General features: G+C 54.7%; 4 protein-coding genes across 12 annotated transcripts; all 4 read left to right on the top strand.

Moving 5' to 3' along the window:
* Positions 1 to 7,004: 7,004 nt before the first annotated feature.
* Positions 7,005 to 66,944, top strand: SYNGAP1 (synaptic Ras GTPase activating protein 1). 9 transcript variants are annotated; one of them, XR_009557071.1, is made up of 20 exons: positions 7,005 to 8,247; positions 15,792 to 15,910; positions 19,621 to 19,726; positions 32,883 to 32,980; positions 33,802 to 33,926; positions 35,030 to 35,183; positions 35,284 to 35,382; positions 43,017 to 43,574; positions 44,267 to 44,411; positions 44,680 to 44,824; positions 44,962 to 45,198; positions 50,358 to 50,559; positions 50,669 to 50,850; positions 50,966 to 51,007; positions 51,827 to 52,733; positions 61,327 to 61,500; positions 62,430 to 62,641; positions 62,937 to 63,024; positions 63,890 to 63,972; positions 66,249 to 66,276. XR_009557071.1 is itself a non-coding variant. In XM_060271097.1 (20 exons), exons 2-20 carry the CDS (start codon positions 15,809 to 15,811, stop codon positions 66,402 to 66,404), a joined length of 3,828 nt encoding a protein of 1,275 aa, XP_060127080.1. In that variant the 5' UTR covers positions 7,005 to 8,505; positions 15,792 to 15,808; the 3' UTR covers positions 66,405 to 66,944. The 9 variants fall into 9 exon arrangements, 8 of the variants coding, with proteins under 8 accessions (XP_060127080.1, XP_060127079.1, XP_060127081.1 ...); XM_060271097.1 differs by having other exon boundaries at positions 7,005 to 8,505; positions 62,924 to 63,024; positions 66,249 to 66,944; XM_060271096.1 differs by having other exon boundaries at positions 62,924 to 63,024; positions 66,249 to 66,944.
* Positions 66,945 to 81,142: 14,198 nt separating this feature from the next.
* DAXX (death domain associated protein) lies at positions 81,143 to 94,605 on the top strand. Its single transcript, XM_035101764.2, has 7 exons — positions 81,143 to 81,486; positions 84,138 to 84,942; positions 87,443 to 87,669; positions 88,723 to 88,879; positions 90,524 to 90,992; positions 93,667 to 93,874; positions 94,411 to 94,605. The coding sequence occupies exons 1-7, from the start codon at positions 81,247 to 81,249 to the stop codon at positions 94,468 to 94,470; spliced, it is 2,166 nt and encodes a 721-aa protein (XP_034957655.2). The 5' UTR covers positions 81,143 to 81,246; the 3' UTR covers positions 94,471 to 94,605.
* Positions 94,606 to 96,228: 1,623 nt separating this feature from the next.
* Positions 96,229 to 106,600, top strand: ZBTB22 (zinc finger and BTB domain containing 22). Its single transcript, XM_035101746.2, has 2 exons — positions 96,229 to 96,308; positions 102,916 to 106,600. Exon 2 carries the CDS (start codon positions 102,942 to 102,944, stop codon positions 104,448 to 104,450), a length of 1,509 nt encoding a protein of 502 aa, XP_034957637.2. The 5' UTR covers positions 96,229 to 96,308; positions 102,916 to 102,941; the 3' UTR covers positions 104,451 to 106,600.
* Positions 106,601 to 107,312: 712 nt separating this feature from the next.
* Positions 107,313 to 110,828, top strand: LOC118078036 (heme-binding protein 2). The gene is made up of 7 exons (XM_060271105.1): positions 107,313 to 107,445; positions 107,598 to 107,683; positions 108,505 to 108,580; positions 108,686 to 108,809; positions 109,216 to 109,346; positions 109,493 to 109,656; positions 110,156 to 110,828. Exons 2-7 carry the CDS (start codon positions 107,616 to 107,618, stop codon positions 110,238 to 110,240), a joined length of 648 nt encoding a protein of 215 aa, XP_060127088.1. The 5' UTR covers positions 107,313 to 107,445; positions 107,598 to 107,615; the 3' UTR covers positions 110,241 to 110,828.
* Positions 110,829 to 116,340: the final 5,512 nt, after the last annotated feature.

The raw sequence follows: 116,340 nt of genomic DNA on the forward strand, positions 1-116,340 counted from the left end.
CTTTTCCTGGGCCTAAGACACATGTTCCCTTCTTGATGTGTGTGTAGGGGGGGGGAGACTTTTTTGGCAAGCACCCTGAAGATGATTTAATGAGCTTGTGGAGAAGGGATCTGCATGCCTCCCAATCTGATTGGCACCTCGAGCTGGGAGCAGATTCGCATTTGCATGCCATTTGCATATCGCCAGCCAGTCCTTTTCACAAAAGCAATGTGTGTGGGAGCTTGGCATTTTTTATGGTTGGGGGGGGCAGCTGTTCCCCTCTCTGCCACCATTTCCTGGCCTGCGGCTCTTCCTTGTTGGACTTGGGTGGCAAGGGGAGGCAGGCGGCACCACTCGCACCCAGGTCCCTAGCCCCCTCCCTCCTTCTATGTGTCCCCCACCCACCCAAAAGCCTTACAGGCTTCTCCATCCTGAATTGGCCTTCTAGCAGGCGGAGAAAGAATTGAAAAGAGAGAGAGAGAGAGCGCCAGAGAGATTTCCCCTTTGGCCACGTGGCAGGGGGCCGCAGGGGGCACAGCCACAAGCACCAGCCTGGCACCTCCTGGCTGGCACCTTTGCCAGCACTTTCTAAGGAGGAGAAGGGGGTGAGGGAGGACCACTGGCCAGGATAGCTCTCTCTGCCTCCCTTCCCCATCCCAGTTGCTGGGAGCCACAAGAGGCCGGAGTGGCTCTGGTGTGGTGGGATCCTGTTTGCAGCTTTCCCATTTGGGGCTTCTGGCGGGGAAAACAGGAGCCTGGACTAGGTGGGACGACGGCCTGATCCAGCAGAGGATCTTCTGACTTCCCCCGTCTCCCTTGGGAGCAGCGTTAGACTCTCAGATATATAAGTCTAGGGGGCTTTTTTCATTGGTGGTTGTTAGCGATGATACCATTATTATGAAGAACATCATTTCTTTATATTTTAACAAACAAATCTCAAAGCGGCTGGCACACATCTAAACGTCAAAAATAATAATTCAGAATATATTTCAGCTTCAAGAAAAAAAACATTTCAGTTCCTTCTCTAAGAGACATTCTGTTTTTCCCTGTAACCACCTGGCACCCAGAGATCGCTACGTGGCCAGAACTGGACCCGTGCCAGTCGCAAAACGCTCCTGGCGCCGGGCTAATTTCTAACGCTGCTTGGGAGGCTGTGTGCCCTCCTTCTGCCCCCTTCCGAGGGGCATTTCTGAAACCCACTTGCTGCACTTTGGAATGCAGTCACACAGGGCCAGCCGAGGAGGGCGCCTGAGTTTCTGGCTAGGGGGTGTGGAGGGCTGAGCTGGGCTGTGCGATGCTGGGCGATTTTCACCAGTCTGTGGAGATGGGGTGAAGGCGAGGATATAAATTTAATAAATAATAATGGTGGTGGTGGCAGCAGCAGAGTTGGCCTGTGGCATCTCTGGCATTGCTTTGCCCGCTGGGGGCAAGATTGTGTGGCCAACTTACAACCCGCTCAGTGGCTCTTGAAAACGAAGGGATTGAAATTGCGAGCGGGGAGCATGTGGAGGCGAGTGCGAGGGGCAGCTGCTGGGGGTGAAGTTGAGAGGGAGAAAAGGCAGCATTTCTCCCAGTTAACTGGTGGACCTCCTTGCTGCAGGAGGGGAAGGTGCCCACTGCCTTAGGCAGCTTGGAAAAGGGCTGGGGAACGGAGGCGAGGCTTAGAATCATAGAATCCTAGAGTTGGAAGAGACCACAAGGGCCATCCAGTCCAACCCCCTGCCAAGCAGGAAACACCATCAAAGCATTCTTGACATATGCCTGTCAAGCCTCTGCTTAAAGACCTCCAAAGAAGGAGACTCCACCACACTCCTTGGTAGCAAATCCCACTGCCGAGCAGCTCTTACTGTCAGGAAGTTCTTACTAATGTTTAGGTGGAATCTTCTTTCTTGTAGTTTGAATGGCGGCTCTTAAGGCCAGGAAGCTTTTGGAGTCTTTTGCGTCTTTTGGAGACTTGGGCTCCTTCTTTGCCGGACTCTTCCCAGTGCCTGATGCCAATGTTTTCACTCAGGCAAGCCCACCCAGACATTCGAAAAGCAGACACGTCTTTTAATGTTTTTGCTAGTTGTCGATTTTAAGCATTTCCCCCGACTGTTTTCAACTGCCTGTTTTACGTTTCAACGTTCCGGCAAAACTCTTGTTAGGAGGCTTATTAGAACCAAGCCGTATGCAAAGATTGTAGAATCATAGAAGCGTCAAGTTGGAAGGGAACTGTCTAAGTTGCCTCCCCCTTTGAAAAAGAGCTGGTTTTCATTTTTCAGCAAAATCTGACAAGCTGTCAGCATGTAAAATGCACTTTGCTTAGTGTTTTTTTTAAAAGTGGACAGAGGCAGGACCCTTCTCCATATTTATGAAGCCTGGTGGGGGCTCCTTGGAGACATTTGAAGCCCAACCCCTGCTTATTTGTATATTATTATTATTATTATTATTATTATTATTATTCCCGTCATCTGTAGATATCAGGGTGGTTCATAACATAAACATACAACAGGCACCCCCAAACTGCGGCCCTCCAGATGTTTTGGCCTACAACTCCCATGATCCCTAGCTAACAGGACCAGTGGTTGGGGAAGATGGGAAATGTAGTCCAAAACATCTGGGGGACTGAAGTTTGGGGATGCCTGATATACAATATAAAAAACACGAAATTTAATGAAATTTACACACCACTTGATTGAGAAAAACCTCAGCAGTTTACAGAAAGAGAAAACAAGCAAAAATTGGGGGAAATCACAGCCCTACAAAAGTTAGAATACTAAAACAGGTTAAAACTACCTCTACCTTCCGAGCACCTGTGCAGGCTTGTCTGAACAAAACTGTTTTTCCAGCAGGTTCTGCAGAGTCCTGTGGAGGTACCTGTTGGATTTCAAGAGGGAGGGAGTTCCAAAGGGCAGAGTTAGGGTTAGGCACCTTGCGTATCTCAGGAATCTATGCACCTGGTCTGCCCCTGTTGGGTGATGAAATGCAGAGAGGGAGACGGGGTGCTTGGCGATGCAAGAGTTGTCTTTCCTTGAAGCTGCGACTGCCCCCCTACCTGGCACCCTCCCGCCGTTTTGGGGAGGGCGGCTTTCATCAGCCCCTGCCAGGCTGGCCACGTGGGTGCTGATGGGAGTTGTAGTTCAAGGGAGGCCAATCTAGGGTCGCTCCCTGAGAAGAAAAAATGGTTTGGGGCAAGAAAGGATGCAAAGCCAAGAAAAACTGCCCTTCCCAAAGGTGGGTGACTCTCTCGCACCCGAGTCCCGTGTGATGCCAGGGCTGGTTCTTGGAATTCATTTTGAGCTTGTGGGGAGCGTCAGCCCCTCCTTGTCCGAGTTGGGGGGCTACCCTACTCTCCCTTCCTGCTGTCTCGGGACCCCTTTGGAGGGAGAGGCCAAGCAAGCGGGGCCCATATTTTTCCGCAGCCCCTGCCAAGATGGAGGCTGGCCCTGTTGGCTCCCTTCCGAAGGAACTTCCTGGCCAGGTGAAGGCGGCCTTTTGTGCCCCCCACCCCTCCCAGGTGGCCCCCTGGCCCCTCCTCAAGTGGGCCCCAAGGGACCTGCTTTCCCCCTCTTCTCTGGCAGGGACTTCTTCAGCCAGGCCCCTAGGAGGGAACCAACGAGGCTGAGTTTTTTGGGAGGGAGGGGGATGCCATTGACACACCTCATTTGGACCCCACCCCATGCCTAATAATGTCAAATACTTTGGGGTTTGCAGGAAGTAGGTAAAGGGCAAAACCTGCCATCTTGTGTCCAGTTCTGGGCACCACAGTTCAAGAAGGATACTGACAAGCTGGAACGTGTCCAGAAGAGGGCAACCAAAATGGTCAAAGGCCTGGAAACGATGCCTTAGGACAGGGGTGTCAAACTCAAATTCATCGGGGGCCGCATCAGCAGTTTGGTCACCCTCAAAGGGCCGGTTGTATCTGTAGGACTATGTGTCCACTCTTTATTATCATAAATTATTGTCACTGCATTCAATTATTACTGTTTTTTGTAATAATGTAAGTAATAACTAGCTCTGAAAGCAGAAACGTAGTCAGAATAATGGCAAGTAGATATTCAAATGTACAATTATTGTACAATTTATTGAAAAATGATTTTTGGTAACTGCACTGGGTGGTGGAGGCTCGCTAGGGTTTCATGCAGGACCTTTGCGGAGCTACTAGCACCTGGAGATGCTGGGGTCCTTCTGCATGCAGGACAGATGTTCTGCCAGTGAGCCACCACCCTTCACCAAAGGGACTGGCTGAGGTTGACTCACTGGAGCTGCTCTCCTGGTTCCAGGGTTAAAGGGCCAGAAGTATAAAGCAGCATCCTATGTTTCTGAGGAGAGGGAGAGGGAGAGGGAGAGGGAGAGGGAGAGGGAGGGGAGGGAGGGAGGGAGGAAGGAAGGAAGGAAGGAAGGAAGGAAGGAAGGAAGGAAGGAAGAAAAGAGGGAGTGGGAGGGAGAGAGGAAGGAAGGAAAGGGGAGAGAAAGAAGAGTAGGAAATAAGAAAGGGAATAAAGAAGGAAAGAAAAAGAAAGAGGGAGAGAAGACGGAAAGGGAGAAAGAAGGAAGGAAGTAGAGGGAAAGAAAGAATAAGAATGAGGGAGAGGAAGAAAGATGGGAAGGACAGAAGGAAGAAAGGAAGAAAGGAAGAAAGGAAGAAAGGAAGAAAGAAAGAAAGGAAGAAAGAAAGAAAGGAAGAAAGAAAGAAAGAAAGAAAGAAAAGAAGGAGCAGGAGGGAGAGAGGAAGGAAAGAGGTGAGAGAAAGAAGAGTAGGAAAGAAGGAATAAAGAAGGAAAGAAAAAGAAAGAGGGAGAGAAGACAGAGATAAAGAAGGAAGGAAGGAGAGGGAAAGAAAGAAAGGGAAGGGGGGGTCGCTGCCTTGATTCAGCGCCAGAAAAGAGCGCGAAGGGACCCAGGGGCAAAAAGCATTTCCTGTGCAGCGTGAGGCAGCGGGTGTCCGTTTTAGGAGAAGTGCGTAAAGCCTCAGAGTTGCACATTCGTGAGGCTGAGCCGCTGCTGAGCTCACGTTCATGAGGCTGAGCCGTGGCAGGAGGAGGAGGAGGTGAGGCAAGAGGAGGGGGAGGCGGCGGCTTGCCGGGTCGGTGTCGGTGCCCGGCAGCGCCGTGCGGAGAGTCCCGAACCTCTGGGACGCAGCAGTGCTCTGTAGCACTTTGAATCCTCCTCCTCCTCCACACGGCACTGCTGGGTGCTTTATCTGTGCTTCAGCAGCAGCAGCAGCAGCAGCCGCCGTTTCCAGGCGCTGAGCCGTGGCAGGAGGAGGAGGATTCAAAGTGCTACAGAGCACTGCTGCGTCGCAGAGGCTCGGGACTCTCCGTGCGGCACTGCCGGGCGCTGACCCGGCAAGCTGCCTCCTCCTTCTCCTGCTGTGGCTCGGGGCGCTCCACGCAGCGCTGCTCTGGCCGCCTTTCTAACCCCCCCCCCCCGCCCCAGCTGTTTGTCGGCGCTTTGTCGGCGCGGCGCTTCAGCAGCAAGGTCCCACTGCTGGGTCCCGCTGGCTGGGGCGCTCGGCGGGCCACATGACGAGGTCTGGCGGGCCGGATTTGGCCCCCGGGCCTTGTGTTTGACACCCGTGCCTTAGGAGGAAAGGCTTAGGGAGCTGGGTATGTTTAGCCTGGAGAAGAGAAGGTTAAGGGGTGATATGATAGCCATGTTCAAATATATCAAAGGATGTCATATAGAGGAGGGAGAAAGGTTGTTTTCTGCTGCTCCAGAGAAGCAGACACGGAGCAATGGATTCAAACTACAATAAAGAAGATTCCACCTCAACATTAGGAAGAACTTCCTGACAGTAAGAGCTGTTCGGCAGTGGAATTTGCTGCCAAGGAGTGTGGTGGAGTCTCCTTCTTTGGAGGTCTTTAAGCAGAGGCTTGACAGGCCTATGTCAAGAATGCTTTGATGGTGTTTCCTGCTTGGCAGGGGGTTGGACTGAATGGCCCTTGGGGTCTCTTCCAACTCTATGATTCTCTGATTCTATCTGGTTACCTTTTCACACCTTGACATCAGGCTGCCCATTTCAAGGGCTGGTGTGAGAAGGTCCGCGGCTCAGAAAGTGGAAGTTCAGCCCCCAAATGGGCACATTTTGCAGCCATGCGGGAGCGCACGGGGGGGGGGGGAGGACCAGGACAGGGGGGCTCCTGCCTCCCAAGAACCATTATTATTACTAGGATTAATCACTATTATTAGTTGTAATAGTAGGAATGCCATCCGTCTGAGTGCCTCATGGCGATTTTGCAAGAAAGACGCCTTCAGCTTTGGGCAAATGAAGAGGGTGGGCCAAGGCAGAGGCAAGGCTGCTTCTCTCCCCCCCCCCGCCCTCCAGGGGTCATGTGGGGGGTAGGATTTCATTCGGAGCACAGCGCTGACTCTTTGAGGGGGCCACCACCCCGAAGCTGATGGGCATTGCCATTCTTATGATCAATTATGTGGGGCAGGTAAGCAGGCTTACCTGCCCCCACTATTGTATTCATAGAATCATAGAATGCTAGAGTTGGAAGAGACCACAAGGGCCATCCAGTCCAACCCCCTGCCATGCAGGAAACACCATCAAAGCATTCCTGACATATGCCTGTCAAGCCTCTGCTTAAAGACCTCCAAAGAAGGAGACTCCACCACACTCCTTGGCAGCAAATTCCACTGCCGAACAGCTCTTACTGTCAGGAAGTTCTTCCTAATGTTGAGGTGGAATCTTCTTTCTTGTACTTTGAATCCATTGCTCCGTGTCCGCTTCTCTGGAGCAGCAGAAAACAACCTTTCTCCCTCCTCTATATGACATCCTTTTATATATTCATCATGTTGTTGTTGTTGTTGTTGTTAATCAAACTTGCATACCCCCCCATAGCCATAGGTCTCGGAGCGCTTCACCCTGTAGCGCGGCGAGGCTCCGTCATGTGGCGGGGAGTCCCGCCGCCTCGCCTGCGGCTACTGCGTCCGTCTCTCCCCGCGTGGGCGTGGCTTCCCCTGCCGCTGGGCTGACGTAGAGGGGCGGGGTTTTCGCTCCTCCCCTCGGCCCCTCCACCGCGCAGCCGCAGTGCCTCTCCTCGCCGCCGCCTCAGTCTACCTCAGGAGGTCGGTCGCCGGGGCCGCCGCTCGCCTTCGCTTCCCACCGCCGGAGCGGCCAGGAGCCGGGACCGGGGGACGCCCACCCGCCCGGGCGCTTCCGTGAGGGAGAGAAGGAGGCCGCGGGGTCGGCGGGGGATGGGCGAGGAAAAGGCCCCGGAAGAATGGGCGGGAAGCTCGTGAGGAGGGGGCGGAGCCGCCGGCGGAGGGAGGGGCCTCTGACGCAGGAGGGGCGGAGCCTCTGGAGGAGGCGTCCTCGAGCCCAAGCGGGGAACACCAGCATCATAATTCCCCATAATTTATGGATCCCAGGAGGAGGAGGAGGATTGTTTTGACAGCGGAATAATGCATAAGCCCCGGAATATCCCGCTCGCCTGTGAATCGAAGAGTCAGAAGGGGCCCCCAAGGGCCATCTAGTCCAGCCCCCTGCGATGCAGGAATCTCAGCTCAAGGATCCCTGACAGATGGACGAACTGCTATGAAACCTCCCAAGGAAGGAGAATCCTTGATTTGCAGTGTTGGAAGGGGTTCCCAAGGGTCATCTAGTCCAACCCCCTGCAATGCATGATTCTGAGCCTCTTAGCCTCCGAGGAAGGAGAGTCCGCCACCTCCCGTGGAGGACTGTCAAATAGTTCTTGCTGTCAGAAGCGCCTGCCTACCAAAAACAGTGTCAGCTGAAGAAAAACCTTTTACTTTATACTGAGGGACAAATGTATGAGGAAAGTCCTGCAGATGCCGTCCAACCTCTGCTAAGAAACCTCTGTTCCATTATCAAACGGCTGTAGCCGTCAGAAAATTCTTCCTGGTGTTAAGTTGGAATCTCCTTTCTTGTCACTTGAAGCTCCTGGTTCGAGTCCTGCCCTCCAGAGCAGGAGAAAGCAGGCTTTCTCCACCTTCCATGCGGCCGCCCTTGAGATATTTGAAGATGGCCATCGCCTCTTCCAGGCTAAGCATATCCAATCCCCTCAAGCGTTCCTCATAAGGCTTGGTTTCCAGACCCTTTATCATATTCCTCTGCACACCTTCCAGTTTGAACTGGGAGATGTTAGAATAGTTAGCTTCACTCTTTCTGGACCAATGAGTTAAAAAAACACACTGAGAAATGGGTGACAGCAGAAGAAAGAACTGGCGCACGATTGGCTAGCACAAATATGCTGGATAAGGAACACAGAAGAGGAAGCAAACACGGTCATTGGTTGTGAGGAAGCTTATACTTCATTGAAGGTGATCAGAAAAAGATAAAATTGTTGACAAACCGTTTCCAAGCGCTTTACATTGGAAGAACCATTGCTGCAAGAAATATCTCCGCTTCCTTGGATGACCACATTTGGGTTCTAATATTATTATTACTATTTTATTAAATTTGTTAGTCACTTTATCTTGCCCAAGACAACTCAAAACTTCCTTATCTCCACTTTCCCTGCACAAGGCATAATTTCATATCCTTCCATCATCTCATAAGCACCTCTTCAAACGCATACGGTAACTTACTTTCCCCCCAAGCTAAAAACCCCAAATACTGCCGCCTTTCCTCATAGGGGAGCTGCTCCCCCCCCGATCATTTCTCTTGCCCCCCTTTTCAGACCTTTTCCAGCACTACGATATCCAGGGCAGATGTGGCCACCTCTGCTCACCAAGCGGAGTCCCTGTTCTGGATCCTTGGAGGAACCCACTTTCTACATCCCACCCTCTTTTTCCTACACTCTGCTTCCTGCTAACTTAACCAGTCCCTGACCTGCTGATTCTAGGACTCCTAAGCATCCTCCTTGGAGATGCCAGACGGAGGCAGGGGACTGGGGTGGCTGGTCCCTAAGGGCCATCCCTGTGCATGGGAGAGGCAATGCTCAGGTGTGTGTGTAGTGGAGGGAGGTGGGCAGTCGGGCCCTGGCTCAGTCCAGGGGCACCTGCCTCTCTTACTGCATTGGAATCCATGGGGGGGCAGTGTCAGGAGTATGGGCAGGAGTCAGGCTCTGGGGCCTGTAGTGCTTTGCAGGACTGGGGCATGCCTCAACTTGTGCTGGAGAGGCAAGGAGTAATCACCCAGGTGAGGCCACTTGAGATCTCACTGCACCTGGTGGCAGGAGCTGGGAGGGATAAAAGCCCAGCATTTCCCTTCAGCTCTTTGCCACAGCAACGCTATCCCTGCCTGGTTGCGTCTGGCCTCCTGTTCCTTGGACCCTTGCCTTGTTGCTGCTGTGCTTCTTGGACCCCTGCCTCGCCTTCGCCTTGCTCCTGCCCCGTGGACCTTCGCCTTGCTTCTTGTTCCTGGATCCTTTGCCTTGCTCCTTGGACCCTTGCTTCGCCTTCGCCTTGCTCCTGCCCCGTGGACCTTCGCCTTGCTTCTTGTTCCTGGACCCTCGCTTTGCCTTCGCCTTGCTTCGTGCCCCGTGGACCTTCGCCTCTGCCTTCGACCCTGCTTCTTCACCACCATCTTGCCTCTGGTCCTGACGCCCGCCGACCGGACCGTGACAGGCAGCTTGTGGGCCTTATCACCACTGGGACACTGAGATCCCAGAGGCAAGCCAAGGGGAGGGCGAAGAGAGGCTTTTGAGAGGGTCCAGGGACGCAGGTGGCGCTGTGGTCTAAACCACTGAGCCTCTTGGGCTTGCCGATCAGAAGGTCAGCGGTTCGAATGCCCACGATGGGGTGAGCCTAGCAGTTTGAAAGCACGCCCCGAAGTGCAAGTAGATCAATAGTTACTACTCCGGCGGGAAGGTAAACTGCGTTTCTGTGCGCTGCTCTGGTTTCGGTGTTCTGTTGCCCCAGAAGTGGATTAGTCATGCTGGCCACATGACCTGGGAAAACTGTCTGCGGACAAACGCTGGCTCCCTTGGCCTGTAAAGCGAGGTGAGCGCCGCAACCCCAGAGTCGTCTGCGACTGGACTTAACTGTCAGGGGTCCTGTACCTTTAGGGTTTGAACAGGGAAAAGATGAGATCGCCTGCCCTGCTCTTTGAGACGGTTCTGCACCCAATTCCAAGGGCTGCAGGCCTTAGGTTCTCACCCTTTAAAGTCCAGGCTTCCCCTTGCGGCCAGGACACAGACTGAGGGCTCTCCCCTGCCAAAGTTAGCCGCCCTATAGTTCCTGGGCTTGAGTTACGATGCTCCCAGTGGTGTTGAAAGCCCTAAAGGACTCGGCCTCTGAGAGACCACCCCTTCCCCCAGACCTGCCTGGGCATTAAAATCTCAACAGTTCTGGTATGTGTGGGGTGAGCAGGTGGCTCGGGGGAGAGAGCCTTCTCCACGGTGACCCCTTAGCTCTAGGTTCCCCTCCTTGCTCTGTGATGGCGACTTGTTCTAAGCTCTTTTAAAACTGCCATGGCTCCCTCCTCATGGAGGATATATGAAGGGCCTTTCCAGGGGTGGCACCCCTGCAGCAGAGAGGCCCCCCTGACACTTTGGCTTTCCAGATTCAATGCCTTTCTGCGAGGTGTATAGTTGCAGGTCTTCATCTGTGGGAATGTTGGTGCTGCTGTGTGCGTTTTGTAATATACTTTTAATTCTCCGCTGCCTCCCCTAACCAGGCGTGCACCCCCCCCCCCGGTGTTATGGAAAACAGCTCCCAACTGGATGAGGCTGACAGGAGCAGCCCTCCGAAACAAAATTCTGGGGGCACCTGGTGGGGTATGAGGTTGTGGTTATTTGCCTTCCTTAGGGCTTGAACCCTTAGGGGTTCAAGAAAGAAGATTCCACCTAAACATTAGGAAGAACTTCCTGACAGTAAGAGCTGTTCGGCAGTGGAATTTGCTACCAAGGAGTGTGGTGGAGTCTCCTTCTTTGGAGGTCTTTAAGCAGAGGCTTGACAGGCATATGTCAAAAATGCTTTGATGGTGTTTCCTGCTTGGCAGGGGGTTGGACTGGATGGCCCTTGTGGTCTCTTCCAACTCTAGGATTCTAGGATTCTATGATTCTATTCTATGGTTTTAATGTTTGGTTTATGGCTTTGGTTTTGATGTGTGCAATTGCAGAGAACTTTTGCTACCAGTAACAGTGGAAAGAAGGAAGGAAGGAAGGGACATGGAAGGGGCGTCGGGGGCCTTGGCCGCTGACCTGCAACTGTGGGCATGGTGGGGCCCTCCTTTCCAGAGGCTAGTGGGGCTGGCCGTGAGGACACCCCCTGGGCTGGGGAATCTGGGACTCTGGCCTGTGCTGAAGCCCCAGAGCGGCTTCTCCAGATCCTGGCCGTCTCGATGAGCTTGGCTTCTTCACTCCCATTCCCACCCATCACTTTTAAGGACCTAAAAATATCCTGCGAATTCAGAGAACCGATCCTCTGGTCCTTTGGCACCTGGAGGCTGAGGCTGCCTCCCTTTTCTCCTTGGGCCTGGGTTGCAAGTTGCACCTTTTGGGGTGACCTGCTTGTCATCCCCACACTCTGTAGGCAGCTGAAGCTCCTCCCCTAAACACACATACAATAAATGGACTAGATTCTAGGACTTGGCTGGGTTTTTCTCACCACTAGAGGGCAGCACCACCTTGCCAGGCGAGGCCCTTATACAACTCCCCATCCTCTGCTCTCTCTCCCCCCCCCCCAATATGGAGATTCCATCCACGCTCTCCAAATGGAGGCTCAGCTGCAGAAGGAAGGGAGGAAGGAAGGAAGGAAGGAAGGAGAGGAAGCTCCTCTTCCTCCTCCTCCCAGGTCCACTGGTTGTCCTTCCAACTGAGCCCTCCCAGACCACAGAGGCTGCTGAGGGCTCCCCAGGGTGGGATCGTTGCAGCAGCCCCCCCTCCTCTGCCAGGGACCTCCTGTAGTCACCCATCCCACCACGCCACATAGACCAGTGTTTCCCAACCAGTGTGCCTCCAGATGTTTTGGGACTACAACTCCCATCATCCCTAGCTAGCAAGACCAGTGGTCAGGAATGATGGGAGTTGTAGTCCCAAAACATCTGGAGGCACACTGGTTGAGAAACACTGACATAGACCATCTGGTGGTTGTGGGGAAAGGGGGCTGAAGAGGCTGTCCCAGCCCCCAAGCCAAGTGGCATCCAGCTTCCAGGGGTGACAATTGTCCCTCTGGTCAGCAAAAGGAGGAGTCTCCAGCCAAGTTAAAGCAGCAAAACAGCGGTCAGTTGACCTGATCTTTATTTGTTGCAACAAGGTTCAAACGCGCAAAGATTAGGAACCCCGAGCATGGGGTCGCATGAACTTTTAAGACCTCTCCCCATTTCCCATAATACATTTTTCAACAGCATCATCAATACATCACAAATCGCAGAATCGTAGAGTTGGAAGAGACCACAAGGGCCATCCAGTCCAACCCCCTGCCAAGCAGGAAACACCATCAAAGCATTCTTGACATATGCCTGTCAAGCCTCTGCTTAAAGACCTCCAAAGAAGGAGACTCCACCACACTCCTTGGCTGCAAATTCCACTGCCGAACAGCTCTTACTGTCAGGAAGTTCTTCCTAATGTTTAGGTGGAATCTTCTTTCTTGTAGTTTGAATCCATTGCTCCGTGTCCGCTTCTCTGAAGCAGCAGAAAACAACCTTTCTCCCTCCTCTATATGGCATCCTTTCATATACAGTAGTACCTCGACTTCGGGGACCCAGGTGGTGCTGTGGGTTAAACCACTGAACCTAGGGCTTGCTGATCAGAAGGTCAGCAGTTCGAATCCCTGTGACGGGGTGAGCTCCCGTTGCTCGGTCCCAGCTCCAGCCAACCTAGCAGTTCGAAAGCACATCAAAATGCAAGTAGATAAATAGCAACTGCTACAGCGGGAAGGTAAACGGTGTTTCCGTGTGCTGCTCTGGTTCGCCAGAAGTGGCTTTGTCATGCTGGCCACATGACCTGGAAGCTGTACGCCGGCTCCCTTGGCCAATAATGCGAGAGGAGCACGCAACCCCAGAGTCGGTCACGACTGGACCTAATGGTCAGGGGTCCCTTTACCTTTACCTTTACCTCGACTTACGAAGGCGATCTGTTCCGCGGCACTCTTCGGATGGCGAATCCTTCGTAAGTTGAAGCGTCCATTTTGCGCTTTGCGCATGCGCAGACCGCGCACACAGTGAAAATACTTCTGGGTTTGCGGACTTCGTAAGTCGAAAACTTCATAAGTCGAGGCATTCGTAAGTCGAGGCACCACTGTATTTGAACATGGCTATCATATCACCCCTTAACCTTCTCTTCTCCTGGCTAAACATACCCAGTTCCCTAAGCCATTCCTCATAAGGCATCGTTTCCAGGCCTTTGACCATTTTGGTTGCCCTCTTCTGGACACGTTCCAGCTTGTCAGTATCCTTCTTGAACTGTGGTGCCCAGAACTGGACACAGTACTCCAGGTGAGGTCTGACCAGAGCAGAATACAGTGGGACAATAAAAGTATTTACACATCCCCCTAGCTTTGAAAGTATCCCTCCTTTGAAAGTATCAGGATCCAATCCACCATTCCCTGGGGTATGTGCTGTCCTTGATTGCCTCCTGCCTCCTATTGTGAGGCTAAACAATTCACATCTTCTGGAGGGGCAAGGGGCATGTGACCTTTATGCTTAAGTGATTATGGAGGCAGGACGGGTCCTGGATTCCCCTCTTCCAGAGAAGTTATTGGAACCATTGGAACCAAGGAAATCGGTCAAACCGTTGAATTTTGGTGATTTTGAAGTTTCTACAGTTTTCTATATTGGGTAGTCAGTCGAAACAGTAATATACGTGGTCTCTGCTTATTGCTACAATTTTATAGGCTGCTTTTCTGAGCCTCTCTGCATGTATGGTGCTTGTGTAAACCAGGGCCGTCTTAAGCGCCCCTGGCGCCGTGGTTTGCCAGATCCCTCCAGCGCCCCCCGCCTCATTTCCCAGCGCGGTGGGCGGGTGCAGCACGGTTGCCGTGGGCGCAGCTGCACGGCGGACCGGCCAGTGGGCGGGCGCAGTTTGCGGCGCCCCCCTGGCGGGCTGGCGCCGTGGTGCCCTGCGCCACCCAGCCTGGCCGTAGGGCCGGCCCTGGTGTAAACAGTGAAGCAGAACGTCATTGTCATGGCCTTCGTTTGAGGCTGTGGGGGGGACCTTGGGATTTTGGGGGAGTTGTTTAACTGTCCCACCCCATCCGTGGTTTTAACACCTTGCACAGACCTCTTGCTGTGCTACAGGAACAGTCTTGGCTCATTGGGGGGGGGGGGTGAGAACACCTTATTTGCATAAAAAGGTCCCAGGGAAGGAGAGGGTCCTTTAAAGGGTTAGGTTCAAAAAGTCACCCTCCTGTTATTGACGCCACACACGGTAGTGAAAATGGGGCTTTGCTGACCCCAGCTGTGGTGTTGGCATCACCTGGTGGGCCCAGGTGAGACCCCCCCCCCTGCTTGAGACCCTGGAGAGCCACCTGCCAGCAGGTGGACCAGGGTGACCTAACATTAGGAAGAACTTCCTGACAGTAAGAGCTGTTCGGCAGTGGAATTTGCTACCAAGGAGTGTGGTGGAGTCTCCTTCTTTGGAGGTCTTTAAGCAGAGGCTTGACAGTCATATGTCAAGAATGTTTTGATGGTGTTTCCTGCTCGGCAGGGGGTTGGACTGGATGGCCCTTGTGGTCTCTTCCAACTCTAGGATTCTGTGATTCTAGGTGATCCTCATGTAGGAGAGGGCCATGCTCCACATCCACGCTCGGAGATAGCCATGTTTCTGAATGCTAGTTGCTGGAATCGGCTCTTGTGCTTGGTTCCTGCTTGCATATTTCCATAATGGGCACCTACTTTGCTATGGTGAGGACAGGATCCTGGGCTCCCTTTGGGTCTGATCCTGCAGGCTTTCCCTCTGTTCTTACGTTCTTGTGCTTCCTCTGTCCCTTTGCTTGTTGTTTGGCCCTTAGGGTGGCAGCAATGGCGGCTGTTCTCTTGGGGGTGGTGTTGGGGTAAGGGGGGGCTCGCCTTGGATTTGGGGGGGGGCAATGGCTGCCTGATCCTAACCTCGAAACAAAATAAAAAAATTCCTTCCAGTAGCACCTTAGAGACCAACTACCGTAAGTTTAATAAAAAATATTCCTTCAGTAGCACCTTAAAGACCAACTAAAAGTTTTTATTTTGGTATGAGCTTTCGTGTGCATGCCCACTTCTTCAGATACACTTGAAACAGAAGTGCCAGACCCTTATATATATACAGAGGGTGGTGGGGGTCGGTGGGAGTGGGTGATGGGCTGATGGGAGTGGTAAACCTGTAGATGGCTGTTAACGACTGCTGATGACTGCAATTAGTCCGGGGGGGGGGGAGCAAGGGCTGAGGCGCTAAAGAAAGCTTGATCATGCATAATGAGATAAGAATCCAATGTCTTTGTTCATCCCAGGTGGCTCCATGGTTTTAAGCTTGGTAATGAGTTCCAATTCAGCAACTTCTCTTTCCAGTCTGTTCCTGAAATTTCTCTGTAATAAAACAGCTGCTTTGAGATCTTGTATAGAATGTCCTGGGAGATTGAAGTGTTCTCCTACTGGTTTCTCTGTCTTATGGTTCCTAATGTCAGATTTATGTCCATTTATCCTTTGGCGTACGGTTTGGAAGTACAGGACCGTAAGTTTGTCATTGGTATGAGCTTTCGTGTTATCTGAAGAAGTGTGCATGCACACAAAAGCTCATACCAATGACAAACTTAGTTGGTCTCCAAGGTGCTACTGGAAGGATTTTTAAAATTTTGTTTCGACTACGGCAGACCACTACGGATACCTACGGTACCTGCAACTGAGGAGGGAGAGGGGCTGGCCAGAGGTGGGGGTGGGAGGGAAGGAAGGGGGTGCCCAGGGGGCAGATGTTGGGGCCTTTGCTTAATGCTTCCCTTTCCACTTTGCGCAGATGTGCGAGGAGCCCCTATGCACCGCGCCCAGTACATGCACTCCCCTTACGACCGGCCCTGGAACCCCCGATTCTGCATCATCTCCGGAAACCAGCTGCTGATGCTGGATGAGGAAGAGGTGAGAGGCTGGCAGGTCATGGGAGAGGGGGGCGCTGGGGGGCAGTGGGAACGGGGAGGGTGGGGTGGGCATTTTGCTCTGGGGGGGCACCGGAGGCCTTTAAGGTAGTGCATCACCCCCATTGCCCAGCCACCCTGAGACATACAGCTCATACAACTCTGTTGTTGTTGTTGTTTAGTTGTTTAGTCGTGTCCGACTCTTCGTGACCCCATGGACCAGAGCACGCCAGGCACTCCTGTCTTGCACTGCCTCCCGCAGTTTGGTCAAACTCGTGTTCGTAGCTTCGAGAACACTGTCCAGCCATCTCGTCCTCTGTCATCCCCTTCTAGTGCCCTCCATCTTTCCCAACATCAAGGTCTTTTCCAGGGAGTCTTCTCTTCTCATGAGGTGGCCAAAGTATTGGAGCCTCAGCTTCAGGATCTGTCCTTCCAGTGAGCACTCAGGGCTGATTTCCTTCAGAATGGATAGGTTTGATCTTCTTGCAGTCCATGGGACTCTCAAGAGTCTCCTCCAGCACCACAATTCAAAAGCATCAATTCTTCGGCGCATACAACTCTGTATGCAATTAAATAGAACTTCCCAAAGACCAAATATAAAAATAATACTTTTATATTCCACCAAGTGTCCATTTCTTTAAATATAACTTTTACATAATGTATGCGGTACCAAAATCATATTCAGGTGCGATACAGGAAGTCTCAAAGCCAAAGTTCCATCCAAATATTCCTTCATTCAGTAAAGAGAAAATAATCACTAGAAGAAGAAGAAGAAGAAGAAGAAGAAGAAGAAGAAGAAGAAGAAGAAGAAGAAGAAGAAGAAGAAGAAGAATAGAATCATAGAGTTGGAAGAGACCCCAAGGGCCATCCAGTCCAACCCCCTGCCAAGCAGGAAACACCATCAAAGCATTCTTGACATATGCCTGTCAAGCCTCTGCTTAAAGACCTCCAAAGAAGGAGACTCCACCACACTCCTTGGTAGCAAATTCCACTGTCGAACAGCTCTTACCGTCAGGAAGTTTTTCCTAATGTTGAGGTGGAATCTTCTTTCTTGAAGTTTGAATCCATTGCTCCGTGTCCGCTTCTCTGGAGCAGCAGAAAACAATCTTTCTCCCTCCTCCATATGACATCCTTTCATATATTTGAACATGGCTATCAGAAAAAGCTGTCCACATCCCTGAGAGTGTTGTAGCTTTCCCTCAGTCACTCAAACTGCAGTGCCTCAGCTGTGTGAAATCCTGAGATCACCAGATTCCAATCTCTGGGTCCAATGTCTTCCTCCGGTCAGCCCACAATGGAACGATAAGACGGCAAAGCACATTCTCAAATAGAAAAGTCAGTTTCATAAAACGGAGAAGGCACTCTGCTTATTGGTGGAATATAAATGTCTTCTTTTTATATTTGGCCTTCGGGAAGTTCCACAGAACCTGCATACATAATTGTATGACTGTTTCTTTATTTCTCTGCATTCCTTTGCCTTGTATTTTGCTTGCCCTGAGGTGTACGGCAAATTCGTAGAGGAAAGGGCTGTTGAGGGCTACCAGCTGCCATGGCTGTGCTCTTCACCCATGGCTGGAGGAAGCAATGCTTCCAAATGCCAGTTGCTGAAAGCTGCAGGAAAGGAGAATTGCTCTTGGGTCCATAGAATCACAATACTGTAGAGATGGAAGGAACACCAAGGTCATTTGGCCGTCCGACCTTTGCTTAAAAACCTTCTGGCGGTTCCCTCCCTGCGAGAAGTGAGGTTACGGGGAACCAGGCAGAGGGCCTTCTCGGTAGTGGCGCCCGCCCTGTCGAACACCCTCCCATCAGATTGAAGGAAATAAACAACTGACTTTTAGAAGTCATCTGAAGGCAGCCTCACTCAGGGAAGTTTTGAATGTTTGATGTCGTATCGTAATTTGTCGCAAGCCGCCTAGAGTGGCTGGGGGAACCCAGTCAGAGGGAAGGCATATAAACAATAAGTTATTGTTGTTATTATTACTAAGGGAGAGTTAGTAATTATAGTAATAATAATAAAATTATTAAGGGACCCAGGTGGCGCTGTGGGTTAAACCACTGAGCCTAGGGCTTGCTGATCAGAAGGTCGGCGGTTCGAATCCCTGTGACGGGGTGAGCTCCCGTTGCTTGGTCCCAGCTCCTGCCAACCTAGCAGTTCGAAAGCACGTCAAAATGCAAGTAGATAAATAGGAACCGCTACAGCGGGAAGGTCAACGGCGTTTCCATGTACTGCTCTGGTTTGCCAGAAACGGCTTCGTCATGCCAGCCACATGACCTGGAAGCTGTACGCCGGCTCCCTCGGCCAATAATGCGAGATGAGCGCGCAACCCCAGAGTCGGTCACGACTGGACCTAATGGTCAGGGGTCCCTTTACCTTTACCTAATAAAATTATTAGTAGTAAGGTTATTATTATTACTAAGGGAGAGTCTACCACTCTCCTGAGGGAGACAATTCCACTGTCAAACTCCTCTTATCCTCAGAAAGTAATAGCCCCATTCTGTACTCGGCCTTGGTCAGACCACACCTGATTCAATGAAAGTTCTCCTTAAGTTTTAGTTGGAATCTCCTTTCTTGGAGAAAACAAGCCCCCCCTTCTTCACCTCTGATGATGGCCCAAATCCTGCCAGGCTCTGGCCACCTGCTCCACCACATTATTTTCCAATGTTGACTGGCTGCTTGCAGCAGCAGTTCATAGAACCATAGAATTGTATGACACACACACACCCCGGGAGGGTCATCTAGTTCAACCCCCTACAGTGCATAAATTTCAGCTAAAGCATCCATTCTGCCCGGACACTGAGGTCCAGCGCCGAGGGCCTTCTGGCGGTTCCCTCGCTACGAGAAGCCAAGTTACAGGGAACCAGGCAGAGGGCCTTCTCGGTGGTGGCGCCCGCCCTGTGGAACGCCCTCCCACCAGAGGTCAAAGAGAACAACAATTACCAGACCTTTAGAAGGCATCTCAAGGCAGCCCTGTTTAGGGAAGCTTTTAATGTTTGATGGATTTCTGTATTTTAATATTTGGTTGGAAGCCGCCCAGAGTGGCTGGGGGAACCTGGCCAGATGGGCGGGGTATAAATAATAAATTATTATTATTATTATTATTATTATTATTATTATTAGACACACACCCTCCCAACTATGTTTAAAAACCTCCAATGAAGGAGAGTTCCTTCAACTTCTGAGGGAGTCTGCTAGGAGCTCATTTCTCTCTGGTGGGTGCTGGAGACCCCCACAAGGCACCACAGCTGGCCCATAGCTGCCAAGTTTTCCCTTTTCTCGCGAGGAAGCCTATTCAGCATAAGGGAAAATCCCTTTAAAAAAGGGATAACTTGGCAGCTATGAGCTGGCCTTGTGGAGCCTGAGAGGGGTCAGGGTGGTTTAAATCCTCGGGGGTCCATGGGGGAAGGCAGCCTCCTGCATTTGGGAGCCTTCCTTGTGAAGCAGGGAGGAGCATGATGGGAAGCCTGAAGTGGAGAGAGAGAGAGAGAGAGATGGGTCAGAGTCCCCACCACCACCACCACCACCACCCCCCCTTGTTGAGTTGGGGCCTTGTCTCCTCCTGCTTCTGCTTCTCCCCTGGGAGCACCACGTTGGCTCCCGAAGCTGCTTGGGTGTGGGGTGGACTGTGGGGTGGAGCGGGTTGGGTCTCGGGACTCCTTTTCCCCTCTGCTATCTTCTCTTGTGCCCTGGTGTCTGCCTCTCTCCTCGGCCAGATCCACCCCCTGCTCCTTCGAGAACGCCAGCGGGATCCCGCTCGGAACAAGCTCCTGCGCCGGACCGTCAGCGTCCCTGTGGAAGGGAGACCCCACCCAGAGCACGGTAGGGGACCCCGAGGGAGTGGGTGCTGTTAAGGGGGGTGGGCCATACACTTGGATCATACCAGGGGGGGGGAAGAGCACCATGTGATCCCAGCAGATCCTGTGCAGGGAGAGATCCTTCCCCACCCTCACCCCCAGCAGTGATCTGGCTTGCCTTCAGAAGCCTCTTGGAGGCAGGGACCCTTGAGGTTGCCTTTTTGCCCCTGCTTTTCCTCTCAGCTGCAAGGAGGGGGTTCTGGGTTCCATGCGGAGGAGCACAGCCTCTAGGGCAGAGGAGACTCCCTGCCCACCCCTGCCCCCTGGCAGGAAAAGAGAGAAGCTTGAGGGCAGGATCCACCCCATGTCTAGCAGGGTGGCACTTGGGTGTGGGGCTGCCCTCCCCCCAGAAGAGGGGGCTCTCCTGGGTCTCTCAGATCCGCAGGCGACGCTGCCACCCTCCCCTCAGCCAAAACCTCCTTCCTCCGGGGACATTAGAGCACACACAGCATGTTGAAAGTGCTGTGGGGTCGTGATTACAAACCCATGGATGCCCCTCCAGCCAGGGGCGTAGGAAGATAGGGGTGGTGGGGGCGGGCCGCCCCGAGCGGCGCGATCTCAGGGGCGCCATCATGGCTGCCCACCCTGCCCCCAAAGCATGTGCCCTGCCCCTGTGCACGGCGCGCCCTGCCCCAAAACGCACACGAGGCAGCGTCACGCTTGTGGGTGGCATGACGCCCCTCGCTGGCAATGCCCCTCGGCTCCGTCCAGGGAGAGCGGGCGCCGCAGCAGGAAGGGGGCCAGGACCGGTGGTGCATCCCAGGGGAATTGGGGGAGAAAGTGCTCCCAGCCCAGGTGGTTGATCCAAGGGATCCACTGTGCGCAGTGGCTTTGAGAAAGGCAAATTCCATGCTAGGGATCATTAGGAAAGGAGCTGAAATTTAAACTGCAAATGCCGTAATGCCATGATGCAAATCTGTGGTGTGACTGCAGGCGGAGGAGCCCTGCGTCCTGTTCTGGTCGCCTCGCCTCACAAAGGATATCGTAGAGTTGGAAGAGGTTTGGGGAAGGGCCACTGAAGGGATCCAGGCGAGGGAGCGGAGAAAGGGGGCAGAGGTTAGAATCATAGAATCATAGAATCCTAGAGTTGGAAGAGACCACAAGGGCCATCCAGTCCAACCCCCTGCCAAGCAGGAAACACCATCAAAGCATTCTTGACATATGGCTGTCAAGCCTCTGCTTGAAGACCTCCAAAGAAGGAGACTCCACCACACTCCTTGGGAGCAAATTCCACTGCCGAACAGCTCTTACTGTCAGGAAGTTCTTCCTAATGTTTAGGTGGAATCTTCTTTCTTGTAGTTTGAATCCATTGCTCCGTGTCCGCTTCTCTGGAGCAGCAGAAAACAACCTTTCACCCTCCTCCATATGACATCCTTTCTTGTATTTGAACATGGCTATCATATTGGGACTTTTCAGCTTAGAGAACAGGCGAGGAAGAGACAGGATAGACGTTGGTAGGATTATTCACGGCCTGGGGACAAGAGGAACCAGTCGGCCACTGTGAGAAGAGGATGCTGGACTGGGTGGCCTGATCCAGCAGGCTTTTCTTACATTTTTATGCATGCCAGGCAGTGCCCCAGGCCTCTGCAGGGCTGTTGAGAATGTGTGTGTGTGTGGGGGGGTGTCTTCAATCAGGTCTGTCCCTTCACCCCTCCTCCTAAAGCTCCCCTGGGTAGGAAAGGGGGAGCACAAATCCCCATATAGTGAATGAAATGAAACCACCTCCTGAATGGGGCCTGAGCTGGCAGAGGCTGGCCAGGAGGCTCAGGGCCGAGAGGATGCGTCCATTTCGTCCGCTTGTGTGAAATCACACTGGAGCCCCCCTCCCGTGAGTCTTTGGGGGGGTCATTGGGGAAAGGGAGGGAGCTTCTCTTTACCCTGACCAATCCCCTCCTTAACGAACCTGTACCCTAATAATTCCTCTGATCCAGACCAATTTGGGGTGGGGCGTGTGTTCACAGGTGCCTGCCTCATTTCCCCTTCTGCGTAGGGTTGCCATATGTCCTGAAAATCCCAGACATGCCCGACCGGGGAGAATTTTATGTTTTAAAGGAAATGTCTGGGGTTTTTTGGGGGGGTGTATTTATTTAAGGGACGTAGGTGGCGCTGTGGGTTAAACCAGAGCCTAGGGCTTGCCAATCAGAAGGTCGGCGGTTCGAATCCCTGCGACGGGGTGAGCTCCCGTTCCTCGGTCCCAGCTCCTGCCAACCTAGCAGTTCGAAAGCACGTCAAAATGCAAGTAGATAAATAGGAACCACTACAGTGGGAAGGTAAACGGCGTTTCCGTGCGCTGCTCTGGTTCGCCAGAAGCGGCTTTGTCATGCTGGCCACATGACCTGGAAGCTATACGCCGGCTCCCTCGGCCAATAATGCGAGATGAGCGCGCAACCCCAGAGTCGGTCACGACTGGACCGAATGGTCAGGGGTCCCTTTACCCTTACCTTTATTTATTTATTTGGCTCAGGCCAGCAGCCATTTGAGCTGTCCACTTTTTTGCTGTCACTGTTCCTTAGGGGACTCTCCTTCCCTTCCCCATGTCCACCCCCTGCATGGATCGCCGTGGGGCGAAAGTCGCCCTCAGCTACCCCATGGAGGTTTCACTTGGGCTCCCCACACAAGTGCCACCATGGGGTGAGAGGGGACAGTCAGATAATGGAGTTGGGGAGGTGGGGTGTCCCAAATTAGCCGAGGACACCCAGTTGTTCAGGGTGTGGGAGACAAGGGATTTGGGGTCCCCCGAGATGATCTCTCCAATGTGGATGGGTGGGGTAGCACTGGCCTTGTGGTGGGGTGCAGGGAGAGGGGCCGCGTGGGGGCCCTGAGGTGCTGGAAGTGGGCCCACAAGTAGTACATCTTTGGGCATAGAGACGAGGGTGCTCCTGAACAAAGCGCCGGTCACTGAGCAGCCACAACCAGGGCTTCTGGCCAAAGGGCATGATAGGACCTGTGGGCAGAGGGTCTGTTTTGCATGCAGAAAGTCCCGGGTTCAATGCCACGTGGCATTTATAGGTGCAGACAAACCCATGGCTTGGTGTGGAGACAGCTGCTCTGTGATGCTGACTGTGCCCCCTCTTTGAAATCCTAGAGCAGGCACTCCCAAACTTCGGCCCTCCAGATGTTTTGGCCTACAACTTCCACGATCCCTAGCTAACAGGACCAGTGGTCGGGGAAGATGGGAACTGTAGTCCAAAACATCTGGAGGGCCGAAGTTTGGGGGTGCCTGCCCTAGAGAAACCCTGCAGGCAGTGCAGTCTGGAGTGAGTCAGGATGTGTTCCCAGTCTCGCCTTTCAAGACCCCTGAGGACCCTGCCCTGGCCCCACTGCAATGGTTCAGGGTGAGTTGCAAGGTGTCCTCGTCACATGGCCACTTGGTTGACTTGTGTGGATGGACTGGACTTTGGCAAAATAACCAAAGCCATGGAGTAGGAGCATGCAATGCAATTCTGGGCTGCATCAAGAGGAGTATAGCATCTAGATCTAGGGAAGTAATAGTACCACTCTATTCTGCTCTGGTCAGACCTCACCCGGAGTACTGTGTCCAGTTCTGGGCACCACAGTTCAAGAAGGATACTGACAAGCTGGAACGTGTCCAGAAGAGGGCAACCAAAATGGTCAAAGGCCTGGAAACGATGCCTTATGAGGAACGACTTGGGGAGCTGGGTATGTTTAGCCTGGAGAAGAGAAGGTTAAGGGGTGATATGATAGCCATGTTCAAATATATAAAAGGATGTCATATAGAGGAGGGAGAAAGGTTGTTTTCTGCTGCTCCAGAGAAGTGGACACGGAGCGATGGATTCAAACTACAAGAAAGAAGATTCCACTTCAACATTAGGAAGAACGTCCTGACAGTAAGAGCTGTTTGGCAGTGGAATTTGCTGCCAAGGAGTGTGGTGGAGTCTCCTTCTTTGGAGGTCTTTAAGCAGAGGCTTGACAGGCATATGTCAAGAATGCTTTGATGGTGTTTCCTGCTTGGCAGGGGGTTGTGGTCTCTTCCAACTCTAGGATTCTATGATTCTAAGGAGGAGGAGGAGGAGGAGTCCCATCTCACAAACCTATTAGAGTTCTTTGAGTGTCAATAGCTCTATAGACAGAGGGGGTTTGGACGATGGGGTACTTGCACTTTCAAACAGCTTTGGAGAGAGCGATGTATGTTGGGGGGATCTTAAATTCCCATACACACTCCTGGGGTCTGGACGGGAGCGAGACCTTGGGGTCATCGTAGGGACCTCTATGATCATTCGTATAGGGATCGAAGATACAACTGCCACTATTACCATTCCATTATACAAATGGATGGTGCGGCTGCGTGGGGAGCCCTGTGTCCTGTTCTGGTCGCCTCAGCTCAGAAAGGAGATCGCAGAGTCGGAAAAGGTTCAGGAAAGTCACCCAGGTTTCCGGAGCAGTCAGTCCCCTGTGAAGAAAGGAACTTTTGAGTGTAGAAAGATGGCAAGTGAAAGTGACATAGATGGAGGTTTGTGAAGTTGTTGGGTTCTGCTTCTTCCCTTTGGGAACATGGACCACTTATCAACGCCATCTCCAACTCCTCAAAAGACTCAATCAATGGGGTCTCGGAAATTGTTACACATCACTTGGGAAGACAGGCAGACTAGTACCAGTGTTCTGGAAGAAGCAAAGATCACCAGTGTGGAAGCAATGATTCTTCAACATCGACTTTGTTGGACTGGTCATGTTGTGCGGATGCCCAATTATCCTCTTCCAAAGCAACTACTTAAAAATGGAAAGGGTAATGTTGTTGGTCAACAAAAGAGGTTTAAAGACTGTCTCAAGGCAAATCTAAATAAAAAAAGTAGTATAAACACCAACAACTGGGAAACACTAGCCCCAGACGAAAGGGAGAAGGCATGCTTGGCAAACCCTCCCCGTGATCAACTCCCCCCCAGAAACCAATGTCCCCACTGCGGAAGGACGTGTGGATCCAGAATTGGCCTCCACAGTCACTTACGGACTCACTGTTGAGACCCTGTTCACGGAAGACAATCTTCCTCGACTACGAGGGATCGCCAAAGCAGCAGTAGAAGCATTGGGTTTATTCAGAAAAGGGAAGGGGAACGGCCAGAGGCCTTTTTCTGGGTGAACCCCCCCCCCCCAAGGAGCCGCATCATATCGCTGGGGGCACCCATGGGTGCTCTTTTCTCCTGTTTTGGGGGGACCTTGGCTGGGCTTCAGCTGCAGCCCCCGCCCTCGTGACCCACTGCCAGCAGCTTCTCAGCTATTCGCTCCAGAGCGCCCCCCCCCCCCCCGTGTCCCTATCCCATAATAGTGAGTTCCATTGAAAGGTAACGGCTCCTGGGCGCTTGACAACTGTTGCTATAGGAACCCTCTCTCCCTCTGGCTGCCTTCCCAGGCAGCCCTATTCAGAGCTGGCCCTTCGTGGGTGTTGCTGCGAGGGACCCAGGAGTCCTGGCTCAAATGCTCTCCCTGCAGGTGGCTGCAGGGCCCTGACAGGGTGTGTGGGGAGAGGGTGAGCGTTGAGCTCCCCCCCTGCAGTGGAGGGCTTTGTTCCAGGCCCCCCCAGCGGAGGACGGGGGTCTCCTGCTTCCCCCAGTCCCCCTGTCCTGGCTCCCCATGGGTCCCCTCTCTGGAGATGGGGGGGTCTTTGGGCTCTGGCCTGCGCCCTCTTCTCCTAGGGGTGTTTTGGGGGGAGGGCAGCGCATGTGTGCCCTTCGCTCCCCTCTCCCCTCCCTCTTCATCCTCCCCCCCCTTTTCCTGCTTGAGGTTTAAAAAAAGATTTTTGTCTCCCGGAGAAGTTGGCTTAAAAGGTTTCCATGGAAACTCCAAGAAGAGATGAAGGGGAGAGGCAGCCGGAGACAGGCGGAATCCGGGGACATGCCCCCCCCCAACCCAACACACACGCGCGCGCGCGCGCACACGCGACGCCCCCTCTTCTGCCGCGGGCCTCCAGCGCCCCCTGCTGGCCTACTGCCAAACTCCAGCGCCGCCCCCTCACCTGCGCGACCCGGCTTCCCTCCCCCCCCCTGCGGTGACCCCGAGTGACCCTGCTCGGGCAGAGGGGCCTAACGAAGGCGCAGCGGGGAGGGACACCCGCCCCCCCCCGGACCCAGAGATTTTTTTTGGGGGGGGGGAGAGAGCAAGCGCCTCTCCCTTACGGAGACTCGTAGAGTCCACGATTGGGGGGATCTGCTCCGGGGCGTCTCGCTTTCGTCACCCCAAAGGAGGGAGCAGGGGGGGGTCCTGCAGACGGGGGGGGCGCGGGGAGTTTTGGCTTTCCCGCCTCGTGGCCGGACTTGGGAGTGCCGGGCGCGCTGCGGCCCCTGCTGCCCGGTGTCCCGGGGCCCCTCCGCCTGCCGTGCCGCCCGTGCCCGTCCCTTCCCGGCTCTCCCGCGAGCGGCTGCTGACAGGCGAGCCCGTCTCCTAGCAACGGCTCGGCATGCTGCGGGGAGCGAGCGGGCGGGCACCGGGCGGGCGAGCGAGCGACGAGCAGGCAGGCAGGCAGGCAGGCAGGCGCAGGAGCGGGCCAGCTGCGCCGCTGCAGGGGCCGGCGGGGGCCAGGGGGGCGCTCGCTCGCCCGGCTGCATGGCCGGCTAGGATCGGGCCCGGCGCCCCCCCCGCGCCGCCCCCGCGGGGCCTTGGCGATGGGCCGCGCCCGGGAGGAGGAGGAGGAGGAGATGGAGCCCGAGCCCTAGCTAGCGGCCCGGAGGGAGGCCCCTCGGTCGCCGCGCAGGTAAGGGCCGGGCCGGAGGCTCCGCCGCGTGGGAGGGGGGCGAGGGCGCTGCGCGGGCGGAGGAGGAGGAGGCATCCGATGTGGGGGGAGCTGCGCGCCCCCGCGTCTCTGCCCCAACGAGCGAGTGGATGCGAGCGGGCAAGCGCGCCCCCGGCGAGGGCATGCGAGGTTGCGCCGGGGAGCCGATCCTACGGAACCTTGCGCCGGGCGGGGAGAGGAGCTGCGGGCTCCACCTGCCCGCGCGCGCTCCCCCGCTCGCCTCTCCCGCTCGCCTCTCCCGCTGCCCGGGGAGGGGAGAAGGGGGGGGGTCGCCGCTTGCCTGCGTCGTGCGTGCGTGACGGGGGAGGGGGACTGCGCTGCATGCCGGGCGGGGGGGGGAGGACAGGGAGCCCCCCTCCCCTGGCACCCGTGCAGGCTGCCCCAGGCTCAAGGAGCGGAGATGCCATCGCTGCTGCTGCCCCCGCTTCTGGAGTGCAGCGCCTCCCTGGCCCTTCTGGAGGACCTCAGGAGAGCCCAGGGGCAGAGGTGGCAGGCAGCTGGGTCAGTTGCCCAGGGGAGCTCCTCCTAGCCCAGCGTAGCCTCTTTTCACGGGGTGGGGGGCTGCCAGGTGAACCCCCACCTCTCTTCCTCTCCCCACCATGCCAATTCCTCCCAGCAATGGTCTTCCCCAGTGGAGGCTGCATGGCTCCCAAAGGCCAGAGGTCACAGCAACAAGAGCGCCTCTGAGCGTGCCTTCCCAGCCCCATGGCAGCCTGCACAGGAACTTCTCCCATGGACTAGCCTGGGCGCAGGTGTGCTGAGGGGCCTTGAGGGGGCAGCAGCTGAGCACCCCCCCTCCCCCCCCACAGCAGGTGCCACAAACCTGACCACCTGGCTCAGCAGAGGCTCACCTGGAAGCTGCTGGCTGGCTTTGCCTCCTCACAGCCCCCCCCCCCAGCTCCTAAAGGCAAACCAGCAAGCCGAGAGGGGTGCAGGGTGGGGGGAGGGAAACCCTAGCAGGCAGGATTCCTGGGGCAGCTGGCCAGGGAGCCCCCCCTCCTTTCCCTCATGCTGCCTTTTGGCCCCTACAAGAGCCGCATGGTGGCGGTGGGGGGCTGGCACCCCATGGCAGGAATGTGCCCCCATAGGATACCTGCTGCAGGTGGGGCCTGTGGGGTGGGCTTTGCTTAGAGGGAACCCAGGGATGGTTTTTGAAATGTGTGTGTTGGGGTAGAGGAGGAGGTGTTGCCTCAAAAGACCCCCCCCCCTTGCCCCTGCCGTTGGCGATGCCCACGTGGTTCCTCCTTGGGGCTGGACATGAGGAGAGTGGGCAGCAGGCAGGAGAGCTGCCCTGTGGTTCCCTCTCTGGACAGCCCAGCCTAGTGGGAAGGTCTCTGGCCACAGGCACCTCTCCCCTAAAAGCTGCTCTCCCTGGTCTGGCCTGTGAAGCTGAGCAGGGTGAGGCCTTTTGGGAAGACTGGGGGCCACTGGCAGCCATCTGTCCCAGAATCAGGTCCTGGCAGCTGGGAGAGGTCTCCTGAGCTGACCCCCCCATTTCTTTCTCAAGGTGCCTTGACCCAGATGTGGGGTGGGTGGAGGGGGGGCCTGTGCCCCGGAGCTGAAGCCAGGCCCCAGAGCCTGGAGAGGGGGCCTGGGAGCACCGGCCAAGTTGGACGAGTGGCTGGCTGGGGGGGGGGCAGCGAAGGCAGATGGCTCACCCACGGAGGAGAAGGAGGCGCTTGGGTGCAGGAACAGATCCCTCGCTCTGTGTGCTTGGGGAGGGCAATGGGCATGGGCCCCTCCCTTGTCTGGCTTCAGGCAGCAGCCACCTTCTGCTACTGGGGCATCAATGGGCAGGGGGAGGACCAGAAGTCCCCAGGGCAGGGGGGGGGACAGGGAAGATAGGGGGGAGGGCTTTTTGCCAAGTGTTGATGCTGGGAGGAAGGGGTGAGGGATGGCTCCCCCCCACTGGGCCTGGTTTGAACGCTCTTCATCAGCCACAGCCCCCCTTCCCCCCCTCAACTGCCCCCCTCAACTGCCCCCAGAGCAGGAGCTCCCCTTCCTTCCCGGGCTTTCTGCCCTATGGACGCTGCCCTTTCCTCTCCCCACCCCAGTCACAAGCCTGGCCTGGCTGAGCCATGGGGAAGAGGGAAGGTGAGGGGGGGCAGGTGAGCTGCATCCTGGCCTCTTCCTGCCCTGTGAGCCCCTTGCAGGCAGGGAGAAGCAGCCCAAGAGGCAGCCGTACAGTCAGGCAGCCGTCAGCTTAGGAGGGACCCCAGGGGTCCTTTAGCCCAGGGCGGTCCGACCTCTTGGACTAAGTGGGTCACCAGAGTCTGACGCGGAAGCAGCAGGCGGCCGCACACTGCCTTGTCGTGGGGAGTGGGGGGGGGAGGCCAAAATGTGATGCTCCCTCTGGGCTTTGGAGAGGAGGAGGCCTGGCAGAGTCCTAGCGCCCTCCCAGCTCCGTCCCAAAGTGGGGAAAGCGCTAACTTTGGGAAGGAGGCGGGAGGACCCCGGCAGAGCATCGCGCCTCCTTCCCAACGCCCAGCACCTTGCTTCGCTGGCGGGGGGCATCAGATGTTGCCAAGGGCCACCCCAAAAAGCCTCTGCGTCTGACCACCCTGATCGAGCCCAACCGCCTGCCCCCCAGGCAATGCCTGGCCCAGAGACCCTGGCCCTGGCCTTCTTGGAGGCTGCTGGGGCTGCGTTCGAGTCCCGCTTGCTCCTGGGTGGCCTCTCTGGGAAGAGCAGGAGGCTGGCCTAGGTCCAGCTGCTTTGGGGCTCTTCCGATACTCTTCCTAGCTGACTGGCGCCTGCTCTCGCTCACTGCGCCTTTTTGTACCCCCCCCCCAATTACTGTCAAGTGCTCATCACCACCACCCCGTCCTGTCGGCATGGCCAGCTGCTTCCGAGCAGATGTGCCTGAATTGGGGAGGGGGAGGCCGCAAGATCTGGCTGCTCAGCAGATGTGCCAAAGAGCGCCCCCAGTTGAGTGACAGCTCACATTCCAGCAACCCTTCTGGGCTGGGGGGGGGCTCCTTGCCCCTGCCACCTCTCTGGGCGCCCAGGCCCTGACCCGCCGGCCTTTCACTCGGTCCTCGCGCCAAGTGACAGCTCCGTGTGAGTGATGGAGGGAGGAGCCCCCTTGAGATGCGCTGCCCAGGTCCGGTTGCTGCAGCCCGAAACTGCGGAGGTTGCAGAGCTGGGAAGTTCAGAAAAAGGGCAGCCCAAACAATGGAGGGGAGGGAGCGGCTCCCCTGCGAAGGAAGGTTGCTGCCTCCTGTGGGAGGGAGTTCCATAGGTCAATTGTGGGCTGCATGAAGCTTCCTACATTCAGCTTTCTGGGATGCCCTCAAGTTCCAATGCTATGAGGGAGAGAGGAAGACTTCTGCCTCTCCACTTTTCCCATAGGTGGATAAACTTCTGCCGTGGCGCCTCTGACTCGCCTCTTCTCTAAACTAGAAAGTCCCTTTCTTCACTTTGGTGGTCCTTTTCTGAGCTGTTTCCAACTCCGCAATATCATAGAATCATAGAATCCTAGAGTTGGAAGAGACCCCAAGGGCCATCCAGTCCAACCCCCTGCCAAGCAGGAAACACCATCAAAGCATTCTTGACATATGCCTGTCAAGCCTCTGCTTAAAGACCTCCAAAGAAGGAGACTCCACCACACTCCTTGGTAGCAAATTCCACTGCCGAACAGCTCTTACTGTCAGGAAGTTCTTCCTAATGTTTAGGTGGAATCTTCTTTCCTTTTGCAGGGACACGGCTTCAAATGTGGCTGCCCTATAGACTCGTATAAAGGCATCCACATGTTAGATTTGGTGGTGATTTATGTGGAAATTGTTTAGCTTGGTTTTCTTTTCTTTTTAATGTTATGTATTTCTTTATGTTATAAGCCGCCTTGAGCATGGTTTCAATTGTGGAAAAGTGACATACAAATACAGTTATGTATATATGTAGGAATGTTGGCAGTTTTGCTTTCAATCACTTTCCCAAAGACCCCTAGTATGGCATTTGCCTTTTTCATGGCCTCCACACAACCTCTTCACCAAGGTCCCTGCTATGACCCCAAGGTCTCCTGTTCAGACCCCAGGAGTGTGTATGTGAAGTTAATATCCCCCCCCAAACATACATCACTTTGCTCTGAATTTACCCTGGATTGCATTTGCCATTTTACCACCCGTTCCCTTAGTTTGGAGAGGTCCGTTTGGAGCTCTTTGCAATCTCTCTTTGCTTTAACAACAATTTAGCCTCGTCCACAAACCTGGCCACCTCACTGCTCGCTCCTATCTCTGGGTCATTTATGAGCAAGTTAAAAAGCTCAGGTTCCGATCCTTGGGGACGACGACCCCCATTTCTCTCCATTTGGAGAACTTCCTGCAGCTAAATCGATTCCTGGTGCACAAGAATCATAGAATCATAGAGTTGGAAGAGACCCCAAGGGTCATCCAGTCCATCCCCCTGCCAAGCAGGAAACACCATCAAAGCATTCTTGGACATATGCCTGTCAAGCCTCTGCTTAAAGACCTCCAAAGAAGGAGACTCCACCACACTCCTTGGCAGCAAATTCCACTGCCGAACAGCTCTTACTGTCCTTGACTGCTCAGCTTACTCGGATGTCTTTGGTGAGGAATTTTGTCCAAAGCTGTTTGAAAGTACCCCATCAACCAGATCTCCTCTGTCTATATGCCTGGTTTGTGAGATGGGACCTGCCTTTGCAGAAGCCGTGCTGGTGCTGCTTCAGCAGGCCTTCTTCTGGGCTCTTAATAATAATAACAATAACAATAATTTATTATTTATACCCCGCCCATCTGGCTTCCCCAGCCACTCTGGGCGGCTTCCAACAAAATATTAAAATACAGTAGTCCATCAAACATTTAAATCTTCCCTAAACAGGGCTGCCTTCAGATGTCTTCTAAAAGTCTGGTAGTTGTTTTTCTCTTTGACATCTGGTGGGAGGGCGTTCCACAGGGCGGGCGCCACCACCGAGAAGGCCCTCTGCCTGGTTCCCTGTAACCTCATTTCTCGCAGGGAGGGAACTGCCAGAAGGCCCTCGGTGCTGGACCTCAGTGTCCGGGCAGAACGATGGAGGTGGAGATGCTCCTTCAGGTATACTGGACCGAGGCCGTTTAGGGCTTTAAAGGTCAGCACCAACACTTTGAATTGTGCTCGGAAACGTACTGGGAGCCAATGTAAGTCTTTCAGGACCGGTGTTATGTGGTCTCGGCGGCCGCTCCCAGTCACCAGTCTAGCTGCCGCATTCTGGATTAGCTGTAGTTTCCGGGTCACCTTCAAAGGTAGCCCCACGTAGAGCGCATTGCAGTAGTCCAAGCGAGAGATAACCAGAGCATGCGCCACTTTGTTATGTTACCTTTAACGCTGCTTTTCACTAGTTTTGGGCTGAGTGGCCCGTAGTATCCCGGAATTGGCGTTCCATTGACTATTTTCCGGTCCTCGGGTGCAGAGGGCCGAGTCCTCCCTTCTGCTGTCAGGATGCCTGTTTGCTGGGGGGAGCTGTGTTGCTGTCAGGCCCTGCTGGCGTCTGGGCCCCTTCTCTTTGGGGTGCCTGGTTGTCCACAGAGAGGAGAAGGCTGGGCTTGGTTGGACCTCCCTGGAGTTGTGGCAGCGTCTGGGGCAGGGGCTTGGAAGTTGAGGAGCCAGAGGGGATTGTCGCCTCGCTTCCCCTGCAGGACTTTCAAGCTCTAGTAGCCGTGTCACAGGCAGAAACCCAACCGTTGCAGGTATCCATCCAAATATCCCATTTGGAATCCCATGCCTCTTCTGAGGCGGCAGTGCAGCATCAGCCCAGACCCCCTGGGTCCTGGGGGGGGGTATTTGGTGGGTGGTCTCTCAAATGCAGGTGCCAAGTGGCCTGGGTGTGTGTGTGTAGGGGGGTAAATAGCCAGGCAGGCCTCTGTGCCGCTTTGGCTGCTATTTCCAGCTCTGACGCCAATTCTTTCTGCTATTTGAGGCTCCTGTGTGTGTCCCCCAGCCCCTCCTGAGGAGGAGGAGCTGCCTCCGGCAGAGCTTCTCCCCCCCCCCATCTGCTCATTCACAACCACCCAGCGCCACACATGCCAGGCGGTCCCCTGGAGGCAGCACGCAGGAGGCCCCCCCCCCATGATGATGCCCCTCTTGCCTATGGGGAGAAGAGGAAGCCCCCTTCTTCTAGGGCCAGGGCCTGGCTGGGGGAAGGGGCGCCCCGGCTTCTCTGTCAACCACGTGCTGAGGCTGGGGCGGTGCCCCCCATTTCGGCGGAGGGGGGCGCTGCCCGTGTCGTTCTGCTGTCACCCCCCATCCCTACAAGAAGACCCTGCTGCAGCCGCACCAGACCCCCCTCCCCCTGTGGCCTCCACTCTTCTCCACTGGCTCCCAGGGGGCACCCCCCACGGCCACGGCAAGGGGGCACCCCCCGTGACGGCCACCTCTCCTTTTGCAGAGCACCACGCTGCCCGTTCCCGTCGGAAGAGCGTCCCCGGAGGGAAGCAGTACAGCATCAACATGGACGCCCCACCCGCTCCGCCCTTCCGGCCCTCGGTGAGCAAAGGCCCCCCACCCCACCCCCACCCTCCCTCTCGCACCACCGGGGGTCGTGCATCTGGAGGAGGAATCCTAGAATGGGAGAGTCAGAAGGGGGGAACCCAAGGGCCATCTAGTCCAACCCCCCCACAGTGCAGGGACCAGATCTGCAGGATCCCTGAGGGGCCGCCATCCAACTCCCTCCAGCGAAGGGGAGGCCACCGAATCATAGAAAGGGAAGGATTGCAAGGGGGCTCTGAGGGTCATCAGGTCTGACCCATTGCAAGGTGGAAATCCCCATTTAAGAATCCCTGACAGAGGGCCATGGAGGGATGACAGGCCTGGGGGAGGGAGCCCCACCCCACCCCCTGGTGGGACCCTGCCCACCTTGTCCTGGGTGCCTCTCAGACCTCTATCTGCAGGAGTGGCAAAGGGGGGGGAGAAAGGGGGGCAGGCACCTGAAGAAGCGGCCTTGCAAGAGCCCTTCCCCAGCAAGCTATGGGGGTCACAGTACAGGAAGGGGGGCAGCTGCGAAGATGCAGGGCTGACCAGCTCACCCCATCCCTCCAAGTGGCTGCCATTGTACTCTAGGGCATGAGGGACGGGGGGGGGGACGGGGGACTGGCTGGCTGCTCAGCCCCAGTGGGCAAATGGTGGGACAGGCCCTTTCCCTCCCCAGGAAACAGGCCCCCTTTCTTCCTGAAAGCAAAGGTGGAGGTGGGGGACATGCTGAGAGGCTTCTGGGAGGAGGAGGGCAGGGGGCTCTGGCTGCCCTCTGGCTGTGGGGCGGTTGCCCAAGGCTCTGACTCTGTCTCCCCCTGACCTCTGGGGCCCCCAAGCAGCAGGGATTCCTCAGCCGGCGCCTGAAGAGCTCCATCAAGCGCACCAAGAGCCAGCCCAAGCTGGACCGGACCAGCAGCTTCCGCCAAATGCTGCCCCGCTTCCGCAGCGCCGACCATGACAGGTGAGGGGATGACGACGGCAACGAAGAGGGCCGAGAGGTAGAGGCTGAGGGGCAGGTGGGGAGGCAGGTTGGGGTGCCCCTTCCCTTGCAGGTGGACGCCAGGCCCCGTCTCCCTCCCCCCAAACCCTTGCCCCCGGGTTGCCCTCCTCTGCTGCACGCTCTCCACCCCCGTCCCCCAGATCCACTCCCCACGGCGGTGGCTGTGCTTGGCTGCCTCCCTGGGAGGCTCATCCCTGGGTCCCCGCGTGTATTTTTAGCCTCCTCCCAGCCCCAGTCCCCCCCCCTCTGACGGCAGCCCCGACACGCTCGGGCTCTCTCTCTCGCTCTCCCTCCGCTTACGCCGCTCGGCTAAAAATATCCTCCTGGGGGCGGCAGCTCCGAGCAGAAATGCCACCGGGGAAGGGAGGGGGGGCCTCCCTTGCGAGAGGAGCCAGCTCACAGGCCTTCGCTTGCGCCCGCTGCCCACGAGGGGAGCCCCAGCGGGGTCCTCTGAGAGGGCTGGGGGGGGCAGCTCTGTCCTCGGACCGGAGACACGGAGTCGGTGGGGGACCCCTTTGCCCCCCACCTGCGTCTCTCCCTCCCAGAGGCTTCCTTGGATAAGAGAGAAGAAGGAGCTGTGGGGCGCCCCCCACCCCAGGAACCTCCTCTTCCTCCCCCCACCCCCGTGTCCGGGGCTGACGCTGCTCACCTCTCCTCTGACACTGGTCTCCATCTCTCTCTCTCTCTCTCTCTCTCTCTCTCTCTCTCTCTCTCTCTCTCTCTCTCTCTTTCTTTCTCTCCTCCGCCTTGACCCCGTTCCAGGCTGGGACCCCCCTGGCAGCTGCAGAAATGTCCCCCTGGGGGGCAGACGCCAGGTACCCCGCCTGAGGGTGGGCTTTGCCGCCCCAGCCGCCACCGGCACCTCCCCCCTGCCCCCTCACTCCCCCTCCCCACCCCATAGGAGCAGCCTCACCTGCGCCCCCCTCCTTCAGGTTCCCTGGCCCCCCTGCCCCCCTGGCCCCGCCTCCCTCTGCTCCCCCTGCACTCCGGACGCGGCCTCCGCACCCCCGCCTGCCCCCCACCCACCCCCTTCCCGCCTGACCTGTCCCTTTGCCCCCTCGCAGGGCCCGCCTCATGCAGAGCTTCAAGGAGTCCCACTCCCACGAGTCCCTGCTCAGCCCCAGCAGCGCCGCCGAGGCCCTGGAGCTCAACCTGGACGAGGACTCCATCATCAAGCCCGTCCACAGCAGCATCCTGGGCCAGGAGTTCTGCTTTGAGGTACGTGGGGGGAGGGGGGGAGAGGAGAGGGAGGGCAGGCGGGTGCATGGGAACGTGCAGAGCGCAGGTGACCCATGCCTTTCTGCCGCTCCCCTCCCAGGTCACCACGTCTTCGGGCACCAAGTGCTTTGCCTGCCGATCGGCCGCTGAGCGGGACAAGTGGATCGAGAACCTGCAGAGGGCCGTCAAGCCCAACAAGGTAGGCCCCACAAAACCCACCCACCCCCATTGGCCCTTGGCTGCCCCCTGTCGCTTGCCAACCCTCGCCAGCTCCTGCTGAAAGTCAGGGCCTCTTCCCTGTCCCTGATCTCTCCCCCCACCCCAAAGCTCTCAGGTTGGCAGGGAGCCAGTCAGCCGCCACTTCCTCCCGCTGAGGTCACTTCCTTTGCCCCTGCTTCGCTCTGGGATGGGGGTCATAGAATCCTAGAGTTGGAAGAGACCCCAAGGGCCATCCAGTCCAACCCCCTGCCAAGCAGGAAACACCATCAAAGCATTCTTGACATATGCCTGTCAAGCCTCTGCTTAAAGACCTCCAAAGAAGGAGACTCCACCACACTCCTTAGCAGCAAATTCCACTGCCAAACAGCTCTTACTGTCAGGGTCCTCCCCTTGCTTTGCCCCATGGCGCTACAAATGACAGGGGGACCCTCCCGCTATTCCCAGAAACTGAGATTGAGAGGGAGACGGGCTGTCCATCAGCAGTAGCCTTCTCCTCCTCTGTGAATCTGTCTTCTCCTCTTTCAAAGCCATCCACAAGAGCTATTTGAGAGCGGAATGGAGGTTTCAAAGCAGAGGTTGCACGGCCATCTGCCCTGGATGCTTTAGCTGAGATTCCTGCATTGCAGGGGGTTGGACTAGATGACCCTTGGGGGGCCCTTCCAACTCTGTGGGAGCCAGAGTCAACTGGGCCGTCTTTCTGTTAAGTTTCATACATCTCTCTCTCTGGGCTCTTCCACACTTCTGTTTGTCCAAGTGCTTTTGCCTTTGCCCCGCTGCTTTCCCCCAGAAAACTTACTCTTGAGCGCTAAATCAGAATAGAATCATAGAATCCTAGAGTTGGAAGAGACCACAAGGGCCATCCAGTCCAACCCCCTGCCAAGCAGGAAACACCATCAAAGCATTCTTGACATATGCCTGTCAAGCCTCTGCTTAAAGACCTCCAAAGAAGGAGACTCCACCCCACTCCTTGGTAGCAAATTCCACTGTCGAACAGCTCTTACTGTCAGGAAGTTCTTCCTAATGTTGAGGTGGAACAAACAAAACAAAATAGGCAACAAACCATGGAAAAGTTGGTGGCTTGTTTGTTCCATTTCATGGGGGAAAGCGGCTAGGCAAAGAGAGTTGTGGGTGAGGCCTCCCTGTCTCGCTCTCGCTCTCGCTCTCTCCTGCCCTGAACTGGGCCACTTCTAGCAGCAGCGCCTGTCACTTCTTGGTTAGACTGGTAAGCTGAAGTGGCAGCTTTTTCCAGGTCAGGCCACTCTGCAACGAGGAGCCAGTCCTCCTCCTCCTCCTCCTCCTCCTCCTCCTCCTCCTCCTCCTCTCCTGGGGTTGGAAAAGGGTCTTTTTTCCCGGCTTTCCTCCCCATTTTCAGTTCTGGGTCCAGGCTTCAGGTATCTTGGCTGGCAAGATGGGGGGTTTGTTGTTGTGAACTGAGAGCCGCAGGTTCCTCTGGGACGCGAGAGCGAACCAAGGACTCTCCTTCCTTGGAGGTTTACAAGCAGAGGCCAAGTGATGCTTTCGTTGAGATTCCTCCAATGCAGAGGGTTGGACTAGATGACCCCGGGGTCCCTTCTGACTCCATGATTCCGTGAAAGGGCTCTTTCACTTCCGGTGCTGGTGTCAGCCGTTGGCCTCTTCCCAGGAAGTGTCCCACCATGAAATGTTCCCCTTCTTCTCTTTTCCTTATTTGTATTCATTAGATTTATATCCTGCCCTTCATCACAAGATCTCAGGGCGGTTGCAGGGTAAGATGTCGGCCATGAGGTCATCTCCAGGAACAGGACTCTGGCCGGCTACCTCACAGCATTGGATTAGGCCTTAAATTACCAAGTCTGAGGATTTCTTTTGGTTGAGTCCCATCAGGGGAAAAGGCAGGGGATAGATAGATAGATAGATAGATACCGTATTTCTCTCTCCGTGAGGCACACCAGACCTTAAGGCCTATTTCCTGGGAAGGAAAAGGGCCTGTCCCACCACTGGCCCACTGGGGCCGAGCAGCCAGCCCCCCCCCCCGGTCCCTCATGCCCTAGAGTACAATGGCAGCCACTTGGAGGGATGGGGTGAGCTGGTCAGCCCTGCATCTTCACAGCTGCCCCCCTTCCTGTACTGTGACCCCATATCTTGCGGGGGGAGGGCTCTTGCAAGGCCGCTTCTTCAGGTGCCTGCCCCCCTTTCTCCCCCCCCCTCCACTGGCTCTGGCTCCAGCCCTGCCCACTTTGCCGCTCCTGCAGACAGGGGGCTGAGAGGCACCCAGGACAAGGTCTTTTAATTTCGTGAGTGCTGTCACCATCTGCAGTGATCAAGGAGCCCAAGAAAGTAAAATCTCTCACTGCCTCCATTTCTTCCCCTTCTATTTGCCAGGAGGTGATGGGACCAGTGGCCATGATCTTGGTTTGTTTGATGTTGAGCTTCAGACCATATTTTGCGCTCTCCTCTTTCACCCTCATTAAAAGGTTCTTTAATTCCTCCTCGCTTTCTGCCATCAAGGTTGTGTCATCTGCATATCTGAGGTTGTTGATATTTCTTCCGGCAATCTTAATTCCGGCTTGGGATTCATCTAGTCAAGCCTTTTGCATGATGAATTCTGCATATAAGTTAAATAAGCAGGGAGACAATATACAACCTTGTCGTACTCCTTTCCCAATTTTGAACCAGTCAGTTGTTCCATATCTAGTTCTAACTGTAGCTTCTTGTCCCACATAGAGATTTCTCAGGAGACAGATGAGGTGATCAGGCACTCCCATTTCTTTAAGAACTTGCCATAGTTTGCTGTGGTCGACACAGTCAAAGGCTTTTGCATAGTCAATGAAGCAGAAGTAGACGTTTTTCTGGAACTCTCTAGCTTTCTCCATAATCCAGCGCATGTTTGCTATTTGGTCTCTGGTTCCTCTGCCCCTTCGAAATCCAGCTTGCACTTCTGGGAGTTCTCGGTCCACATACTGCCTAAGCCTGCCTTGTAGAATTTTAAGCATAACCTTGCTAGCGTGTGAAATGAGCGCAATTGTGCGGTAGTTGGAGCATTCTTTGGCACTGCCCTTCTTTGGGATTGGGATGTAGACTGATCTTCTCCAATCCTCTGGCCATTGCTGAGTTTTCCAAACTTGCTGGCATATTAGGTGTAGCACCTTAACAGCATCATCTTTTAAAATTTTAAATAGTTCAGCTGGAATATCATCACTTCCACTGGCCTTGTTATTAGCAGTGCTTTCTAAGGCCCATTTGACTTCACTCTCCAAGATGTCTGGCTCAAGGTCAGCAACCACACTACCTGGGGTGTACGAGACCTCCATATCTTTCTGGTATAATTCCTCTGTGTATTCTTGCCCCCTCTTCTTGATGTCTTCTGCTTCTGTTAGGTCCTTACCACTTTTGTCCTTGATTATGGTAATCTTTGTACGAAGTGTTCCTTTCATATCTCCAATTTTCTTGAACAGGTCTCTGGTTTCCCCCATTCTGTTGTTTCAAGAAAACGAACCTCATGGAGTCATAGAATTTTAGTGTTGGAAGAGTCCTCTAGTTCAACCGCTGGCAGCCCATAAGTATCTCTGAAAGGGTTTGCATGCCCAGATACTCCCCCTGCCCGGCACTCCTTTCTTGGTGGGGAAAGAGTGCTGGAGCAGAAGGCAATAGGCCCACATCCTGAACCACGCGGGGCAGTCCTGGTAGGATTCCACACCTGTCCAACTGTGTAAAGGTGACCTCCTGGCATGGTCCTCGCAACCAGAATGTGGTGGATTTTGGTAAGCAGGTTTCGTGGTCGCACCTCTTCGAAATTGGCTTGCACCGTTCCCAGAAAGCACCCCAGTTCTGTCGTGTTGGCTGGTGCTTTCTGCTCTCCGAGAGTGTGTTCCCTTTCCTGAGCATAGCTTTTGTCCCACGATGGGAGTTTATTTGTCCCAAGAAACCTGTACTGCGCCCGTCAAAAGCGCCTTTCTTCTTGTTTTTCTTGAGCCCAGAGTCCCGGATCCGCTTCGGGGGCGGCAGCGCCGGTGTTTTCTCAGGGTCTCCCATTCATGTACCGTAGATTAGGCTGTCATCCACGGTGACAGGGACTCCTTTCATGTCCCTAAGGAGCTCAGTCATCTTCCTTTGAAAAGCCTCGGGAGCACGTGGGATTCCAAACCGAACCTCCCGCCAGGCGTGACGAGCGCTGTCAGCGTAGGGCTCTGGCTTGTATCGGGCGTTTGCCAGAAGCTGCTTGGAGAGCCGCGTGGAGGAAACGCTTGGGCTCCAGCCGCTAGTGGGAGCTGATCCTCTGGCACTGGGGTGGCACATTCTTCCCCGACAAGACGTTTAAGGGTCTTGGCAGATGCACATCCCCCCTGTTGGGGTTGTTACACGCCAGGCAAGAGGTTGGGAGGTCTCCTTTCTCGCTGCATTTCCACCTTGTGGAGCCAGGGATTCTGTGGGGTGCTTGTGCCCTCCGGAGTTTGGCACCTGGCCGTAAAACAAGACCCCCAACATCATCTGACACCTGCTGGTATAGGGTGGTATATTTGTTGTTGTTTAGTCGTTTAGTCGTGTCCGACTCTTCGTGACCCCACGGACCATAGCACGCCAGGCACTCCTGTCTTGCACTGCCTCCCGCAGTTTGGTCAAACTCATGTTCGTAGCTTCGAGAACACTGTCCAACCATCTTGTCCTCTGTCGTCCCCTTCTCCTTGTGCCCTCCATCTTTCCCAACATCAAGGTCTTTTCCAAGGATTCTTCTCTTCTCATGAGGTGGCCAAAGTATTGGAGCCTCAGCTTCAGGATCTGTCCTTCCAGTGAGCACTCAGGACTGATTTCCTTAAGAATGGAGAGGTTTGATCTTCTTGCAGTCCATGGGACTCTCAAGAGTCTCCTCCAGCACCATAATTCAAAAGCATCAACTCTTCGGCGATCAGCCTTCTTGATGGTCCAGCTCTCACTTCCATACATCACTACTGGGAAAACCATAGCTTTAACTATACGGACCTTTGTCGGCAAGGTGATGTCTCTGCTTTTTAAGATGCTGTCTAGGTTTGTCATTGCTTTTCTCCCAAGAAGCAGGCGTCTTTTAATTTCGTGACTGCTGTCACCATCTGCAGTGATCAAGGAGCCCAAGAAAGTAAAATCTCTCACTGCCTCCATTTTTTCCCCTTCGATTTGCCAGGAGGTGATGGGACCAGTGGCCATGATCTTGGCTTTTTTGATGTTGAGCTTCAGACCATATTTTGCGCTCTCCTCTTTCACCCTCATTAAAAGGTTCTTTAATTCCTCCTCGCTTTCTGCCATCAAGGTTGTGTCATCTGCATATCTGAGGTTGTTGATATTTCTTCCCGCAATCTTAATTCCAGCTTGGGATTCATCCAGTCCAGCCTTTCGCATGATGAATTCTGCATATAAGTTAAATAATCAGAGAGACAATATACAACCTTGTCGTTCTCCTTTCCCAATTTGAACCAATCAGTGGTATATAAATTCAATAAATCCTCTTCCTCATCTATCATATCTTTCTGTTTCTGTCAGAGAACGTAGGATTGGAGAAAGGTGCCTCCTTCCGAGTCTGGGCGTTGGTCTCTTTGACGCAGTATCCTATATCCTCCAGAAAGGCAACCAGCTTGCCCTGGCTGCCGGTGTAGTTTTGCACCTTCTCAGGCAGGAAGGCAAACATAGTGCAGGTGTGGCAGGTCACTGCAGCAGGTCCCTCGCCCTCCATGTCTCTTGGTCCTCTGCACACCCTGAGACAGCACTCTGGGCCTTCTTCCCCTCCAAACACCCTCAGAAATGCCCCGGTTTACAAGTTCTGATCACAAGGTCTCAGAAGCTGCAAGATCAGCTAAGCAGAATTGCTGCTGGCTGCTAGCTCCTTCCACAAGCCACCCCCCAGCTCTTTATTCTCTGTATTCTGCTCTGGTCAGACCTCACCTGGAGTATTGTGTCAAGTTCTGGGCACCACAGTTCAAGAAGGATACTGACAAGCTGGAACGTGTCCAGAAGAGGGCAACCAAAATGGTCAAAGGCCTGGAAACGATGCCTTATGAGGAACGGCTTAGGGAGCTGGGTATGTTTAGCCTGGAGAAGAGAAGGTTAAGGGGTGATATGATAGCCATGTTCAAATATCTGAAAGGATGTCATATAGAGGAGGGTGAAAGGTTGTTTTCTGCTGCTCCAGAGAAGCGGACACGGAGCAGTGGATTCAAGCTACAAGAAAGAAGATTCCACCTAAACATTAGTAAGAACTTCCTGACAGTAAGAGCTGTTCGGCAGTGGAATTTGCTGCCAAGGAGTGTGGTGGAGTCTCCTTCTTTGGAGGTCTTTAAGCAGAGGCTTGACAGGCATATGTCAAGAATGCTTTGATGGTGTTTCCTGCTTGGCAGGGGGTTGGACTGGATGGCCCTTGTGGTCTCTTCCAACTCTATTATTCTATGATTCTCTTCATTTGGACAAGACTTCCATTTTTGGGAGGAATCCTTCTTCTTGCCTCCAATAGCTTCTTTGATTCTGCTCTTTAACGGTGCTGGTGTCCTCTTGGCCCTCAGATCAGGAACATGCAGCTCCCCAACATTCTGATCTGACCCCTTTACTGTTGCCTCTCAACTTTCTTTTCTCAATCCCCTCTTTTTGGGGACTCTTTTTTATTTCAAAGTCAAATGTGGCAAGCATTGGATTTTCTTGTCGATTGTCCATTTAGAGCGCTGTGTTCACCATTCCCAGTGAATTCAGTAACACTTACGGTACATACAGTACCAGGTCCTGGGCATCACTCGGGGGGGGGGGATGTCCCAAGTTGCTTGCCTAGACTAAAAAGTCCTGTCCCTTGTGGCTGTTCCTCAGAAAGGAGTCAGTTCCAGCTGACAAGCTAGAATAAATCACGGACAATTAGCTTTGCAAATAAATTAAGATTTTTTAACCACCGAGTTTCAGAAGTTGCAGCAAGCAAGTCTCCTACTACAGTGGACACTCGGATTGCGAACGTGATCCATGCGGGAGGCATGTTTGTAACTCGCAGCGCCGCGTCTGTGCACACGCGGGTTGTGATTTGGCGCTTCTGTGCATGTGTGAGCGCCGAAACCTGGAAGTAACCCATTCCGGTACTTCCAGGTTCGGCACGGTGCGCAACCCGAAAATGCACAACCTGAAGCGTCTGCAACCCGAGGTATGACTGTATTGGCAGTACGATAAAGAAGAAATGAAAAGTACTACACTTGGGCAAAAAAATGAAAGGCACAAATACAGGATGGGTGACACCTGGCTTGAGAGCAGTACATGTGAAAAGGATCTAGGAGTCTTGGTAGACCACAAACTTGACATGAGTCAGCAGTGTGATGCAGCAGCTAAAAAAGCCAATGCAATTCTGGGCTGCATCAATAGGAGTATAGCATCTAGATCAAGGGAAGTAATAGTACCACTGTATTCTGCTCTGGTCAGACCTCACCTGGAGTACTGTGTCCAGTTCTGGGCACCACAGTTCAAGAAGGATATTGACAAGCTGGAACGTGTCCAGAGGAGGGCAACCAAAATGGTCAAAGGCCTGGAAACGATGTGTTTTGGTCTGAAACCCCAAGGGGGATTTAACCGCCGGCCCCTGGGGTCTCTGCCTGCCCCCCTACCACTTGCCTGACCCCCGCTCTCTCTCTCTCCCCTGCCCAGGACAACAGCCGCCGTGTGGACAACGTCCTGAAGCTGTGGATCATTGAGGCGCGGGACCTGCCCCCCAAGAAGCGCTACTACTGCGAGCTGTGCCTGGACGACATGCTGTACGCGCGGACCACCAGCAAGGTGCGGACAGACAACGTCTTCTGGGGGGAGCACTTTGAGTTCAACAACCTGCCGGCGGTGCGGACCATCCGGCTGCACCTCTACAAGGACACGGACAAGAAGCGGAAGAAGGACAAGAGCAACTACGTGGGCATGGTCAGCATCCCCATCGCCAGCGTGACGGGCAGGCACTTTGCTGAGCAGTGGTACCCGCTCAGCCAGCCCAGCGCCAGCAAGAGCAAGTCGGGCTGCTGCCCGGCCGTCCGCGTCAAGAGCCGCTTCCAGACGATGAGCATCCTCCCCATGGAGCTCTACAAGGAGTTTGCCGAGTACGTCACCAACAACTACCGCATGCTCTGCGCCGTCCTGGAGCCCGTCCTCAGCGTCAAGAGCAAGGAGGAGGTGGCCTGCGCCCTGGTCCACATTCTCCAGAGCACCGGGAAGGCCAAGGTACCCCCCCCAAGGGGGTTGGGTGGGGAGGGAGGGGTCGGGGAGCGGGCCTCGGGCAGGGAAGGGGGGGGGGGTTCCATGGGCAGAGAGCCGCCTGGCCACTATAATAATAAGAAGAAGAAGAAGAAGAGTTTGGATTTGATATCCCGCTTTATCACTACCCAAAGGAGTCTCAAAGCAGCTAACAATCTCCTTTCCCTTCCTCCCCCACCACAAACACTCTGTGAGGTGAGTGGGGCTGAGAGACTTCAGAGAAGTGGGACTAGCCCAAGGTCACCCAGCAGCTGCAGGTGGAGGAGCGGAGGCGCGAACCCGGTTCCCCAGATTACGAGTCTACCGCTCTTAGCCACTACACCACACTAGCTCTCTAGTGTAATAATAATAATAATAATAATAATAATAATAATAATAATTTTTTATTTATTATTTATACCCCGCCCATTTGGCCGGGTCTCCCCAGCCACTCTGGGCGGCTTCCAACAGAAGAATAAAACACAATATCTATTAAACATTAAAAGCAGGGCTGCCTTCAGATGTCTTCTAAAAGTCTGGCAGTTGTTTTCCTCTTTGACATCTGTTGGGAGGGCGTTCCACAGGGCAGGCGCCACCACCGAGAAGGCCCTCTGCCTGGTTCCCTGCAACTTGGCTCCTCGCAACGAGCGCCCCTCCCCCCTCTGCCTCTCTCCTGGCAGGACTTCCTGTCCGACATGGCCATGACGGAGGTGGACCGCTTTATGGACCGCGAGCACCTCATCTTCCGGGAGAACACGCTGGCCACCAAAGCCATAGAGGAGTATCTCAAGCTGATTGGACAAAAATACCTCAAAGATGCAATTGGTGAGCAGGGGGCGGGTGGGTTGGGAGGAGTGGGGGACAGGAGGGGAGGAAGTGTCCTTCCATTCAGGCTGTAAGTCACCCTGGGGTGTTCTCCTGAGGCGGGCAGGCCTGAGCTGTGGGCGCATCCACACAGCCCTGGACGCTTGTGGAGGAGGAGGAGGGGGGGCCTCCAACTGGACCTGCCCCCATGGGTGGGGCATGTGGGCATGGAGGTGCTGCTGGCCGGCCCCAGGCTCCTGACTGCTCCACCTGCCCCGTCTCCCCGCAGGTGAGTTCATCCGGGCCCTGTACGAGTCAGAGGAGAACTGCGAGGTGGACCCCATGAAGTGCTCGGCCTCCACCTTGGCAGACCACCAAGCCAACCTGCGCATGTGCTGCGAGTTGGCCCTTTGCAAGGTCGTCAACTCTCATTGGTCAGTGCCGGGAGCGGGCAGGGCTGGTGGGTGGGTGGGTGGTTTGGCGGGGGGAAGTAGGGGGTCCACGGGGGGAGGGTCGTGGTCCTGTCTGGCCGCCCGCTCACCCCTCTCCCTGCCTCCCCCCCCCCCGGCAGTGTGTTCCCGCGGGAGCTGAAGGAGGTCTTTGCATCCTGGAGGCTGCGCTGCGCCGAGCGGGGCAGGGAGGACATTGCCGACCGCCTGATCAGCGCCTCCCTCTTCTTGCGCTTCCTGTGCCCGGCCGTCATGTCGCCCAGCCTCTTTGGGCTCATGCAGGAGTACCCGGACGAGCAGACCTCCCGCACCCTCACCCTCATCGCCAAGGTCATCCAGAACCTGGCCAACTTCTCCAAGTGAGTCACGGGGAGGCGGGGAGGGAGGGGGGCAGCATGGACAAGCCGCGATCTGTGCAGCAGGCTCAGCAGGGCAAAGGCGTGGAAAGGGTTTGGGGTGCCCGCCCGGCCCTTGCCAGCTCAGCCCTGCCTCTGAGACACAGGGCTCTGAGGCTGCTTCCAGCACAGCTCAGCTGAGATGGGCACAGCCACCCACTAGTGGGGTGGGGGGGGGGAGGGCAGGGCTAGCCTAGCTGATCTCTTTTTTTTGTGAAAAAAATTTACCGCTTGATTGTAAAAAAGAACCTCAGAACAGCTTATGAATGAAAGTTGAAAACAGCTATCTAAAACATTGAAGAAAAAATGAAGCCACAAAGAGATGAATCATAGAATCATAGAATCGTGGAGTTGGAAGAGACCACAAGGGCCATCCAGTCCAACCCCCTGCCAAGCAGGAAACACCATCAAAGCATTCTTGACATATGCCTGTCAAGCCTCTGCTTAAAGACCTCCAAAGAAGGAGACTCCACCACACTCCTTGGCAGCAAAGTCCACTGCCGAACAGCTCTTACTGTCAGGAAGTTCTTCCTAATGTTGAGGTGGAATCTTCTTTCTTGAAGTTTGAATCCATTGCTCCGTGTCTGCTTCTCTGGAGCAGCAGAAAACAATCTTTCTCCCTCCTCTATATGACATCCTTTTATATATTTGAACATGGCTATCATATCACCCCTTAAACTGGGCTGGGTAGCTGGGTAGGCTGGTCTGAAGAAAAGTGCTGAAAAACAGGTGCTGAAAAGAGGACAGTGAAGTTGTCTTGCCCGAGGTCAATAGGCAGGGTGTTCCAAAGTGTGGGTGCTGAGCACCTGTGGGGCCTGGCCCCTCCCAACAGGCTTCCCACATGCACCAGCTGGAATCCCGAGGTTGCCATTTGAGGCGCTTCTTCCTGGAGGGGGGCGACACAAGGCCTTTCTGGTTTGCTCCTACTTCCAGCCCTTAACCCAGAAGGTTGGGGGTTTTTTCTTAGTGGAATGGGAGCCATCAAAGCTGCCTTCTTAATGAGTTTATATATGTGGTTCCCAGTTGTCATTCTCTTGTGGTGGCTGGGCCACGTTAGTGAAAAAGGCAACTGACACTTGCTAATAATGCTGAGAACCTCATTATCCTATGGGGACCCCCCCCCTATCACTGTGCCCCCAACAATTCAGTTCCTGTAAGTGAAGCCCTCCCCTTCCAAAATAGAGCCAAGTAGACACAGATACATGTGAAAATTAACTCAACACAAGGAATTTGTACCCAAACCTTTCTAGATGCACTGCAGATTCAGGTATCCAAACATCATTTTTTTACTTCCTTGTTTGCCTTTTGCTGGTTGGCTGAGAAACGGGAAGGTTTCAGAGGCCTTTCCTGGGTTTATTTAGGCTTTGTGGGGCCAAAATTCCATGGCTGAGAACATGTTCTCATAGGAACCAATGGAAATTGTGAACTCGCTATGCCAACCTCTGCCAGCGAGTGATTTCCATGTAACGCATTGTGTTTGGTAAAGGGGACCTGCGTGCCTCTACAGTGGTGCCTCGCTAGACGAATTTAATTCGTTCCAGGGGTCAATTCGTATAACGAAAAATTCCTCTAGCGAATCCCATAGGAATGCCTTGAATTTTTTTTTTTGCCCATAGGAACACATTAATTGAATTTCAATGCATTCCTATGGGAAACCACGATTCACTAGATGAATTTTCCGTGAAACGAATCCATCTAGCAACCTCCGCTCGAAAAATATCTTCGTTAAGCGAAAAATTCGTCTTACAGGGCATTCGTCTAGCGAGGCACCACTGTGCTGTTAATGTGTTAAAACAGTGACCCCCCTCCACTTTTCCATCCCCGAAAGGCCGGGGTCAGCCATGGGTGAGAGGGGCAAAGAATGCCTTTGACGAAGGTCAATCTCAGTTTTACAATGACCAACTAATAATAATGGGCGACTTCAGTGGAGTGATATCATTAGAACATGATAAAATGAGCAAATGTGGCCAAGCTATAGAAGGGAAACTTAAAAGAGACCTTGTTCAAAATGGTGTAATCGATGGACTTAACAGAGATACAAAAATCGTGCAAAACACGAGTTCACATATTACTCCCGTTCGAAAATGGTCAAAGGCCTGGAAACGATGCCTTATGAGGAACGGCTTAGGGAGCTGGCTATGTTTAGCCTGGAGAAGAGAAGGTTAAGGGGTGATATGATAGCCATGCTCAAATATATAAAAGGATGTCATATAGAGGGAGAAAGGTTGTTTTCTGCTGCTCCAGAGAAGCAGACACGGAGCAATGGATTCAAACTACAAGAAAGAAGATTCCACCTCAACATTAGGAAGAACTTCCTGACAGTAAGAGCTGTTCGGCAGTGGAATTTGCTGCCAAGGAGTGTGGTGGAGTCTCCTTCTTTGGAGGTCTTTAAGCAGAGGCTTGACAGGCATATGTCAAGAATGCTTTGATGGTGTTTCCTGCTTGGCAGGGGGTTGGACTGGATGACCCTTGTGGTATCTTCCAATTCTACGATTCTATGATTCTGTGAATGGACCCCACTCCAGAATAGATATGGTTTGGCTATCTAAAGAACTTACAACAGGAATAAAAAATGTAGACTCTACAGGATCATAATCCAATGGAAAGGTTTTGATTTATTAAAATAACACTTCAAGATTGATGCTAGTAAAGGGGGTTATTTATTCAACAAAATTCACACTAGAAGAAGAAAAGAGAAGAAAAACAAAAATGAATGTTAATCTATGGAAAAAGATGGACAGAAAAACCAGGAGACTCAACCATCAAAAGACAACTGAAAGTACTTCAGACACAATTCATGATGACAATGCAAAGTGGAGCAAAGAATTATAAAGCACTCAAGCAGAAACAATTTGAATCGGCAAATAAAGCTGGGAAAACTACTAGCATGGCAATTGAAAAAAAGTGAAGAAATTTAAACACCATAAACAAGATTGCAGCCGAAGATTGAATAATCTACAACCTAAAATGCATTAATCAGGAATTTCAGAAATATTACGCCTAACATAAATTAATAGAATTTGCTGAACTAGCGAGCATGACAACTAAGATAAGGAATATAGATGGAAAGAGAGATATTTCGAGTGGAACCGATTGTCAGTTCCAGTGGAACTACAGTATATACGGCCACGTCACTAGAATAAAAAGGAATACCTGGGAAGACTGGATTCGTTCCCCTTCCGCTCTCCTTCTGCTCACTTGGCTTGGGACAAGTCTGCAGCCTTTAAGACATGCGCCAGAGCTCGGACAGTGTTGTAAATGCCGTAAGTGTCTTGAAAAAGGCTTCTTGCAAGTCGAGTTAAGTTTGCGATCCGCAGTTGACAAAATAAGGGACCAGGAAGGGAAGGGAAAAGGGATGGGAATGCAAAGGAGATTCAACAAACCAAATAATCTATCTAGGATGTCAATGAAAGAGAGGCTGGCAAATGGGATTTGATAGGATGGAAAACGTACGTATAATATAAACCTCTTGGCCGCTTTGATGGAGACAGTGTTCCCGGCCGACTTCCCTGCCCCAAGGAAGCTGCTGCTTCCTACCTGAATCTCAGGTGGACCTTTGTTCTAAGCACGGCTTTGGCTCCTCCTGGTTAATGCTGCTTGCTGTTCTATTTATTAACATGCCTTTTCTTGTTTTAATAGCTTTTTATTTTACCGGTTGCTTTTGCCTGGGGGAAGGGTCAGTACCCTAAAGGGCAGGATAATTATGATTTTAAATAAACCTATTGAATAAATCACTTTCGTTGCAATTCCTGCATTGTAGGGGATTAAGCTAGCTGAACCTTGAGGCTCCTTCCAACTCTACAATTCTATTATATCAATAATAATAATAATAATAATAATAATAATAATAATAATAATGCAAACCAGCAGCACCAGGGACAATAAAATGGGCAGCAGTTGACCCAAGGACCCCCCCTCTGTTGATGTTGAATGGTACAGGAGGCTTGTAGGCTTCTCGGTTGCCTCCTCCTGCCCCCCCCAGCGCCCTGCCCTGCCTGGCCCTCTGGCTGTGTCATTCTGCCCCAGTTGTGGTTGTATACCTGAAGGAGCGTCTCCACCCCCATCGTTCAGCCCGGACACTGAGATCCAGCGCCGAGGGCCTTCTGGCGGTTCCCTCATTGTGAGAAGTGAGGTTACAGGGAACCAGGCAGAGAGAGGGCCTTCTCGGTAGTGGCGCCCGCCCTGTGGAACACCCTCCCAGCAGATGTCAAGGCAATAAGCAACTATTTTACTTTTAAAAGACAACTTTGATGCTGTAATGTTTTTAATATTTGGTTGGAAGCTGCCAGAGGGGCTGGGGAAACCCAGCCAGATGGGTGGGGTATAAATAAATTATTATTATTATTATTATTATTAGCTGGCCCTGCACGCGTTGCTGTGCGTTAGTCTGTGAAATGGAGGGTAATAGCCCCCCTTCAGATACCCCTGAGCCTCAGAGTCCTCCTGAGTCGAGGCGAGATACTGTGGAGAGGGCAGGTTTCATCCCTGTGTCTCCCCCCCCCCCCTGTTCTGACCCATTATGTATCCCTGCCCTCTATTGCCCCCCCCCCACCTCCACTTGGCCTAGTCTGGAAAGCGGCCTAGTCTGACTGATAATGGCCGCCTTGGTGGTTTCATTCAGTTGCTTGGTTGATGATGTCATTTGGTTTGTGGGTGTGGCTTAGATTTCACAGGAAGGGAGGGGGTGGAGGAGGGTACTACGCCACTTGAGGGCGCTGTTTGACTTGGTGGAAAACCAGATCTACACCTGCCCAGGTGTGTGATTTGAGGGATTTCTGACCCCAACAACGCTTGGGGAGTGGCCTGGATCGTTGTGTCAAAATTTCAGGACGATCGGTCAAGCGGTTACGGAGAAAAGTGTAGAACGCAGTTTCACGATTTTTACATTTATATATATATATATAGAGAGAGAGATTATTATTATTATTGCAAACTGGCTTCAAGGGCAGTTCCGTGTCTGACCCATGGCTGTAGCCTAGTCTACTCTGAACAACACCGGGGGTGATAAATTGAGAGCAGGCAGGAGTTGCTCCACAGACACCCCTCCTTGATGGTTCAAGGGGGGGGGGTCCTCAAGGGCTGCCTTCTCCCTCCCCTCCCCTCCCCTCCCCCTGTGCCCTCAGGTTTGGGAGCAAAGAGGAGTACATGGCCTTCATGAACGAGTTCCTGGAGCTGGAATGGTCCAGCATGCAGCAGTTCCTGTACGAGATCTCCAACCTGGACACCCTCACCAACAGCAGCAGCTTTGAGGGCTACATCGACCTGGGCCGGGAGCTCTCCACCCTCCACGCCCTCCTCTGGGAGGTCATGCCTCAGCTCAGCAAGGTGCGGGCCCCACCCAGGGGGAGGGGGAGGGGGTGCGGGGGGCCCCGGGGCTTCTCCTCCTCCTCCTCCCCCCTCTCTGACCCCCGGCCTGCCCCTCTTCCCCCGCCAGGAAGCCCTCATCAAGCTGGGGCCCCTGCCCCGCCTCCTCAACGACATCAGCCTCGCTCTCAGGAACCCCCACATCCAGCGCCAGCCCAGCCACCAGGGCGAGCGACTTCAGGCCAAGCCCGTCATCCTCCGGGGACCCTCCACCGACATGCAGTCCACCTACATGATGCGGGACCTCAACAGGTCAGGCCGGCTGCACGGGGTGGGAGGGGGCTGCCAGGATTGGCTAGGAAAGCCCAGGGCGGGGTGGGAAGGGGCCCTACGGGTCTCTAGCCTGACTTTCCCTCTTCCCCAACAGCTCTGTCGACATGCAGCCTTACATGATGCGAGGCATGAACAGGTGAGTCTGGCCAGGCCCCAAGAGGTAGGCGCGCCTGGGCTCCCCCCACCACACAAAGGATTAAAGTCCAGAGGGCAAGGGGGGGCTTTTCTCCCCCGGAGGTGGCTGCTCCACCGTTCGCGGGCTGCCCCATGTTGCGGCAACGCCCCTCCCCTTTGTGACTGGCTGTGCCCCCTTCCAGGGCTCCTGGACCCACCCTCCATCCCTGCCCCCCCCGGCTCCCTCCAGGAAGCATGAGAGAGGCAGGGAGGAGACAGGGGCAGTGGGCACTCCCCAGGTCAGTGGGGCGGCAGCTGCTGCTGCTGCCGCCCTCTTTCCTGCAGAGGGGCCTTAACCCGCCCACCATAGCTGCCAAGTACCCCGTTTTCCCCGGGAAACCCCCGTTTTTACTTACCTTTTCCCGGTGGTCCCCCGTATCACTTCGTCTCCCACTTTTCTCCGTTATTTTCTCCTGTCGGCGGCCATTTTTTTTCGTTCCAATTTGCCCTTCTATGGGCACCAAAAATGGCCGACTCCGGCTTCAAAAGTGGCATCTACGCATGCCCGGAAGTGCATAGACGTGACTTCCTGTGTCGGCGGCGGCCATTTTTTGTGCCCATAGCTGGGCGGAGTGACACCGGAAGTTACGTCGACATACTTCCTGACATGCGTAGAAGTGACTTTTGAAGGTGGCGACGGCCATTTTTGTTGCCCATAGAAGGGCAAAGCGACACCGGAAGTTACGTTGACGCAACTTCCGGTGTCACACGGCTGCCGATCCCGGATTCTGCAGTCTGGGACTTGGAAGGTAAGCCCCCCCCCTTGCTCTCCCCCCTGCAGCTCCATGGACATGACCCGCCTGCCATCGCCCACCAAGGGCGAGAAGGGGGGCTCCAAGGACATGTTCTTTGTGGCCCGCCCCCCGCTGGCCCGCTCCTCCCCGGCCTACTGCACCAGCAGCTCCGACATCACCGAGCCGGACCAGAAGGTGCTGAGCGTCAACAAGAGCGTCTCCATGCTGGACCTCCAAGACAGCCGCATGAACAGCATCTCCAACCTCCACAGCGCCGGCGACCTGCTCAACAGCAGCCAGGCCTCCATCACCGCCGGGCTGGGCCTCCGCCACAGCCGCCTCTCGCAGGGCAGCGGCTCCAGCATCGCCGCCGGCCTGCGCCTCAGCCAGATGGGCGTCACCGCCGACGGGGGCGGTGGGGGCACCTCCTCCTCGGCGGCCCAGCAGCTCAGGATCCCCCTCTCCTTCCAGAACCCCCTCTTCCACATGGCCTCTGACGGGCCGGCCGGCGGCGGCCCCCTCCACAGCCACGCCCACCCGCACCGGCCGGCGGAGGGGAACCCGGACGCCTTCGCCCCCTTCCACGGCTACAGCAAGAGCGAAGACCTCTCGGCCAGCAAGCACATCATCCACAGCCACAGCTACAGCGACGAGTTCACGCGCCAGGGCTCCGAGTTCACCAAGCGCCAGCTCTCCTTGCAGGAGAACCTGCAGAACATGCTCTCGCCCCCCCAGATCACCATCGGGCCCCAGCAGCCCCAGCGCGCAGCCCCTCCGCAGCCCCAGGGCCAGCGGGGCAAGTCCCAGCAGCTGACCGTCTCCTCCGCCCAGAAGCCCCGGCCCTCCAGCGGGAACCTCCTGCAGCCCGAGCCCACCTACGGCCAGGCGCGCCCCCGCCAGCAGTCCGTCAACAAGGAGACCCCCTCCGCCCTCAAGCCATCCATCACCAAGCAGGTGAGCAGGGCGGGGCGGGTGGCTCACGCCGAGCAGAAACAGCCTCCCTTGAAAACACGCCCCCCCCGCCAGCCCCTTTTCCCAGGCTTTAAAGGTCCAATGAAAACCAGGTGGAATCTAGTGGATTTAGAGGTACAGTGGTGCCTCGCTAGACAAGTTTAATTCGTTCCATGGGTCTTTTCTTATAACGAAAAATTCATCTAGCGAATCCCATAGGAATGCATTGAAATTTTTTTTTATTTTTTTTTTGCCCATAGGAACGCATTAATTGAATTTCAATGCATTCCTATGGGAAACCGCGATTCGCTAGACGAATTTTTCATAAAACGCATTCATTTAGCGAGGCAACCTCCGCTCGAAAAATCCTTTCGTTAAGCGGAAATTTCGTTAAGCAGGGCATTCGTTAAGCGAGGCACCACTGTAATGGACAAGCCAGAGGCCCTTTTAAGAGTGTGCTGTTATTTATTACTATTATTTATGAGATTGATATACTGCCTTTCATCACAAGATCTCAGGGCGATTCACAAGATTGATTACTCTCGCAAGCATTTATTCATTGCATTTATTCTGCAAGGAGCCCCAGAATGCAGGCATGGTTCTCCCTCCCAACAACCCTGCGAGGCAGGCTAGGCTGAGAGCCAATCCCTGTTCCAAGGCCACCCATTGAGCTTCGGGGCGGAGCGGGATTTTAACCGAGGTCTCTCCCGGGTCCTATCCTGACACTGTGACCATTCTTATCCTTGCCTCAAGTCTTCTTCTGTGTGTGTCTGATTTGCCTTTCCTGTTATTCTATGTGATGGTAAAGGTAAAGGGACCCCTGACCATTAGGTCCAGTCGTGACCGACTCTGGGGTTGCGCGCTCATCTCACATTATTGGCCGAGGGAGCCGGCGTATAGCTTCCAGGTCATGTGGCCAGCATGACAAAGCCGCTTCTGGCAAACCAGAGCAGCACATGGAAACACTGTTTACCTTCCCGCTGTAGCGGTACCTATTTATCTACTTGCACTTTGACGTGCTTTCAAACTGCTAGGTTGGCAGGAGCTGGGACTGAGCAACGGGAGCTCACCCCGTCGCGGGGATTCGAACCGCCAACCTTCTGATCGGCAAGCCCTAGGCTCAGTGGTTTAACCCACAGCGCCACCCATGTCCTAATAATAATAACAATAGTGTTAAAGTTTTTTTGGGGGGGGGGTCCATTCCTTTAGCTTCCTTTCCCCTCAGGTCTTTCTCTAAAACTTGGGTGTTTAGTTTTTTCTTTTCCCTGGCCCCGCTTGCCAGCACAAGGCTTTCTCTCGAGGGGCTCCCACCCAGAGGATGCAGCAATGCAGAGAGAGAGCTTCCGGTCCGGAGGGTCCTCTTGGCTCCTTCCCTCCTGTGCTATTAGCTGGCAGGATTTGTGAATGAGGGGAGGACGGCACGGATAACAGTCTTGCGTCGGTCTCTGCATGAGAGAGGAAAGAGGCAATCCCAGTCAAGTCAGAAATGCTCCTGCAGAGTAGTTCATTGCTTGCCACGAGTGCAATTCCCCTTGCCAGCAAGCAGGATCTCCCTTAAGACAGTGTTTCTCAACCAGTGTGCCTCCAGATGTTTTGGGACTACAACTCCCATCATCCCTAGCTAGCAAGACCAGTGGTCAGGAATGATGGGAGTTGTAGTCCCCAAACATCTGGAGGCACACTGGTTGAGAAACACTGCCTTAAGAGATCAGCCGGGTGCGGTCATTGTCTTTTGGTGGGAGCCGCCATTTTTTGTTCGCTTTGAGCGGGAGAGAAGTCTGCTTTCAGCCCCTAGGACAGGGAGATCATACAAGATCTCAAGATCGTTCTCTCCCCTTGCAGTACACTTGATTGTTCTCTCTCGGTGGTTTTTTAAGTTTTATTTTGCTCCACCTGTAATGCACTGTGATCACTCCTATCTGTCTTGGGAGACAATGGAGGAGTGCTGCCTTTTGAACGGAAGTTTGCAGTGACTGCTGTGGCCGTAGAAACTGATAGGGGAAGAGACATGTTCAGTTGCAGCTGGGGCAGGTGAAGCCGTCCGGCTGTGCTTCTGCAGGTGCCCCATGGCATTTCTTCTCTCTGAGCTCCTCACAGCGGTCATTCCTCCTCTGGTCACGGCTGTCGGTCTCCTGGCACTGCAGTCGTCTGCAAGGGATTCCCGCAAGGCGGGGTCGACGTTGCCAGCCTTCATCTCACATTTGCAGACATCTCTGTGCAGGCGGTAGACGTAAGTGTGATAGTCAGTTTGGGTCTTAAAGGAGAGGAGAGCCCTAAGTTGGGAGGGGTGGCTAATACCCCAGAGGACAGGATCACACTTCAAAATGACCTGAACAGATTAGACAACTGGGCCAAAGCAAACAAGATGAATTTTAACAGGGAGAAATGTAAAGTACTACATTGGGCAAAAAAAAATGAAAGGCACAAATACAGGATGGGTGACACCTGGCTTGAGAGCAGTACAGGTGAAAAGGACCTAGGAGTCTTGGGAGACCACAAACTTGACATGAGTCAGCAGTGTGATGCAGCAGCTAAAAAAGCCAATGCAATTCTGGGCTGCATCAATAGGAGTATAGCATCTAGATCTAGGGAAGTACAATAGTACCACTGTATTCTGCTCTGGTCAGACCTCACCTGGAGTACTGTGTCCAGTTCTGGGCACCTCAGTTCAAGAAGGATACTGACAAGCTGGAACGTGTCCAGAAGAGGGCAACCAAAATGGTCAAAGGCCTGGAAACGATGCGCACTCATCTCACATTATTGGCCGAGGGAGCCGGCGTACAGCTTCCAGGTCATGTGGCCAGCATGACTAAGCCGCTTCTGGCAAACCAGAGCAGCACATGGAAACGCCGTTTACCTTCCTGCCAGAGCGGTACCTATTTATCTACTTGCATTTTTTGACGTGCTTTCGAACTGCTAGGTTGGCAGGAGCTGGGACCGAGCAACGGGAGCTCACCCCGTCGCAGGGATTCGAACTGCCGACCTTCTGATCAGCAAGCCCTAGGCTCACTGGTTCAACCACAACGCCACCTGGGTCCCCAGAGATATATGTATATATATATATATATATATATATATATATATATATATATATATATATAGGTACCCTGCCCTCCCCAGCTGGAGCTGGGCTCAGAGCAGCTAACATCAGATAAGTTATACAGCATGCAGGATCAAAACTAGGGGTGGGGGCAAAACAGGGGAAGAGAAAGGGAAGGAAGGAGGGAGGGAGGGAAGAGAGAGAAGGAAGGAAGAAAGGAAGAAAGGAAGGGGAGGGTGAGAGAGAGAGGAAAGGGAGGGAGAGAGAGAGAGAGAGAGAGAAAGGAAGAAATAAAGAGGGGGGAAGGAAAGATGGAAGGAAGGAAGGATGGAGCTCCCATCTGCCCCCCCCCCAGCTCAGGCTGCTCCTCCCCCCTCCCACGTTCCTGTCGCTGTCTGCAGCCGCGGAGGGGGCGAAAACAGCCCGATTTCCATAACTCGCAGCGACTTTTCCCCTTCAGTTTTCAGAGGGGAAAAGTGCAGGTTCTGGTCCATAAAATACGGCAAAAAATTTTTACTTTGGGGGGGGGTCCCCCCGCGTACGCCCATGACAACATGCATAAAAACAAGCAATCAGTTGATTAAAATGCATCCCTGCAGTGGGGGGGGGGAGAGAAAGTATTTGATCCCCTGCTAAATTTGCCCGTTTGCCCTCTGACGAAGAAATGACCATTCCATAATTTTAATGGTAGGTTTATTGTAGCTGTGAGAGACAGAATAACAACAGGAAAAACCCCAGAAACCCAGAAGGCAAAAGTCAGAGATTGATGTGCATTATAAGGTGAAGTATTTGATTATAAGTATTTGATCCCCTATCAACCAGCCAGATGTCAGGCTAGCTGGTATCTTCACTGTATGTAACGAGCTGAGATTAGAAGAAGAAAATTCACCTTGGGGCAAGCAGATTTTTATTCTGAAAGTGTGGCCCAGAGGAAAAGGTTTGAGAAGCGTCGCTCTCCAGAGGATGGATTGAAACTGGCCTCCTGCAAAAACGACAGGAGGGGCTTGTCCTCTTTCCTCGTTTTGTGGAGCGTCTCTTCTAGCTACGGAAAAGGAATAGTTTCCTCTCTTTTCTCTCAGGATTCAATTCATTGGCCCCTGGAGCAGCAGAAAACAACCTTTCTCCCTCCTCTATATAAAAGGATGTCAAATAGAGGAGGGAGAAAGGTTGTTTTCTGCTGCTCCAGAGAAGCGGACACGGAGCAATGGATTCAAACTACAATAAAGAAGGTTCCACCTAAACATTAGGAAGAACTTCCTGACAGTAAGAGCTGTTCGGCAGTGGAATTTGCTGCCAAGGAGTGTGGTGGAGTCTCCTTTGGAGGTCTTTAAGCAGAGGCTTGACAGGCATATGTCAAGAATGCTTTGATGGTGTTTCCTGCTTGGCAGGGGGTTGGACTGGATGGCCCTTGTGGTCTCTTCCAACTCTACGATTCTATGATTCTATGAAATTTGCTCGGCAGAGTACAGTTTTTGGTCCGTTATGGGGAGCTTGCCGGTGAGGGGAGAGGCAACCTCGGGGCTGGGCTGGTTTCCCCCGCCTGCAGATGCCACTTACCAAACGCAATGTGTTACCCAGATATGGTTTGTTAGGTGAGCATTTGCGTTGCGAGTTCACAATTTCCACTCGCATAACAAAGGAACAAATCCTACTGATTCTTGTGGGGAAATGTCTGCCGTCTTCCTGACCACGGACTCTGTGGTGCGTCTAGGGAGGTTTCGGTACTAAAAGCCTCATGTTCGGATAACTGAATTTTTGCTTGGTGAATGTTTGTAAAGTGCGACCTGTGTCCATAATACATTTCCTTTTGTTTCTTTTCTTTTTTGGTAGCAATTTATTGATTTTCCCAAAATAACAGAACAACAACAGAAAAGAAAAAATCATAAACAATTAAGCCATCATGTTTTGGTTGACTTCCCTCCATGCTTTTTCACATCTACATGCAGCCGCTGGGAGAGATTATCAGGGGGTGTGGGCTGGGTGTTCATCAGTATGCGGATGATACCCAGCTCTACCTCTCTTTCAAATCAGAACCAGTGAAGGCGGTGAAGGTCCTGTGTGAGTGTCTGGAGGCGGTTGGAGGATGGATGGCGGCTAACAGATTGAGGTTGAATCCTGACAACACAGAAGTACTGTTTGTGGGGGACAGGAGGTGGGCAGGTGTGGAGGACTCCCTGGTCCTGAATGGGGTAACTGTGCCCCTGAAGGACCAGGTGCGCAGCCTGGGAGTCATTTTGGACTCACAGCTGTCCATGTAGGTGCAGGTCAATTCTGTGTCCAGGGCAGCTGTTTATCAGCTCCATCTGGTACGCAGGATGAGACCCTACCTGCCTGCAGACTGTCTTGTCAGAGTGGTGCATGCTCTGGTTATCTCTCGCTTGGACTACTGCAATGCGCTCTACGTGGGGCTACCTTTGAAGGTGATTCGGAAACTACAACTAATCCAGAATGCGGCAGCTAGACTGGTGGCTGGGAGCGGCCGCTGGAACCACATAACACTGGTCCTGAAAGACCTACAGTACATTGGCTCCCAGTACGTTTCCGAGCACAGTTCAAAGTGTTGGTGCTGACCTTTAAAGCCCTAAAGGGCCTCGGTCCAGTATACCTGAAGGAGTGTCTCCATCTTCTGGTGGTTCCCTCATTGGGAGAAGCCAAGTTGCAGGGAACTAGGCAGAGGGCCTTCTTGGTGGTGGCGCCTGCCCTGTGGAACGCCCTCCATTCAGACGTCAAAGAGGAAAACAACTACCAGACTTTTAGAAGACATCTGAAGGCAGCCCTGTTTAGGGAGGCTTTTAATGTTTAATAGATCACTATGTTTTATTTTTTTGTTGGAAGCCGCCCAGAGTGGCTGGGGAGACCCGGCCAGATGGGCGGGGTATAAATAATAAATTATTATTATTATTATTATTATTATTATTATTATTATTATTATTATTATTATCCCTCTTGGTTTCATTATAATATACTTATTTATTTTGTTGTTGTTTAGTCGTTTAGTCGTGTCCGACTCTTCGTGACCCCATGGACCAGAGCACGCCAGACACTCCTGTCTTCCACTGCCTCCCGCAGTTTGGTCAAACTCATGTTCGTAGCTTCGAGAACACTGTCCAACCATCTCATCCTCTGTCACCCCCTTCTCCTAGTGCCCTCCATCTTTCCCAGCATCAGGGTCTTTTCCAGGGAGTCTTCTCTTCTCATGAGGTGGCCAAAGTATTGGAGCCTCAGCTTCAGGATCTGTCCTTCCAGTGAGCACTCAGGGCTGATTTCTTTCAGAATGGATAGGTTTGATCTTCTTGCAGTCCAATACTTGTCTATGCACACCCATAAAACCTTATATACTTAACAAGCCAATTTTAAAACCTTCTTCATCTCATTACAAGTGACTTTTACAAGTTATACTAATGTAAAAATCTGTACACAAAGCTTAAAAATTATGCATTGGACAATTGCCCCTTTTTGTAATAATTAGTCCTGCATAGTTCAGTAATTTATTTTGTCCATCTTCTTCTTTATCTTCTTTGGCCGAGGCTTCTTCCTTCCATCTTGGCCTGGCATCCTGTCTCACAAATCGGAACAAAGTCTTTCGCTCCAACAGTCCATCAAGTCCTGTACCTCTCAATATCATAACTTCAATTTTTTAAAACAACAATCATTTTCTTCAAATCGCTATATGTCTTTCCCCAGGCCTTTTTATAATTTTGCAGGTAGCGTCTTAAACCTTTCACCCTCCCTGTTTGATTCTTCTCTAACGTAGTCAAAGCCTCCCAAATCATTTCAGACAAGGTACCATCTTTATCAGTCAGATACTTTGAGGAGGGAGGTCTGGTGACCATTGGGGGTAATAGCTCCATTCTGGCCCAGGAGACTGTGTTTTCCAGATCTGTTGAATCTATCAATGTGGGAACCCTGGACGCTGCCCCTTCTCCCGGACCATCTCAGTCAGGATCCAGTCTTCCGTCCTCAGGCAGACCTCTTCCACCTGACTGCTTGGAGGCTGAAAGGATCTGTGGATTTGTAGCTTGTTGACCGGCTGAACACAAAGAGCGCTCCTGGAAAAGAGCGACCAGTGGGGTGCCTCAGGGTGCTGTCCTGGGCCTGTTTGTTGTTCAACGTCTTTATAAACAACTTGGAAGAAGGACCTGAGGGGATGCTCATCCCATTTGCAGACGACACCAATTGGGAAGGGTAGCTAATGCTGCAGAAGATGGATTTGGGATTCAAGATGACCTTGACAGGTTGGAGAACTGGGCCCAAACGAACAGAACGGATTTCCATAGGGACCAATGTCAGGTTCTGCACTTGGACAGGAAGAACCAGATGCACAAATATAGGATGGGGGACACCTGGCTCCCTAGCAGTACATGTGAAAAGGATCGAGGGGTCTTGGTGGATCACAATGTGATGCTGCAAAAAAAAGCTAATGCTCATCTAGGCTGCATGAGCGGACGTCCAGTGTCCAGGTGAAGGGAAGTCATAGTCCCTCTCTATTCTGCTTTAGTCAGACCAAACTTGGAATCCTGTGTCCAATTCGGGGCACCACAATTTAAGAAGGGTGTTGACAAGCTGGAATGTGAGCACAGAAGGGCAACCAAAATGATCCAGGGTCTAGAAGCCGAGCCTTAGAGGGAACAGTTGAAGGAGCTGGGTATGTTTAGCCTGGACAAGACGAGGCTGAGAGGAGATAGGAGAGTCGTCTTCAAATATCTGAAGGGCTGCCACATGGAAGAGGGAACAAGCTTGTTTGGAGGGTGGGCCTCGAACCAGTGGCTTCAAGTTACAAGAAAGGAGTTAGTCTTACAGAGTGTGGATTCATGGGGTTTTGAATGGAGGTGTAAATGTGGGGTGATATGATAGCCATGTGTCTAATATATGAAAGGATGTCATATGGAGGAGGGAGAAAGGTTGTTTTCTGCTGCTCCAGAGAAGCGGACACGGAGCAATGGATTTAAGCTACAAGAAAGAAGATTCTACCTCAACATTAGGAAGAACTTCCTGACAGTAAGAGCTGTTCGGCAGTGGAATTTGCTGCCAAGGAGTGTGGTGGAGTCTCCTCCTTTGGAGGTCTTTAAGCAGAGGCTTGACAGCCATATGTCAGGAATGCTTTGATGGTGTTTCCTGCTTGGCAGGGGGTTGGACTGGATGGGCCTCGTGGTCTCTTCCAACTCTAGGATTCTATGATTCTATGTGGTGCTACTACTTTCCGGATGTCTGTGTCTGCTGTGGCATAATGTTTTGTGCTGGGCACAGTCACCATGGCTGTTTCTCATCCAGTGGGGCAAAGGGGTCATTCTTAGCTCTGCCAGTCCAGGGGGAAGGGGTGCGCCATTCACGGAATGTCCTGCAGTCCACTCTTTGCATGGACAGGCCCAATTCCCGCCATCACTTTGCTCAGAGTTGTTTCCAAGCTTCAGGGGAGAGTAACAGAGTCCATGGACTCTCAGCAGAGATGAGAGTGATGGGGCCTGGTGGAAACGGGGGCCGGGGGGTGGGTTGGAGGGCCCAACTGACATGCTCTCTCTCTCCCCCCCCCCGGTGCCCCTTCTGCCCCTTCTGCAGCAATCACACACGCCTTCGACGCTGAACCCTGTCATGCCGGCCTCCGAGAGGACAGTCGCCTGGGTGTCCAACATGCCCCACCTCTCTGCGGACATTGAGAGCTCCCACATTGAGCGGGAGGAGTACAAGCTGAAGGAGTACTCCAAGTCCATGGACGAGAGTCGGCTGGACCGGGTAAGGGGGGCGGGCGGTCCTTGGGAAGCAGCCTGCTTGGGCTCCACGGGGCTGGGGGCGGGGCGGCTTTCAGACTCGGTTGCAAGATGGCTCCTGTTAGGGCAAAATTCTGGGTGCGAGAATGCTCAGCCACCCAGCTCATCAGGCAAGGGCCTGCGGTCGTTGCGGAGTATAAAAGGAAGGAGTCCAGCCACGATCCGGAGCAAACAGCAATGTTTATTACTGCGCAGCAGGTTCAATGCCAGACTGAACACCGTGAACAGGGCTGCAGGAACTTTTAAAACTTCCCACCACCATCCCATAATGCACATCGAAAGCATCATGCATACATCACTTGTGACAGGGTAAAACGTCAGAAAAGGGGAAGGTGCAAGGGGCATTAGCATACAGGTAAACAGGAGGTAAGCAGGATTAGCATAAGGTAACAATGCACGATGTCCCAGGACATTGTCAAGCAAGTACCGGTACCAGTAAGTATCTGGGAGGGGATCCTTGAGTTCCTGGTGGGGAAAAACAATGGGTCCAGGTGTGAGTATTGCCTCTGGCTTCGGGTTGGGAATGGCAGGAGATGGTACCTGAATGGATTATGGATATGCAGAGGAGCACCACCCTGGCTACCTGACCTCTTGCTTAAGGGATTATGGCTGTTCCCTGCATCCTTGAGAGCCCTTGGCCAGAGTAGGAAAAAGGGGGTTTCATTTAGAAATACACTGTATTCATTCATAAAGAAATCTGGTTACATACAGTCTCAGGCAACAGAGAAGGGGTAGGAAAGGGAGCCCTTACTACTCAGGGCTTGATCTTGAGGGGGTTCGTGTTGGTGCGATACTAGAGTGGTGTTGTAGGATCAGACAGGGTCCCCTTGAGGGCACTTGTGCCAATCTTGATACCCAAATGAAGCCTCGTTTGGGTGCCCCCCCCCGGTGCAGGTGAAAGAGTATGAGGAGGAGATCCACTCTTTGAAGGAGCGGCTGCACATGTCCAACCGGAAGCTGGAGGAGTACGAGCGGCGCCTGCTGAGCCAGGAGGAGCAGACCAGCAAGATCCTGCAGCAGTACCAGCAGCGGCTGGAGCAGAGCGAGAAGCGCCTCCGGCAGCAGCAGGTGGAGAAGGACTCCCAGATCAAGAGCATCATTGGCAGGTGAGCTGCAGGTCGGAGCCGCGGGGAGGCCCTGGGGGGAGGGAGGGAGGGGGCAGCAGAAGAAGGGGCCGGCCAAGAGGCTCTGTCCTTCCCCCAGCTGGGCAGCTGCGGGAAAGGGGGGCCCCTGGCGGGGTGGGGCCTGGGGCAGGGAGGGGGGCTTCCGGACGGCCGGCTGCTCCCCCAGGGCCGCCCATGGGAGCCCCCCTTTCCCGCAGCTGCTGGCGGCCCCGGCTCCCGCCGCCTGCCTGCTGGGTGGGGGGGCCCGGATTGACTCCAGTGAAGCCTGTCCCTGCAGGTTGATGCTGGTGGAGGAGGAGCTGCGCAGGGATCACTCGGCCGCCCTCGACGCCTCCGAACCGCGGAAGCGGCTGCTCGACGCTCAGGTGGAAATTACAATGTCATTGTTCTAGCCCATGTCTCCATCGCCATCCCTGTCTGCGTCTCCCCCCCCCCCCGGCATCGCTCCCTCCGTCTGCTCACCTTCGCCCCCCGGGCATGCCGCCCCCCCCACCCTGCCACCGCCTGAGTCCGCTTCTGCCTCTTCCCCGTTCTGCATGGCGGGAGGGGGCTGGGCCTGGGCAGGGAAGGAGGGAGGGAGGGAGGGAGGGGGGCTCCCCGCCTGCTGAGACCCGGCCCCACACACTGGGTAGGGGGGTGGGATCCAGAGTCCCTTTGCCTGGCCCTGACCAAGTTGGAACGAGGTGCCAGAAGGCGCCCAGGAGTCCCCCGGGGAGGGGGAGGGGCTGCCCCCTGTCCCGTTCGCTCCCCCTCTGCCAAGCAGGAGTTCCTCCAGCCAGAGGGTCTGTGCTCAGTTTTCGGGGGGGGGGGCTGGGGGTGGGTGGAGTGCCTGCGATGGAAAGTGAGAGCCTCCCCAGAGCAGCAGAGCCAGGCGGGACCCAGGGCCAGAGTCTCGGCCCTCTGAAGCCCACCTCCTGCCTGGAACACAGGGCGGCTTCTGGGCTTGCGACTTGGGGAACCATCCATAAGGCTCTTCTTACAGCCTGGCTGGGGGGGGGGTACACAGGGTTCCCCCCCCAGCACACCCGTGGCTGAGCAGCCCTTCCCCCTCCAGCCCCTCGTCCGCCTCCTTGGCACTGGAAAGAGATGGACGGGGGGCTGGGGGAGATGCTGCCCACCTGCCCCAGCTCCTTGCCCTGCCCAGGCCCTCCCCCTCCCCACACTGCCCCACAACTGCTGGGGGGGGTCCCCCCCTGACCCAATCACTGTGTTTTCTCCGTTTCATCCTAGCTGTTCACCAGGTAACTCTGTATGACTCAGCTTTTCTCACATGGAGGGATCGGGGGGACACCCGCCACTCAGTAGCCGACCAGGTGGGTCCCGTACACGCCCCTCGCCCCTCTCCCACCCCCCCATCAGGAGTAGACCCTCTCTTCCCCCTCCCTCCCTCCCCCTGCCTTTCCTCTTCCTGCTCCTCCTTTATGTCCCTATAGGTGTGGGGGGGTGACCCTCTAGGGGGACCCCACTGGGTGCCCATCTATATGTAGGAGGACAGCCTCATTCTGGGGGGAAAGGGGTCCTCAAGTCAAAAGCTTGGCAGTGGGCACCTGCTGCTCATGGGGGAGGGGGGCATGGGGGCCCTCCCCTCTGAGCAACCCCCTCCCCACATCAGTCGGAGGGAGGGAGGGAGGGGCCGTTCTGTTAACATGCAGCAGGAGCAGCCTCTTGGACACCCTCCTCCTCCTCCTCCCCCAGGAAGGCCAGAAGCACCACAGGGGCACCCCCAAACCCAGCCTGCCCCCCCTGCGTGACCCCAGGCCCCCCGCCTCCCGCACTGCTGCCCCCCCGTTTGTCTTGTGTCTGTCCGCACCACATTCCACTTGGACACCCAGTACTGTCTGTTCCCTGGCGGCGGGAGGGGGGGGTTGCAGCCTGCGCATGTGCCTGGAGGTGGGGGCGGGCAGGGTCCTTTGTGCATGTGGGGGGAGGGTGTGGTGTGGGAGGACCCCCCTCCACCACCGGTCTGGCAAGGAGGGGGCCGGACCCTCCCAGGCACAGGGGGGGGGGCCGGGCGAGTGGTGGTGGACAGCTGGCCCAAGAGGTTAGTGCCAGCTAGGGGGGCGGGAGTGGGGGCATGGGGGGCTGGGGGTGGGTGGGTGGAGGCGGCTGTCCCTGGGGAACTCGGTGCCCGACTGCTGCCCTCCCCCCAAGGTTCAGTGTGGGAGAGGATGAGCGAGCCCCAGGAATGGGTGAGGGGGCACCCACCCCCCACCCAGCCACCCTTCCACAGAGGGTGATAACGGCGCCATTCCCCCCCTGTGCTCAGTCCTGCCCAGCTTTGCCCCCACCCTCCGTGTAGGTGGTTCGAAGGTGGCGGGGGCCTGGAAAGATGGGAAAGGAATTGTGGGGTCTGGAGAAGGGGAGGGGAGGGAGCAGGATTCCTAGGTGCTTCCAAAAGGCCTGTCCTGTTCCCCTCCGCTTGCCACGGGGTGTCCCCTCAGCTCCCTCCCTTTTGCCCATCTTGGGGGGGCTATGGGTGCTCCTGAGGGGCTTTGGGGGTGCCCTTGAGCATCCTGGCCAATGGCAGCCTTTGGGGGACAGAGCCCCCATTGGTCAATGCAAATGACAACGGCCTCGTCCCTGTCAACGGTTCTTTGAAAGGGGCGAAGGCAGAGGGCATTCCCTCGCTGGCCTAAGGGTCTCCCATGTGGGGCCCTCCTCTCCCCCCCCCCTGCTCAGGGGGGAAAGGCCTCAAGTTGTGCCCCACTCAGCCCAGCCTGGGGCCCCCGAGGGTGGGCTTTAAGCTTGGGGTCCGCAGAGGAGGACCCTTCTCTTTCCGAGAGGTGTGCCATAGTCCTTGATTACCCCGTAAAATGCACGGTGAACACGTCCAAGTCTGGACTTCCTCTCGGGGTCCCCCCAACACAGCCAGTGAGGGAAGCCTGTCCCCACCCCAGTGTGGATGGGGAAGGGGGGGCTGAACCCCAGAGAACCTGGGTGTCAGAGTAGTGGGGGAGGCCTGCTGCAGCCGAGGGTCTGGCCTGCACCCATAACAAGCACCCTGGGAATGGCTGGGGTGGGGGGTGAGCAGTTCCCCGTGTGAGGAAGGGGGCAGGATGGAGGCCTCTGGGAAAGCAGGTGGAGAGGAGGAGACCCAAGTGGGGCCTATCTGGCTGGGGGGCTCAGGGCAGGGCCAGGAAAGGGCGTCTCCACCCAGCAGGGGCTGCTATGGGGAGCTGAAATCAGGGGCAGGGCCAAGGACACAGCCCAGCCTCATGCACTCAGCTCCAGCCAGGGGCCACTTGTGGGCACGGGGGTCGCTGCAGTCCCGCCTGCCTTGCAGCCTTTCCATGGGGACGCCTGGCTGGCCCCACAGATGCCCCATGGGCTGACCCAGCTGCCAGGCCAAGCCCTGGGAGAGGGAGGGCGGCGGACCCCACCCACAGGGTGTCCCAGCCAGCCCCATGGAGCCCGCAAATGGGGGGAGGAAGGCCCTTGGACACCCTTGGGCTGCTGTTGAGGAGCCCCGTTGCTGGGTGGGGGGAGGTCCTCTGGGGCCCAAGCGGGAAGGGCGGGGGCTGCCTTGCGAGAGCCGGCACCCCCCAACGTTAATAAATAAGTGCCCCCTCTTGCCCCCCCTCTGTTACAGGAGAGGCAGCTTTCCGCCGTGGGTGCAGCAAACCCGCGTCTGAGCGCCGCTATGGGGCAGCCCTGGAACGGGATCCACTCCGGGCCACCGCCTCCGCCCCCGCGACTCCAGATCACGGAAAATGGAGAGTTTCGCAACACCGTGTCTGAGCACTAGCGGCCGCCCCCTGCCTCCCCCCACCTCCCTGAGCCGCTGTGGGGTGGGTGGGGCGGGGCGGGGGTCCGGCCTGCCTGCCTGCCTCCGGGCGCAGGGAGGGGGCCGGGAACATTTTCAGGGTGTTTTATAGCAGGACACAGACGACAATCTTAACCCCCCCATCACACCCTCTCTGACCCCCACCCCTCCCCTCCCCACAGAGCACCGCCTTCCCCTGCTCTGCCCCCAAACAGAGTGGGGGTTCTCCCTCCCTCCCCCCCCAGGTATTTCTCAGGAGTGGCATCCCCTTCCTCCTCCCCACCTGCTCCCCCCCCATGGCAGCATTGACCTCCCCCTCCCAAGGCAGCAGCCCCAGCAAGGGGGGGGAGGGCGCTGGTCCCTCTTGGCCCCCCCTCCCGGGCCCCCCCTCTGCTGTTGGGGTGGGGGGGCAGGAAGTTCGCCTGCAGGGGGGAGGCTGGTCCCGATTCCCTTGCCACGCGCACTTGCCTCAGCCAGCTGCCATGGCGGGTGGGGGCTGCCCCCCCACTTGCTCATTTTCTTCTCCAGAGGGGCGGGGGAAGGGAAGGCTGGGCGGGAAGGGGAGGACCCCCCCAGGCCCCGAAGCTCCGCACTGCCCAGTCCCCCCCCCAGGCAAGGCTGTGCCTCCCCCCATTCCCCCCCCATTCTGCGCTCTCCATCCTCTGACAAAGGGCTTTGCCTGCTATGTACAGTGACCCCCCCCCCAACCTTTGTTTCTGGTTATTCTCGATTCTTTATTCTCTCTCTATACATAGCTCTCTTTTCCTCTGTGTTGTGGGGGGCAGCGCAAGGGGGGGGGTTTGACTCTTTTCTTCTTTCCTTTCCTCTCTGGTCTCAAGCCGCCCCCCCCTCTAGGCTCCCACCCCCCCATTTCCAACCGGGGGGGGGGGAGAGGGGGCTTGACAAACTCTCTTTCTCTGTCTCTCAAAGAAGCCATTTTTTGAACTGCCCAGCCAGCCCAAAGCGGGGCCCTCGAGATGGGTGGGAACCCCCTGCGCCCCCCCCCAAATGGAGAGAAGCAAAGGGGACGGGGGCCAACCCCCCCCACACACACACTTGGCGTGGTGCTGCTGCTGCTGCTGGCTCTCCCCGTCCGTCGCCCGCCTGCCCCGTTGTGCTTTTTGGTTCCTGAGCTGCTGCAGCTGCCGCAGGGTGAGAGGTGTTCGGCACAAGAGTTCGTGGTTGTCGTGGCTGTTTTCTCCCCCCCCCCTCCCCGCTGCGCATCGCCCCGGACCCTCTCCCCCCCCCCAGCCCCGCTTTGAGCCCCCGACCATTTCCGCCCTCTCTGACCCCCATATTTATTTTGTAAGGACTCTCCTTCCCTCCCCGCTCTCACCCCCCCACCCCTCTTTCTCCCCACCCCCCACCCCCACCCCGGACAATGACGGTGGCTCAGGCGGGCACCGTAGATATTTATACGTATTATTATGATGATGAATTATTATTATTATTATAATATAAAGAGATTGTACATATGTGAAGTCCCCGCTGCCTGCTCCCCATGGACTTGCCCCCCCCCTGGTGTAATTACCGCGGGATTTGTACTGTACATAAAAAGAGCTGCTTCTTCTCTCTCTCTCTCTCTCTCTTTCTCTCTCTGCCTCCTTCCCCCCCCTCGAACTCAGAGCCTGTGTACATATTTCCTCCCTTTGGATGGGGGTTCAGGTCACTCTGGCCTCCCCAGGCATCTTCTCTCTCTCTCTCTCTCTCTCTCTCTCTCTCTCTCTCTCTCTCTCTCTCTCTCTCTCTAGCTCTCGAGTTTATTTTATGTCAAATTTATTTTTTTCTCATTTTTTTTTCTGGAGTGTGTGGTGAAAACAGACGAAAATGTTTAATAAAAAGCAATTGGTCTTTTATGCCACATCAGCCGTAAAGGCAGGGGGAAGGGTGGGATGGGATGGGATGGGGGGCTTCTGTGGGGCAAGTGCCCCAATTTCAGGGGCATCCTCGCTCCTGGAGTCACGAGAGGGTGGAGGGCCTTGCAGTGGGCACTTGGCAAGTTTCTGGCTGCTGGGGGGGGGGGCGCCGTTTCTGCCCGTGTCCAGGTCGGGCTGAGCGAGAGAACTTCAGCCAGAAGCCCCCCAGCTGTTCTCTGCCCCTCAAAAGGAAGGGTCCCAGAGTTGTGGGTGGCCAGACCAAAGTATTTGGGAGAGCGAGTGTGCAAGGGTCTCAGTGTTTCCTGCTTGGCAGGGGGTTGGACTGGATGACCCTTGTGGTCTCTTCCAACTCTATGATTCAGTCTCAAGGGAAGGTGGGGCAAGCTCTGTCGGGTAGAATCCTATTGGAAGGGACACACCCAAAAAGGAAAGGCTGGGGTTGGTATATAACCCGTGTCAGGTTCATTAATAAAAGAATTAGCTGGATCCTGAGATCTGAGGCACGGGACTCAACGCTCTCTCCAGCAAGAGTTGAGAATCACAGAATTACACAGCACAGTGAAGCTTTCAAATATGCAGTGAACAGGCCACACTGTTAGTCCGTTTGAATGCTTGACTTACAATGTCCCAAGGTCAGATTCATGCGTCATTCCATGCAGCAGCAAGAACTTAGGAGACACGTTCCCTGGTCAGCTTCACGTGGCGGAAGAGAAAGAAGAAAGAAACTTGGCTTTGAGACCGGAGTCTTAACCCCCTCGTACATTCACTAGCCCTCAGTTTCCTGGATGGGGGAACCTGGGAATGGGGTTTTTAAAAGCAGATGTTGGGTGGCTGCCTGCCAGGGATTTTCCAGCTACACTTTCTGCATTGCAGGGGGTTGGGCTAGATGACCCCCGGGATCCCTCCCAGTTATAAGGTTCAGTGATAATTGTATCTTCTTAGAAGTTTGTATCACCTTGGAAGAGGGGTGGCTGGGAAGGGACCCTGGACTTCTGAACCTGCCACTACGCTGCCAACCTAAAGCCACCCCCATCCCGTGGGAGGGAGGGGGGAGTTGTCCTTCCTTCCTCTGCTGCCCCCAGGAGGCTCTGGAGCTTTTCCTCACCTTCCACAGCCCCCTGAGGTCCAGCTCCGAGGGCCTTCTGGCGGTTCCCTTCCTGCGAGAAGCAAAGTTACAGGGAACCAGGCAGAGGACCTTCTCGGTGGTGGCACCCGCCCTGCGGAACGCCCTCCCATCAGATGCCAAGGAAATAAACAACTATCTTTAATGCTGTATTGTGTTTTTAAAATTTGGTGGGGAGCCACCCAGAGTGGCTGGGGAAACCCAGCCAGATGGGTGGGGTATACATAATGGGTGGGCTTGAGGGCATCCTGAGCAACTTTGCAGACGACACCAAATTGGGAGGGGTGGCTAATACCCCAGAGGACAGGATCACACTTCAAAATGACCTTAACAGATTAGACAACTGGGCCAAAGCAAACAAGATGAATTTTAACAAGGAGAAATGTAAGGTACTACACTTGGGCAAAAAAAATGAAAGGCACAAATACAGGATGGGAGACACCTGGCTTGAGAGCAGTACATGTGAAAAGGATCTAGGAGTTTTGGTTGACCACAAACTTGACATGAGTCAACAGTGTGAGGCAGCAGCTAAAAAAGCCAATGCAATTCTGGGCTGCATCAATAGGAGTATAGCATCTAGATCTAGGGAAGTAATAGTACCACTGTATTCTGCTCTGGTCAGACCTCACCTGGAGTACTGTGTCCAGTTCTGGGCACCACAGTTCAAGAAGGATACTGACAAGCTGGAATGTGTCCAGAAGAGGGCAACCCAAATGGTCAAAGGCCTGGAAACGATGCCTTATGAGGAACGGCTTAGGGAGCTGGGTATGTTTAGCCTGGAGAAGAGAAGGTGAAGGGGTGATATGATAGCCATGTTCAGATATATGAAAGGATGTCATATGGAGGAGGGAGAAATATTGTTTTCTGCTGCTCCAGAGAAGCGGACACGGAGCAATGGATTCAAGCTACAAGAAAGAAGATTCCACCTAAACATTAGGAAGAACTTCCTGACAGTAAGAGCTGTTTGGCAGTGGGATTTGCTACCAAGGAGTGCGGTGGAGTCTCCTTCTTTGGAGGTCTTTAAGCAGAGGCTTGACAGCCATATGTCAAGAAAGCTTTGGTGGTGTTTCCTGCTTGGCAGGGGGTTGGACTGGATGGCCCTTGTGGTCTCTTCCAACTCTATGATTCTATGATTCTATAATATATGATTATTATTATTATTATTATTAGGAGAGGAGCAACTGCAAGGTGGGTTTTCACTCTCTTCCATCAAAGTCTCCCATCAAAGAGCTCAGACCCTATGGGGAGGGGGGGTGTTTGGGTGACTCACACTGCTGCTGGAAGGGCCAGCCAAGGCTAACAGGTCACCCCCCCCAAGGAGGGAGGGAATTGCCATGGGTCCAGCTCTGTCAGCCATGCCCCCCCAGGGTGCAAGTGGGTGGGTGGCAGGGATCTGGGCCCTTGAATTCCTCTTGCTGATAACGCAGAAGATACTGAGTGGCAGGCCTCACCTTTTATTTATTTGCAGCAAGTGACCTCGAGGCGACTTGCAAGCACGAAAGAGTGCGATTCTAAAAATGGCCAGCAAGAGAAAAGCATCAGATATATATAGATATAAAAGCAGCAGCTAAGAGCAGAAGGGAAGGGGGATGCAAAACTCTCTCCTGTGCTTTGCTTGGGGGGGGGGGGACCAGAGCAGAAGGGAGCCTGGGAGGGGGGCTGGAATGAGGGGGGGGTTCGTCCTCAAGGGCAGGGTCTCGGGTGCTTCTGTGCTTGCTCGCTCAGACTGTGGATCCTAGAATGGTAGAGTTGGGAGGGACCCCTCAGAGTCATCTAGTCCAACCCCCTGCAATGCAGGAATCTCAGCTCAAGCATCCCTGACAGATGGCCACCCAACCTCTGCTTGAAAACCTCCAAGGAAGAAGAGCCCCCCTCCCTGGGGAGGCCGTTCCCCAAGTCGAGCAGCCGCCAGCCTCCTCCTGGGGCAGCTCTCGGGGGCAGGGCAGGGCAGGGGACAAAGGAGAGCCTCCTCCGTCTTTTTGGACACCAGACTGGCCTCACAAACAGGTCAGGGTCCTCCTCTAGGTCTGCTGAAACAGCACTTGCGAGAGAAAATAAGTGGCGGGGCAGAGAATAGAAAAGGTTTCCCCCAAAGCCTGTTGCCTTGAAAGTGCCAGCCCTTTCCCAAGAACCTCTTCCGACCACCTTCAAAGTACATAATAATAATAATAATAATAATAATAATAATAATAATAATAATATATTATTTATACCCCACCCATCTGGCCGGGTCTCCCCAGCCACTCTGGGTGGCTTCCAACAGAAGAATAAAACACAATGTTATATATTAAACATTAAAAGCCTCCCTGAACAGGGCTGCCTTCAGATGTCTTCTAAAAGTCTGGTAGTTGTTTTCCTCTTTGACATCTGTTGGGAGGGCGTTCCACAGGGCAGGCGCCACCACCGAGAAGACCCTCTGCCTGATTCCCTGCAACTTGGCTTCTTGCAACGAGGGAACTGCCAGAAGGCCCTTGGAGCTGGACCTCAGTGTCCGGGCAGAACGATGGGGGTGGAGACGCTCCTTCAGGTATACTGGACCGAGGCCATTTAGAGCTTTAAAGGTCAGCACCAACACTTTGAATTGTGCTCGGAAACGTACTGGGAGCCAATGTAGATCTTTCAAGACCGGTGTTATGTGGTCTCGGCGGCCGCTCCCAGTCACCAGTCTAGCTGCCGCATTCTGGGTTAGTTGTGGTTTCCGGGTCACCTTCAAAGGTAGCCCCACGTAGAGCGCATTGCAGTAGTCCAAGCAAGAGATAACTAGAGCATGCACCACTCTGGTGAGACAGTCGGCGGGCAGGTAGGGTCTCATCCTGCGTACCAGATGGAGCTGCCCTGGACACAGAATTCACCTGCGCCTCCATGGACAGCTGTGAGTCCAAAATGACTCCCAGGCTGCGCACCTGGTCTCTCAGGGGCACAGTTACCCCATTCAGAACCAGGGACTCCTCCACACCTGCCCGCCTCCTGTCCCCCAAAACACACAAATGCATACCATAATAACAAAACAAAAGCCCCCCCACTCTAACACACACTTTAAAAGACCACAGTTTGTGTAATCAGCCCAAGGCCTGCTTAAAGAGGGACGTTTCCGCCTGGTGCCCAAAGGTGTATTATGAAGGCACCAGGCAGGCCTCCCCGGGAAGAGCATCCTGCAAATGGGGAGCCACTGCAGAAAAGGCCCTGCTCTTGTGTTGCCACCCCCTGGATCTCTCACGGAGGAGGCACACAAAGAAGGGCCTTGGGTAGTGAATGCAGAGTCCAAGGGAGCCTCAAGGGGGCAGCCATGGATCCAGGAGAACCCTAAGCTATGTCCCCGCTCCTTCTGAGGGAGCGTGACCCCCATCAAGAGCAGGCCACGCCCCAGCCATCCGCTCTCGGGGACCTCAGTCTTATATGGATGGCGCTTCCGATGCTTGGTTCTCATCCAGTCCGTTCTTGAGTCCAGCGCAACCACTGCTTCACCTGCAGATGCCAAGGAGAAGATAAAAAGGCAAAGGACCCCGGGATGGTTACGTCCACTCAAAGGCAACTATGGGGTTGCGCAACTCGTCTCGCTTTCAGGCCAGGGAGGAGCTACTGCAAAGCACTGATCTGTCTGCAACTGGGTGGGGGCAGCAGGCGGAGAAACAGCAAGCCCAGGTTCCTCCCCCATCTTGTGGGTCTGATGGCCAGTAGCCTGTTTGGGGTTGTGGCACTTCCAAGCAAGAACCTCTCCTGGAGATCTTTACAGGTGATAGCCAGCCCTTTGGGTTGTGCCCAGAGCTGTTCTAGCAAGAGGCGCGTTGTCACAGTGGCCGGAGTGGACTACTTCAGAGTAACGACGCTACGCAGCTCTGCATTTTATTCTTTTATTGGTGCTGCGTATTTACAGTGCTCAAGTCATTGCTATTTACACGGAGCGATGTTGTCAGTCGGTTTCAGAACCTCCTAATGGCTTTTGGCGCGTCTTTCTCCAACACAAAAGCTTTGGCAGACCCATCCTCTTGCCCCTCCTCTTCCTGCGTAATTCTGGAGTTGGGGGGATGGGTCTTCCCCCCTTACTTGCCCCTTCCTGTCCCACCTGGGACCCTGGCTCCTCTACCCTGCCTGAGCCTCGGACACGACTTCCTGCTTCCCCACTGGAATCGGAACTCTCCCTGCTTTCCCCTTTGCTCGGGGACGGGCTTGAACTCAGGAGGGGAGGGACTTCGCGATATCCCCTGTCCCTCACATCCACCCCCCTCCCAAGCTCTCCTTCACCCCTCCCCAGGCCCCCCCCATGTGTCGGTGACGACTGGAAGCCTAAAAACTCGGTGCTCTCCGATCCCGTTGGTGTGAACACCTCCCCCCAGTCCTGCGAGCCCCCCCCTTCCGCCTGGGAGGACGGGAATCCCAAAAAGTCCGTGGCGTCTGAGCTGGTGGGGGTAAAAATGTTTTGCCAATCTGCTCCTTCCTCTGACTGGGTGGATCTTGGCGACACCCATACCTCATCCTCTGGTTCCTCAAACTCCGCTTCCCAGCGCCATGGTGAGCTGTTCTCCCGTGCCTCCTCCTCCTCCCCCTCCCTTTCCATGTGCCAGGGCTTGGGTCTGTGGGGAAAGAGGGCGTGAAATTCTTCCACCAAGAATTCCTCCTGTATCTGAGTGGCGGGAACCCATTCATTCTGGGACGGTGGAGCATCCTCCCATGCCATGAGGTACTCCAGGCCCCCCACCCCCCACCTTGAATCCAGGATGGCCGTGGCCTCATTGAGTTGCTCCCTGTTTTCCCTCTCCCCCCCTCCCTCGGGGGTTTGTTCGCTGTCCCTGAGCCTGCTGCTTTCCCTGTACGGCGACAGCAGCGATCTATGAAACACTGGATGCACCCTCATGTCCTCTGGCAGTGCCAGCCTGTATGCCACCGGGTTGACCTGTTGCGTGACCGTGAAGGGGCCCAGCCATTTGGGTGCCAGCTTCTTGCACCTCCCTCTGGTGGGAAGGCCCTCCGAGGACAACCACACCTTGTCCCCCACCCTGATGACCTCCCCTTGTCGCCTGTGGCGATCTGCCCCCTTTTTGTACGCTTCCTTGGCCCTCTCCAAGTGTTCTCTGAGCTGCTGGTGCACCGTCTCCAGTTCCTCTGCCCAATCCTCAGCCTGTGGGCCCTCCTCCTCCTCCTCCTCCCTCTCCCTCTCTGGGAAAGATCTGAGGTCGCGCCCGTAATTGGCCTTAAAGGGCGACACCCCTGTGGAGACGTGCACTGCATTGTTGTAGGCAAATTCTGCTAGTGGCAAGCGATCCACCCAGTCCGTTTGCCGCTGGCTGACGTAGCATCTCAGGTACTGCTGCAGAATGGCGTTGACCCTCTCCGCTTGTCCGTTGGTCTGCGGGTGTCTAGCCGTCGACAAGCTGACCTCCACCTGCAGGAGGTTCATGAGCCGCCGCCAGAACCTGGAAACAAATTGGCGGCCACGATCCGAAATAACCCTTAAAGGTAATCCATGCAGTCTGAAAATGTGATCAACAAACAGTTTGGCTGTCTCTTCTGCCGAGACTGCCCTGGCACACGGTATAAAGTGACACATTTTGGACATGAGGTCCACCACCACCAACACTGCAGTCTTACCCCTGGACGAAGGCAGATCTGTGATGAAGTCCATGGACACCACTTCCCACGGCCTGTGTGGTGTGGCTAAGGGCTCCAGCAACCCTGGTGGCGCTGCTCTGACCACCTTCGCCCGCTGGCAGGTGGTACAGCCCCTTACATAGTCTCGAACATCTTCCCGCACCCCTGGCCACCAGAAGTGTCTCATGACTAGGTGAGCGGTTTTGTCCCTTCCAAAATGCCCCGCTGTAGGGTTGTCGTGCATCTGCTTGAGGACCGTACGTCGAAGCTGGGTGGTGGGTAGGTACAGCGCACCCTTGTAGAAAAGCAGCCCTCTGCGTTCTGCAAAGTCTTTTGCCTGCTCCCTCCCCCCTCTCAGTTCTCTGAAGATGCGGTTGGCAAATTCATCCGCTGCCGTCAGTGCTGTGAGTTCTGCCTCGCTCACCACAGCTGCTCCGCAGGACCATGCCGACGGGGGGAAAATGTGCCTTGGGGCTGGTGGCGCCTCCTCCTCCATGTACTCTGGCTTGCGGGAGAGGGCATCCGCCCTGACATTCTGCTCCCCCGGGATGTAGTGGATGGAGAAGTTGAAGTTCGAGAAGAACTCTGCCCACCGTATCTGCCGCTGATTGAGCACCCTGGCAGTTCTCCAGAACTCCAGGTTCTTGTGGTCTGTGCACACCTGGATGGGGTGCTTTGCGCCCACCAGGAAGTGTCGCCAGTGCTGGAACGCAGCGTAGATCGCAAGAAGTTCCCTATCAAACACTGTGTAGTTGCGTTCAGGCTGTGTCAGCTTCCTGGAGAAGAAGGCACAGGGTCTCCACTCCCTGTTGGCGTCCAGTTGCAACAAAATTGCGCCCACAGCTTTCTCAGAAGCATCTGTCTCAATGCGTAGGGGCGCGTCCTGCACCACATGGAACAGGTTTTGGTCTGAGGCGAACACTCTCTTGAGGCTTTCGAACGCTGCTTGCGCCTCTGGTGTCCACTTGAACTTCTGCTTGCCTCTCAGGCAGTCCGTGATGGGAGCCGTAACGCGAGAGAAGTTCTTGATGAACTTCCTGTAGAAGTTAGCGAAGCCTAGTAGGCGTTGGGCATCTTTGCGCGTCCTGGGGCTGTGCCAGTCCAGGATGGCCTGCACCTTGTCCTTGTCCATCGCCAGCCCCTTGTCTGACAGCTTGTAGCCCAGGAAGTCCACCTCTTTGGTGTGAAACTTGCACTTCTCCAGCTTCACATACAGGTGGTTCTCCTTCAGGCGTTGCAACACCTCTCTGACATCTTTCACGTGCTGCACTGGGTCATTCGAGTAGATAAGGATGTCATCTAGGAAGACCAAGCATTTCCTGAAGAGGAGGGACCCCAGGACGTGGTGCATGAAGGCCTGGAAGCATGCTGAGCCCCCTTGCAAACCGAAGGGCATCACCAGATATTCAAAAGAGCCCAGAGGCGTGAACATCGTGGTTTTCCATTCATCTCCTTCCCGGATCCTGATCAAGTTGTACGCCCCCCTTAGGTCCAGCTTGGTGAAAATCTTGCCCCTGCGTGCCGCTGTCAGGAGATCATCCACTCTGGGCATGGGGAAAGCCACTGGCTCTGTCACCGAATTCAGCCGTCTAAAGTCCACCACAAGACGGCGCTGTTGCGTGTCTTTCTTGTCCACCCAGAAGACCGGGCTGCCCCCTGCTGCCTTGCTTTCCCTTATGAACCCCCGCTTGAGGTTCTTGTCGATGAAAGCGCGCAGATCCTCCAGCTCCTGGTCTGACATGGCGTACAGCTTGGCTGGGGGTATCGTCGCCCCTGGCACCAGGTTGATCTGGCAGTCAAAAGGCCTGTGCGGGGGTAGGTGGTCGGACTCCGCTTCGCTGAAGACCTCCTGCAGGTCCCAGTACTGCTTGGGTATTGCCTCACCCCCTTTGATATGCATGGTGGCCACCGTGGCTATCGGAGGCCCCTCCCCTGGTTGGTGCTGCATGCAATGTTCCAGACAAAAGTCCGACCCAAACGTGATGCACCTCTGGTGCCAACTGATGGAGGGGTCGTGGCGCGCCAGCCAGCTCATGCCCAAGACGATGGGGGGGTCTGAGATGGTGGTGACGTTGAACGCCAGTGTCTCTGAGTGCCTTCCCACCGTCATTCTCATGGGGGGGGTTTGATGTGTGATGGCCCCTCCCAGCAGCTCCCTGCCGTCAATGGTTGCCACGTGCAGAGGAAAATCCAACTGCAAAAGCTGGATTTGGTGCTCTTCTGCAAAGCTTCTCGAGAAGAAGTTGGCGGACGCCCCACTGTCAATTAAGGCGAGGACCGTCAGGGGATAGCCATTTGGGAGCGTTAGCGTCACTTCTAGAACCACTCCTGCTCTGGGAGGGGTGGGCTGGCTCTGCACCTCTCTGTGCGGGTGGGCGGGCTGGGGCTGTTGTCTGCTGACTGTGCCTGGCTGCTGCCCCTTGTCTCCTGCAGCCAGGCTTTCCCGTTTCCCTGCTGTGGTGCTGCGTCAGTGGGGGAGGGCACCACCGTTCCCGCCTTTCCTTGCCACTCCCTGCGATGTGGGCAGTCTCTGACGAGATGCTGGGGTGAGTTGCAGAGAAAGCAATTCCCGCCCCTTCCCTCCTTGCGTCTTGGCGCCGCTGGGGTTTGAAAAGCCCGCGCGCGCGCGCTATCAATCTGCATGGGCTCCTGGTCCTGGCTGGCTCCAGGCGTGGCTTGAAAGGGTTGTTGAGGGAGTGGCTTCTCCTGCGACCGTGGGAACCAAGCCCGCTTTGCGCGCGTCGCTTGCTTGTCGTTCCACCGGGATTCCTGCCTCACCCCCACCGCCAGAGCTGCTTTGCTCAGCTGATCCATAGTACTGGGCTTTGGACCTCTCGAGAGTTCATCCTTCACCTCCTCGCTCAAACCCAAGTAAAACGCAGCTTGCATGGGAGGCGAATCCAAAACCCACCCCAGTCTGTGCACCAGCATGGTGAATTTCGCCCAATATGCGCGAACTGTCATATTTCCTTGGCGTAAATTATGCAGTTCCTCCTTAGTCTGGTCCAAATGACTATCGGACGAATACATCGTCCTCAAACCTTCTAGAAATTGTTGGACATTTTTCATGCAAGGATTCTTGGTTGCGATTAATGGTCTTAGCCACTCCCTGGCTGCTCCGGTGAGATGTTCCACAATAAACGCTACTCTGTGCTCATCATCGGGGAACTCATTCTGGTGCAGCTCAAGAGCATACACGATCTCAGTCTCAAAGCCCTGAAACTCCTTCGGGTCTCCATTGAACTTGCTTACAAGGGTCCCTGCTCTCCTTCCTGGCAGCACTTGGACTTGGGGAGCCCCTCCCGCCTTGTTTTTCTCTGCATCCAGCTTGTTTTGGAGGTCTACCGCCACCGCCCTTAAATGCTGCTCTTTTTCCTGGAGCTCTCTCACCTGTTCCGCAAGTTGTAGCCGGTCGTCCTGGACCTTCTTAGTCTCCTCTTTAGCTGCCTTCAATTCTCCCTGCGCCTGCAGCGACAGCTGTTGCAGTTCTAGCTGGGCTTGCTCAGCGATCTGCCGCCACTTCTCCGCCTCGGACACGCTCATCCCGGCAACTCCGAAGTAGCCCAAAAATGATTAGGAGGTTGCTGTCACAGTGGCCGGAGTGGACTACTTCAGAGTAACGACGCTACGCAGCTCTGCATTTTATTCTTTTATTGGTGCTGCGTATTTACAGTGCTCAAGTCATTGCTATTTACACGGAGCGATGTTGTCAGTCGGTTTCAGAACCTCCTAATGGCTTTTGGCGCGTCTTTCTCCAACACAAAAGCTTTGGCAGACCCATCCTCTTGCCCCTCCTCTTCCTGCGTAATTCTGGAGTTGGGGGGATGGGTCTTCCCCCCTTACTTGCCCCTTCCTGTCCCACCTGGGACCCTGGCTCCTCTACCCTGCCTGAGCCTCGGACACGACTTCCTGCTTCCCCACTGGAATCGGAACTCTCCCTGCTTTCCCCTTTGCTCGGGGACGGGCTTGAACTCAGGAGGGGAGGGACTTCGCGATATCCCCTGTCCCTCACACGCGTGTTCCCTCTAACCAGACCTGGTCAGCAATTTGTCTGCAGCAGTTTGGGCCAGTGAGATTTTCTGAGCCCTTTCAAAGGGCATCCCTGGCAGGAGGGCACCCAGCAAAGCTGAAAGGTGGGAGATTTCAGGCAGACTGCGGGAAGGGCCACTGTGGGATTTGCTGCCACAAGATGCACCGGTGATCGCCAGCGTTGATGTTTTTTTAAGCAGCGTAAAGTAGCTACTTCAAGGACTCCAGATTCCATGTGCCCATGGGGTGCACACACACTTGGATGATGGGCTTGAGGGCAAGTCTGATGGGCTGAGCAAGTTTGCAGACGACACCAAATTGGGAGCGGTGGCTAATACCCCAGAGGACAGGATCACACTTCAAAATGACCTGAACAGATTAGACAACTGGGCCAAAGCAAACAAGATGAATTTTAACAAGGAGAAATGAAAGGTATTACACTTGGGCAAAAAAAAAAAAATGAAAGGCACAAATACAGGATGGGAGACACCTGGCTTGAGAGCAGTACATGTGAAAAGGATCTAGGAGTCTTGGTAGACCACAAACTTGACATGAGTCACCAGTGTGATGCAGCAGCTAAAAAAGCCAATGCAATTCTGGGCTGCATCAATAGGAGTATAGCATCTAGATCTAGGGAAGTAATAGTACCACTGTATTCTGCTCTGGTCAGACCTCACCTGGAGTACTGTGTCCAGTTCTGGGCACCACAGTTCAAGAAGGATACTGACAAGCTGGAACGTGTCCAGAAGAGGGCAACCAAAATGGTCAAAGGCCTGGAAATGATGCCTTATGAGGAACGGCTTAGGGAGCTGGGTATGTTTAGCCTGGAGAAGAGAAGGTTAAGGGGTGATATGATAGCCATGTTCAAATATATAAAAGGATGTCATATAAAGGAGGGAGAAAGGTTGTTTTCTGCTGCTCCAGAGAAGCGGACACGGAGCAATGGATTCAAACTACAAGAAAGAAGATTTAATCGTTAAGCAGAGGCTTGACAGCCATCTGTCAGGAATGATTTGATGGTGTTTCCTGCTCGGCAGGGGGTTGGACTGGATGGCCCTCGTGGTCTCTTGTGATTCTATGATTCCGTTTCACGTACAACATGATGGCTACCTCCATGAAGCGGGGAGAACAAATGAGCATGCGCAGAAACAACGGGCGGAGGGCAACCTCTGACGATTCCCTCCACAGCCAATAGAAAACTAGAGGAAGAGGGAGCGGGGCGCATGCGCGGGGCATCTCAGAGCCAATAGGGAGGGGCAAAGTAATTCATTCCCGCGGAATGGCGGGAACTCACCGTGTTCGGCTTCGGGGCCGCGGGAAGCGAAGGGCGAGCGGACCTCTTTAGATAAGGCAAGACGTCATGGCAGCGTCCCGGCGTCGTCCCTCCCGCTCTTCGGTGGGAATGGGACAGTCCGGGGGCGTGGCCTGCCGAACCTAACGGCTCCTTTAGAGTTTAAATCGCGGGCGGGTGACGACAGAATCACGTGGCCGGAAGAGTCGACTCCATACCATACGACAAGATGGCGGCGCCCAGAGGCCTCCCGTTCGGGGCGGGAAGGAGAAAGGCAGGGAGCCCGGTTGCCCCACGGCGACGCGGGCGAAGCGTCCGACGCTCGGCTTCAGCGGGGCCGCCAAGCGCCGTAGAGGGAGCGCGGGAAAGCCTCCTGCGGCGCCTCGCTGCCTGCCGTACGGAAAGATGGCGCCGCTGGCGGGATTAGGCGGGCACTTCCGGTCCTGCGCAGTGGGCAGGGAGGAAGGGAGGCATTTCTTCTGGGCTGGCCGCGGAGGAGGGAAAGGAAAGGAAAGCAAAGCCCGAGGCCGGCGAGCGAGGGGGGCGCCGAGAGGGAAGGTCTGCAGCTGGCGGCGGCCCTGGCTCGGGAAGCCCTCGGGGCTGGACCTTGGCCGAGGTCTTTGTTTTGAGACGGGTAGAAATCATACAATTGCCCCTATTGTTATGATCAGGTGGGGGAGGGGGGAGTCTAGGGCCCCCTTTGCTGTGGGGGGTGGGGGAGGGGAGCCCCCCCCAAATAACAGCCTATAGTCTAGTATTGATAGCAGGTGAATAACTTCCTCTTTCCTTCCCCGCAGGTGACGCCAGATCCTCCTGCGCCCGAGGGTGCTCTGCCTTGCCTTGCCCCTCCACCTGGGCTGCTTGGCCCCCTCTCTTCCTGCCCATCGTGCCACTGACCCCCCACCTGTGGGCGCCGCCATGGCTTCCCCCAGCGGCAGCATCATCATCCTGGATGAGGACGAGGAGCCCCCCGCTGCAACGGAGGAGGAGGCCCCGCAGAGCCCTAGCCCCGGGGGCAGGGAAGCCCCCCTTGCAACACCGCAGCAGCAGCAGCAGCAGCCTCCATCCCAGGCTGCTGGCCGAGCGGCGCAGAAAGCCCCCATCCCAGGGAAGGACCCCGCCAGCCTCAAGGTGGAGAACGAGCGGCTCTTTGCAGAGGTGAGTTCAGGAGAATGTGGGGACCCCCCAGATCCTCTTCTCCGCCTGGGGATGGAGCAGGGGGGGGGTCTTCTTGTCCCCCCCCACCCCACCCCTCTCTTTCTCGCCCTGGGCAGAGTGGCCTTTCCAGTTGGGGAGCTGGTCTGTCTGGGCTCCTGACGGTGGTTCAGCTGAAGCCGCCTGGGGAGGAATGGTGTGTGTCGTCTGCAGGTTCAGACTCCATCGTGGGCATCCGGGCATCCAGCCCTCGTGGTCCCAAGAAGTCCTCAGGCCTTCTTAGGGTGGCCATGTTGCAGGTGACGCAGAACGCCTCTTCCGCATTTGTCAGAAACTGGTATTTTAGCGGCGGCTCTGGAATTCCCGTTCTGTTGATATCAGGAGTGTTGCGTTTTTGGCTCTGCTCAAAGAATTTCTGTGCCGATGAACCTGCCCAGACATTTAGAAAGGCATTATTATTATTATTATTATTATTATTATTATTATTATTATTAATAGGCACAAAGGTGCCTAGGTGTTTCGTTGTGGCAGCTGTAACCTAGGTTTAAGGTGGCATGTGGTGGTTTGCTAATACAGTGGATGCTCGGGTTGCAAATGAGATCCGTGCGGGAGGCACGTTTGCGACCTGCGGCGTTCACAACCCGCGTCTGCGCACGTGCGGGTTGCAATTCGGCGTTTATGCGCAAAGCGCAATTTAGCACTTCTGCGCATGTGCGCGCACCGAAACCTAGAAATAACCCGTTCTGGTATTTCCGGGTTTGACACGGAGCGCAACCCCAAAAGACGCAACCTGAAGCGCCTGTACGGGTTAGGTGTGGCTGTATACTGTATATGAGTTTCTAACACTGTGGCAAGGCCTCAGCTGGCCCAATTGCCTTCTAGATCTGGCGCACGGATGGTCTGGGAATCCAGGCAGCCGGCACAGCGCGCATGATGTTTTTTTTCCTGACTCAACCAGGCTCGGGGGTCAAAAGTGAGGCGGGTGGCTGCTCAAAACAAGCCCCTTTTTTGTCCGTCGTGGGCACACGCTGCAATCTTTTCTTCCTGGGTGGGGGGTGGGGAAGAGGGAAGAGGAGCCACAGTTCGGATTTCCACCATGGAGCTGCCGGTGACTGACCTCAGGAAGGGCAGTGGCAGGGGCTTGGGGGCGCCTCACCTGAGGAAGCGGGGAGCACCTGGGCAGCTGCACGCCGAAGCAATTCTGGGCTTTGCTGGGGGGGCCGCTCCTTAGCTACACGGAGCGATCCATGGAAAGGGAAATGGCCGCCACCGCCTTGTCTTCCATCATGAGATGGAAAGAGTGTTTTTGCTTGAGTGGCCCTGGCTGGATTTAGCATGGCCAATAGCTTTTCCCTTCACCCATGCATGCGCACACGGTCTCCAGGGCTGACAGGAATGGCACACTTACCTCAGCCCCCCCCCTCGCGCGTTACAATCGAAATAGTAACTGTCAATGTGTAAAACGCAAAGGAAGCAGCGTGGGTATGAGGGAAACCCCCCTCCCCCCCCAAAAAAAACTTTTGGGCAATGTTGGGGAGGCTTTTGGGCAATGTTGGGGTTGGTCCCAATAAGGGTTTTTGCTAATAATCATGGCAACGTATAGTCCGACCCCCCCACAAGGTCTGAGGGACAGTGGACTGGCCCCCTGTTGAAAAAGTTTGCTGACCCCTCCCAGTATCCCAAAGTCTACAATTGAGCAGAGCATGAAAGGGAGGGAGCCAGTCAGCCTATAGGTAAAAAGGTAATGGACCCCTGGACGGTTAAGTCCAGTCGAATGCAACTTTGGGGTGCAGCGCTCATCTCGCTTTCAGGCCAAGGGAGCTGACAGCTTTCCGGGTCCTGACGAAGCCACTTTTGGAGGCTGATTCTGGGGAAATGAAAGCTGGTCCCTTCCAGGACTCCCTGCTGCCTCCTCTGCCAAAAGGGTTCTGGGGGCACAGGACAGGAAGGTAGCCGACTCTCCTTCCTTGGAGGTTTTTAAGCAGAGGTTGCACTGCAGGGGGCTGGACTAGATGACCACTCTGTGAATTGGAAGCTGCCCCCTTTGGTGTCTTGTGTTCGGGTCGGGAGCGACCTTTGGCTGGCAGTTGGCTGGAAGAGGGTGGATGCGCCCCAGGCAAGGCCTCACCCCCCCTCCGTTGTGCATTCCCTCCGCCTTCTCTAAAAGCCACACTGGGGTCTTCCAGGGGCCGCTCCCTGGCAGGCCCCGTCCTCAATGCATTTTGTTACCTTCTATTCCAAGGTGCCCGAGACCTTGCCTGAAGATCACAAAACTCGGGCAGCATTGTAGGGGGAAATGCGGTTGGCCTTGCCTGCCTGCCTCCTGTGGGAGGGAGTCCCACAGTTTAACAATGTGCTGTGCGGATAAGTCCTTTCTTTGATCTGCCCCAATCGCCCGACATTTGGCTTCCTTGGAGGTCCACGAGTTCGAGTGTTATGAGAGAGAAGAAATGTTTTCTCTCCCTGCTTTCTTCCATCGCGCTGCCTTTTCTGCCTACCAGAAAGTCCCAGGCGCAGTCGACTTTCTTGGCCGGTTTCAGGGAGCCTTTCCAAGTTTCTAGTCCCTGGCGGGGACTCCCGTGGGCGCAAGCTTGGGTCGGAGGGTGGGCTCCTGCTCCCTGCGCCCCTGACCCTCTCCCCTCCTTTCTCCGCAGTTTGTGGCCTTCTGCACCATGCACACGACCGACCACCCGGAGGTGATCCCCTACCTGTCGGGGCGGCACCAGAAGGCAGTGCCCGCCTTCCTCTCCTCAGTGGAGTTCCGCAACGTCCTGGGCCGCTGCCTGGCGCGGGTGCAGGCGCGCAGCAGCAAGGTCTACGTCTACATCAACGAGCTCTGCACCGTCTTCCGGGCCCACAGCCAGAAGAAGAAGCCGCCCTTGCCGGCTCCGGCGCCGGAGGCCCCCGGGCCCAGTGCTGCCCCTGCGGGCGCCGCAAAACCTCCGGGCCCCGCTGCGAAGGCTCCGGGCGAGGGCGCCAAACGGCAGATCCGCCACCTGGAGAACCTCCTGCGGCTCCACGAGGAGGAGATCCGGAAGCTGCAGGAGCGGGAGCTGGACCTGGAGGAGCTGGACAGCGAGGACTCGACGTACCTGCAGGAGAGCCGGCTGAAGCGCCGCATGGTGCACATCTTCCAGCGCCTCTGCCAGCTGAAGGACTGCAGCAGCCTGACGGGGCGCGTCATTGAGCAGCGCATCCCCTACCGCGGCACCCGCTACCCGGAGGTCAACCGGCGCATCGAGCGCCTCATCAACCGCCCCGAGGCCTTTCCCGACTACGCCGACATCCTCAAGGCCGTGCAGAAGGCCAGCGCCCGCCACAGCCTGGGCCTGCCCAAGCGCCAGATGGAGAGCATGGCGGCCGAGGCCTTCCGCGAGGTGGGCAACCGCCTCCAGGAGCGCCGCCACCTCGACCTCGTCTACAACTTCGGCAGCCACCTCACCGACCAGTACCGGCCCAGTGAGCGCACGGGGGGCACCGGCGGGAGGCTGGGGGGGCGGTGCGCAGGGGGCGCTGTAGGCCGGCTGCCATGTTCCCCGGCCGGCTATGGACACACATGGGTGCCTCAGAGTTCAGACATAGGCATGCATAATAAAAATGGCGGGGAAGTGGAAATTCCCCTCGGCAGAGACCCGTTTTGAGTGGGGAGACGTTGCCGTCCAATGCACACACAAAACTGAAATGGTGGGAAAGCTTTGAATCATAGAATCCTAGAATCGTAGAGTTGGTAGAGACCACAAGGGCCATCCAGTCCAACCCCCTGCCGAGCAGGAAACACCATCAAAGCATTCTTGACATATGCCTGTCAAGCCTCTGCTTAAAGACCTCCAAAGGAGGAGACTCCACCACACTCCTTGGCAGCAAATTCCACTGCCGAACAGCTCTTACTGTCAGGAAGTTCTTCCTAATGTTTAGGTGGAATCTTCTTTCTTGTAGTTTGAATCCATTGCTCCGTGTCCGCTTCTCTGGAGCAGCAGATCTCCGCAGGGCTTTAAAGGTGCCTCAGGAAATGGTGATGAATATTGAATATTTCTCTGAGAGGCAACTGTTCTGAAGGAGGCTTGGCCATCAAACGGACAGATTAAATGGAAATCACGGGGAAATCTGGAGATTTTCCTCAGAAGAGGCCATTTTTGAGGGCGAAGGAGACTTTGCTGTCGCTTCCGTTGGGCTTAATAAGGTGCCTTGAGAGTTCGGACATAGGCACACCAAATAAAAGCAGCGGGGAAATGGAAATTCCCCTCCGAGGCCATTTTGAGCAGGGAGATCTTGCCATGAAAGGCACATTTGGGATGAAGGGGGGGGGCAATTCTCTCCCCATTTCCCAGCTTCCTCTCTTAAGATTAAATTCTGAAACAAAAAGTCCTTTCCCATCAAGGAAGGTATTGTTTTGGTCTGTCAAGGCCATTTCACTAGAGAAAAACAGCCTCTTCCCTCCCCCCTTCCCCTTCACTCACAAAAACAGATTTTAAATGATATAATCCCATATGAGTAATATGAACACAACGATAATATTAATGTTGTGTTCAAGTCTGGTTTAGTCCAGTATTAGCAATGACTGTTATAGTCCTCTTCTTTTTTTTTAGTCTTGATTTATAACCAGCTGGTACCTCTTAATAAAATAAGTCCACAATTATAATTCCATTAGGTTAGACGTCTTCAACACTCTGAAAGATCAAGAATTTATTTTCCAAAAGTAGCATAGATTCAGAGAGTCGGTCTTTCTTCCAGAGGAAATTTGTACCATTCTTCCATTAAAGAATCAAGTTGAATCACAACATAGGATAGATTCAGGTTGAAATTGAATTCAAGTTTGATGTTTTAAGAAATCTTGAGATTAGTATAAACGAAAGCTGTGTGGAATCTTTTAATCCTTATTGCTCATTAGTAACTTCTCTCCCAAAGTGAACTTTATTCATCAGCACTTTCATATATTTTGTGCCCGTAGCACCAGGAACAGGTGCCTTAGAGTTCGGACGTAGGCACACAAAATACAAATTCCCCTCCAAGGAGGCCATTTTGAGGGGAGAAACTCGGCCATCATTTCCAGGAGAATTTAAAGAGGTTCCAGAGATCAGAAAATAGTGTGAAGTGTTGAAAATCTCCCTCAGAGGCATACCTGCGTAGGCGCAACTTCCGGTGTCACTTTGCCCATCTATGGTCACCGAAAATGGCGGGCGCCGGAAGTCGCGTCTACGCACTTCCGGACATGCGTAGACGCGACTTCCGGCGCCGGCCATTTTCGGGGCCCATAGATGGGCAAAGCAGGGGGGGGAAGGCCGCCGGCAGGAGCAGAATAAGGGAGAATAACGGGAGAGGAACCGGTACGAGGGACTGCTGGGAAACGGTACAAAAAAAAACACCGGGGTTTCCCGGGGAAAACGGGGTACTTGGCAGCTATGCTCAGAGGAGGCCATTCTGAGGGAAATGCACAAAGGAAACAAGTGGCAGGAGCTGTTGGCGTTTCCCTCAGAGGAGGCCAATTTGAGGGAGGAGGGCAGGACTCTGGCCCACGGCTGCTCCATCACCTTTCGGCTTAACAGCATTGTGGCCCCTGAGTGTATTTCACATTGGGGGAGAGGAAGCATCTCTCGCAGAGAACGGCAGTTCTTTCCTTTCTTGGGGAACTCTGGGTCTCCTCCCCCGGCCCTCGCATCTGAGCAGAGCTTTTCGCGCAATGCCGGCCTTGCAGGGGGTTGGACTAGATGACCCTGGGTGTCCCTTCCAACTCTACAATCCTAGGATTCTGCCTTGGCCGCTGACAGGAAATCTGGATCCGGCCGGGGGGGGGGGCTCTCTCCTTTCATCCAACGCCACAGCCTTTTCCGGAAGCTTCCCTGGGGGGGCAGGAGGGTCTGGCTTCCAGGCCAGGCAGGGACTCGGGAGGCGTTTTGCGGGACCCCGGGGGGTCATCCATCCCAACCCGCTGCAACCCCCCGGCCCATCTCTTCCCCTGCAGATTCGGACCCGGCCTTGTCGGACCCTGAGCTGGCCCGGCGCCTGCGCCAGAACCGGGAGACAGCCCTGCAGCGCCTGGAGGAGGTGACCGCCCAGTTCGCGCAGCTGCAGGACAGGAGCGAGGACGAGGGGCTGCGGCGCCGGAGGGAGTCGCGGGGTGGCAGAGACGGGCCCGGTCCCAGCGATGCCCCCGGGTGCCAGCAGGGGGAGCCGGCCTCTCCCCAGGAGGTGAGGGGGCTTTTCGGGGAAAAGGTGGCGCCCCTTGCAGGGGGGGGGTCTCTGGTCGGGGGCCTCTCCCCACCTGCCTCCTTTGAAAGGACCCCCTCTCTCTCGCAGGGCTGGGTTCAAGGTCCTCAATGTTGATTCACAAAGGCCTGTGCCCGGACCCTCAATTGCCATTCCCCAAGTGAGCCAGACAACACTGGGTAGCAGAGCCTTTTGTGTCAATCAACAAATAATAATAATAACACAGTGTCGATGGCACAGCCCTGTGGAACTCCCTGCCACTGGAGATTCAGCAGGCATCTTCCAGCCATCCTTCAAATGCTTGCCGAGAACGTCTGTATTCCACCAGGCAATTGAGTATACCAGTTTCCTGCAATAGATTTGTGACCGTAACACTCCCCCCCCCCAAATGTAATTTTCATTGAGTTTCCAAATTTTTACAGCTTCAGATTATATAGAGAGATTGTTTCGCGTATTGACTTCTCACTCCCATCAAACTCTTTTCTACTACATTCTATTTCAAATTCTTCTCTATTACCAACATCTCTCTAGTACAGTTCCTTTATCGTTTTTCTTCCGCAAGCCCCATCTCGAATCCTGCCCATGATTTCATTTGTTTGCAGTACTTTTCCAGACATTCAAAAAAGGGCCTCCATTCTGCTACAAATAGTTCATTAATTTCCTCTCTTAATATTCTCTTCTTAACGGTCAGGCTTCATACGTAGATCCCCGATCTTTATGCACCTGCATGCTTAACGTTGTAAATGAATAAATGCATTTTTTGTGCCTTGCAGGGGGTAGACTAGATGGCCCCTGGGGTCCCTCCTGTGAGATGCCCTGGTGGGCGGATCCAGGTGTGGGCAGGGGGGGCTGTTTGGGAGCTTGCTTCCTGCAGGCGGGGCAGCTGCTGCTTTGAGACCCCCCCCCTAGAGGGCAAGGGGTCGCTCTGTGCACCGTTCTGGGATCTTGATGGGGCAGAGAGCTTTCTGGGGGTGCCTGTCTCATCCCTGGCACGGTCAGAACTGGAGGGTGACCCTCGATGTCTCTCCTCACTAGGGCAGCCCTGGCCTGAGCGTGGCAAGTGCAGGGGCGGAAGAGGAAGAAGAGGAGGAGGAAGAGGAGGAAGAGTCCTCCTCCGAGTCGGACATAGACGCTGAGCTGCGGAAGAGCCTGGAGGAGGAAGAGGAGGAGGAGGAGGAAGGGGCTGCCCCAGGTAGGCTGGTGGCTGGGGTGGCATCAGAAGGGACCCCCCACTTTGGGAAGGAGCCCGTCCCTCCTTTGGAAGGGGCTGGCTCCTCCTCCTGGGGAGGTTTCACGGGGCTCGAACCCGCAACCCTAAGAGTCTCGGGCTCTACCGACTGAGTTGTCTTGGCTGCGCGGATGCTTTGGCTGAGATTCCTGCTTTGCAGCAGGTTGGGCTGGATGACCCTGGGGACCCACCCAGAGGGGCCTTTTGTGGTGGGGGGGTCCTGCCATTTCACACCCGAGCAGAAAGAGAAAAAACGAAGGAGCCCAGAGTCTGGAATCGAGCTACACATGCTGTTGTGGATTAGATCAGGGGGCGGCAAACTACGGGCCAGGGGCCGGATGCAGCCCACCGGGCTCATAAATCCAGACTGCGGACCCTGCCGCCCGCTCAGTCAGTCCCTGCGCTCAGCCGGCATGGCGTGTGGGGACTGACTGCCGCGAGACGTTGGCACGTCTTTGGATTGGCTGCGGGAAGCTCCTCCAGCCAATCTGAAGCCGCGGACCACCTCTGGGCGACGCCCCCTCCTTTCAGCGTATGGCCAGGAGCCGAGCGGGAGGAAGCGGCGGGGGCGGGGCGGGGAGGCTGCCTCCGCCGCCCCAGCCAGATGCATGGGCTCTGCGGCCCGTGGATCCCTGGTCGAGGCAGAGGACGAGGTGGTGGCGTGAGTGGGGGTGGTGGGGGGTCAAAAGAAAGCTAGATCATGCGGGGGGGAGTGCCTTGCTTCCCCCCCCCCCCGCAGGACCAATTACAGTCATCAGCAGTCGTTAACAGCCATCAACAGATTCACCACTCCTATCAGCCCATCACCCATTCCCACCCCCCACCCTCTGAATATAAATAAGGGTCTGGTTGATTCCGTTTCAGTGTATCTGATGAAGTGTGCATGCACACGAAAGCTCACACCAAAATAAAAACTTAGTTGGTCTTTAAGGTGCTACTGAAGGAATTTTTTTATTTTGCTTCGACTCAGACCAACACAGCTACCTACCTGTAACTAGGACTTTAAAGGTCAGCACCAACACTTTGAACTGTGCTCAGAAACGTACTGGGAGCCAATGTAGGTCTTTCAAAACCAGTGTTACGTGGTCTCGGCGGCCGCTCCCAGTCACCAGTCTAGCTGCCGCATTCTGGATTAGTTGTAGTTTCCGGGTCACCTTCAAGGGTAGCCCCACATAGAGCGCATTGCAGTAGTCCAAGTGGGAGATAACTAGAGCATGCACCACTCTGGCGAGACAGTCTGCAGGCAGGTAGAGTCTCATCCTGCGTACCAGATGGAGCTGATCAACAGCTGCCCTGGACACAGAATTGACCTGCGCCTCTATGGACAGCTGTGAGTCTAAGATGACTCCCAGGCTGCGCACTTGGTCCTTCAGGGGCACAGTTACCCCATTCAGGACCAGGGAATCCTCCACACCCGCCTGCCCCCTGTCCCCCCTCCAAAAAAACAGTACTTCTGTCTTTTGGGCATATTAGCGAGGGCAGGAAAATGGTATTAAATTGAATAAATTTGGTTTGGTTTATAGTAATTTGGTAAATCAATAAAAATAATTGGCCAAACGATAAATTAAAACGACATAACCCTGCTCTCCCTCCCTCCCTCCCTCCCAGATGATGACCCCCACATCCAGGAAGTGGAGGCCGACCAGCACATGGACTTAGAGGCCCCTGAGCTGGTGGCGTCCTCCTCGGATGAAGAGGATGAGGAAGAGCACCACCCGGAGGGGCGCGAAGGAGAGGACCATGGACAGCATGAGGGGCAGGCCCCCGTGGACCCCCCTCCTGCCGTGGGCACCTCCCCCTCCCAGCAGTTCCTCCTGGAGATTGAGGAGGCCCTGACGCTGGAGGCGGGCGAGACGCCGCCCCCCACCCCCTCCCCCCCGCCCCAGAGCCAGGAGGGCAGGGGGGCCTCGCACCCGGTCTTCCTGTCGCGCCAGAAGCCGCCACATCCCCAGAGGCCCCCGGGGGCCAAGCGCAGTCGAGCGCAGGACAACGGCAGCCTCCACGGGGCGGGCGGAGGACCCCTGCGTGGGGTGAACGGGCAGCCCCCCAACAAGCGGAGCAGGCGGGAGTCCAACAGGTGAGCGGAGGAGGGGCAGGGGGGTGGTAAAGGGGAGAGGAGACTCCCTGGGGAAGGGGAAGGGCAAGCGGGTGGGGCTAGATGGCCCCTAGCTGTCCCGTCCAACTATAATTCTGTGATTGCAAGGGGGCTGAGGGGGGCAGGCTGGCCGAGAAGGAATCTATAGGTCCTGGCCTGAACCTGCCTGGGGGCTGAGCCCCGAGAGGGCGATGGCTGGCACAGAACTGAGAGGGAGAGCCTCTTTTAAGAAATACTAATTGATATACTTTCCTTCACCCAAAGAGCACAGGGCACTTGGCAACATAAAATGCAAATGCGGAACATAATGGCCAAAAGCATAATGCCAGTCGCTGACACATTTGCGCCCGAGGCCTGGGGGAAGAGGAACGTGGTTGCCTTTTCTGACTTCAATATGTCCGGCAAACTCTAAATTGCAGAGAAGTTGCATCTGCAAGTTTGCAAAAAATTCCGCATCTGGGTCTTTTCTGCAACTGCTCTCAGAGTGCGGGATTCCCTGGCAAGAGAGGCTCCTTCCTTGCTGTCCTGCCAGAAGGTTTATTATTATTATTATTATTATTATTATTATTATTATTATTATTAATTATATACCGTCCTATACCCGGAGGTCTCAGGGCGTGACACAGAATAAAATCAAAATATAGAACCACAAAATACATAATAAAAAAACCAACAACCCAGGAACTCCCCACTCCCCAAAACCACCTTTTAAAAAAGGAGTTTCACAACATTTAAAGTAAGACAATTAAACCTGGACAGGAGCCACATATTATTAATATTATTTTTACAGTGGTACCTCTTCTTACGAATGTTTCTACTTACGAATGGAGCTCTGTCCGCCATCTTGGATGCTGTTTAGATGAATTTTTAGGTAGGGTTGCTTCGACTTACGAATTTTTTCTCCCAATGCATTCCTATGGGATTCGACTTACATTTTTTTTCGACTTACGAATGTGCGTTCGGAAGGCATTAAATTCATAAGTAGAGGTACCACTGTATTGTTATTATTGCTATTGTTATTATTATTATTATTACGGCCTTCCTTTCCTGGCAGGCCTTTGGGAACGCAGGTGCAAAGGCGACCGACCACTAGGCTGCTGTCGGGGCAAACCAGATACTGATTTCTGCTTTGAAATGGGCCCTGACTCCTTGCGTGATCTTTTAGCTTAGTCCAGAAGTAATCTGGGCTCTCCTTCCATGGAGGTTTTTAAGCAGAGCTTCGGATGAGCCAGGGGTTCAAATCCCAAAGGGCATTTTCCAAAGTTCTGCCCCAAAGCAGAGTAAGATTCCTGCTGACTCCCAGCATTGTCCTGCTCAGACGCCATTTGTGTGTCTGCCATGGGGGGCCCCCCAGACCCTGAGGCTGAAGGGCAGCCCCCTTCCCCAGGGATGTGGTGGAGTCCCTGAGAGGTGGCCATGGCATCGGAGAAGGGTGGCGTTGGAAGAGGCCCTGAGGGTCATCTAGCCCAACCCCTGCAAGGCAGGAGTCCCTGTCAGGTGGGAGCGCTTGGAAACTGTTGGAGAGGCTTGAGGGGTGATTCATAGAATCATAGAATCCTAGAGTTGGAAGAGACCACAAGGGCCATCCAGTCCAACCCCCTGCCAAGCAGGAAACACCATCAAAGCATTCTTGGCATATGCCTGTCAAGCCTCTGCTTAAAGACCTCCAAAGAAGGAGACTCCACCACACTCCTTGGTAGCAAATTCCACTGCCGAACAGCTCTTACTGTCAGGAAGTTCTTCCTAATGTCTCGGTGGAATCTTCTTTCTTGAAGTTTGAATCCATTGCTCCGTGTCTGCTTCTCTGGAGCAGCAGAAAACAACCTTTCTCCCTCCTCTATATGACATCCTTTTATTATTCCGCCTGCCCTGATTCCTTCAGGGCAGGCGGAATAATAATATAATAATAATAATAATTTATTATTTATACCCCGCCCATCTGGCCGGGTCTCCCCAGCCACTCTGGGCGGCTTCCAACAGAAGAATAAAACACAATAATCTATTAAACATTCAAAGCCTCCCTGAACAGGGCTGCCTTCAGATGTCTTCTAAAAGTCTGGTAGTTGTTGTTCTCTGGCTTCCAACAAAACAGAAATTCTAAAATACAAAAATCCATCAAACATTAAAATACAGAAATCCATCAAACATTAAAAGCTTCCCTAAACAGGGCTGCCTTGAGATGCCTTCTAAAGGTCTGGTAATTGTTGTTCTCTTTGACCTCTAGTGGGAGGGCGTTCCACAGGGCAGGCGCCACCACCGAGAAGGCCCTCTGCCTGGTTCCCTGTAACTTGGCTTCTCGTAGTGAGGGAACCGCCAGAAGGCCCTCGGAGCTGGACCTCAGTGTCCGGGCAGAACGATGGGGGTGGAGACGCTCCTTCAGGTATACCGGACCGAGGCCATTTAGGGCTTTAAAGGTCAACACCAACACTTTGAATTGTGCTCGGAAACGTACTGGGAGCCAATGTAGATCTTTCAAGACCGGTGTTATGTGGTCTCGGCGGCTGCTCCCAGTCACCAGTCTAGTTGCCGCAAGGGACTGGATGACCCCTCGGGGTCCCTTCTCCAACTCTGCAATTCCACGAATCTGCAAAACGCCCGGGAGGAAGAAGTCAGGCTGTGAAAGCGGCCAGTAAAATGTGTGTTTCTTCTCTGGCAGCTGCATCGAGGTGCCCAGCACTGGCTCAGAGGAGGAGGAGGAAGAAGACGAGGACGGAGGGGGCCGCCTCAGCCTGTCCCCCTCACACAGCCCGGCCCCCTTGGCCGACTCCACCTGCGTCGACTCCCCAGGCTCGGGGCTGGTCACCAGCTCCCAGGGCAGCCCCCAGCCGCAGAATCGGGGCCGCCTCCTTGCAGCCATCTGGAAGGTACTAAATGGCCACCTTGGCAGTGGGGTGGGGTGGGGTGGGTGTGGATTTGCCGCAGGCACAAGAGCCCCAATCTGGAGCCCCCAATTGCTCCTTGGCCACCCAGGCCTCTTCCTTCCTCTCCCAGCACCAGCCCTTAGCTCCTGCTTCTTCCCCTGGGACTCAGCGCCTGAGCCGAGCCTCCTGGATTGGGCCAGTGGCCCTCCTCATAGTGGCGAAATACGCCTAGGAATCTCCTTTTAAATTCACCCAGTTTGATGGCTGTGCCTGCCTCCTGTGGCAGGGAGTTCCGCACTTCAACCGAGTAGGACCTTCTTTGGCCCGCCTTAAATCTCCCCGTGTCGAGCTTCCTCGAACGCCTCTCTTCAGGCCAGAAGAGAGTTCCTAAACTTTGCACCCCTCCTCCCAGCTGGTCTGGTGAGCTGGGTGGGGGGGCAGCCAGCCGGAGGCCTTTGGGTGCTGCTCTGGGGAGGGAGGGGGGTGCCGGGCCCCAATTTCCTCCTCTTCTGAACCCCTTCTCTCCCCACCCCCTGCAGGCCAGCGTGGCGACCCAGTGTGACCCCGAGGAGATCATCGTCCTGTCGGATTCGGATTAGCCCCCTCCCCACAATCTGGCACAGACTTGGGGGGGGAGCAGAAGGACAGGTGGACCCCCCCCCCAAAAGAAATACTGGCTTGGTGGAAGGTGGCGATTCTGCCTTCATGGACTCACGGGGGGGGGGCTTCTGCGTGATGCATGAGGGGGGGCAGGGGACGGAGGACGGGGACTGCCGTGTTTGTATTTTTCTGGGTGCCATGGGGGGGTGGCAGGGGGGTGTCCTGTCTGTTTGGGAGCTCATTTTGCAAACAAAAAACAAAAAAAGCAGGGTTAATAAAAAAATAGGCATATATTTTTCTGTAGGCTGCCGTGAGTCTGAGTTCTGTTAAAGCAAGACAAGGGGTGGTTTGGGGGGAGCACACCTGGGGGGGGGCATTTGTTCCCTGTTTCTGTGCTTTCCGTTGAGTTTTTTTTTGTCTTTTTCTATTTTGTTGGGAGCAGCCCAGAGTGGCTGGGACAACTCTGTCAGATGGGCGGCCTAAATTAGAAAACTTATTTTTATTTTATTTTCTATACACACACACACATTTGTTGTTATTATTATTCCCCCCCCCCTTAAGTGGGAGTGGGGAGTGGGTTTAGCCCGTTCCTGTGGTGACAGCTTATAATCCTGCTCTACTCCAGGGACTCCGAGGAACGGGAGACATACGGCACACGGGGTGTTCTGGGTTTCCCCTGGAGGAAATCTTTCAGCCCACGTGGGTCTCGAACCCACCACCCTGAGACGAAGCATCTCCTCCTCTCCTAGCTGAGCTCTCCCTCTGCCTGACCTGAGGTTACTAGCAAGGGGAGGCAGGGAGCGCCTTCCAGACCCTGCCAGGGAGCCACCCCCAAGAAAGCCCTGCTGCGGGGTCCCTAGGGGGCAGTCCTTGGGCCAAGACCCCCTGCTCATTGTGGGGCCCAGAAGTGGTTGACGTGGCGGGAAATGCGCTTAGGTCTTTGGGTGCCAAGCGCAGGGCGGAATTGGGGAGTTGTATCCCCAAGAGCCATCTAGTCCAGTCAGACTCTCGGAAAGTGGATCCTCCCTTCTTCTCGCCAGGATCCAGCCTCCGTTTCTTAGGAATAGCGACTGTAACCTGTATAAACTTTAAAAAAACACAAACTTTTTTAAAAATTATTTTTAGAAAAACTTACTTTAAAAATCTATTTTCTGGTTTTTATTAATCAGAAAGATCCTTCCAAAAAAAATATCTAATTTTTTTGTTGTTTCATTGCCCTGTAGCACCTTGGAGACCACCTGGGTATAAGTTTTGGTGTGCATGCACACTTCTTCAGATACCCGATTTAAAAACACACAAAATCTATTTTCTGTTTTTTTAAAAAATCACTTAGAAAGATCCTTCCCAAAAAAAATCTACTTTTTTTGTTTAATTGCCCTTTGGCACCATAGAGACCACCTGGGTATAAGTTTTGGTGTGCATGCACACTTCTTCAGATACACAAACAAAACTCCGTACAATACGAACTCGTTCTTGAGACCCGCACCAAATCCCTCTGCCGTTTCTATCGATCTTCTGCCTTTTCCGTCCAAGCTGCCGGCCCAGCAGACCCAAAGAGCTCCATGCAGCCCCGGATCCCGTTTCGGCTCCAGCGCCGGGTTTTCCAGAGGCTGCGCTGGAGAGTCGTATGCAAATGAAGCCCCGCCCTGCGACTCGGGGGCGGGAGCCGAGGTTGGGGTGCGCATGCGCCGCCCCTCCCTCCCTCCCTCGGCCGCGAGCGCGCTTTGCGTCGGCCGTCAAATGCGCGCGCCTTAAAGGCGACGCGGGAGGCGGGCGCTGCGCCTTTAAGCCGAGCCGGAGGAGGAAGAGGCCGCGGCGGCTGCGAGCGAGGAGGAGGGTGAGCGGAGGGGAAGGGGGGGCGAGGCGGGGTCGGGAAAGGGGGGCAGCGGGGCGAGGGCGCCTCTGAGCGCGTGCAGAGCGCGGGGGGCGGGGCTCGGCGCCCGCTGCTCCTGAGCACGTGCAGAGGGCGGGGGGGGGGTTGGGGGCCAGACAAAGCGGCAGGGGCGGCGAAGCAGCTGGGGGGGGGAGCCTCCAGGTGCAGGCGCAGTCTACCTGCCCGCCAGAGGCTTCTGCTACGGAATCAGCTGGGGGGGGGGGCGGTGGTCGTCCGGGATTCGCAGGAGGTTCGCCATCGAGGAAAGCAATCGCAGCAGCCCTGCTTCGGAACGGGCCAGAGTTCCGATCCCAAGACGGGGGACGATCTCCTCCGCTTTCTCCCAATCGGCTGAGGCTTGGCTGAGCAAGAGGCACCTGCTAGATCTCAAGAGGCAGGGAGTTCCAAAGTGCACCAAATAGACTTTGTAGAGATGGAAGGGACCCAGCCCAACCCCCTGCAAGGCAGGAATAGGCAGCCGTCCATCAAAGCTGCAACCTTGGCATTAAATGCACAATGCAAAGTGTTGGTGCTGACCTTGAAAGCCCTAAATGGCCTCGGTCCAGTATACCTGAAGGAGCGTCTCCACCTCCATCATTCTGCCCGGACACTGAGGTCCAGCACCGAGGGCCTTCTGGCGGTTCCCTCATTGAGAGATGTGCGGTTACAGGGAACCAGACAGAGGGCCTTCTCAGTAGTGGCACCCGCCCTGTGGAATGCCCTCCCTACAGATGTCAAAGAGAATAACAATTACCAGACCTTTAGAAGGCATCTGAAGGCAGCCCTGTTCAGGGAAGCTTTTAATGTTTAATAGATTATTGTGTTTTAATATTTCTGTTGGAAGCCGCCCAGAGTGGCTGGGGAAACCCAGCCAGATGGGCAGGGTATAAATAATAAATTATTATTATTATTATTATTATTATTATTATTATTATTATTATTATTATTATTATTATTTATGATGGTGTTCTTACAAACACAGAGGTGCCAATTCCGCCAAACAAACAGATCAATTGGAGGGGGGGGGGCCTGTGGGTCAGGCCATCTCTCGGGTAAACTGGTCCCAAGCTGTTGAGGGCTTTACATGCTAATACTGTAGTAACATTTTGAACTCTGCCCGGCAGCCCATGGGTGACCAGGGCATATCTCTGAGCACAAGGGTGATATCCTGGCAAGCAATCGTGCTGCAGCATCCTCCACTAACTGCAAGGGAAGCCCCACGGAGAGCGCATTGCAGTTATCCACCCCTGAAGTAGCCAGGGCATGAGCAGCTGTGGCCAAGAATGGTCGCCGCCGCCAAACCACTTGCAGTTGCTCAGAGGCCCTTCTGGTCACAAGGGCTCCCTGAGTCTCCAGGGACAGGGCTGGATCCAGAAGGACCCAAGCTGTGAACCTGTTCTCTCAGCCCAGCCAGGCAACTGAACCATTTCATAGAATCCTAGAGTTGGAAGAGACCACGAGGGCCATCCAGTCCAACCCCCTGCCAAGCAGGAAACACCATCAAAGCATTCCTGACACATGGCCGTCAAGCCTCTGCTTAAAGACCTCCAGAGAAGGAGACTCCACCACACTCCTTGGTAGCAAATTCCACTGTCGAACAGCTCTTACTGTCAGGAAGTTCTTCCTAATGTTTAGGTGGAATCTTATTTCTTGTAGTTTGAATCCATTGCTCCGTGTCCGCTTCTCTGGAGCAGCAGAAAACAACCTTTCACCCTCCTCTATATGACATCCTTTTATATATTTGAACATGGCTATCATATCACCCCTTAACCTTCTCTTCTCCAGGCTAAACATACCCAGCTCCCTAAGCCGTTCCTCATAAGGCATCGTTTCCAGGCCTTTGACCATTTTGGTTGCCCTCTTCTGGACACGTTCCAGCTTGTCAGTATCCTTCTTGAACTGTGGTGCCCAGAACTGGACACAGTACTCCAGGTGAGGTCTGACCAGAGCAGAATACAGTGGTACTATTACTTCCCTTGATCTAGATCAGGCATCCCCAAACTGCGGCCCTCCAGATGTTTTGGCCTACAACTCCCATGATCCCTAGCTAACAGGACCAGTGGTTGGAGAAGATGGGAATTGTAGTCCAAAACATCTGGAGGGCCGAAGTTTGGGGATGCCTGATCTAGATGCTATACTCCTATTGATGCAGCCCAGAATTGCATTGGCTTTTTTAGCTGCTGCATCACACCGCTGACTCATGTCAAGTTTGTGGTCTACCAAGACTCCTAGATCCTTTTCACATGTACTGCTCTCAAGCCAGGTGTCACACATTCTGTATTTGTGCCTTTCATTATTTTGGCCCATGTGTAGTACTTTACATTTTTCCTTGTTAAAATTCATCCTGTTTGCTTTGGCCCAGTTGTCTAATCTGTTAAGGTCATTCTGAAGTGTGATCCTGTCCTCTGGGGTATTAGCCACCCATCCCAATTTGGTGTCGTCTGCAATATTGCTCAGGACGCCCTCAAGCCCATCATCCAAGTCATTGATAAAGATGTTGAACAAGACTGGGCCCAAGACAGAACCCTGTGGCACCCCACTAGTCACTACTCTCCAGGATGAGGAGGAGCCTTTGATGAGCACCCTTTGGGTTCGGTCAGTAAGCCAGTTACAAATCCACTGAATGGTAGCATTGTCTAGCCCGCATTTTACCAGCTTCTTTACAAGAATATCATGGGGCACCTTGTCAAAGGCCTTTCTGGGAGCTCCTTGCCCACAGGATTCAATCCTTGCCAGGATTCAAGCTCAGCTTGCTTTTCCTCATCCATTTCCCCACTACGTCCAAACAGTGGATCTCCCGCTTCAGATGTTATGGAGAATTCTAGGCTGCATCAGCAGTCCAGTGTCCAGATCAAGGGAAGTCATAGTTCCTCTCTATTCTGCCTTGGTCAGACCACACTTGGAATACTGTGTCCCATTCTGGGCACCACAATTTAAGAAGGATGTTGACAAGCTGGAGCACATGCAGAGGAGGGCAACCAAGAGGATGAAGGGTCTGGAGACCAAGCCTTATGGGGAAAGGTTGAAGGAGCTGGTTGTGTTTAGCCTGGAGAAAAGGAGAGGAGATATGATCTCAAGGGCTGTCCCATGGAAGATGGAGATCGTTTGTTTTCTCCTGCTCTGGAGGGTAGGACTCGAACCAGTGGCCTCAAGTTACAAGCGAGAAGATTGCGACTGAACGCAACGGAAGGGGAACAGACTCCCACAAGAGGCGGTGGACTCTCCTTCCTTGGAGGCTTTTAAATAGAGGTTCAATGTCCATCTGTCGTGGATGCTTTGGCTGTGATTCTTGCATTGCAGGGGGCTGGACTAGATGACCCCTGGGGTGCCTTCTATGATTCCTCATGACTGCTGGCAAGGGCTTCATGTAGATATTAAATACAGTAGACTGGAGATGATCTAGTTCCCAGCGGCATCCCAGAGCGCAGCTGGCAGGGGGCCGAAAGGCCCCCCTCTCGATGCTGCTCTCTGGACCCTCCGCTTGGTTACTGAAGTCACCCAGGATTATTGTTTTGGGGGTCCCCCAAGAATCCCTTAGCGACTGCCTTGGCCAGCCAGATCAGGGGTGCTGCCAGGCAACCGGGGGCGGCGGGGGGAGCAGCAGAACTCCCCCCCCCCGGTCTATCTGGCGCAGCATCATCCCAGGCCCTTCAAGCCCGCAGAATCCTAGAGTTGGAAGAGACTTTGATCCTTCCTCCATCGCAAGGTCAGGAGGCTCCCTGGTCAAGGAGGTAGTGAGCAACACCCTCTCCTCGGCCTCCCAGTCTAGCCTGGTACCACGGTAGAAACACAAGTGGGCACAACTGGGTAAGGCCAGCCAGGCCCAGGCAGATGACTCCCCCAAACTTGCTCAGGAGCAATATTAGAATTGCTGGGTAAAAAACAGGTATTTGAAATGGACAGCAACTAAGAAGAAATTCAAGTCGTGGGGCTTCTGCCTGTCTGGATGGGCTTGCTCAAATAACTGTGCTTAAAGGAGGCCACAGAAAGACCCCGGCAATGTCAATAGGCAGGGAGTTCCACAGGCCTTGGATCGATCACAAATATTTTGAGAAGCAGGTTCAAAGTTCCCACCCCCTTTGGCGGTATTATCTGAATAGAATAGGTACAGCGGCTGGGAGAGAGGAAGAGCTCCGGGTGGCCTTAGGCCCAGTGCTTCTCTCTTGCCAGCGAAATGAATCACCGGCTCTCCTGCCAAGAGTCTGAACAGCCTCCTGCTGGCCCAGGGAGTTATAAAAGTCAAGCAGCTCTGGTTCCTCCGCACTTACATAAAATAATGTTATGTCACAATCCGTGCAATAAAATAATGTTATATCACAATTGCACGTGCAAGTGGGAACAAGCACCATGGACCGGGGCGGTGGGGGGGGGGGTACCGTGTTTCTCATATTTTAAGACATGTCTTATATTAATTTTAACTCAAGAAAATAAGCCTATGGCTTATTTTCGGGGGTGTCTTATTTTTTGCTGAGCCCCGACTGAGCGGGAACCAGCAAAGGCAGCAGCCCGCCGCCGACTTGGAGCTCGAGCCGGCAAAGGCAGCAGCGCATGCTCCATTGGGGCTCGGCAAAACTACCCCGCTCCGCCCCCCGTTGGCTACTTGTTGCGTGTCTGTTTTACTGTTTAACTTTTACCGTAGTAAATAACAGCTCTCAGCCTTCCTGACGTGTTCGGAGTGGGGGGAGGACCTAGTGGACCTAGTACCCCCCAGTTCCTGCCGCCGGCAGGAACTCCAACAGAGCGCGCGCTTTGCCGAGCCCTGACTGAGCGGGAACCAGCAAAAGCAGCAGCCCGCCGCCGGCTTGGAGCTCCAACAGAGCGCGCGCTTTGCCGAGCTCCAAGCCGGCAGCGGGCTGCTGCTTTTGCTGGTTCCCGCTCAGTCAGGGCTCGGCAAAGCGCACGCTCTGTTGGAGTTCCTGCCGGCGGCGGGCTGCTGCTTTTCCTGGTTCCCGCCAGTCGGGGCTCCGCAAAGCGCGCGCTTTGCCCTACCCTTCAAGTGGGCCGAGGCTGAAGCGGACGGCTTTCCCAGCCGCGCTTCGCCCCAGCAGTGAAGAAACCATTTTTACGTGTATACCGTCAGTCGGGGCTCCGCAAAGCGCGCGCTTCTGCCCTTGCCGAGTCCCGCTGGGTCGGGACTTGGCGCGGCGTGCCCGTACTAGCATGTCTTATTTTCGGGGTATGCCTTATATTTCGCCAGGTCTTGAAAATCCTGCCATGCCTTATTTTTTAGGGATGCCTTAAAATATGAGAAACACGGTACTTCTGAGTAAACGTGCTCCATTCATGCCAGGCGCTTTCTGTGGGGCTACCCTCGTGCCTCGGGAGGATGCTGCAGTGCACTTGCTGACGGGAGTGAGGCCTAGGACACCCTTTGTTGCTCGGAGATCTGAGCAAGTTGGGACCAGTTTACCTACGAGATCCTGATTTGCAGGGGGGGGTGACCCGTGGGGGTCCCTTCCAAATCTACGATTCTGTGATCGCCTCACCACACAAAATACTCCCATCTTTTAGAGTGGCATCAACTACCCTGTTTCCCCTATTTTAAGACGTCGTCATAAAATAAGCCATAGCAGGATTTTTAAGCAGTCAAGAAATATAAGCCATACCCCGAAAATAAGACATAGTGATAGGCGCAGTAGCAATGCCGGCCGCAGCGGGGGGCGGGGGGAATAAGACATCCCCTGAAAATAAGCCATAGTGGGGTGTTTTTTAAAGGAAAAATAAATATAAGGCGGTGTCTTATTTTTGGAGAAACACAATACGCTTTGGAACTCCCTGCCTGTTGACATTAATCTCACAGGAAACTATTTCCGATCCTTCGCTGGGTGACATTTTGCTTTCTTCGTCTTTATTTATTTACCTACTTAATACATATAGCTGCCCTATAGCAGAAGAATTCTAGGGAACCAGGGGGTGTGGTGCTCAGAGGGTCGGACTCGGGAGATCAGGGTTCAGATCCCCATTCAAACTCCCCGGGTGACCTTGGAGTCGGTCGCAGCCTCTTTGCCTGCCCCACAGGGTTGTTGTAGGGATTAACTGGGGAGTGGGGTGGATAATAGTGTGGTGGAGTCTCCTTCTTTGGAGGTCTTTAAGCGGAGGCTTGACAGGCATATGTCAAGAATCCTTTGATGGTGTTTCCTGCTCGGCAGGGGGTTGGACTGGATGGCCCTTGGGGTCTCTTCCAACTCTACGATCCTATGATTCTAATATGCTTTCATAAATGCTGAGCAGCCCTGTTCAGGGAGGCTTTTAATGTTTAATAGATTATCGTGCTGTCTTTTTCTGTTGGAAGCCGTCCAGAGTGGCTGGGGAGACCCGGCCAGATGGGCGGGGTATAAGTAATAAATTATTATTATTATTATTATTATTATTATTATTATTATTATTATTAGCTCTTCTGCTGCCTGCTTCAGAAAGCTGGAGGGGCCAGCCAGAGGGAGAAGTCCATTGCCAATGTGGCTTCCAGGGGTTCTCTTGGTTCCCCCTACGAGCCATCGGTGGAGCCGCCTTCCTTTCCCAAGCCTTCTAACCAAAGCTCCTTTTCCCGTGTCCTTTTTCCTGTTCCGCGTAGGAGACGGCCGCCCCCTCCCCAGCGCCATGGAGGCCTCTTCTGGCCTCCCCGTGGTCCACGTCGACTTCCCCGAGGTGACCAGCGCCCTGCTGGAGAATCTCAACCAGCAGCGGGTGGAGGGCAAGCTGTGCGACATCGCCATCCACGTCCAGGGCCGCGTCTTCCGGGCCCACCGGGCCGTGCTGGCCGCCTCCTCGCCCTACTTCCACGACCAGGTGCTCCTGAAGAACATGACGTCCATCGTGCTGCCCAGCGTCATGGACCCCGTGGCCTTCGAGACGGTGCTGGGCTCGGCCTACACGGGCAAGCTGAGCATGGCCTCCGACGAGATCGTCAACTACCTGACGGTGGGCAGCGTCCTGCAGATGTGGCACATCGTGGACAAGTGCACCGAGCTGCTGAAGGAGCGCCGGGGCGCCTTCCTGGGGCCGTCCTCGTCCTCCTCGTCCTCCTCCTTCCGCGCCCACTCCAGCCGCACCAGCGACAACCAGTCGCCCAGCAGCAGCAACTACTTCAGCCCCCGCGACACGGGCGAGGGCCCCGAACACGGCAAGTTCCACCCGCTGCGGGGGGCTCTGGCGGGAGAGCGCGAGGACCACGACGAGGAGGTCATCTTCCAGGCCGAAAAAGGCCCCCCGCGCTGCCCGGACGCCTTCGCCGCCGGCAGCAAGTTCGTCCTGGAGACGGACGACGACGTCAGCGACAGCAGCGAGGGCCGGCGCCCGGCCTACGTGCGCCCCAGCATCATGCCCCAGAAGCAGTGGGTCTTCGTCAAGAAGGAGCGCTCCCAGGAGGACCTGGTGCTGACCTGCGAGGAGGACGAGGACCCCGTGGAGGTGGCCGGGCCGGCGCCCGAGGCGGCGCTCAGCATCAGCGACGTCCGTACCCTGACGGAGCCCGGCAGGGGGGGCAGCTCGGGGGGCAAGTTGGAGGAGCAGGTGAACTTCTGCGAGTCCTCGGAGGACTTCCCCTCGGCCTACGAGGGCCTGGAGGAGGCCGCCCCCTTTGCGGCGCGCGGCGCCCTCCTGCCCATGGACATGCAGGGCAACCAGATCGTGGTCTTCCCTCCGCAGGCGCCGGTGGAGCACGGGGCGGTGCAGCTGGCGGCCGGCTCGGGCGACGGCAACAAGATCTTCATGTGCCACTGCGGCAAGGCCTTCTCGCACAAGAGCATGCGCGACCGGCACGTCAACATGCACCTCAACCTGCGCCCCTTCGACTGCCCCGTCTGCAACAAGAAGTTCAAGATGAAGCACCACCTGACCGAGCACATGAAGACCCACACGGGCCTCAAGCCCTACGAGTGCGACGTCTGCGCCAAGAAGTTCATGTGGCGAGACAGCTTCATGCGCCACAAGGGCCACTGCGAGAGGAGGCACCGCCTCGGAGGGGGGGCGGGCGTTTCCGCAGGGGGCGGCCCGGCGCCCGCCAAGAAGGAGGCGCCGTCGCCCTCCCGGATGGGCGCCGAGGCAGAGTGGGGCGCCGGGAGGTCCCCCCGCAGCGAACTGGGCTTTGCGGGGAGCAGTAAGATGTGAGGGGGGTCCTGGGGGGGAGCAGGGGGGCAGCCCAAGCCAGACAAGTTTGATGCAACTCCCCCAGTGGACTGATCCCCCCACCCCATCCGAAGCGGCTCCTCTGCAGCCTCCGTCTCCCCCAGGAAGGATCGGGACCCCTCCCTGCTCCTTGTAAATAGCCCCCCCCTTCTCCATTGTCAGTCGATGTCGTCCCCCATGTCTGCGCCTTGCAAGGAGGGAACCATAGAGTTGTAGTGTTGGAAGGGACCTCGGTGGTTATCTAGCGCCCCTGAGGGACTGAACACTAAATAGCCCCCCCCCTCACCTTCCATGTGCTCAGTTGGAGGGGGGGGTCATGTAGCAGCCAGCCCCCTTCCTCTCCCCGCCCCCCTTGTGCCTGCCCTGTGGGTATCCGTGGCTCAGGAGAGCAGACGCTTTGTCGAAGAGGCCGCCTGGCAGGGGTGGGGAGGGGGCTCAGCTCCCCAGCTGAGCAAGGACACCCCCCTCCCACCGCCAGAAACCCAGCAGAGGAGCACCCAGCGGTCAGAAAAGGTGGCAACTCTGAGCTGAACACCACCGACCAACATGTCTTTGTGTGTTTGTGTGTGTGTGTGAGAGAGAGAAATTCAAATTGTACCCCCAGGGAAAGGGGGAAGATCAGGACCTTTGTCATAATTGTGGGGTGGGGGAGGCCTCTATCTGCCCCCCCCATTTTATAGCTCCTCTAAGGAGAACGTGGGGTGCAGAATACTTCCCCCTGCATTGCCCTTCCCAGAGTTGTGCTGTTTATCTCCCCCTCCCCGTTCCGCATCTTGTTCTGACTGCCTCCATTTACCTTTGAGATTTTTTGTAACTTAACTTCCTTTGAGTCTCTCTTTTTCTTTTTTTTAAAGGAAACAAAACAAAGGAACTGAACCTTCTCTATAAATATTTATTGATCTCTTTTGTGGCCCCGACCATGGTTTCTCTATTTCTACGCCAGCTTCCCAGTCCCGTCCCGTCCCCCCCACCAACCCTGCTGCCGTTCGGGAACCTCCATCCTCACCATCAAGAGGTTGATGTTCATAGAACCCTAGGATTGTAGAGCTGGAAGGGACCCCCAAGGGTCATCTAGCGCAACCCCATGGGTAGAGGTAGAGATTCTTAATCTCAGGGTTGTGGGTTTGAGCCCCACGTTTGGCAAAAGATTCTTGCATTGCAGGGGGTTGGACTAGATGACCCCCGTAGAGTCCCTCCAAATTCTACCATTCTATGAAGGCAGGACTCTCAGCTAAAGAATAACCCAACTGCGTAGAGATCCTTTACTTGTTTTGCTTATTTATTAAATTTGTATACCGCATTTCATCCGCACCTCTCTGGGCGGTTCGGAGCATAAAGCTACAAGATGAAAATACAAAAATAGATAATAAAAACAAGAATGAAACAAAACAGTAGCTGCCCCTCCAACGAAGACATTGAAAAGGGTATAAACTGTTAATTGAAGAGGAATGTGGGCACAATGAAGGCGCCAGGTGGACCTCCCTGGGGGGGAGCATCATCCCAGAAGTGGGGGGGCCATTGCAGAGGCGGCCCTGTTCTCCAGTTGCCGCCCTCTGGAGCTCTCATGGACGAGGCAAACGAAGAAGGGCTTCAGAGGACGGTCACAGCGTCCGGGTCAGTTCATATGGGGGTCGGCTTGCCCTATGCCTGGAATTTCCTGGACAGAGCTGGGATTCGGCTGTCGGGAAAAGTGTCTGGGTGGAAATCGCTTAAATGTCCGGGGAAATCCAGATTTATGGCAACCGTCGATTTGGGCGAATTTCCTTAAAAAGAGCTCCAAGACTTCATTTTCGAAGGGGACAGATTCTACCAAAAAATAATAATAATAATCAACTCCTTTGGCAATCTGGCATCTCTACATGGGGGGAGGCAGTCATTGAGGTGTTGCAGTCCTGAACCCTTTAAGGTCAAAACTTTGAATTGGGCCTGGAAGTAATACCGTAGTACCACTATTCTGCTCTGGTCAGACCTCACCTGGAGTACTGTGTCCAGTTCTGGGCACCACAGTTCAAGAAGGATACTGACAAGCTGGAACGTGTCCAGAAGAGGGCAACCAAAATGGTCAAAGGCCTGGAAGCGATGCCTTATGAGGAACGGCTTAGGGAGCTGGGTATGTTTAGCCTGGAGAGGAGAAGGTTAAGGGGTGATATGATAGCCATGCTCAAATATATCAAATGATGTCATATAGAGGAGGGAGAAATATTGTTTTCTGCTGCTCCAGAGAAGCGGACACGGAGCAATGGATTCAAACTACAAGAAAGAAGATTCCACCTAAACATTAGGCAGAATTTCCTGACAGTAAGAGCTGTTCAACAGTGGAATTTGCTGCCAAGGAGTGTGGTGGAGTCTCCTTCTTTGGAGGTCTTTAAGCAGAGACTTGACATGCATATGTCAAGAATGCTTTGATGCTGTTTCCTGCTCGGCAGGGGGTTGGACTGGATGGCCCTTGGGGTCTCTTCCAACTCTATGATTCTAAACTAATGGGCAGCCAGTGCAGTTGGACCAGAATCGGTGTGAGGTGCAACCTTCCTGCCCAATTCTGCGCCGGCTGAAGTTTCCGAACTGTCTTCAGAGGCAGCCCCATATATAACACATTGCAGGAATCCGACCTAGAGATCACCGGAGCATAGACATCCGAATTTAGGTTCCCCCTGTCCAGATCGGGGCTCAGCTGGGCCACAGCATCCCGGACAGACAGCCCCCCAACCTCTTGCCAACCCAGCGCAGGCCCGAGCCAAGCATGTTGTTTTTCCAGCTTACAAAACTCTCCCCGTTACACAAGGCTGCATTCCTGGGATTGCGCCAGGGGATCCTGGGGGGAGGAGGGGAGTTTCGTAACCGACCCCCCTCCCCGGGGCGGGACCACAAAATGCCTTAAATTCGGGGTGGGTGTGATGGGAGCATCTTCGACCCAGAGGAAAAGGACAGCTGACGGCCTGAATCTGCGTCGCCTGGAAGCCCCACAGATCGAGGGAAGGTGTGTCGGGGTTCAGGGGGGGCAGGGAAGGTCTCTCCCAAACCGAGGCCTGGGGTGTGTGTGCTCTGCTCAGGGAGGAAGGGGTTCTGGCTCTGTGCCTCCGTCGCTGGGTCTCCTAACCCATTGGGGGGGGGGGGTCTCTCCCTCTCTAGCCCCCATCCCTCCCAGCAATGCTGAAGACCAAAGTTGCCCCCCTGCTGCTCCTCCTCCTGGTGGGGTTTGCCGCCTGTGAAGAGAGGTAAGCTGGGCGTGGGGCGGGGGGATTGGCATATTGCCCCCCAGAATCCTTGAAAGGGACTCCCCTGGGTCATCTAGCCCGGCCCCCTGCAAGGCAGGAAGCGCAGCTAATCGCATCCCCCCCTCCCCGCTTCGTGATACCAGCTTTCCAAAGAGTCCCTTGCCCCCCCTCTGGCCAGGGGGCGCTATCACCTACTTTGGGAACTTCTGCCAAGGACCTGGATTCCAGCCCCTGCTCCTAGGGCCATAGAATGGCAGAGTTGGGAGGGGGCCTCGGGGGTCATCTAGCCCAACCCGTTCAGGGCAGGGATCTCAGCTCAAGCGTCCCTGGAAGATGGCCATTCCGCCTCTGCTCCCAAAAAGGGGAGGATGAAGCTCCTTGGGGGGCCCGCCACTCTCTCCCTCCCAGCCTAGCCTACCTCGCAGGGCTGTTGTGGAGAAACCATGTATTGTCACCTGGCGGAAAGGTGGGATACAAATGCAGGAAGCATAGAATCCTAGAGTTGGAAGGGACCACAAGGGCCATCCAGTCCAACCCCCTGCCAAGCAGGAAACGCCATCAAAGCATTCTTGACATATGCCTGTCAAGCCTCCGCTTAAAGACCTCCAAAGGAGGAGGCTCCACCACACTCCTTGGCAGCAAATTCCACTGTTGAACAGCTCTTACTGTCAGGAAGTTCTTCCCAATGTTTAGGTCCGCTTCTCTGGAGCAGCAGAAAACAACCTTTCTCCCTCCTCTATATGACATCCTTTTATATATTTGAACATGGCGATCATATCGCCCCTCTCCCCCCCCCACATTCAACCCCCCCCCCTTTCCAGGGAAGTGACTCCCTGCAGCAAGAAAGGCCGCGAGTGCTTCTCCTACACGCTCGTCTGCAACGGCTCCGGCTATGAGGTGAGCGGCCCCCTCCGCCCCCCACCCCAGCCCCCTTGCTCTGTCGGGGGGACGGACCCCCGGCTGCATCTTGACCCCCCCCATCTCCCCCTGCCCCCTTACCAGGCTCGGATCTACCAGCCCTCCGTCTGGGTGGCGACCCGCGTCAACGACGGCTCGGCTTACCTCCCGGCCCTGATCCAGGGCTTCTGGCGGCTCTTCCGCTACATCCAAGGGAAAAACGCGGCGGGTAAGGGAGCCTCGGGGCGTGTGCAGAAGGCTCGGCTGTGGGGGAGCCGCCTCCGCTCCCCCCAAGCTGAGAAGCCCCCGGCGGAGGGCAGGCCCAGCCAGACACACACCCCAAAACACTGCCTGGTTCGTTCCGAGATAGACTGCCTCTGCGACTGGAGGTTCCATTAAGCAACAACTTGGGGGGCGGAGGAGACAAAGGGGTGGCCGCGGGGGGGGTTACCTTGGTTCTCCCCCTCCCCCAATATAGTGCCTCCAGGCTCCTGGATCCCAAGGAAAGGCTGGAATGGACAAGGCAAGAGGCTAAGAAATGGCTCCTTCAGGATTAGGGAGGGAGGGGCGCATGCTTGTTCAGGGCGGCGGCCCCTCCCTCTGTGACTTTTCTCCCCCTTCCCCGCTCCAAAAAGGGGTCCACATCCCCATGACCGGCCCGGTGCTGACCCGAGTCCGGGACGACCCTGAGAGCCGCGAGTTCGAGATCTACTTCATGCTGCCGGAGGCCTTTCGGGGGGACCCGCCCGCCCCCACCGAGGAGACGGTAAGAGGGAGGCAAAGGGGGGGGGTCGCCCCGCTTCCCTTATTCTGTCCAGAGGAGTCTGGACCCCCCTCCAGTCTGGACCCCCGGGCCGTGGCGGCTGCTCTCCAGACTGAGCTGCGCTTTTCCTCCTCCCTCCTCGGCGCCAGGTCTTCGTGGAGCGCTTCCCGGAGCTGCGCGTCTACGCGCGCGTCTTCGGCGGCTGGATGACGGACGCCACCCGCTTGGCGCAGCTGCAGTACCTGGACGGGCAGCTGAGCGCGCACGGGCGCCCCCTGCAGGCCGGCCGGCACTACACCGCTGGCTACAACAGGTGAGAGGGGAGGGGTGGGGCTGCGTGGGCTGACCTGCGGAACTCGCAGCCTCAAGATATCGGGCGCCTGCTGCCAGGAGGGAGGAGAGAGGGATCTCGGTCCAGCATCACGTCCTAGAAGGGGGGGGGGCTGCCTCTGAATGCCCGCTGGCTGAGAGGAGGGGAAAGCAAACAGGACCGAAGGGCTAGGACAGGCATCCCCGAGCTGCGGCCCTCCAGATGTTTTGCCCTACAACTCCCATGATCCCTAGCTAACAGGACCAGTGGTAGGGGAAGATTTGAATTGTAGTCCAAAACATCTGGAGGGCTGAAGTTTGGGGGTGCCTGGCGTAGAATGACCTAGTGGTTAGAGTGGTCTCCCAGGAGAACAGGGTTCAAACCCTCCCGGGGCCATTGTGCTTCCTGCTGGGATTAGGGGAGGGGCACAAGGGAAGGGGTCTGGACCCCCCTCTTCCTGGAGCTCACCTACCCCTCTTTCTGTCTCTCTCTCCCCCCCCAGCCCCATGGAGATTTTCAACAGGCGCAACGAAGTCTGGCGAGAGGCGGAGGGAGAGCTGAGCTGCAGCCCCGCCCTCGAGGAATAATTGTTTGCGACCCCCATCAAGGACGCCCACCCCCCCTCGTCTTCTTCCTGCCCCTGGAGCAACTGCACCCCCCCCCAGCTTGAGGAACCTGGGAGTGGGATGTACCCCTCCCTCCTTGAATTTCAGGGGTTGGGCTAGATGAGCTTTTGGGGTCCCCTTCCACCCCTTCCTATTGCCCCAAGGACACAGGGGAGCTGCTTCTTCACCGGTCAGAGTTCTGCCTGTCTGTTCAGAGGCAGGCCGTCTCCTGCAGGCAAAAGGGTCTAATGCGGCTTCCATCCTCCTGAGTTTCCCCCCCCCCGCCATAGAAGTCTATAATGGGGGGGGGAGCTGGAAGGGGTCCCCAGAGGCAATGTAGTCCACCCTCTCCTTGCCGGCAGAGCCCTAAGTTTCTCTTCACGCTCAACATGAACTGCCTGCCACTCCCTGTCCCAACCGTTCAGGAGACGTTCGCTGCTCACCCCACACCCAAATATGCTGGCGGAGGCTGAGAAAGGGGGGGGGCGGTATTCTGCACCCCTCTGCAAAAGGAAGACATATCACCCAGGAATCACCCGTGAAGGAAATAAATCGCATTAGCAAAGGAAACTTGGCAGAGGTTTTTGTTTACGCGAACCAGTGAGGATCAGCTGAAAGAGGATCAATTTGTAGAGTTGGGCGGGACCCCCAGGGGCCCTCTAGTCTGACCCCCTGCAATAGGGCAGGAAACTGCCCTGAGCTGGGATCTCATGGGTCGGGTGGGTGGGCTCTGTCCCGATCCCAACGCCCTGTGGCTGTTTGGAAGACCCTGCTCTGCTCTGCTCTGCTCTGACTTTCCATTTTGGACGTTGCAAACCTATATCCTTGGAACAGTTCAAGCTGGACCATTTATTTGTTCATTTCAGAGATCCTGGGATTATGGGCTCTCTTCCGCAGAGCGGGACCTGGGAAGGGGGAGAGAGAAGCTCAGAGGGGACCTGGGGCCAGTCAGTCCCTGCCTCTCAGCCCAAACCGCCTCAAAAGATGGATCATTAAACTGATAGAAGTGGTATCTGAAAAAATATACCACCGTGGTTTTCAGCAAAAGAAAAACCAACATAATAACGCCACAAAAAGTTGAAAACTAGCTCAAGGGGAGCCTTCCCTTGTGGGGGTGTCTTTCTGAATGGGCTGCCTAGGAGAAGGCGCCTGAGTCTGACTCTCCAGTGGCAGAAGGTTCCCCAGGACACTCCAGGCTCAACGTGGGTCAAAGGCCGAGAAGAATTTCTTGGAGCAACTTTTGGAAAAAGGGGAATACGTATAAGACATCTAGTAAAATGCCTAATAAAGGTTTGATAGTCATATAAGACATATAACTGGGATGCCGCTAAATAACAATAAGGTGGTCAGGGGGAAGGGTCTTCAGCCGGCCTGCCCTTCTTTTGAATTGGGGGGAGGAGGAGGGACTAAGAAAAGGCCTCCCAGAAAACCAAGGGGGAAAGAAGGTGCTGAGCAGGTGGAGGTGCTGATTTCTTCATATTTGATAGTCATTGCTTTTTTTTAAAAAAAAAAGGGATTTTAAAGTGGGGAGGGGGTCGGAGGTGGCGCTGAGCTTGGCCTGTCCCTGTTACGGATGCAGCCGGTTCAAAGCAAGAGGAACACCTGCCGTCCTTTCCCTCTGTTTCCTGGCAGGAAACCAGCTTCTACTAGGCTCCCAGAACCACATGGAGGCAGGAGACCCCCCCATTTCCCACCCCAGAGCAGGGCTTGACCAATCTGAAGCCTCTCCATTGCACAGCTGGCCAATCCCCTTTCAGATTCCCCTGGGCCTCATCCTCTCCTTCACCAACTATGAGAAAGAAGATTCCACCTAAACATTGGGAAGAACTTCCTGACAGTAAAAGCTGTTCGACAGTGGAATTTGCTGCCAAGGAGTGTGGTGGAGTCTCCTTCTTTGGAGGTCTTTATGCGGAGGCTTGACGGCCATCTGTCAGGAATGCTTTGATGGTGTTTCCTGCTTGGCAGGGGGTTGGACTGGATGGACCTTGGGGTCTCTTCCCACTCTGAATCTACGACTCCCCTTTCCTGAGGGAGTTTCCCCCCTGAGTTTCCCTCTTGGCTGCTTCCCCTCCCAGCTTCTCCTTCATTTCTCCTTCATTCCCCCCCCCCCAAATTGTTTGGGGGTAGATAGATTTCCCCCCATGGCCCCATTGGGAGATGCCAGGCATCCGCCAGGTTCTGCGCCAGGACAGGTGAAGGGGGCCAGGAGGGAAAGCCCCTCTCTGTCTCGGAGGCCCAAGAAGGATAATAATAATAATAATAATAATAATAATAATAATAATAATAATGGCTTCATCTCATCCGAGGTGGAGAGTTCCCTCAGGGGAGTTTAAACTCCGGACCAGCTTCCTTCGTCACCCCAAGAGTCAGTGCTAGGAGGCGGCCAAGGGGAAAGGGGGGCTCTTCCCCAGATGAGGCTGGAGAATCCCCTTCTGGCCCCTCGATCTCGGCGTCCCTGGAGCCCTATCTGGCCCTCGCTTATCACCCAAATGGGCCAAGACATCTGTTCCTCCGCCTCAGGCAGTAGTTCAACAGGAGAAGTCGCTCCCACTCCGGATCCCTGTGGGTCTCAGGGGGCCAGTGGAGCCCAGTGGGGGGACTCTGGGGGAAGTGGCTGAACTGGGGTCCTTCCAGTCCAGACCAGACCAGAAAGAGAGGGAGCTCTCAGAAGAGAAATCCCGCTTTATCACTACCTGAAGGACTCTCCAAGCGGCTCACATTCTCCTTTCCCTTCCTCCCCCACAACAAACACTCTGTGAGGTGAGTGGGGCTGAGAGACTTCAGAGAAGTGGGACTAGCCCAAAGTCACCCAGCAGCTGCTTGTGGAGGAGCAGAGACTCGAACCCGGTTCCCCATATTACGAGTCTACAGCTCTTAACCCTCGTACCTATGGGACCGCCTCTCCTGGTATGCCCCACAGTGTATCTTAAGGTCCACAAATAATAACATTTTGGAGATCCCGAGCCATAAGGTGCTTAGATTGGTCTCAACTAGGACCAGGGCCTTTTCAGTACTGGCCCCGACTTGGTGGAACGCTCTCTCACAGGAGACCAGGGCCCTGCGGGATTTGTCCTCTTTCCGCAGGGCCTGCAAGACAGAGCTGTTCTGCCTGGCCTTTGGGTTGGAGTCAGTCTGACCCCTGTGTTTTCCTCCCTCATGGCTTGGATTCATGGACTACTTAAAATGAGGCTGCATTTTACATTTTAATATTGTATTTTAATCTGTATTTCAAGTAATTGCTTGTTATGTTTTATTGCAATTTTATTGGTGTTAGCCACCCTAAGCCCGGATTTGACTGGGGAGGGCGGGGTACAAATAAAAATGTATTATTATTATTATTATTACACCACACTGGTTCTCCAGTGGAAGCCATTGTGGAGAACCGAACTTGGCTCTTCTCTGCTGAGGGTCTCCTGCCTTTTTTCAAGGCTTCCTGGGAGCTGCAATGGCCAGCAGATCCACCCTGGGGAGCAACCAGAGCTCTTCCTCTTGCCATGGCTATGCCTGCCTCCGTTTCCTTCCCCAGGGCCTTGGAGGAACCTTGGGGTGTAGAAGGAGGAACCCCAAATAGGCTCCTGGCAAATGGGGAAAGGAACCTTATATGGCACTTTCCAGATGAGTCCGGGAATCAACTCCAAGGTCCAGGGACTCATCCGCCCTGGCTTCCTCCTCGGAGGTCCCTTCAGAAGGAGAAGGGGTCCCAGGTCTCCATGGGGGAACGGGGGGGGGGAAGCGTCCCTGAGGCCTGCGTTCGAGGCCAAGGCTTTCACCTTTCAGGCTCCGGCCACCTCCGTGGTGTTTATGGGAGCTGTAGAGATGGGGTCACATCCAGACATTCCCAAGTGGCAGCACATACACCTGGACAACATCATTACTGGCCCCAACAACATCCAACATACCATCTCAGGACTATTCAAGTGCTCATCCTCTAACATTGTGTATGCCATCAAATGCCAACAGTGCCCTTCAGCTCTCTATGTTGGACAAACAGGCCAAACCCTACGCCAAAGGATAAATGGACATAAATCTGACATCAGGAACCACAAGACAGAGAAACCAGTAGGAGAACACTTCAATCTCCCAGGACATTCTATACAAGATCTCAAAGCAGCTGTTTTATTACAGATAAATTTCAGGAACAGACTGGAAAGAGAAGTTGCTGAATTGGAAATCATTACCAAGCTTAAAACCATGGAGCCACCTGGGATGAACAAAGACATTGGATTCTTATCTCATTATGCATGATCAAGCTTTCTTTAGCGCCTCAGCCCTTGCTTCCCCCCCCCAGGACCATTTGCAGTCATCAGCAGTCGTTTACAGCCATCTACAGGTTTACCACTCCCATCAGCCCATCACCCATTCCCACCCACCCCCTGAATATACATAAGGGTTTGGTGGATTCTGTTTTCAGTGTATCTGACGAAGTGTGCATGCACACAAAAGCTCATACCAAAATAAAAACTTAGTTGGTCTTTAAGGTGCTACTGAAGGAATTTTTTTATTTTTAAACCCAGTCATGTATATGTAGGAGAAATTCAAACAGTGGTTTCTAGACTGGAGGTTACCCACAGAAACCCACAAGAAAAGGAGGAGGTCTCCGAGTGGGAAGATAGGCCTTTATTGAAAAACAAATGGGCCTGAAAGAGCCACATCCCAAAAAGTGTTGCCACGGAAACTAGGGAGATGAAGATGCGTTTCTGGCAGTGGGACAAAATGTCACGGCTAAAGTCTTGAAGGCAGAAACCAGAAAATACTCGAAAATACTACGTCTGCTAAGTCTCCTGAAGTTTTATTCAGTAACGAAGCTGAAAAACCTGCAGTAGGAAGTTCTTCTTTTGTTAATGAACTTTGCTTCTGCGTGAAAGAAGATTCCACCTAAACATTAGGAACAACTTCCTGACAGTAAGAGCTGTTTGACAGTGGAATTTGCTGCCAAGGAGTGTGGTGGAGTCTCCTTCTTTGGAGGTCTTTAAGCAGAGGCTTGGCAGGGGGTTGGACTGGATGGCCCTTGTGGTCTCTTCCAACTCTATGATTCTATGAGACAATAATTTTGGATTGTGATTTGGCTGAGATTTGTTGAAATGGTTTTTTAAAAGGCTTTATAGAAACTGGATGGAGAAACACTAATTTGGATTATGAGACGATCATTATAAGAGTCATATTGAACTGTCTGAGGGTTAAGATTCAAAGGGTGGGCTAGGGAGGGAAATGTAGGGAAAGTGTCATATTGCTGAAGGGGAGGGAAAAGGCTGGATTTATTCTGGAGTGCATATTCCGAATAATTGTTGCAACAGATTATTTTCAGATGGAGACGGGAGTTCCCTTTCCATCTACTTTTTGTATTTTTTATGTTAAGATTCCTTGTTCACACATAGGAAGAGGAGTGTTGGAGGTGAGAAGGAAGGATCTCTCAGGGTGGGAGACGGGGAGAAGAAGGGGGCACCCAGGGGAGAGGTGGGGGAGCCTGCCTTCCTATGTGTTGACGAATGATATGATATACATGATACAAATGTCATAAAGGGTATTTTTAGTTATTCTCCCCCTCCTTTCTCTTTTCTATACATTGTGTTTTGTAAGGGTTGTTTAATAATTTTTGCTTGACTACTTTTCTTTTTTGGTTTCCCCTCCGTACGAATTCTTTGATGGGAAGTGAGACCGTCTTTCCGACTGAAGTTCTTTCCACGTTCCAGGCACTGATAGGGCTTCTCCTCTGTATGGACTCTCTATGCAAAGCGAGATCCCCTCTCTGACGAAAGCTCTTTCGGCATTCGAAGCAGTAGGGTTCTTACGGTAGTATTTTCACTCCCATTGCTGGATCATGGTTCTGACAATGATGAGGGTGCTGCTGTGGGTTCTGTTAGTGACGCAGACACATCGGACTACAAGAGCGCCAACACACTGCTTAGACCAGGCATCCCCAAACTGCGGCCCTCCAGATGTTTTGGCCTACAACTCCCATGATCCCTAGCTAACAGGACCAGTGGTCAGGGATCAGGCCTGGCTCGCCCATTGACGCTAGTGGCGCAATGCACCACGGCGCCTGGGCGATCAGGGGGTGCTGAGGGGCGCCCCAGCAAGTGGG

Source organism: Zootoca vivipara, chromosome 2 (assembly GCF_963506605.1).
Source record: "Zootoca vivipara chromosome 2, rZooViv1.1, whole genome shotgun sequence".
NCBI classification, from domain to species: domain Eukaryota; kingdom Metazoa; phylum Chordata; class Lepidosauria; order Squamata; family Lacertidae; genus Zootoca; species Zootoca vivipara.

Coding starts and splice junctions, on each gene's coding strand:
- SYNGAP1 (XM_060271097.1), top strand. CDS start 15,809: ATGCACCGCGCCCAGTACATGCACTCCCCTTACGACCGGCCCTGGAAC. Junction 15,911..19,620: donor TGATGCTGGATGAGGAAGAG/GTGAGAGGCTGG, acceptor CTCCTCGGCCAG/ATCCACCCCCTGCTCCTTCG. Junction 52,734..61,326: donor AGCCATCCATCACCAAGCAG/GTGAGCAGGGCG, acceptor CCCCTTCTGCAG/CAATCACACACGCCTTCGAC.
- DAXX (XM_035101764.2), top strand. CDS start 81,247: ATGGCTTCCCCCAGCGGCAGCATCATCATCCTGGATGAGGACGAGGAG. Junction 84,943..87,442: donor CACCGACCAGTACCGGCCCA/GTGAGCGCACGG, acceptor CTTCCCCTGCAG/ATTCGGACCCGGCCTTGTCG. Junction 88,880..90,523: donor GGAGGAAGGGGCTGCCCCAG/GTAGGCTGGTGG, acceptor CCTCCCTCCCAG/ATGATGACCCCCACATCCAG.
- ZBTB22 (XM_035101746.2), top strand. CDS start 102,942: ATGGAGGCCTCTTCTGGCCTCCCCGTGGTCCACGTCGACTTCCCCGAG.
- LOC118078036 (XM_060271105.1), top strand. CDS start 107,616: ATGCTGAAGACCAAAGTTGCCCCCCTGCTGCTCCTCCTCCTGGTGGGG. Junction 108,581..108,685: donor GCAACGGCTCCGGCTATGAG/GTGAGCGGCCCC, acceptor CCCCCTTACCAG/GCTCGGATCTACCAGCCCTC. Junction 108,810..109,215: donor CCAAGGGAAAAACGCGGCGG/GTAAGGGAGCCT, acceptor CGCTCCAAAAAG/GGGTCCACATCCCCATGACC.